Source organism: Triturus cristatus, chromosome 2_2 (assembly GCF_964204655.1).
Source record: "Triturus cristatus chromosome 2_2, aTriCri1.1, whole genome shotgun sequence".
NCBI classification, from domain to species: domain Eukaryota; kingdom Metazoa; phylum Chordata; class Amphibia; order Caudata; family Salamandridae; genus Triturus; species Triturus cristatus.
In genome coordinates, this window is record NC_140582.1 from 459,629,194 (window position 1) to 459,773,372 (window position 144,179).

General features: G+C 45.3%; 2 protein-coding genes across 2 annotated transcripts; one reads left to right on the top strand and one right to left on the bottom strand.

The window, feature by feature from the left end:
- Positions 1–25,773: 25,773 nt before the first annotated feature.
- BBS12 (Bardet-Biedl syndrome 12) lies at positions 25,774–46,788 on the bottom strand. The gene is made up of 2 exons (XM_085641549.1): positions 46,443–46,788; positions 25,774–29,741 (listed from the first exon to the last, which is right to left on the bottom strand). Exons 1-2 carry the CDS (start codon positions 46,708–46,710, stop codon positions 27,625–27,627), a joined length of 2,385 nt encoding a protein of 794 aa, XP_085497675.1. The 5' UTR covers positions 46,711–46,788; the 3' UTR covers positions 25,774–27,624.
- On the top strand, positions 46,703–104,217 carry LOC146862361 (uncharacterized). Its single transcript, XM_085641550.1, has 5 exons — positions 46,703–46,867; positions 69,333–69,491; positions 86,248–86,376; positions 86,493–86,630; positions 103,690–104,217. Exons 1-5 carry the CDS (start codon positions 46,865–46,867, stop codon positions 103,777–103,779), a joined length of 519 nt encoding a protein of 172 aa, XP_085497676.1. The 5' UTR covers positions 46,703–46,864; the 3' UTR covers positions 103,780–104,217.
- Positions 104,218–144,179: the final 39,962 nt, after the last annotated feature.

Consider the following 144,179-nt stretch of genomic DNA (forward strand, 5'->3'; position numbering starts at 1 on the left):
CCCCGCCCCATACGCCTGTACCTCTACTAATGCACCCCCACCCGCATGATTGACATAACTGCTGGACTGTAACAACCCCAAACATGAAACAACTCCCTGGCCCCAGGGCATTCTGGCAACGGCCATCTGCCCAAACTCCACCTGTAAGAAAATCAAGCATTGAAAGTCCAAACCAAACGTGGTGAAGACTTCCAGGGGGGGTCGCGGCTTCACCATCCGGACAAGTCCATCACAACTTGCATCGAACAATGCAGCATAAACAGTGGTGTTAATCCCCCGGCACTGGCCCGTTCTCAAAGCCTCTCAAGTTGCCGCTCATGCTAGATAATGTCATCCGCCGTGTGCGGGGTCACCACCACGAGCTCCAAGCTATCTTTACCACAAGACTCAGACTCGGAGCCTCCCATTCCCTTTGTAGATCTGGAACCTTGATCCGATGGGGAGTTTCCTTTGCAGGCTATCTCCGCCACAGCCCGTAGCGCTGCCGCCCGCTTCAGTTCTGTCTGGCAGGAGGTGGGCTTCTTTGCCCCGATACGTTCTGACCATCACTGGGATCTTTTCCCTAACCTGCGTTCCCTCGTCGTCTGCTGCGGTATCGGCACCGGACCTGGCCTTCCAGTACGATAAGCTTCAAGCCAGTCCCAAGCCATCTGGGGGGGTGTCACAGAAGTGAGGATTGCCGTCCACCACTGTACGATGCTTGGCCGGAAACATGAGCGAGTACTGGACGCCTTCTTCATGGAGTGCTTTTTGACCTCGTAATAAGAGGCCCGTTTCCGCTGCACCTCCAGTGTGTAATCCATGAACATGGAGACCTTGGCGTTATTGACCACGAAGGGGCCGCTCGTACGGGCTCTCTGTAGGATGACATCCCTGTCCCTGTAATGCAGCAACCATGCCACCACTGGTCTCGGAGGGCTTCCAGGTGCCACCGGTCGGGCAGGCACACGGTGCACTCTTTCCAGCATGCAGAATTGTGTCAGTTCCCCCGGGGCTACCCCCTCCTGGAGCCATGGCTCGAGGTACGCCACCATGTTGTCCTCCTTGATCCCTTCCGGTAGGCCAAGAATTCTCAGGCTATTGCGGCTGTTGCGGCCCTCTCTGTCTTCTGCTGTTCGCTCCAGGATCCGGACCCTGTCTGTTAAGTTCGCCAACTGTTGGGATAGGGCTTTATTGCCAGGCACGAGCTCCTCGTACCCAGATTCCACCGCTTTCACCCTCTTGTTGAGCTTTTAGTGTTCGGCTTGCAGGAGGCCGAGACCCACCGTGCTTATATCTTGGTGGAGAGTGGCTTTTGTGTCCGTAATGGCTGCCAGTATCTTGGAGAGCTGTAGTTGAATAGGATCCGCCTGGCGAGTCAGGCCAGGCTATTTCCCAATTTTGTTCAGGATAATTGCTGGGCCGATGCGGAGCTCAGCGCTCACGCATCCGCCATCTTCGGCTACTCGCCACGCCCACCCCCCCCCAAACATCAGTGATCCATAAGCTGGTTAGCAGGGAAAAGGGCTGGAATAAGAATGGATAGGGAATCTGAACTCTCCTTTCACCTCATAAGCCGGCATGATGCTACAATTTACTCCAAACTCCTTTGTAAAGTGGTCCAACTTGCACTGATACTGAGGTTTTCAACAATAGTTTAACAAGTTTTCCATCCCAGCAGCATTCTCTCATCTGAACGACTCCGGGCCCAAGGTACACCTCTAGCTTCGGCCTTGCCTCTCTCAGTTCTTTTCTCCCCCATCCATTCCCACCAAGATGGTGATACTGTATGCTACTGTGTATTTTCAAATAGGATGTGTAGGCCCATTGCTAGAAACATGTGGAAGGGAAACCACGAGAAAAAACAAACAAACTTTGGCTACTTAACAGTGGTGTAACAAAACTTTAGGGGGTCCCCTGCAAAGTACATGGTGCCCCCCCCCTGCCTCCCTGTACCAAGTCAGAAGTTCTCAGGCCAGGGGCCCGCAGCCCATGCACAGTACCAGAGGGCCCCCCCTGGACCTTGGTGTCCCCACCGCACTTTAGGTGCTGAGGGGGAGGTGGTGTGGGGGGCGAATATTACATCATTGCTACTTTACCTATCCAAGATGGACCCCATTCGCAGCCTCCAATACCCTTTGATGGTATGGAATGCCAAAATTCAAGTATGCTACTACTCCTTTCAGATGGATCTTAGAAGCAAGAGTATAAAGGGAAGATCATAGTCTAGCTAGATTGGAATGATGGGCGTGTTTTCAAGTTAACATATTTTAAACATGAACTTCGAAATATTCCTGTGAACTAGTCACTTGTCTTTCCAACCTATACGTGGCCTAGATTCTTCCAGGTAGAGCAAGACTATAGTCTTGTAAATCAAGCAGATCACTGAATACAGTTCCTTTTGAGCTTACATATTCGAAGACGCTCTCATAAGCAACAAAGAAGGAGGATATGTGAATTCAAATATTTGCCTAGGATCACACAATTTGACCAATCACGTTCGATATTTCAGTACTGCGCGCACCTCTTTCCTTGATTGTGCAGCAGACTGGGTTCCCACCTATACAGTTTTTTACTAGCATGACTGGTATTTAAAAGTCCTGGTCAGTACAAAAATTAGAAAAAGCACCTAAAGTCGATATGTTTCCCCTCATCACTGCATATTTTAAACCATGGATACTCAAAGTACAGCTCAGGGGACACATGCGGCCCTTTTAATCTTTAAGGGGCATATCAGCAAGCTGGCGATGAAAAATTATCGCCTTTTTAGCGTCCGTTTTCAGACAAAAAGCGGCGATAATTTTATCGCTTAATCAGCAAGGTCACGCTAACGCGTGATTCCTTGCTTTAGCTCCCTTTCCCAAAACGCCCACCTTTGCATCTCTAATGATATGCAAAGTGGGCGTTCCGTCCCAAAATAAATGGAGGAATGTCGCTAACCGACATTTCTCCAATTATCAAGGGACTCGCTAACAGGCATAGCGATAAGAAAAGTAGCGCTAACCACATTTAACGCTACTTTCCTTACGCCTGCTTTCACCCTGACTTAGCCATTATATCCAATGTAAGGTGGATATAATGGCTAAGTATGCCCTGCCTTATCAGCAAGCTAACGCCAAAATGTGTGAGATTATCGCTGGATTTCCAGCGATAATCTCACTTTTGGCTGTTAGCGCGAAGAATTTTATCGCTTTTGAGATAAGCGTTGCTGATAGCACGCTATCTCAGCGATAAAATTCCACGATAGCCGGCGATAATTATCCTAGCGCTAAGTGCGCTTAGCGATAATTATCGCCGGCCCTTGCTGATATGCCCCTAAATGCGACCCCCTCAGCAACAGGAGCACTAGGCGGCTGTTTTACTCGAGTAAGCACTAACCACAAAAAGAGATTAAATAGACCGGCAATCATTTATTTCAGGTTAACTGGCGTTAAAGAAAGGATATAACTAGAGAGTTCTGCGCTTAACTTTAGAAACACCTTCATTTTTAAAGGCATCTTGCAGTGACAGTTCTACGGTGGAGCAGTGAGCGCTAGCATTGGCTGATGCCTTACAAGCCAATCCTAGCTAGCCTTATATACTTTCTGCACAGTCCTGGGTGGCAATTGCAGGGTGAAATACAGCCACGTCATTGGCTGTCGTCTATAATCATCAAAATAACGCACAAACGGTGTCTGTTAACAATTTAATTTCGGATAATGGATAGGAGTCCAAAATAACGGACTGTGGTCACCCTATGCCTGACTGCTGCTGCCTTCTGAGGATACTGTGCCCCTCCTAGTGACAGACGATCACTCTCCGTTTCCACCACATCCACACGGTCCATTCAGACCGGAGGCAGCAAAACCTCTGTCTGACACACCCAAGCTGTCCTGTCTCCTCCCCTCCCTTTTCTTCTGCTTCTCCTCCTCTCTCTATGAACAAGAAGGATGACACAGGAAAACACAGACATGAGAGGCATAAAAGTAAAAGAGCTGATGAACCATCAAGAAAAAAGAAATAGAAGGAACATCACACATGCGGGTTGAGAGACTGAGGATTGGAGGAGCAGAGATACAGATAGGCACATTTTAGGAGAACTCCGGGAGCCCCTCTTTTTTTCAACAAAACAATACAACAGCCCTTGACAGAGGATGTGTTCCTCAACTTTCACATATAGAATTCTCACAATCTACTACTTCTTCAGATTCAGACATCCGACACAACCGCAAGTACTTATTGAGAGAGGTTACAAGACTCTTCGTTCATCTCTTGCAGACATCATCTTTCAAGAAGATTACAAACAACACAGAAACAAGCTCAACATAGTCCCAATGTATCCAGTTCAGAAGACATCCAGACCTGCCAACTTAAAAATATATGTCACCATACAAGGAGGGGGCGGGTCATGGAAGGAGCAGGGTCTCGTTTTGAGAACAACCTAAGAGGCATTTCTGTCCCATATCATACCAGCCCCCCCAAAAAAATAAAAAGCTTGTTGAGGATGGTGCTAAGGTCTTGCGGTGCTTTCACGCCCATTAATGGATATAGGCTGTTCAAAGCCTCCAAAGAAGAGCTGGAAATCCACACTTTGCTGTGCTTCCCAACCCGTCTTCCAGCCACCATAGGATATTGGCTCCTCGCCAGGTCACTGTGTGAAGGGATACAATATCGTGTGACACACAGTGGCACCGTGTGAGTTGGCAGGTCTGGACATCAGTGATTTTTTAGGTCAGAGCCTACAAGACAGCGCAGCTGTCTGGTTAGTTAAAGGCATCTTAGGGGCATTCAGAAAGGTGACCTAAGAATGCATTTTGCCCATTGCTTGCCATTGGCTTTGTGGTTTATAAATTACATGTTCTTGCTTTCCATTTGCTGGCTTTACTTGTTTAGGGCTGTGCAGCTTGAGTTCGTACCTTTCCTTGCTGAAATCTTAATACAGTATCCTTCTGAGTGCTCCCTTTCTTTACACAGGCCTGTAAATCTTGTTCTTATGTCATCACATTTGCTGTGCATTCAAAGACCGAGGTCAAATGTCAGGCGCTGTCTTCCGAAGGCGCTTGTTTACTTTTCTTTCTCGGACTTCTAAGTGAGAGGATTTATGTGACAATCTTGCTGGACACTGGGGGTAGGAAATAATTGCTTTCTAGCACACAGCTACATTCAAATGAACTGTGTAAGTATTTCAGAATATGTCGGAGTTAGGAACACAAATGAAGCACATTTTTAATTATTTTTGAAGTGTGCTGGAAACAAATACTTTAATAAGATTAAAACAAATCATTACTCTAGGTGATGCAATTTCCACACATTTTCCTCTGTGCACTGTATAGTTTTATTAGTAAAACTGTATGTTTGTCCAAATGTAATGTCATTTCAATTGAAAATGTGTTGTCTGTAATGGCAGTGCGCTACTACACCATGCATACTCCACTCTACACCACTCCACTCCACTTTGTAGCACACCATGCCACTGCACTGCACTCTGCTCCACTCCACTGTGTGCCACTGCACTCTTCTCCACTCCACTGTATGCCACTGCACTCTACGCTACTGCACTCTACACCTCTCTACTCTCCTGTGTACCACTCTACTCTATGCCAATGCACTCTTCGCCACTCTACTCTAAACCACAGCACCCTTCTCCATTGCACTCCATGCCACTGCACTCTATGCCACTATACACTGCAACACTCTATGCCAATGCATTCTACACCAGTCCACTCTACTCTATGCCACTCCAATGTATGTCATACTATGCCACTCCAATACACGGCACTCTCTGCCACTCCACTCTTCACCATTCCACTCTGCACCACTCCACGCCACTCTCCTCTCCACCAGTAACTTTTAACTATGCAGAACAGCAGCCACGCTGGTGTACAACATGGCTAAAACACATTGGCAAAGCCAATACCTCATGCATAAGCGAGACCTATTGGCTTTGCAAGTGCTTGTTAAATCTTTCTGCCAAAGTCTAAAGCTAGACCTGGGGAGACTCTGGTCCCTGGGTTAATGGAAACTAAAAGTCACACTTTCTTGACACCTTTCTCCATAAATCCAGTGGAGCACTGAATGGAGAAAAGTACAGACCTCTGGAGTTGGACACTTGTTATGTTACAGAGATCTGTATATCGCTCAGAATCTAAGAGGTATGAAGCGACAGAGATTAAGGATCGGAATTATTTTTAGCTATTTGATGGCACAAAGGGCTTAAAAACACCGTTTCCCTCTTCTTCCTTCTAAAGTAGGGTCCAAGCATGGAATTTGAACAAAATACGAGTAAAATCTATGTTTTGCGTATTTTTACAGTCTGCTCCTAATTAAATGCTGAAAATGTCACTGATACTATTCGAGGACCAGGCACCCAAGGCTGCCTCACTTTTGTTCTGCCATCGAATGAAAAGTGATTGCTCTGCTTGTTTGTTATGACTAGGCAAACACAACATAGAGTGCACCTACAAGGTCTCACTCCGCTTCATATGTCAGCAGAAAGACACGCAGTCAGGCATTTATGGAGAACACAACAATCTCCCTCCATATGATCATATACAGATCAAGCACAACACACCTCTCTCCACACACAACAGCAATCAGACCAAGAGCCAACAGCGATCTGACCACGACACAACATTGACACCACCCTCACCAGGGCGGTTCCATTCAGGCGTGACCCAAGGGATGTCCGGTTGAATAAGAAGGAAAAGTCAACAGCAACCGCAAACTCCTAATCTTCCATCATACACGATGAAAATGCAAACCACTGCATGTCTGTTTCATGCTCATTGCAAAGATTTCCTGAAACCCTAGAAACAGACGATCTGTATTCCCGCGCAGAAGGTAATAAACACCAAATCCCAGTGGAACGCAAGAAAAATCCAACAAACCTTTCTCAACAAGACTCCCCTACACATAACAAGTAACTGAACATATCCAATAATGCGAACTAGACCTCGCCACAGGATGCAAGACAGGGCACAAAACAGACAATGTACGCCTAAAAACTCCCAGACGCATAGGATGTAGGGTAGCAACATTACACATTCACTATTCATCTAGTTATTATTTCAGGATCCCAGACTAGGACACATAGGGTCGCCAACTGTCCGTAAATTTAACGGACCGTCCGTAATTTTAGTATGATGTCTGTAAGGCGTCCATAATTTCAGGAAGGTATGCTGTTCACCTGCGAGTGGCCCCATGAATTTAAAAGTTTTAACTCCGACGTGTGTCTTGTTTTCGCCTGACAGTGGTGAGTTTTTGGATACCGAGGCGACAGCCTCATTACTCCACATTCATTTTGAGTTTTTTGAGTCGCTGTTTCGGTTGTCTTATTGATGTGTGACGCTTTGTCACAGTTGAGGTTGGATCACAAGGTCAGCGCTGTGAGAGGCCGCGGGTTGCGGTCAACTCGGGGCCTCTCTTATCTTTTAAACTGTACACGGAGGCTACCTGCAGCAGCCCCTCCCCGACCCTGCACAGACTGTGGACTGGCCCATTGTCACTCTGAGACTGCAGCTGATGATAACACATAGAATGACAATGGGCCCTATTGTAGTGACAGCATGTGGTGTGCCTTCTCCTGCTTCAGACAGGGCAAGGCCTGCTTTTGTCTTGGAGCCATGCTGGAGAAAATAAACATAAAATAACTGTCGGACACAAAACAATCATTTGTGCAAGGCCTCCATCTATATATAGGATATTTAACACATTGTTAGGGTGGATATTTGTGAAGGGTAGAAGTGATAACCACTTTTAAAACAGTATTCAGTTCAGTTTCTGATTTCCCTGAAAATATTATCCCTTAATAAAAATAAGGTGCAACGGGTAAAAGAATACCGAGTAAACATGAATACAATGGGTTATTCAGCGAAGTGCTTCATAATGTCGTGGGACTGGAACAGCGTTTTCACTGTACATTTAAAAGTAAGATTTAAACATACGAATAAAAAAATTCTATTTAATGTTGATTGTTATATTAGCACAAATCTTGATTGCAGAAAGGGCCTGATGTCGTGTTACACAGCTGTGTGCATACTGACAAACTGTGAAGTGCACAATTCTCTCAATCTAATATAAACTTATTTTGACTTGTACTTATTTTGGTTGTCTATTTACTTTTACTATATTATTGGGCAACCTCCTCTGATATGTCTGTAAAACATGTGTTTTGTCCCAAATTTTTGTCCTGCATTTTGACCTTCTGTCCTGAATTTTTGCCCTGAATTTTGAACCTTTGTCCTGAATTTTTACACACACCGTCCCGAATTTGCATCCATGGCAGTAGGTGATCCTAGGGCCAGGGGACGAAGACAGTCAGGGAGAGAAAGAACTACACTTCTACTGGAGTTAAGCTGCTGCCTTAGCAACAACATGCATTGCCAACCATCCTGCCAGCCACGCACCGCTCGTCCTGTGATGGCAGCCGCTCAGACGGGTTCTCTGCCGCCCTGAGCCGGAAGAAGAGGACTGCGCTAATATTGTAAAATAAAATGTTATGCTATGTCACTACTTACATATACTAGGTTGATTTCTATTTTGTGGAAATGGCGGCTTAATTCAGAACTTTAAGGGAACACTGCCACCGCGTGGCTATTGTACAAATGACGGCCCATATAAAAAAAAAATCACAATTTCGTTAATTTCTTTTGCATGACTCAAACAGTTCATGACATGCTGAGTGACAGACTGCAACTCAAAATAACAAAATCAACGTGTGCTCCATCAGCTCATTTTATAAACAATAATGGGTCATAGTGTAAGTTTCTGACACGAACCATTTTCACTGAGAGCTTGGAGTGCTACTACCATGCAGTATTTTGCAGGCTTTTGTGTGCCCTCAATAGCAGATAGATGTAATCAGAGAGACCTCACCAAGATACATTGGAATCTTCAACCGCTATTCATAGCATATCAGAGGGTGTCTAAAACACAAGAGGTGTAATAACACGATAAAAAATTGAGCCCAAGTCACATTCCACAAAAAAATAATACATTGAAGATTCTGTGCACAGCCTGACACATATACATTGAAAATATTAGTTTACTTCAGTAGTATTTTCCTCAAGACATCTACAGTTAAGGATATCTTACAACCATGTCTGACTCTTAATGAAAGCAGTGAAAAGTTCCACGGCTGGTGCTTTACATAGATGACGTTTAATAAACCTTGAGCACTTCTGACCAGAGATCCTATATGTAAGTCTCAGACTCTTGCATGTGAGAGCTTCTACTAGTGGTGGTAACATAAACCGAGGAAGTGAAGAGTGGGGAGTGGAAGGTGAGACAGCACACACTGCACAGAGTCCTATGGAATGCTCAGGGTGCTGTTGAAGTTTGGGGTGTCGAGTCCTTTTCGTTGAGCCCATATGTGTTGATGAGATCCATTTGAATGTCATGGAGGTAAACCTATTATCTTTATTACCATAGCTAAACCTACAGACGGCCTGCTGCTGGTTTCAACTAGTGTCTGGCCATGATGCCTTTCACAGGCCCAATCGTCCAGAATCCCAACTCTTCCATCTCTGCTGCCCAGGTCAGATTCACCACTCGCGAGCTGTGGGACCTGTGTTTTCTTATCAGTGCCATTCAGCTTGTGCTGATACATTACCCCGCCCCCTTTTGACATTAGTTGCATCTGTTCATTGAGTCATCTGGGTCTTTCGGTTCTTGACTACAGGTGCCGTGTTTGCTGTCTGGCAGGTAAAGCTCTGCTTCTGGAAATGTCTGTTTTCATCATGTTGTGGACAGACATCGAAGCTAATGCTAAGGCTGTAGAATTTCCAGAAGAGAGACACATTTCGAGTAACAAAATTGTTCTCTTGTGGCCATTCTCTACTTGGTGGACTCTCAAAGACGTGCTGCTGAACTTGATCTCAAATTCTCTGCTTGCCTTCATGCCCACGAGAACCTAGTCTTCAGATGCATTGATGGGTTTTGAGTCTCTTTTTGGCAGTATCCGCTTTCTATTTTTCATCTTCACATCCCAGTCTGCTTTAGCAGTTCTGACTTCATCTGGAGGGACGTGTATGTATTGGCTATCCATAATGTAATTCGAGGGCCATTGATGTGGGCAGCTCTGTTTGAAATGTCTATAGTCCTTCAAGACTTTACACAAAGCCTAGGTGCTGGAGATTTAGCTGCATGGAGCCCATTGGACCATTGAGTAGTGACATAAACGGCTCTGTCATGCCATTTGCTTGAACTGGGAGGGCAGTTAGTTTCTTGATTGTCACAAGAATATACTCGAGGAACACCGCAAGCTCACCTCCTCTGATTAGAGGCCAATTGTGCGTCTTTAGGGGAATAAAGATCTATGTGTGGCGTTGGGACAAAAGTTCTGAGTATAGTGTTGTGAAGTTGTAGTTTTTGTGCTCAACCCCAAGTCTTTCCTCCCAGTGAGCTCATGAATCATGCAAGCCCAAAGGAGTTTCTGCCTTTTACCTGTTTTGTCAACATTATAGTTGGACTCTGATGTCAGGAGGATGCCCAAGGAGTAGCCCTTTCTTTTGTGTGAGAGGCTGCTCCCCTCTCACTATACAGTATAGTGTATTTAGAGTGGGTTCACTTTTCTTCCATGTGTAACCATCAATCAATGGGAAGAAAATACACTGTATGTCAATAACCCTAATTTATCTTCCCCACCTTACCTAAAATGAGAATCCTTCCTATTTTTAATTTTTTATTTCAAAGTACTTTATTGAGATTTTTCCAAGGGCAGACATAAGGCTTGTAACAGGGTTAGCATAAAACATGTAGGCAAAGTTTATACATATAAATTTGTAACGTGAAGGTAATACGCCTTTATGGGTAACATGGGTAATATGAGTCTAACCCAAGTGATCAGTAAAAGGAGAAAAAGAAAAAGAAAAGGGACAAATAAAGGAAAGAAAAGGGAGAAAGAAAAGAGGAGAGAAGAGAAGGGAAGGCCGAGCGACAGCAATTATCTTTTAGTTCCAAAGTTCTATGTATATGTTGGCACAAGAGCAGCCCGATATTGCTCGTTCTAAACATACATCAGCAGCTAGTACAGGCAGCAATGGTTAAACACAGTTAGAAGCAATTAAGTACAATTATTCACGTGGTACATCATTACAGTCACAGGCTATGAAACAGTTGTGAACATTATTTTCACAGCGGTTCGTAAGAGTCTAGGTACCTGTCCAGAGAGTTCAACACATCCTGGATGAAGGTTTCCAGGGAGAATTTTGTAATGCTATGTTGTCTGCTCCTCTGAGATTGGTGATCCAGTTCATCCATCCTTTGTAAGAAGTCTTACTTGTGTCCTTCCAGTTTGCAAGGACCATTTTCACCGCAGATGTTAGTAATAGGTCAAGTAGATCTTTATCAGCGTCAGTTTTCAAGTTTGTGCAGATAAGGCCATAGGAAGGGTGGAGAATTCTTTGACCAAGGTACATCTAAACAAACCATTTAAAAAGGCAAAAATTTCCCCCAAAAACTCTTCTAGTCATGGGTATTGAAAGATAAGATGGGCTAAGTCCCCAGTTCCTTGGTTACAGTTCCAACATGTTGCGTCCTTTTGGAGACCTAATGAGAATAATCAGGCAGGGGTCCAAAATGCTTTGTGGAGTAGCCAGTATTTAGTTTGGGAGAGGACCGGAGAAAACTTATTTCGTGAAACAGACCTCCAAAGTGTGGACCAACCCTTTTCCTTTGGTGGGCCTGGAGACTGTTGCTCCCAAAAGGCTATAGTCTTATCATTAAGTTTAGAGGTTTTTGGGCGGAGGAGTTTGTAAATCTGCGAGACCCGGTGGCCTAATTTGTTAATGTTTCTCACATACAGTTGGATTGATGGTTGGACGGTGGATAATTTGGATTTTGTAAGGGCCGTTCTGATTTTCAAGAAGTTATAGAATTCGATGTTGGCTTGATTATATCTCTTTTTGAGGTATGAGAATATGATAGGATATGAGGCGTTTTCTATTTGATAGCGGAAAAGGATACCTTTTTTTATCCATGTGTCCATGGATAGGCTTTTGCCTTTATAAAATATCTTGCTGTTGGCCCAGAGTGATTCCATTCTAGAGCCTTTAATACTATTCTCCAGATTCTTATCAACCCTGAGGAGTGCAATTTTTGTATTTTTAAAGATGGACTTGGAGGTGTTTGGGTATAGCCTATTTGTTGTTAAGAGTGCAAGAGGGCTTAAGTTATTGAGGATGGCTCTCTCCACCTCTAGCCAGACCGGGGTGTAGCCAGTGGGAGGTGAGATCCAGTATGAACCTTATTTTGCCAGGAAAGCCAGCTGGTATAATCTGAAATCCGCTAGGTTTACCTCTCCTAAAGTTTTATCCAGTCTTAATTTTTTGATACTGATCCTTGCTTTCTTCCCTTGCCATAGGAATTTAGCGATAAGGATATCCAGTTTGCAGTGAAAGTCATCTGTAAGGAGGAGCGGGAGCATACTGGTGAGGTAGTTAACCATCGGGGTGATCATAATTTTAATAGTTTCTATTCTGCCCCACCATGTAATGAATTTTGGTGACCAAGAGTCCAAAAGCTTCTTTATTTTCCCTAGTAATGTTTCCTCATTCTGGTGTAGAGTATCTATTAAGTTGCTACCAAATTCAATACATAAGTATTTGATATAGCCTGTTTGCCATGCTAGTCCTGACTCTCCCAAGATATCACTCGTACAGTGGATGTTTAAAGGTTTGAGTTCTGATTTCTCTCTGTTGAGTTTATACCCTTAAAAGCCTCGTCTAGTACCTTGTTGCAATGTGAAGGGCTCAGAGAGCGAACTGTTAACGACAATACGGGCTGATGGTTTCCCACATGGGGCCATAACCATACGTATATAACCCTCCCCTAAGTTGAAAGATTGCATACACCGTTCCATAAATGCCCAGGATAGCCTATCAAAGGCCTTCTCGGCGTCTAATGTGATAGCTACTGCTGGTTCAGATTTAATGGCAGCCTGTTCTAGAATGTGGCACAGTAGACAGGTCTTGTCGTTAGACATGCGTGTATGTAGGAACCCAACCTGGGAATTACGTATTAGCTTTGGGAGAGCCGAGTTGAGTCTGACCGCTAAGATCTTAGCATATATCTTGCAGTCTACCTTAATTAGGGTAATGGGTCTATAGCTTTTCGGTAATAGTTGCTCCTTCCCCTCCTTAGGGATGACTATTATGTTAGCTTCGGATATAGTATATGGTATGGACCCTTTAAATGCTGAGTGATTAAAAACTTGTTTCATGGTTGGTTTTAGCTGGTTCAAGAAGGTCTTCTAAAAGGAGGCTGTAAACCCGTCCGGGCCAGGGTTTTATTGTCCTTTAGTGATTTGACTGTCATTTCAATCTCCGTGTAATTAATTTCCTGTCCTAACCTATTTGATTCTTCGCTATTTAGTTGTGGTAAGTTGAGTCTTTTGAGGTATTTTGTACATTCTTCTAAGTTAAGGGCCTGGTCACTTTTGTAAAGTTCCTTATAGAATTCTTTAAAGGTCCTAAGGATGTCCTTGTGTTTGGTATGGGTTTGATTATTAGAGTCTTTATTGGATGAGATGGCAAACTGGTTCCGTTTGTGCTTGAGATAGGAGGCTAGAAGCTTCCCTGCTTTATTGGCTTCACATAGTTTAAGAGCCTTATACTTATTAACCCACAAACCTTCTCTCTCATTTAGGATTTTGTTGTAATCATATTTTTTTGGAGTTAGTGTTGCAAGGAGTTTGCTATCGTGTGAGGCCGTAGCGTGGGTCAATTCCAAATTTTTGATCTCCTGTTCAAGCTGGGTTAATCTCAGGTTTGTACTCTTATTGATTCTTGTCTTGATTTCAATTATTGTGCCCCTTATTGTGTCTTTCAGTGCATCCCAGAGTGTATTAGTGCTAATCTCTGAAGTGTCGTTATGTTTAATGTAGTCTACTATAGCCTCCTCGATCTTCTTTTTATCTTCAGGGTTCGAAAGTAAGTCGCTGTTAAAGCGCCATCTCTTAGGGACGGAATCATTGCGACACCCAGCCAGTTTTAGACTAATACACGAGTGGTCCTACACTAGCCTTGGGGCTATGTCTGAGTGTTCAATTAGACGTGTGTAGGATCCAGAGATGAGGATATAATCTATTCTGGTGTATGAGTTGTGGGGATTAGAGTAGAATGTGTAGTCTCTAGTGTCTGGATGCTGGAGGCACCACGCGTCTTTAAGATTAAATTTAGAGCAGATATTTTGGACTACCGCATGAGAGTTCGTAGGATGGTATTGACAGTTGAATTGCCTATCCGTTATGTGGTCTAATGGGATGTTGAAGTCCCCAGCTACCACCATGAGGTCGTTTGGGGGGAAACCTTCCAGCGTGCTGGACACATCAGCCAAAAATGATGGGTCATCAGTATTGGGGCCGTATATGTTTGCTACATGAATAAGCTCCTCCCCCCTTCTCAGGTGTGTGATCAGAAGTCTTCCCTTGTTATCGTGAGACTGGGAGTCTAGCAAGATGTTGGATCTTTTTTATATCAGTGTAATAACCCCCGTTTGTTTTATCAGCATGAGAGCAGGCCATCTTTGAGATCCAGTTACCTCTAATGAGTTTGGCATCGTCCAAAGATAGTTTAGTCTCTTGTAGTAGAATGATATCGCCTTTAGTTTTGGCTAAGTAATCCAGAATTTTCTGGCGCTTAATTGGATGGTTAAGACCTTTGACATTTAGGGACACTATGTTAAGGTCAGCTGCCAGGGTAAGTGTGTTATTGCGGGCTATCTGCTAAGATGACATATGGTAGGTATCCCCATTCTAAAGGTAAGAAATCAGAGAGCACAATCAGGGCCCAGGAGGGGCGAGGTGACCTTAGTTGACTGTTACCCCCCCCCCCGGGATAGTTTGAATGCATTTTCCATGTATTTTGTATACAATTTAAACAGTTCTTTCGGATACTCGTGTGCCAGAACTTACTAGATGATTATACAAGGAGTGCCAAACGTAGTTTGTAGAAGAAAAAGAGGTGAAAAAGGGAAAAGAAGCTAGAACATAGAGACTGCAAAGACTAAGACACCCCAGGGCAGATAACCAGGCATAATAGGGAGCATTCTGCAACTTCTGGGGTTCCTCCCTCCCCACCCCCACTCCCCCCTCCCAACCCTGAAAACCTCGTATGTAGGAGGTGCGACGGCAGGATCATCGTTCCGTCTCTCGGTGATTAACTGTTGTAACGGGTCAATCTTAAATCTCCCCACGAGTATACAAGACTTTAGTTACCGCATGGCACTAAAAAGGATATAGCCCCTATAGCTATAAATCTACAAACATTGATACCTTGATACATCCCAATTATAGTGTCCATGGACGTAGACAAAATGTAATGTCTATAAAGGATACAAGTATAGGCCCATAAAATATGCAACATCTTCTCTTGAAGTGATGCCAGCATCACAGTGCGTGTGAAACATGAGGTAGATAATGAGGTAGATACTGGTTTAAGTTCCGCATGACACAGAAGGCAACTGCCTATAGCATTACTTTAGACAGTCACCATTACATTTTTAATCAGGGTAGGAGATAGGAATATTAAATTGGTTGCCCTGATCCTCCTGTTCCCTGTTTTAACTCACGTGGTCTGTTTAGAAACCACAACACTACACTTCTACACTTTCTGGGCCCCTTACACACACACACACCATACAGCAAGGAATAAAAGATCTCCGCCAAAGAGCCCCCACTGAGGGTGCCCGTCAGGTATTGCAGCGCGACCCGACGAGGAGCATGCCCAGTGATGAAGCATGACAGGCTGGGTGTGTGAGGGCCCCAATTCCGAAAGGAAGGATTCCCCATCCTCCCTCTTGGTAGCTAACTTCCTGCACTTGCTTCACAGCCAATCTCTACCTTCTTATGAACTGCATACTCCTTTCCTTGATTTTAAGTTCCTTATAGTAATGGTTTAGTGGAGTCAGCCTGACCAGTGAGGTGCGGGTTCCTACTTCAACCTGTGTTCGGTTCTGAAGAGGATCTCCTTTTGCTAGTGGTGGATTGTGAGGCCTGCATGTCCTGAGTTGTTGGGCCTTGCAGATATGACGCCAGCTCTTTAGGGTCATTAAAGTAGTGATGTCTTCCACCATCGATTATCCTGAATTTGGCGGGCCCAGCGAACGAGATCTGTATGTTTTTGCTTCTGAGTTTATCACGTAAAGCAAGAAATCCCTTCCTGGTATCGACAGTAGGCTTAGAGTAGTCTTGCGTGAAAATGATCTTATGTCCATTCCAGATAATTTGGTGATTTTTCCGTGCATGGTTACGGATAGCTTCCGTGTGCTGGGCTCTCAGTGGTTTGCATATAATTGGTCGGGCTGCTTGCCTTGACATGGATTTAAACGTGGGGACCCTGTGCGCACGATCTAGTTCAAACTGACGATCAAACCTTATGTTGGTAAGCTTAGGGATCCAATCCTCAAGAAAGGCTAGACATGAGCCTGCTGGGTCTTCTGAGCCCTTCGGGACCCCAAGTATACGGATGTTCCCTCATCGGTTTCTCTCTTCAAGCTCCCATGTTTGTTTTTGTAGTGTTGAGGTAAGTTTTGTTAAGGTTTTCACATCCTGAATAGATTTTAAGGCACTATCCTCTACATCGCTAAATCTTTGCTCTGCCGCCGTTAGCCTATTATTCACTGTGTTTAGGTCCGCCCTGACGGCCGCTATTTCAAGTTGAATAGCATCAATGGTTTACTTTGTGGATTTAGCTAAGTCATGCCCATCTGCCAGTTTTTTTTAGTATCATATCTAGAGTGCTGTTAATGTCCGGTTTCATTTTGAGGGGGGGGGGGGAGTCTGAGAGCACTGGCTCTGCCTTACTCTTTTTTTGCTGATGTAGTCTAGACTCTCTGTCCACCATTATGCGGGGATTTCTTTGGTGTTCCCTTGGGCGCTCCACAGATCTTCCTGCTAGTTCCCCCTTAGGCGTCCCCCTTGAGTCCCTACTGAGTCCCTTGGCGGCCTTTCCTGCGTATCGTAGCTTCAGAGTCCGGACAGATCTGCTGCAGTGCTCTTCAATCCCTAATTGTTGTTGTGTATACTCCATGCGCTTGGTGGGGTGTTTCTGCCAGTGCTAGATGGCAGCAGCGTTGTGGACTTCTTAGGCTCTCAGTAAAGTATAGCGCCAGCCTGCTGTGTTAGTGTATAGGCTTCTATCCCCGAAGTTAACTCTCTGGGTGGCGGTAGCACCCCTATGGTGTATGCACACAGGATAGCATTGAAACCGCCATGTTTGGGTCAGGCCAGCGTGTTCGCACTGCTCAGGAGGGTAAGGGGTGCCCAGCTAGTCCTGCTTTATTGGGTTGTCAGATCTGATTATAGACTGCCAGTGCGTTGATGAGGAGACGGTCACTTACTTGGTTAGTGTGTCGGGGGGCCCGGTCCTTATCCGTGTCTTTGTTAGGCAGACGCCATTTTGTAGAGACTCAGATCTGTGCTACTTTCGATTTAGGTTTGAGCTTCTATAATTGGTAGATATTTGGACCCACATTAAACATTCAATATCAGACATTACGTGGTCACAGTCTCGGATATGCGGCTCAGTTATGGTCCCGGTTAAGCTTGCAACCTTTAACAGCTTCCGACATTGTTCCATTACTGTACAGGCTGGTACATGCACTCGGCCCCCTCTCAGGCGCACCGTAATCCTAACCGCTCGCTAAATTGGCGTTCTCCAGCACCAGGCTGTCTTTGGTGAGCTAGCGAGCGCTGCGCTCTATATTAGTCGCCGTTGCTGGGACCAAGCCTTTCCTCGCCTCACTCACCCGAGCACTCCAGCCCCCCCACCGAAATGAGCTATTAGGCTTAGCGTACCTTAACCCTCCCTTTGGTTGCTGCTGGCGGGTGTTTTTAAGGTGCCGTGGCGTGCCTTTCGGATGTGATTTTCAATTGGTTTCAGTTTGTGGGACACTGTGTCGCCGCCATTTTGCTCCCGCGTCTCTCTCCTTCCTCTCAAGACATGAGTTCGATTTTCTTCTTTTCTTGGGCACAAGAGGTTGTCGTGATGGCAATCACATTGGCTGTGGCCTTTCCGATGGTCAAATCTTCGATTGCTGTGTCTCTGGCTTTCATTTACTCGTAGGGTATCCGTTTACTTTCTCCGATTTGACGGAGCGGCGAAATCAGGCAGCCATTAGCTCTGCCGTCCAAGCCACGCCCCCATCCTTCCTATTTTCTAAAAGGGCTTTAGCCCACTAGAGCTAATTAGCGGCATGCTTCATTGTTGAGTCCTCATCCAGGCACCAATTGTGTCTGGTTAGGCTCAACCTTTCACCGAAGGGAGACACTCTTTTCTAAATTTCTTTTAATTCCTTTTATTAAAGGTAGTTCAGTCATACAGCATTTAGCCAAGGTAGAACTTGAATTAATATATGGCAACAAGTTACAATGTAACATATTTAGCATGTATCTAAGCCAGTATTGATTCTCATACTTTTTCATAATCACATTCCCTAACAATCTCGCCAATCCCACCCCTGTTTAGTTCACTTGTGGTGAGACACAAATATCACCTCTATGTGTATTCCAATTTCCCCATTTTTGGTCCTATTTTCCCAGACATCCTCTGCTTTTATATACGTCTTCCTCAGCTATCATACATCTATCCATATCTCTTTCCCATCCTCGCAGGGTTGATATCTCTCTTATACCTCACTTCTGGGCTATGTATCTCTTGGCGAGAATCATTTCCAGGGTAACCCAAGATTGCTCCGCGCAGGTCAGATCAGTGGCTTCCCATATATTGAGCAAACATAGATGAGGAGTTGGGTGTATCTCCTTTTTACACACGATTTGCATCTGGGAAGTTACAGCCTCCCAGAACAGTCTGATAACAGAGTATTCCCAGAGAGTTTGATAGAATATGCCCTCCTCTGCACAGAACCTAAGACACCCAGAATCTTCTCTCTTCCTCATTTTAGTCAGTGTACTACATTAGAGATAAGTCCGGTGTAGGATTTTGAGCTGAATCAGTCTGAGTTTCAGTGGAATGGCTACATCACGTGGGAAGACCAGTGCTTCCTGCAAGTCTTCATCTTCTAGATCTCCCATGTCTCTTTGCCAGAGCTCTCGGAGGCGCTAGAGTGAGTCTGGTAGGTTATTACCGAGTTTTTGATACGTCATGGAGATTGTCTAGCGATTCATAGGTTCTGAGAGAAGCCTATCTTCCAGTGGACACGCTTCTAGCAAGACCGCATCCCACAGAATGATGGTCGTCAGGGCATGGCGTATTTGTAGGTATCTGAATGCTTCAGATCCTACCATTTTGTACTCTTTCTGTAGCGCTGAGAACAGGATTACCCCTCCCCTTGTCCAGAGATTCCCCTACAGTCGATATGCCTACGGCGTCCCATTTATCAAACTCCAAGCAGTTACTTAATCCACCTGGCTGTTCGGCTTCCCACAGGGGCATTTCTTGTGTCACTTTCTTGAGCCAGCCTAATTTTTAGTTGTCCGATGCCATGTTGCAGTTGTTTGGGCCGTTGGGCCAGTTAGCCTTTGGTGTTTGGGTTTCATGTAAAGGGTTCTTTTGAAGCCTCTGGGGTCCATGAGTAACCTATCCATCTGATATGCTGGCTCGTTATGCAGTTGATAGACCCAATGGTTAACAACCACCATTTTAAATGCCCAATAGTATAGTCTGATGATGGGCAGTGCAATCCCGCCATTGTACCGTCCTCTTGATAGTTTGAGTGTAGCTTTACGTGGGGGCTTTCCATCCCTAGTAAAGTTCTCACTTCGCTCTCAATATTTGTGAAATATGTTTCAGGGACTCTGAATGGAGTATTTTGTAGTATATATAAGAAGCGTGGCAGTACCAGCATCTTAAAAAGGTGCCGCCCGACCCAAGAGACAAAGGCAGTGTCTTTCAATGCCGCACATCATTTTGTAAGTGGGTCTGTGGACCCTGGAGGTTTTTCGTGTAAAAGAGGATTGAGTCTGGCGTAGTGAAAATCCCCAAGTAGCGAAAACCCTCTTTCACTACTGTTGCTTTGCAGTCGGATGGTAGCATTGGTAGTGGGCCATGCAGATTAGACATTGTGGATTTGGACCAATTTACGGTAAAACCAGAAGATTTGTATAAGTTGGTAAATATCTGAAAGAGTCTGTTGATAGAGGCAAGCGGTGATGCTACATATAATAGTATATCATCGGCATACAGAGATATCCTGTCTTCGTAGTCTTCCGCCCATCTTAACCCTCTGATCAATGGTTTTTCTCCCACCCAGGTAGCTAAGGGCTCTAACATCAAGGCGAAGATAAGCGGTGACAGAGGGCAGCCTTGCCGTGTTCCCCTCCCGAGTCGGAACATTCATGAAGTATGGCAATTCACTATCACTTGGGCCATCGGTTCAGCATAAAGCAGTCTGACCCACTTCAGAAATTGCGGGCCAAAACCCATTTGTTCCAGGACAGCAAATAGATATGGCCATTCTATAGTAGTGAATGCCATTCGGACTTCGAGGGACAGTATTACTGCGTTTTCTCTGATTGTTCCAATTCTACCCAGCACACCATGAAGGCTACGTAAATTAAGGGCCGTACTTCGCCCAGGCATAAAGCCTGATTGAACTAGGTATACTATTTTAGTGAAGATGGGAATCAATTGTGCAGCTAGTAATTTTTCCAGGATCTTAGCCTCTGCATTGAGCAATAAAATGGGCCGTTAGAAGCTGCATATCTTCGCCGGTTTACCTTGTTTGATAATACGACTATAGAGGCCAGCCTTTGGTCGCATGGGAAAGTTCCCTTCTGTCTGCTCTCTAAGTACATGTCTTGGAGATGGGGTGCTATCCTAGAAGCTGTTAGATTGAAAAATTCTATTGGGAGGCCATTTGGCCCTATTGCCTTCCCCGATTGTACACTTTGTTTTGCGGAGAGCAATACTTCCTCTGTGGGGTCTCCCTCCAGTAACTCTCGATCTTCGGGGGATAAGATCAACAATGGGATGTCTACTAGTAGTTCTCAGGAGTCGGCTGCTGTGGCCTTGGTCGTGTACAGGTGTGAAATGTGTTGCAAAGGTCTCAGCTATCTCTTGGGATTCTCTCATGGTCTCGTCCGTGTCTTTGTACAATACCGGCACCCAACGGTGGACCTGTTCACACTTTGAGCCAAGCTAGAAGTTTGCCTGCCTGGTCTCCCATTTCGTATATTTTGTGTCATGATGCCCTGTGATTTGCCCTGCTTGACTCTGTCACCAGCTACTTAAAGTCGAGTCACTTAATGTCTAGGGTATGTCTGTACAATTCGTCTGCGCCTCTCCGTCTAGTATCTCCTTCTCCAATGCTTCTATTTTTGCTCTCCTTTCTCTCCTATGGCCCACTGTGAGCGAAAGTGCTTGGCCTTTTATTACTGTTTTAAATGCTTCCCAAAGAGTTTGTGGCTATTCGACTGATCCAACGTTTTCCCTAAAGTATGTGTCTGTGTATTGCTCTATTTCCTTTCTAATGTGTGGAACCTTCAGGTACCATGGGTTGAGAGTGAGTTGTATGTCTAGTGGGTGTGTCCAAGATAAACCTGGCCCAAATCGGGGAGTGATCGGAAATACTCCACGCCAGACATCGATCCTCCCTGAAGTTGTGGACACCGTCTGTTAGTGGGAGTATGTAATCTATAAGTGAAAGGCTGTTATGAGCATCAGAGGGGAAGGTATATTATAGCACTTGGGGGTTAAGGTGACGCCATACATGTATTAGTCATATCAACAACAATGGGCAACCCAATCTACCCTGGACAGCTTGGGCAAATAATGTTGGCAGGTAAAAGCGCCTACAAGGTATTTATTACATGAAACGTTTGAATCAATTAATGCACTCAATCTTGGCCGGCTATCCTAATTTGCCTGTCACAAAATGTTTGCATCACAAAAACATTTACAATTATTTCCACATGTATCATTAAATCATTGATAATATCACTGATGACATCTGAAACGACAGGGCTGAGAGTTATAGTTACTTTAAATAACTATAACTGGTGTTATTAGTTTAAAATGCTAGGTTTAAACTGCCAATTTCACCTAACATCATTTTAACCTTTGTTTTTGTCAGAGACTGAGTTTTTTTAATGCAAAGTAAGATATTACATACCTAAATATAACATTTTAACCTTTGTTTTTTCAGTATATATATTTCTGTCACAGTTTTATTTATTTATTTGACTTTCCAGACTATTTTACTGAAAAGTCCAAATAGATTTCCACAGTAATGTTTGGTTTTCAGCCTACCAGTGTATCAAAAAAGTAAAATGTTGACGTGGTGATAGCTGTTTGACTTTACTTTTAACCATCAGATATTGCACTTGTGTATTCACAAAGCATGCAGTGTTCTTTGCCTTGGATATCTATTATTTTTTTTAGGTCTGGCCTAGAGACAGGCTTTGCTGTGTCGTCAGTCTTGAGTAAGAAAAAAATATATATGCATATATAATTACATGCTTCTGTCCACAACAGCATAGGACAATAGGGTCAGCCTACTTCAGCCATATGCTCTCTTACACAATAACCGCATTTATCATTATCACATAGGCATATCCACTGAAAAAGAATACACTTCTTTGCCAGGTTTGGTGGACCAGTATATATATTTCTGTCACAGTTTAATTTATTTATTTGACTTTCCAGACTATTTTACTGAAAAGTCCAAATAGATTTCCACAGTAATGTTTGGTTTTCAGCCTACCAGTGTATCAAAAAAGTAAAATGTTGACGTGGTGATAGCTGTTTGACTTTACTTTTAACCATCAGATATTGCACTTGTGTATTCACAAAGCATGCAGTGTTCTTTGCCTTGGAAATCTATTATTTTTTTTAGGTCTGGCCTAGAGACAGGCTTTGCTGTGTCGTCGGTCTTGAGTAACAAAAAAATATATATGCATACATAATTACATGCTTCTGTCCACAACAGCATAGGACAATAGGGTCAGCCTACTTCAGCCATATGCTCTCTTACACAATAACCGCATTTATCATTATCACATAGGCACATCCACTGAAAAAGAATACACTTCTTTGCCAGGTTTGGTGGACCAATATTTTACTTTGCCAATGTTTTTTCTTTCCATTTTTCAAATTCTTATTTAGTCATCCTTGTGCATTTCCAGCTGCAGTAATTCAAATCCAGTAGTATGTTTTCTTTGTGGCAATTATAATATTTTCCTGTGAAGTGCATTAAATCTTAAAATGGTTTCCAACTACACCTACGTCAAACAACAAGGAGCTCCAGGGGGAAAGGAAAACAGATTGGGCCGCCCCCCACTCAAATCATAATGCAACACACGAGACCCAATCTATCGCACGGTACTTCTTTAGTTTTACTTTGTGAGCAGGAATGAGAGATCACTTTCTTCTTCGCCAATCTCCCTTAGTTAAACATGGGAGAATAGTCCCACCTCACAATGACTGTGTGCTTAAAACCAGAACCAAACCCAAGGTCACCAGTCACTGGGTTCCCAAACAAGATTTTCAAAATACCCCATGAACTCACAGGTGTATAGACCTAAAACCCTGTGTTACAAAGTGAAAAAATGAAATAAGTGCAGAGAACAAGGTAGCCCCTCACGTGCGCAACACCAAAGCGAGCTTTCTGGTTAAATATCACCATAAGTAGATACGTATTCAGGAACATCTTAGTACCATTAGATCGGGGAAGTTGACTACTAAGTTAGTTCAACATTTCATTAATGAAAGACATAAGGACAGATCACGGACATGGACAGTTTTGGAGAAAGTAAGGGGTAATGCCTCCAATATGGACAGAATACTAGCTAAAAGGGAAGCCCATTGGATTTTCTCAGAGAAAGCAGAACAAATTGGGCTCAACGACTGCATTGAATGGAACAGATTGAGCCTCTGAGTGATTCAATATGGGCTATTGAGAAACTAGATATGCTGATTGTCCCCCTTGTGTGTCCAGCAAGTGTGGTGGTGTCATAGTCAAAAGAGACCACGTGATTAATATCTTATGTGCTTAGTTTTGAATATCGAATTTTGGTTTTTCTTGTAGTGTACAAGAACCAAATATAGTCAATGTGAGCAGCAAGAGTGCTAAGGGGTTTTCAACTAAATGAATGATATGACTATGTGCTATGACATATGAGTTGACGGGCAGTTTATGCCTTTTTTCTTGTTTCCCTAGAGGGTTTAAGCACAACAAAACAAGGGAAAATATTCTTAGCTGTTAAAACACCCGTTGGAATACAGATTGTTAAAGTTACATTGATGTGATACATGAATCAGTATAATGGAGTTGAGGTTTATAGTTGCGTACTACTTGATTGCGGTCACAATGTGTTATGATGGCCAATTCAGACTGCAGGGACTGTGGTATCTACCCATTCTAAGATGGCGCCCATTGAACTGGGTTTTCCACTTGATTTGTAGCGTGATACGTCAGCAATTGAAACTTGGTGCCAGCGTTTTTTAAATAGCGTGTACCGCATGGAGACTTCAGCGCGGAATGAGACAAAGCTCACCACGGAATTATTGAGCGGTAAAATCGCGGCAATTTGCTGGTCGGAAAAGAATGCTGATTTGGTTTGAACTAGGGAGGCTCGTTGATAAGTGGTTATGGGCCAACAGTTTTGGTATCTTTCTGGTATGAGTTGCTCTGTGAATCTCACCATTGGATTAAGAACTGGGGTGAAAGACGCAGTCTGTTTCGAGTGATGTATCATGCTCTGACTCACTGGATGGGTTGGAGATGAGGTGCGCCCTAAATATAAAGTGTTGCATTGTTTTATAACGTCCTAAGGAGGTGAAAGGCACTGGGACACATCATACCATTTAGGAAGATGCATGGGTGGGAGAACATAATGGAATTAATTATACTCCCAAACTGTCTGATGGCGATACGCATAAAGATGTGATCAACCATGTTTTTTTATCTTACAGAACCTTGACAACATAAGTGTATTGGAATGATACAGGACTACTCAGTCTAGGTGGTGCCTGTGTGACGCGGTTGTTAGCTGGTACGAGTGGCCTTGGCTTTCACCGGGTAATTGGATAGTTTAGTGGATTCATAATGAAAGAAATAGCGATTTAATACCATGCAGTTTTTTCTGTGCTGGCTATCAATGTGTTGTTGATAAGAACCTTCCCTTGTGTTTACACAGTCACTGGTTGTTCGCCTCAAGGGTCCAGATAAGGTGGACGAAGTCCTCGTGCCCTGAAGAAATTGCCACTAGAGATAGGCAATGAAACATGTCGGCCCAACTTTAATTGGTCTGCTAACATGCAGTATGTTTTTAATTTGAATACACCCATGAGCTGTGAATAAAGAATCGTTGCGGTGGGTTTATCTCAATTTTAAATAAGCGAGGTTGAAGTGTGTGATGTTTTCACATATATTCATCAAGTTCACTATCTTTCTGGACACCTGTTTGTTTACATTTTTCCTTTTACAAGGTAGCAACCTATGATGATAAACGTGGGCATAACTGGTGATATTTAACCAGCAAGCTCGCTTTGGTGTTGCGCACGTGAGGTGCTACCTTGTTCTCTGCACTTTTTTCATTTTTTCACCTTGTAACACACGGTTTTAGGACTTACACCTGTGAGTTCATGGGGTATTTTAAAAATCTTGTTTGGGAACCCAGTGACTGGTGACCTTGGGTTTGGTTCTGGTTTTTAGCACACGGTCATTGTGAGGTGGGACTATTTTCCCATGTTTAAATAAGGGAGATTGGCGAAGAAGAAAGTGATCTCTCATTCCTGCTCACAAAGTAAAACTAAAGAAGTACCATGCGATAGATTGGGTCTCGTGTGTTGCATTACTCTAACTACACCTGCCTGCTAGGAAGCACCCGTACTGCTCTAATAAAATTATATATGAATGTTTATTTTTGAATACTGTTCTCAGCACAAGCATATGGTCACAACATTTAAGCCTTTCTTTTCCTTTTCCTTTTCTGGCAGGTGTTTGTAATAAAAGAAATGTATTGTTGCACTAGCTTGCCAAAGTTGGACACAACTCTTGCCCTACTTTGGAATAAAAACCCCTTGACTTTACGTCAGTCACTTCTATAGTTTCTCAGCTGCTATACTGTGTACTAATTTAAGTTCTTTCCTATAAGTACTACAATGAAATGTTAAATATTTTTACCTATGGATGCAGTTAAACTGTAACGTGATCTTTCCGGATTGTCTCAGGTATTTAGACATTCATACATATGACTGCTTTACAACTGATTTAAGGATTGTGTAGGGACTATCTTTTGTTTGCCCCACATTAAGAATATAAATATACACAGTAGTTCTTTATGTCCATTTTTGCTTTTTTTATGTTCTTTAGACTTGCACCCTAAATATTAATACTTTATAGATGCTCTGATTTGACCTAGCCAGAGCAAATCAGCAGGTTTTAGGAAAACGGCTGATTTGTTTACTGTAAATAATGTTATTAAAAGAAGCAGGAAACTATAGATAATGTACTAGTCATTTTATTCCAAAAACATGAATCACCATCAGCACAGTTTGTTCTACCTTTTCAAATTCATTACTGAAAATGAAATTTTACAATCACAACCAATTATCCCTGCCTTTAGAGTATTTTCAACCAAACAACATTGTGTGTTTTAATGTCCAAAACACCATCTTGCTACCTTCCCTGCAAGGAACAATGGTAGGGGTGGACTGTGTAATTATATACATGTGGCCAGAACTCTGGTCTGTATCTTAAGCAACACTGATGGAGCATGTAAGTAAATACTGCTTGGTAAATGGGCATTGTGCTCATATCCCTTAGCCAGAAATGCCCCTATTTGACATTTGCCTCTGTGGATCGTAACTAGACCTAGACATAAATTTCTGCTCCGCTCGTGGAGTTTGTGCAATTTTCTCCAGTCCGATTAGTGGTGTGGAGTTTTTTCCTTGCTTGCGCTTGCCAAAATTAACTAGGTGGGTTCAAGCAAAGAAAATCTTACTCCAGATCACCCCCTGGCAAGATTTTTTTATTGCAGGCGCTCAGATTGTAGCTACCGCACGCATTGAGAAACCTTTTGTTCACGTTGAGGAAGCAGCTGATCGTGTAGAATATCTATATGAGCGGCAGAAAGAAATGGCGCCCCTTCTTGCGCAGTGCGTGGTGTCGTTTGCGCAGATTTTACGGCACAGGACAAACACCCAGCGCTAAACAGAACTGTGAACAGCGCAACATAACACACTCCGCCACTTGTGAAAGTCCGCCTAGCGCAGCAGAGTTTTGTGGTTACTTTGCAGAGTTATGTATAGTGGCACTCTGTCCAGGACTAATGATTACATCAGAAAAGGAGGAAGGAGACTGTCAAAAATTGTTTTTGTCAGTTTGCTTTTTACTTTTTAACTTAAGTTATACGTGGAATTGTTATCTAAACTGTGTCCTAGTACTGTAGCCTGAACTACAATATTTTGCTCCTACCAGTGTGCTATAAAGTTATTATCGTTATTGTTACCCATATTTAGTAAATGGATGCTTTATTCATGTTTGACGTCTGCACTCTATATGACATAACAAATATTTTAAAAATGAAAAAATGAAAGGATAATAATCCCAAAATTGGGAGCTATATCCCTAAAGGGCCCAAATGTAAATATGATACGCAATTTCAACTTTTCAAAATACCGACTACATAGACAACAGCTTAAAAAGCATCATTTGAAAACAGTCTTACAATATCGGCATTCAATAAATACATCGGGCCTTCAAATATTATAGACGTTGACATTCATTTGAATGCAAGAACTGTGTTTGTGTAAAAGAACCTGTTAGAATTTCGTTATCTGTTTGAAGTACAAGTAGAACCAAATCCAGAGCTCTGCGCCAGGCTTCCTCCTTTGCTAATACATTATCATAAACCTGTTGACTACCCATGGGATTGCAGAGAAAATCCAAATCAGTAATACTGTTCTGCTCTTTAACAATCTCTGCATATATGTATGCTGATGGGGAGCTGCAGACCGCTAAATTATTAAGATGGCGTTGTATACAAGTCCTGCTTTCCATCGCAGATGCACATTTGGTGGTGTTGTACATGACAGAAGAAAGGTACTGGTACCAGCCTTCTGCCATAGCCCTGAGAACACATGGCTTATAACATAAAGACGATGTGGCCAACCAAGATGATGCATTGTGAAACTGTACAGTGGAGTGTTGGCCTTCCCTCTTTGAACACTGCTCTTCAAGCTTTCGGAGGTGACTTAGGCACAAAAGTTCTACAGCACCAGCACCCAAAAAAACATGTTGGTCAGCTATAGCATTTTGCAAACGATGAGCACAAGTCCAGAACTGATCTTCTATGGATTGCATTTTGGATATGATAGGGGTACTAAGTACAGCTGTTACCAGAGGAATATCATTGGTTTTAATACTGATGAGCATTCTGTGGCCCAATCCTACCGTTTTTAAGTTAACTGTTCTCAAGAAACTTACACAGGCACCAGCCCCCACACAACAGCTACTCATCTGGGTGAAATATGTCACAGGAACCGCTCCTGTGGCCTCACAAAACGCTTGTAGCACGTTTTGAGGCACATGACTGATAACTAAAATGTTACCAGAGGTGCAGTTCTGCATTAAATTTACAGACACAGTTCCTGTCACTAAAATTAAGTTTACATTTAATTGAGCAATTTGGTTGAATGCACGATCGGACCACAAATCTTCAGATCCATTTCCAAAAGTAGAACTGTACTCAGTCACTGTTTTTACACAAGAGGAAGAGTTAAATCCCAAATGACGATATGTTTCAGTCAGGTCACCTTCAACAACAAGAACCTTTAGAGGCGTATCCCGGAGATTAACAACCACAGAAGCCTGTTCCATCGACACTACAGTCACATAGCCAGAGTGGATACCACAGTGATCCTCAGACAATCCAGGTAAGCAGCATGACACAATTTTGGAAAAAGTGTATACTGAATCCGCTGAGAGGGCATCAATCACGTTCCCGGCTTTTTGACAAATGAGTTTGGCAGCATCCCGTACAAGTTTCATGCAATGTGTATGGCCGTGGCACAGACCCACTGTAAGTTGATCGAGGCCCATCCGATCACAAGAAATGTCTGTAAATTCATTAGTACCGTCTTGAAAATTGATAAACTTAGAGTCTACACAGAACTGCTCTTCTTTTGTTTGAAAGTGTCTACTGTGGGTTAACTTTAATCTTTGGCCAACAGTCTTCGTGGAGAAACATTTTTTAGGAATCTCACACAAGGGTTTGCCTTGTAATACTGTAGACACAGAGTAACCTTTACATTCTGAAGTGGGTGGGGGGCTTATAATTTTTTTTTTACAAGGATCACATGCGACAATCTGTAGGGAATTATCACTTTCTATCCCACTTGCCCTGGGAAAAGGCATCAAAGGTGTTTTTGAAGAATGACTGCTCGTATACATGCTTTTAGGTCCTGGTGGTTTCAAAATATCAGAAAGCGCAATTTGAAGAGATTTTACTTCTTTGATGCAAGAGGTAAGCCCTTCTGACATCACTGACACCACCACTGATACTGGAATTCCTTGGGAAAGGCATTCCAATGCAGCATTGCTCCAAGCACCAACCAGAAACACGAGGGTGCTCGTTCCAGTTCCATAGATCTTATTCTGTATCAAAACTGTTTCATTGAGAAGTTGTCCAAATGCACTTGTTAAATCCAAATTTTCCAGCAGCCGAAAGACGGAGGAAGTCAACGAACATTCCAGAGTGCTTTCATCAACAATGAACTTCTGTGATTTTACTGGACCTAGAAGGGTTCGCCCTGAACTTGCTAATGATGAAAGCTGCTGAAGTCCAATGTGGCGGCGTGTGTTCATGACCATCCCAACTTGACCTACAATTAATATAAAAAGGAAATGCATCATCATTCCATGAGCAATTATTGAACATTTTCTGCAACAAACAAATATGTACAGCAGACTTTACAAATACAAAATGAATACTTTACATATTAATATTTTTCGGTCAGCCATCTTCACACTGGAGGTGCTCTCATAATGAGATTACAGATAGGATGTTACACTGCTTGTTGTACTAGCTTATTTTCTTTAAGTCACTTCTGTCTTAGTAATGCAGACTCCTTAACTCTGGTGGACAGCAACTACCTTATTATATTTCCCTTCTGTCCTCCTGGCCACATCAAAAACTAGCCTATGGCACTGTACCATAATCAATGAGAAATAGCAAAAAGACACACCGATTATGCTTTTTATCATGCTTTGCTTCCATCAACAAATCAGACCGAAAGGAAAACAAAACTAAAGTCCAGAGAAATGCCAAAATGAAAAAAGATCAACTAAGTCAAGGTAGACCATATCCTTGTATTGATCAGTGCCAAAACAGGAAATAGTCATTCAAAGATATTTTCACCAAAGCCACATTCCACATTTTGCATGCTGGTTGATCTGGCAGCAAGATTGCAGAATTCAAGAATCTTGTACATAAATCTTTTCCGGCCTCCTACAGTCCATTCTGATGGTATTATACAGTATCACCCATCTCCAGATATGAATTAAACCTCAATATGTTAGACATCATACTTCTTGGCTCGCCAAATTTAGTATGGCTCTGCTGGAAGTGACCCACTATCAAATATTTTGGAGTGCACTTCTCCAAACAGGTAGACTCAATAGTGACTAATAAGTTTTATCCGCTGCATTAAGACATTTCTTGCTCCGAGGGGTACTTTCTGAGTGATACCTAATGATCCTATGGGTTAGACTTCTGGAAGCTAAATTCTAGATGCGTTTATTATAAGGAAGCACACATTAAATTTGATACACCCTCTGACATGGAGTCACTGATGCGATCATCTAGAAAGTGTAATATGATCAACTTGTTTATCCTCTTAAACTTGCCAGGCTGGAGTATTTTGAACTTAATGAAGACATTAAAATAATCTCCCTTCCCTTCCTCTTCGCCAACGATAACCAAAATGATATGTCTCTTCTGTCCAACCACCGTTTTTAGCTTTGCTCTTTCATGTTCCAAATTATCTTATAGATCTGTTCAAGTGTTGCCTAAATCTCCACACTGCCCTGGGGATTGCACAGAAAATCAAACCAACAATACTGTTCTGCTCTTTTATTTCTACACATAAGAACACTGTTAGCGAGCTGAAGACACATTTGGTGATGTTGCACAAGACAGAAACAGGCAGTGGTACCAGCCTTCAAACATGGACTTGAGAACATATGGCTTATAACAAAGAAATTGTAGCTTAAGAAGAGGACACATTGGGAAACTTTCCAGATGAAATTCAACATTCCCTCTTTTAAAACTGCTCTACACACTTTGGGAGGTGACTTCGGCACAAAGGGTCTACTGCGCCACAACCCAAAACACATTGGGTGCCATCTGATCATGGAGTCAATCCAATGCGTAAACTGATAGGCCATCCCATAGGTCATCCCTAGCTATCTGGCATCACCCTGAGCCATCATTCATTTATCCTCTTCCCCATGGCATTCTTCCCTTTCCCATTTTTGCTCTGTTGGTCTTCTCCCTCGTTCGTTTTGCTGTATTTTGGGGAAAATGTATTTAGAATGTGAAACAAACAATCATTTGAAAAGCCAATAGGTCTTGCCTTTGAAAGTCATGTGCTGCCCTTTTGTCTTTGCAATATTTGCGGCCAATGCTGAAAAGCATCTGCATAATGAAAAAATATTTTTTGCAGTTGCAAAAATGTACTTAAACAAGCACTGGCACCCAATAGGTCACGCCCGTGGGCGAGCTTCAGGCTATCGGGTGGGAGGTGCGGACGAGGGTGGGGAGGGAGAAACAGTGACGGAGAGGGAGAAACAGAGATGGGGGAAGGGACAGGAGGGCGGGGAGGAGAAACAGGGACGAGAGGGTGGGTGGAAGGGAATGATCATACAAAGATATTCAATATCACAGAAAGCACGTGTGCATTTTTCTGTAATTATTATACATTTGAAATAAACGATTGCTCTGAACTCAACCCCAACATCTCGTTTTTTTTTGCTCCAAAACTGCAGGTTGGCAGCATTAACATTACACAAAGCCACTGTTGTCTAGAACTTGGGGCGAACTGGAGGTGAATGAGGACTACAGTCCACATTATGCACTGGGCTCATAAATCGAAGTCCGGTTGAGGATTTCGTGCCCCTGATGAGAATCTTCTATAACACAGACTACAGCGTATGTCCAGATGAAATATTGTTATACACAGACTGTAATTTATGAGAATAAGGTTTGTTTAGACAGCTCTGCAAGACATTGAACAGCGAGGTAACAGTGTTTAAAAAGGTAAGCCATCAGTAGGGGCTGCGGGGAAAAATGCACCAAAATATGGTCCCCCTGGGAGAAATACAGACATGGGGAAGAAGAGTCTAGAAACTGGTCGGGATTGCAGATGTGGGAGGAGGCGGGCCTCCAAATGTTGGGTGACTTATACGAAGAGGGAGCGCTGGTCCCTTACCAAACGCTGCAAGAGCACTTCGACCTTCCGAGGGGAGACTACCTGATGCATGCGGCGGTGACAAGTGCGATGCAGGCGCATTGGGGAGCGGGGCTCATGGAACCCACTACATCCGCAGCCTGCCAGTACACCATGATGTCTGCTGGCACTTATAAGGCGGTGACTTGTCTGTACTCCAGAATGTTGCGTGAGACTCTGCGGCCGCTGGCGGCACTAAAGGCGAAATGGGAGCTGGAAGTGCAGACTGAGATCCCTGACGCCACGTGGGCGGGGCTAGTGCGGCGAGCTCGGAAAAGTACCAGAAACGCGCGCTTTCAGCTGATACATTTTTATATCCTCCACAGGGCCTACCTTACACCGAGTAACCTTGGGAAGTATTTCGGGGTGGCAGATGCGGCATGCCCTAGGTGTGGAACGGTGGGAGCGGAGCTGGGGCATATGCTGTGGGACTGCCCTCACCTGCAAGACTACTGGAGGGCGGTAGGCGAAACGCTGACCGAGGTGACGGACAGGGTCTTACAATACACCAAGGCGGTTTGTGTCCTACACTGGTTTCCTCACACACCCAAAAACAAGAATACAAGTAGATTTATCGACATGGGCCTCCTATTAGCTAAAAGGGATGTGACGAGACTCTGGAAGTCAAAAGCGGGCCCCACACACGGGAGGTGGGCCAAGGAGCTACAGAAATGGGCGGAGAGTGAAAGCACGCTTCGATACCAACTAGCGACTCGCAAGGCTGATGACAGGGCGCTGGAGGCGGCCACGGCATGGGAGGGATTGGTGCAGGCCCTGCGCAATAGTGTGATGGAGGAGGACGGGACGCCGTCCGAGCCCGAGGGGGTCCCCCGGAGCATTCCACCCACACAAACACAGTGAATAGTTATGTTCTTCTGAATTGTACCCCAGACTAAATGCGAGGACCGGGAACAGTCGCAGTCGCGGCGTGGGCACGGGCGGCGGGGAGGGAGGGAGGGGGACGGGGAATGGGATGGGGGAGGGGCAGTGTTGGGGCGGGGGATGGGGAGGAGGAAAACTCTAAAGCGGAACGTAGCCACCCTACCGTGTTAGCGGCAAAAGTAAAGTTCAAAATATAGTTCAGTATAATGATACCCTGAACATCGCTGCCCGGCCTCTGGGATGTGGGCTCATGAGCTGTGTACGGCTGTCTAAATGGCCACGGGACATATGGCATTGTTAAAAGCGATGCAGGCAAAGTAAGAATGTATGCTGCTGCTATTATTGTTCTGCAATAAAAACGATTTTACAAAAAAAAAAAAAAATGGGGAAGAAGAGTCTACAGTATGTGAGTCAGGGGAGTGGGCGAGAGTAGCGATTCAGGACAACGGGGGGTTGTATGGACTGCCCAGATGGTGTAGACCTACATGCGTGACAGCCTACCTGATTATGTCTAAATGCTAATGATGTACTGGCCTTGTGATACAGTATTCCTGCTTCTACATTTCGATCATTCGTAGTATGCACTCGTCTAGTAGTAACTGTAATTTCATGAGCTTGTTAAATAATAAGATTACAAAAATAAAGAAAGAAAGATAAGCCATCTACTGGAGCGTCATACGGCCCCTGCTGTGCTCAGACTTGCACTAGCTGGGATGCCTCTGCTTTTGTAAATAGACCTCACATGCATTAGTCATTAAGCTGCTTTTATCGGAGGTTGGTTTCTCTGGCCGGCTCCCTGCTCTAATGGCCCAGAGAGCCTCCCTTTGTCATTGCGCAGCAGTCACTCTGAGCTTTGGTTGTGCTCAGGGACAAGAGTCAGGCTGGGTCTCACAAACAAGGGTTTGTGTAATGAAGCGCTTTACATAAGCACCAGTTAAAATGCCTTGACGTCAAGTTTGCGCTAGACAAAACTGCAAAAAAGAAAATGAGAAAGGGTTAAATTAGTAGCGATAGAAAAGACAAGCGCAAATGTTATGACCACAAAACGATAAACAGGAACGGAGCGACTAAAAACATGAGTGCTTGTGTTACAGCCAGAACCCAAAAAAAAAAAAAAGTACACTGAAAGTAACCTAAATGGTCAGCAGTAAAAATACTCTTGTATTACCTTTATTGTTATACATTACAAGTATTTGCCAGTGATCGTACACAGATATTCGATATCACAGAAAGCACACACAGGCATTTTTCTCCTATTATTACACATTTTATATAAACGATTGCTCTGAACTCAACCCCAACATTACGTTTTTTTGCATTTAAAGTACTCCAAAATGGCATGTTGCAGAACCAACATTATACAAAGCTATTGTAGTCTAGAACTTGGGCCTAACTGAGGTGAATGAGGACTAGAGTTACCATTATGCATCAGGCTCGTAAATAAAGCTCCAGGAGAGAAACTTCATGCCTCTGAGGACAATCATCTATGCCACAGACTGCAGTGTATGTCCAGAAGATATATGGTTACACACAGGCTGTAATTAATAGGAATTAGGTTTGTCAAGCTAGCTCTGTAAGACATTAAACAGTGAGGCAACTGTGTTTAAAAAAATAAGCTGTCTGCAGGAGCGTCATACAGCCCCCACGACACTCAGGTTGGCTCTAGCTGGGCTGTCTCCGCCTCACGAAACGGACACTGTATGCATTAGTTATTAAGCAGCTTTTATCGGAGGTCTGCTCCTCTGGTGGTCTGGCTCGTGTTACGACCACAAAACGATAAACAGGAACGGAGCAACTAAAAACACAAGCAGTTGTGTTACAGCCAGAAACAAACAAAAAATAATAGAGCGCTGAAAGTAACATAAATGGCCAGAAGTGAATTGAGACATGAAACATGGCCAGTGTCCATGGGAGGGAACAACACACTAAACGAAGGGACAGATGCCAGCGATTCACCACTGAAAAGCAAGGAACTTTGAAAGGCTCACGAAGGAACAAGTGAAAAGTGATGGGCGTGCTGAAAGCCCAACAAGTAGATTCAGCATGTCTCGAAGAGACAGCACATGCGCTGCTTGATATAGCAAGGATTGGAAATGCAAACGGTCTGGCATTTGTTTGAGTTAGAGCTTTCGTCGTTGTAAGTGGAAATGTCTTTTACCTATGTGTTATTGAGTGTGTATATGTGGTGTTTAGTGGAATTATGCGGGTTGGATTGTAACATGGTGTGCTGTGGAATTATGTGGATAGTAATTATGTGGTATTGAATGCACTGGAAGTATGTTGAGTGGGATTGTGTGCTATGGAGTGTAAATATGTGGAATGATATTTTGTGCTATGGAGTGGTATGAAGTGGAGCTTTATAATGTGGTGTGGTGTTGAGATTTGTGGAATTGTGTGGGGTAGATTGGATGTATGTGGTGTGTTGTGTAATAGTGTTATTGACTTGAATTGTGTGGTTTGGAGTCGAATTATAAGGTGTGGATTGGAAATGTGTGGCGTGGAAATGTGTGGACAGGTTTGTGGTGGCGAAAAAAAACAAATCAGTAGAACCTAAGATCCAGATGTGTGTTTTTAAAAATACTAACATGTGAATCAGTGTGTTTCTTCTGTGAAAACAGATCTTAAGGCAATTACACACAATACACATAGTATACATTTACTGTAAAACTTGTGATGCCGATATCCTCCAGATTGAAAACCCAGCTTGGGAAATTAGCCTAATTTATTATTTAAAACGCTGGTGAGGCTCCTAATTGCATTTATTATTAGATTTGACAACCAGACTCAGCGAGATTTCGCCCCTTTTGAATTTTTTACTAAAAAGATAGTTTTTGTGTCCGTGAGGTATTATGGAGATCGCCATGGCAACAGTCCTATTTGTCCAAGAGATCTGTTCACAACGAGAGAGACAGCGGCGTCATAAATGGGGTTTAGCAGCTAAGTGGTTAAATATGTATTTTAAAAAACTGAACGATAATACATATTTTGCACATGTACTGAAAACTATTCCATTGGAAATGCTAGGAATTCCACAATTTATATTCCAGTAGCATAACATCTGTAGCTGCTTTACTTTTGTTTGAATGCCCGCACACAGAAAGTTAGCTTTCAAGTTCTACATTACGAGGACTCTACTTTATCGTGATAAGATGACAGGGATTGTAGCCCCGCCCTTTAGATCCAATTTGAAACCTGTTTGGTTTCAATAACAGATCTGCCCATTTCCTTACAATGATTGGTTCATAAGGTTTTGCTACCTACCTCCTGTTCTTATTGCCCGGCATAGCAACACAGAAAGGAACATTTTGCTAAGCGAACCCTTATATATTCCTTTCAGCAGATTTTTGAAAAGACAAGAAAAGGGGTGTGACTGAGTTATGGTGCACTGTTATGAAACTGTATAATCAATTCCGTGTCTATGGCGTTTGCTACTGGGGCTCGTGTCTGTAGTATGCCACCGGGCACACCCGTGTTCCTTCCAACCACATCTAGTTTCACTCCTGCACTTTGCACGACTGAGGCAGGCCTAGGGCTTTCTTGTGCAACCATCATCACCGCCACTTTCTGCTCCCATCACCAGTGGAAACTGCGTCACACAGAATGGTAAAATGTCTGGGATTGGGGAGCGTAGGGTGACCTTTTCAAGACCGGGCTTGAGTCGTTGGTGTACTGTAATTCATATTGTAGTGTCTCCCTCTCCGTGCAGCCAAGGCCAGCGTATACAAGTAGGCAAGATGCAACACTTTCCCTCAGAGTAGAGGTGCTAAACAATTAGAACGGGTCTGAATCGCTCAGATCCAGGCGTTTCTGTGTGCTAGTGATAATTGGCAGGGAACACCTGCAGGTCTACACATCTCCCCTGGCCCTCCTTGTTGTGCTGACAAGACATCCTTGCCACCAACATCACCAAAGATGATCTGCCATTTACAATGAAACACACATGAGAAATTATTTATGAAAAATAAATTCTTGCCTGTTGGTAAATTGACCGCTTGCAGCTGGACTCTTGCTGGTGACATCACACAAAGTGATAGGGGAACAACCCCGGAAAATGTGATGAGGGGTACCGTCATCTCTCAGGTAGCACAGATATTAGAAGGGTTACCCCCTGAAGCTGCAGGTGTCCTGATTGGGAAAGCAGAGTGACTTTCCCGAGAGTTTATCTATTTCTTAGACTAAGCCATCGCACAGATCCTGAAAGGCATGGCTTTGAGAGGCGAGGGGTCCCCTCCAAAAGAAGGAACCTGCTTTTCCCCACTTTTTCGTTGAGCCCCTGGCTCTTGCAAGATTTGTTTGGCCGTTGCTAAAAGGTCAATTCCAAGTGAGCCCGTTTTATTCACAGCACGTCACAGACAGACTTCCCTTGCCCACAGGATGCTGTACAACACGGGCAGAGGTGCGTGCTTAAGCAACCCAGAGCTCCTGTCCAGAATGTGCCGAATACTTTTAAAAAAGCAGCGTGTTTCCACGGCCCATATAACTCCAGGGTCAAAGCGCCTGCTGCTGTGGTATTACATGTCGATTACAGCAGAAACCCTGGTTTTACAGTCCATGGGCTGTAACTGGTATATTTCTATCTTCGAGAGAACGTACTTCGCTTCTACATAGACCACGTGCAAAAATGACAGCGTTCCGCCTCGGGGAGCGGTGCGAGAGTTAGCGGACACATGGAGCTTTTCCTGCGTCTGGGCGCCTTCTGAGCTAAAACCCACGAGTCACACTTTATGCTGACAAACAAGCTGCTTTTATCTTTTTATGACACTGCACACTGTTCTCGAACTGCCCGAATTAAGTCGTCAGACACCTCCCCTGCCAGGCTGCCTAGCAGACCCGTTTCCCACATCACTGTACATAGCGAAAAGTGGCACCTGCTTCGCGGTACTGCAGGCGTCACATACAGAAACCTACAATATGGGGTCTACTCACTCCAGAGAAACACGGGGCGGCGGGTGGTGGTCGTGGACTAAACAAGCAGAACCATGTAGGATTGGTGGTAGCGGCAAACCGCTTGGCTCTCTAATAGCTTTTATAGCGCTAGCCCCGGCCTGCGGGAAGCCTGTGCGAGTCCTGCGGCCCCACCCCTACGCGACAGAGCCTGGGCTCTGAAACGGGTGGCCGTGAGCTGCCTCTGCCACCCCCTGTCCTTGACTATCTGCCAAGTTTCTCTGAGTTATTTTGTTTTTCCACCAGCCTCAGGAGATGCTACTGTAGCTGCTGCCCCTGTGAGCAGGCCCGGACTGGCCGTAGCGGGCACCGGGCAATTCCCCGGTGCGCCGCACGGGTGGGGGGCCGGTTTTGGGCCCCTGGGGGCCGTTTTTGTTACAGGGCCGTTTTTGCAGCATAGCTGCAAAATCGGCCCTGTAACAAAATCGACCGAAAACCGGCCCTGGCAAAGAACTCGGCGGCACCCCCAAGCCCTGGGGGCCGGCCGAGCACTTTGCCAGGGCCGGTTTTGATTCCCAGTCCGGCCCTGCCTGTGAGCAGCGGACGAGCTGCTGTCTCCACTTATCACCGAGACACCACAGAATCCCCATCTTAAAAGTGTCTGGTGCTAATCTCTAATAGACTGGTGTTACCACCTCAGTACAGAAAGCATTTGCAATAATTATACACTTTACACAACAGAGATGTATTCATAATGCATTTTAAAGACAGGACTTCGAAGCACCGTGCAGGAATTCAAGACGCGATACCATTATTAAGAAAAGGGTTGTTTACTCACATAAATCCTGATGGAAAGGGCGTCAGGGTGCCAAGAGAGTGCAAGGGTGCAAGTGCTTGGTATGCAGTTGGGCCGCTTGGTGAACTCTTCCGAAGCCGGGGCGTGCACCGGAGGACTGGAAACCAGCATGGCTAAGTGGGGAAGTAATCACGCGTCCGCCTCCCTCTCAGCAAAAAGAAATGTGAACATTGGAAATCAAGTTCCTAACATATATGCGGAATTCATTATTCCCGCCGGGTCTGGGGATAATGCCTCCAGCCACGTTGAACAGGATGGCGACCGGATGAAGGTGTAAGCTGCAGGCGAGGCAAAAGTATAAAACAACAAACACACCACTTAAGGAAAACGAGAGAGAAAAAACCTGTAGAACACATTGCGCACAATCTTCGCTAAATCAAAACAACTAGATAAGGATGGGCGCGTTTTGTATGCAAAGTCTAAGGAGATGCAGGAAACTAAAAAGAAAACCGTGCGCACCAACCAAACATAGGCAAAAGTGAAATCTTTATAACAAGAGGCACAGGCAGACTTCTGGCGCGCATGCGTACGATGTATAGCATCGCGCGCATGAGAGAGTCTAGGTCGGGCAAAAAATAGTGCGAAAGCAGCCAGCCAATCAGTGGGGGAAAAAAGCATTTACAAATGCAATAGGACTCGTATTTACGCGACCCTATTGTATTGTAAATAAAACTGCAGTCGTCCAAGAAGGCAGGAACGGGAGTGGGTGGGGGTGTAGTGGTGGGCAGAGAATTGACGGTCTGCGGGAGGGAACGGGGGGAGGCAGGGGAGCAAAACAGTTTTAAAAGTAAAGGGCCGATAGCTATGGAAGGAGAAAAATGACGACTTGGCCGTCAGGAGACGGGATTAAGTTGAGGAAAACCAATCAGATTGCAGCATTTAGGAATTCGGCCAATCAAAAAGATAGGCGGGCAGTGGGCGGAGCTTCCCACACTAGACTGTATACACCATCTCTCGACGAGACAGCGCATGCTCTGCCTAGGCGAGACCTAAAAAGGCAAAATGACCAGGTCAAGAGCGATGATGTAGGCGCATACAAGCATCACGACACATGCGTGTGTTGCCTCATGAAACTGCGTAAGCCTTTTCTTTTCTGCCTTTAGTTGTGTTGTGCTACAATGCCCATCTAGGGGGTAAAATTAGAGATAAAACGGTGCAGAAGTGCACTAAAAAGAGAGGAGCGTCCCATTGCTAACTGCAGGCATGTCGCCCTGCAAAAATTAAATTAAAAAAAAGATAGAGTTACTCACCACCTGGGGAGACGGAGGTGAGCAATTCAACGTTGTCTGGCGACGAGGAACAATAGTGCAGCCTGGAGGGTGCTGAACACACAAAGCCAAGCACGGAAGGGTAGGGAGACTGGACTAGCAGGTCACACATGGACCATGAAAATTGACGGGCATGCTTAAATGTGCCAACACAACTGAAGTGAGGAGACGTGCATATAATTGTAGATTCCTTTATTAACTGAGGAGCATCAATCAGGTACAACGTTCCTCTCCAATTCCAGCAACGATTCTGGTCAACCACGCAGTGGAACCAGAACCCCATACAAACCCAAACATTCTGTGCACACACGAGGATGCAAGGCAACTAGTTACTAAGCAACACAACAACAACAAGCATGAAAAAACACTATTTGCGTGTTTTGGGATGTTAGAGCCAGATCTATTTGCTTTGCCGATCCTGGTTAAAACTGCAAACAAGCTGATTTGCAGGCTGACCCACAAGGTGTATTTTTCTCGTGTGTTGTACTTGTTCATTCACAAATTGAAAAAAAAAAAAATCAAAAAACCAAACATCTTGCTTTCTCCATTGGCATCTCAAGTGACAATTCTTGGCAAAGTAGCCAGTCGCTAAAGTCCCTGTACCAGTTGGCTTAGTGTTGTACGTTCTAGTGTTTTGCGGCCATAGAGACGAGTGTCTCGTTCCCTCTGTGTCACGCGACGCCCCGTCCAATCGGGACGGGCGGCTCCGTGACGCGGAGGGGGGCTGAGACACTCGACGGAGAGCGCTGGCGGCGAGCTGACATCGCCGCTCCTCGTGGGCCCTTAAACAGGACATATATGTTGTAATTTAATTGAATAAACCTACACGCTGTTACTACTACCACCCAGCGTCCTCCCTGTTATTCCTGGCACAACAAATGGCGACGAGGGTTCTGGAAGCTGGGCCCACGAGTGTCTCTCCATGCCCTGCTGTCCTTGCCGATTGAAGCAGAGTCCTCCCACGTGGGCGTCTGCTGCTGAAGTCCTTCCCTGCTGCATCTAGTACCTGCTTTGCTGCCTGCCTCGCCTGCCTCCTTGCCTCGTGCTTCTGCCTGTTGCTGCTGTCTCCGGCCCTGAGTGCCAGGTACTTTCTGTTGCTGTGGGGTCTCGCCTGGCGTTGTCTGCGCCTTGCTTGATCCCCATCCCTCGTGCTCACGTTCTGTCGAGGCTTGGGGTCCTGCCGCTGCGTGGGGGCGCCTGCCGTCCGCGCCACGTGTGCCGGGCGTGCTCAAAATGGCGCACGGAGGCAACATCTGTGTCCCGCCTCTCTTCTTGGAGGTTCCCAGCAAGCCATGCATGAAGTGGAAGAGCTGGTTGAGGGCTTTCGAGAACTATATTGTTTCCATTGATGGCACGGGGTACTCGGCAGAGCGGAAGAAGGCGCTGCTGTTCGGACTGCTGGGGAAGGCTGGGCAAGAGGTCTTCGACAGTTTGCCTGTGTTCATGAATCCGCCTGGTGTTACCACTCAGCTTAACGCGTTCCAGGAGGCGGTGAGGAGGTTGGAGCTGCAGTATGCTGAAGAGACTAACATCATGGTGGGGCGCCACAAGTTCGCGCTTAGGAAGCAGGAAGAGGGGGAGTCTATAGAGGAATACATTGCCTGCTTGCGCGTTCTGGCCCAAGACTGTGAATTTGCGGGCATGACAGACACTTACATGAGAGACCAGGTGGTGTTCTACTGCCACTCCAAGAAAGTGCAGGAACGATTACTGACATGCCGCGATCCTACGCTTCAGGAGGTGGTGGCCATTGCGAAGGCCATCGAGAGATCCCTGGTGTCCGCAGAGGAACTTGCCAAGACTAGCCACGCTGCCAATGTGTTTTATGTGCAGGACAGGAGCAAATCCGCCCAGAAGCCTCCTGACAGAGGGGCGAATGATAAGGGGGTGGGTAGGAAGCCGCTCGCTTGCTTCAGGTGCGGAGCGCTAGATCACTTGGCGGACAGTAAGGCTTGCCCTGCGCTTGGCAGGAAATGTACTAAGTGCAAGAGGGTGGGCCACTTTGCTGCTGTATGCAAGACCAGGAAGCCAGCTAGCAGTGTGAAAGTGAGTTCTGTGAGCGAAGGTGATCTCGAGGCGCTTGGGGATATAGTGCTCTCTATTGATGCTGAGGATGGGCGAGTGAAGGGGCCCATAGGCTCCGTAATGATCGGCTCTGTTGAGCTTCCGTTCACTGCTGATTCAGGTTCCCCTATTACCCTGATTTCCGACACTACGTTTGATGCGATGTAGCACGATGTGCAATTGCGTGTGACGGATGTAAACCCGAAAGCGTTTGGGGAGCAGGATATAGTGATGAAAGGGTACTTTCCCGATACCCTCACTTTCAAAGGGAGGGCCATCAATATCAAGATTTACGTGGCCGAGAAAGGGAGAAGCCTTGTGGGGTGGAAGGATCTGGCGAAGTTGGGAGTGATGCTAATCCCGGGGGCAGCGGATCCCATAGTCCTCAGAGCTGACTGGGTCAATTCTATTCAGGCGGACGATGAACCGGGTGGGTTGTCCGGAGTCCTTGCAAAATTCAGTTCGGTCTTCGCAAATGAGGTAGGATGTGTGAAAGGCTTCGTGCACGACATACAGCTGAAGGAGGGGGCGATGCCAATCAAGCACAAGGTCAGGACTGTGCCCCTATCTGTCAGGGCGGAACTCAAGTCTGTGCTGGACAAGTTGGAGAATGAAGGGGTGATTGAAGGTGCCGGTGCTTCGGAATGGGAGTCCGCGATTGTCGTTTCGAAGAAGAAAAGATCTGGAGACATCCGTCTATGCGTGGACCTGCGTTCCCTCAATAACAACATCCTGGTCAATTGTCACCCGCTGCCCAACATTCAGGACATTTTGGCGTCGACGTCCGGGTCCCGACTCTTCACCCTGATTGATCTGAAGTCCGCGTACCACCAGGTCTGCCTCACCGAAGGCTCTAAGAAGCTGACCACGTTTGTCACTCCGTTTGGGGCATACAGGTATGTCCGGCTGCCTTTCGGACTCGCCTCGGCTTCGGGGGTGTTTCAAAAGTTGATGGATCTGTTGTTCTGTGACATGGAGGGGGTTGAAGCGTTCCAGGACGATATCTTGATTCACACTAAGGACGAAGCGGAGCTCCTGGTGGTGTTGGGCAAGGTGTTGGAGGTTTTGCGTGAGAAGGGGATGACAGTCTCCAAGGACAAATGCAAATTTATGGAGTCGAAGATCGAATACTTGGGGCATGTTTTGACCCCGGATGGGATTGCTCCCAAAGAAGACCTGGTGAAGGCGATCAGAGAAGCTCCGTGCCCTGGCGACAAGGACGCACTGCGGTCTTTCCTGGGGCTCAGTGAGTACTATTCGAAGTTCCTGCAGGGGTACGCGACCACGGTGGAGCCACTGAGGGCCTTGCTGAGGAAGAATGTCAAGTACGCGTGGGCAGCGGAGCAGGACGCGGCGTTCAAGGCCGTCAAGAGGGGTATCGCAGAGGCTCCGGTGCTGCAGCCTTACAACAAGGACTTGCGGAATGTGGTCACGGTCGATGCAAGTGCAAAGGGCATTGGGGCGGTTTTCTGCCAGTTCCACGGGCAGAAGGAGAATACCATCGCCTTCATATCCCGCTCTTTAAGCGATGCCGAGAAGCACTACAGCACCATTGAGCGCGAGACGCTCGCCTGTGTCTGGGCGGTGGAGAAACTGAAGAACTACTTGTGGGGCAAGGTGTTCGAAATCGTCACGGATCACAAACCCCTGATCTACATGATGGCCGGCGAGGGCCGTGGTAATGGGAAGGCCAGTTTGCGGCTGCTGCGTCTACTGTCCAAGCTGCAGGAATACCACTTCACGATCCGGCACATCAAGGGTGGCCTCAACTGCAGAGCGGATTTCTTGTCCCGCTTGCCCGTGACATGGGACGATGGTGGGTCCCTTGACGATACGGAGTGTGTGGTGGCTCTGGTGGATGCCACGACGATGTGCGAAGGTTCCATATCTGAAGAGGAGTGGCTCGCTTCTCAGGAGAAGGACGTGGTTCTCCGCACCGTGATGGGCCACATGACATCCTATTGGCCTCCCGTTCAGAATCTACACGGTTCCCTCTGGAGCTTCCAGCAGGTGAGTGCGGAACTCACCCTCGAGAATGGCTTCTTGAAACGGCATGAGCTGTTCGTCCCTCCGGAAGGTCTCAGGGGCAAACTGATAAGGATTGCCCACAAAGGTCACCCTGGCGGCACCGCGACCAAGAATCTATTGAAAATGTACTACTGGTGGCCGGGGATGACCAGCGACGTCTGCGACTTCATAGACAGGTGCGAGCAGTGTCTGAAGGCGGACAAGCATTGGAAGACCAGCAGAGGGGAGCTGCAGAGGGTGGAGATTCCGGCTGGCCCATGGAGCAAGGTCGCCATCGACTTCGCGGGTCCGTTCTCGCTGCTGCCGGAGGACTGCAGATTTCTCATCGTGATCACAGACTATTACTTCAAGTGGATACAGTACAAGTTCGTCCGAGAGGTTACCACGGACCGGGTGATTCAAGTTCTACGAAAAATCTTCGCTCAAGAAGGGCAACCGAAGGTCATGTATCTGATAACGGCACCCAGCTGGTATCCAAGAAGATGATGGATTTTCTCACCCACTCGGGGATCAAGCAGGAGAAGACCCCATTGTACAGCCCGAAGAGCAATGGGCAGGTGGAGAGAATGAACAGGTTCCTCAAGGAGGGAATTCAGCTAGCCCTTGCGTCCAATTTGGATGTAAAGATGTTTCTCGCGGACAAGGTGCACACTTACCATAACACTCCAAATGCCGTTACAGGCCACACACCTTTCTATTTGATGAGGGGGAGACGGTGCACCAGTGAGCTTACCCCCAAATACAACGAGTGGTATGATGTACGAGAAGACACGGAGGGTGTACAAGAGAAGACGCTGAGAGTCAGGGAGCGAATCATGGCTAAGCAAGAGTGTGCAAAAAGGTACGCTGATACCGTGAATAGAGCCAAAGCAAAGGATGTGGAACAGGGAGATTGGGTGCTAGTAAAGAAGCCGCATAAGGTGATGAAGGGGGAGTCAGTCTTTCAAACTCCTGTACGTGTGCGGGAGGTTAGGAAAGGGGCAGTGTGTTTGGAAAGTGGAGGATGGAGAAGCAAAGATGACATCGTCAAGCTCAAAGCAGGCCAGGAAAACATCATTATGAATGGAGGCCGTGCGAGTGGGCCCAGGAATGACGATAGTGTACCTGAGTGGCAAGAGTACGAGGTTGTGAGCAGGAGTGAACGGGCGGATAATGGTTGGTTGCACACCCCGCTTGTTGATAGAGCTAGCAAAGGAGAATCAGCATGTCATGAGGAGGTGCGAGTTGAGACAAGTGGTGCCGGTAAGCGTGGTGGAACGAAGTCTGTGCGAGAGTGCGAAGGCAACCAGGGTGTCCAGGAGGGTACCAGATATAGTAGCACGCCATGCGCCGAGGGGCAACCTCGGTTTGTGACTCCTAGGAGGCCTACCAGATTTGTTAGGGCGCCCAAGCGCTTTGAAGACTTTGTCATGACATGAATAATGTTTTGCTGTTTATATTGTTGAAGGGGAGATGTTGTACGTTCTAGTGTTTCGCGGCCATAGAGACGAGTGTCTCGTTCCCTCTGTGTCACGTGACGCCCCGTCCAATCGGGACGGGCGGCTCCGTGACGCGGAGGGGGGCTGAGACACTCGACGGAGAGCGCTGGCGGCGAGCTGACATCGCCGCTCCTCGAGGGCCCTTAAACAGGACATATATGTTGTAATTTAATTGAATAAACCTACACGCTGTTACTACTACCACCCAGCGTCCTCCCTGTTATTCCTGGCACAACACTTAGTTTGATAATAAGCAGATGGCAGAGCTTTGTGGGGATCGAGGTCTACAAAAAAAATAATAATAATCAGCGGATGATTTCACTGTTTCACTCACACCCACGATTCACTGGACTTGGACTACAAACACTTCCAAAACAACGCACATGAGAGACGTTGAGTAAGCGCGTAGATACCTTCGAGTTTAGTTCGAGCTATGTAGAACAGCAAAATATTAAAAGGTCGCTAATGGCTCTTGCATATGTACATACAAATCGTGAGGTCATAAGAAGGCGCCACAACGTAAAACATCCAGTAGCACAATAATGATGCAGTTTTGACTTCGAATCGAAATGATGCTCTGAGAACACATCTTGGAACAGGGCAGCTATGTACAGACCTAGTGTGTTCTGTTCTTCTGTATTTCCTCCGCCTCGCTTGCCCGCCACAGTGTAGATGCTAGTTCTTTCAACCAAATAGGAACAACGCGCATGCCCACACCAGCGCGCGCCAGCTTGAGCGGGAGCGTTGCTAGGAGACCTAGAACAAGCAACAAACATGGCGTCCTGGCAGCGGTGTAAACCGCCGGTCTTCCTGGCTCCCTGATGAGCACGGCTTTTGGTTGGCTGGCAGAAAGGATGTAGGTGGGGCCAGTGACACCTGCGCATGCGGTGATAGGGCGGTTGGCGACAGTTTATTAACAACAGTAGAGGCCGAAGAGATCTTTAAGTTTCTATCTCGACTCTTGAATCCAAGCAATCAAAGATCCACTGCATCCAAACAGGAGCGTCATAAACTTCCGCACAGTGACTGGATCCCACGATGGTAAGAGCGTAAGACCGCCTTTGTGTGTCTGCCTGTTTGCCTTGCTTGCGGAGGACTGAGGGCAGTGGGGTTTTGAGCGTTCACTCTAATCCCTTTGGACCTGGTTAAAGCACATCCTGACATTTTCGAGTGAAAACCTTTTTTTGTCCACCTCCGCAGAAGTGTACTACAGCACTGTCTCTACTCCAAAGGAGCCCCTTCTTTTATTACTGCTACACACAACTCCCCATCTCAAAGCGACAGAACCCAGAACAACAGCAACAACCTCACAGGATAGTACGGCACAGGACACCACATTAAAGGAACAGAAAAGCATCCATCCAATGTGAAAGGACAGACTAAAGGATCACAACACCTCTCATGCCCCCCAAGTGGCAACCAAAATATTGACAATTCTTTCTGAAGAAAGAACATAATAACTATATACAGAATCCAAATTTACCTCACTATTTACAGTCATAATCCTAAAAATGTTTTAATGATTCTTAGAACTCTCCCCGGCCTGCTAGCCACGCTTTTGTTTTTATTAGCTTAGGGATATCATTTTTATGGGTGAGAATAGAACTACTGATTAAAATATGGAAACACTACGGACTGGATTATATGAACGAGTCCACACACGAAGCAAACGAGACTGTGACTTGGCCTCTATGAATTGGGAGGGAGAGATGAGAGGGATCAACGTAGACGCAGGGTGGGAAGAGGAAAATGTGATTGTAAAACATACGGGAAAATGTGTATGTGCCGGAACGTACTGAGAACAAGAAAAAAATACGGGAAAATGTGTATGTGCCGGGAACGTACTGAGAGCAAGAAAAAACAAAAGTCTGTGACATGTGCAACTGTTATGTTGTTGTTAAGAGAAAATCAATTAAAATAAATATATATATATATATATATTGGGATTTGGGTCTGCCGATGTCAGCTGCTGACTATCCACAACCAGCCTCTTTCAGCCATTCAATTGACACATTGCCAATAAATTATTCTCTCACCTAATTGCTTGTATTGAATTGCATAAAAGACACCTATACAGCTACAGCCCTCAGTGTATCCTCCACCTATCCTACCCTCTGTGTTACTCATTATAATGTTATAACGTTGCATGTGTTAGCACATTATTTTCAGACTATTGGCTTTGCCAATGCTTGTTTTTAACAACAGCGTAATGAACGAGAATATCACCCTCAATCAGTAGTGCCCTAACAACTTGATCAGACACAGGCTCAGTCGTTTTCAGCTATAACCTCCCCAGTGGAAGGTATACTCGACGTTTTGTCTGTTCCACAACTTCTCCTGATTTCTTCTTCCTCTGTGTCTGCGTTCACCATACTCACCAATTTCCATCCACCATTAACTCCTACCAGAACTTTCATCCAAGGTATGCCTATTTTCATACAACCATCTATTTGATTATCCTTGATCACTCCAATCCAGCTCGGGTGCTGTACTTTTTGATCGTCCTTAGTTTCAATATTCTTGATAATTTGAGCAATTCTCTTTTTAAATAAATAGCAGTGTCCCCTAGCTATTTGAATTGCACTTATTACGTGTATGTACCCAAACACCCACTTGAAGAAAGGTTTGAGTTGGAAATCTTCCCTCTATGCTCAAACAGTTCTTTTGATGTTCAAATCCAGACTTTTCCTTTCAGCTTCTTCTAAAGTACCTAATCGCTTGACAGCAGCATTACCACTGGGTTAGTATAGAGAAGCTGTTTATGATTGATTCCAGAATGTTTTAAGTAGTCCATCATCCTAGCTGACTTAAAGTGATCTCCATGTGTTTGTCAGAACACACAAAGGAAACGCTTCCCTATGAAAAAGTCTTTCGAAAAATTCTGAAATTCAACAGTCTTCAATTTATTCACCGTCTACTCTCTGTCCATTAAGAAAACAAATCAAACATACTACCTTATTTTTTTAAACCATTTTTAGTTTGTGAAAAAAACACAACCATGTCAAGACAATGTATCACGCAGGATACCACAACAATATATCAGTTAAGTGCCCCAGATTAGCCTCTCTAACCCTAAAATTCCCCCTCACAGACAATGGGAATACGACATCTGTGATCCACAATCCTGGAAATATAATTACTACATCACCAACAGACCATCAATGAGGCCCTGTTAGCTCCCCCACAGTCGCCAGACCCTCTGCCACTTTGGGGGTGTTCCCTACCTTCATAAACCTGCTGCTCTTTATCAATCTGTATCCATTTTCCACTACTGCACACTTGGTGGTTCAACAAGCACACAATATTGCTCTTAGCCACCGTAAATTACAGAGACAGCAGTATGGGATATTTGCAAGGATTCTCCTCCCCCCCCCCCCCCCCCCAAACATTCAACAGGTTCACCTTGACTGTGATCTCGGTACAGAGACCGTCCCGTGCCTGAGTCCCTCCCGAAAACCCACCCAAAAGCCATCCAGACATAGATAGTCTCAAAGACTAGTAGAAAGCCCCCCTGCAGCCCACATCCCTTGTTGCACCTGTCAGAGGAATCCCGTCTCATCCTATGCATAAGCACCCTTGTGTAGTAGGACCTGTGCAATAGATGATTTTGCACTAGCCGACAAAGCGCTCTGATGGCCACCTCCCTGGGAGTTCGAATCACCTCTTCCCATTCCATATGCTCCATGCTCTTTATGTCCGTTACCCATGCCTCTCAACTTCAGTAGGTGGTCTTGGGCCTTCTTCATCAGTTTACTGTAAGTAAAAGAAATCACATTTTTGCCCAGCGTTTCTTTCAACAATCTATCCTCTAGTGGCGAGACGCCATCAGTGCATGGTGCAGCTGGTGGTACTGAGGAGTTCCCCGGGTGCCATTTCATACTTCTCCCGCAACGTCTCCCAGGAGGCCAGGTTCTCCCCCGTCAACACATCCCCCAAAGTGGAGATTCCAATCAAGTCCGATCTAGAAAACCCTCTGAGACTCCCACCTCAGTCAGCATATTGCTGTCCTTGCCAATCTAGGAAACTTTTAGCCGCCCATCATACCAAAGCCGCAACCCTCGTCAAAGGCGGAAGAGACCTGTAACCCCTCCTGGAATACAATGCACTCGGGTAGCCCAGAGGACCCAGTTTCCTACGATCTGCCCTGAATGAGGGCTCCTTCTGAGGGGCAAAGGCCCACTTATTTATAAGTATCAATTGGTAAGCCCAATAGTATTTCTCCACATCAAGGACGGCAATGCCACCATCATACCACCCTCTCATAAGTTTAGTGTGTGCTGTCCTGGCCAATCCCGCCATCCCATATGAGCTGTCAAACTGTTTGGTCGACCCGACCAAATAACTCGGACGTGTAGCGATACAGTGTATTTTGTAGCATGTAGAGGAGTTTTGGCATTGTCATCTTATAGATTACCTCTTTCTCAAGGAGCGACAACGGAAGCGACCGCTAATGCTGCACATCTGTTCTAAATCGTTCCAGCACAGAGTACAGATTAACAGAGATGAAAAGATCAGGCCTCCTGGTAACATAAAGGCCAAGATATTTACAGCCCACATTCTCCACCACTAGTCCCTCAGGGAGGCTCTGTCTCATGGTCCACGTACACAGGGGGTAGAGTAGGGATTTCCCCTAGTTGTTCTTGAAGCCTGGGCAGGTCCCATAAAGATGAAAAATGTGAAGTAGCCTGGGAATGGTGACCTCAGGACTACTCACATATGTGAGGATATCGTCAGCATATAGGGAGATTCTATCCTTCCATTCCACTACCAGCAGATAGCCCCACACCCATCATGCCAAGGGTTCCAGTGCCAGGGCGAACAGCATCCGGGATAATGTCCTGGTGTCCCATTGCAGTGCGAAGGGACTGGAGCACATCCCATTAACTATAATATGTGCCAATGGCTCGCTATACAGTAACTTGACCCACCCAATATATGTAGGGCCAAAGCCCATCTTCTCCAGGACTCCCCACAGAAAATCCCAATCACAAGGGTTAAAAGCATTGGTCCCATCTAATAACAGGACCACTACCGGTTCCGTGCCCGTCCCGGTACTCTCAATGGAAGCATATAGCTGCCGAAGATTCAGCTGCGTCCCTCTGTTAAGCATAAAGCCCTACTGATCAGGGTCCACCATCATCTGTATGACCGTCTGTAGCCATGTGGCCAGGAGTTTGTCAAAAAGTTTACAGTCCACATTCATGAGCGAGATCGGCCTATAGGAAGCGCAGTCCACATGGGGCCTGCCCTCCTTATAGATCACTACAATGGGGGCTAGCCTATGGTCGCATAGAAGGATACTCTGATGCTTAGCGGATCTAAACATGTTGCACAGATGAGGGCTAGGTCACTTGCCCTTTTCTTATAAAGTTCAGCCGACAGGACGTTCAGGCCATGCACTTTCGTGTTAGACCTGGCACCTTGGCGTGAGTCTCCCTTCCACTTTTTGTCGCTGTGCCTCATGTATTTTTATGGTGTTGGCCGCTCAGCGCACTGTGCCACTGCCAACCAGTGCCACCGTGCAAGTGCTCCCTATGTAAAATGTATATGTTGGTTGGATTCCATGATTGGCTTATTTGGTTTACTGTCAGACCCCAGTAAAGTGCACCAGGAGTGCCAGGGCGTGTAAATACAAATGCCGCTGGTGGGCTTGCAGCACTGGTTGTGCCACCCACATAAGCGGCCTGGTAAAATGTGTCTAGGTCTGCCATCGCAGAACCTGCGTGCAGTCTGGTACTGACATGCTGACTGGCAAGTGCGCACACTTGCCAGTCCCTAAACCTTCCCTTAACTTCATGTTAGTCACCCCTATGGTAGGCCCAAGGGCAGGGTGCGTTGTAAGCATAAGGTAGGACAAGCCCTGATGTGCGTGGCCTGTCCTAATAGTGAATTACAGCCATTTTCGTTTTTCACTATTGTAAGGCTACCCTGTTCTCATAGGCCAGAATGGGCTGTTGAGATTGTTACATCCTATGATCCTAACATGCCCAGGGAACATGGTAGAAGATCGAGTTTAGTATGCTTGAACTCAGAATAATAAGGTACATCTTTTCGTAAGGTTTATTTTAATATTCTGTGTTTGCAAATGCCACTTTTAGAAAGTTGGCATTTGCTTGCCTAACCATTTCAGCCCGCCTCTGCGTGATGTGTATCTGCTGTCTGGCTTGTGTGAGTGACAGGGCTGGGGAAACCCATATGGGCAGGGCTAAGTAGCCTGGTGGTGAATAGAAAGATTGACAGGTAGATGGGTGGGAGGAGTACACCTGGACTCTGAATAGGACTGTGCTCTGCCACCACAATGCTGGCTCTGCCCCCTGTGGAGCGTCTGATGGCTCTGCCCTGCACCCTGAAAGCAGAAGCCTGCATCGCATCAACAAAGTGCTCCAGAACTGGACTGAGCTAGGCAAGGGTCCCCCTGGCCTGGTAGAACAAAAGAAATGTAGTATAAATGTAGGAGCCCTGCTCCTAAGTAATCAGATCAGCTTTGAACCAAGAAAAATCTCTGCCTGAGGAGGAGGCGCCAGGAAAGCTGTAAGGAGGAAGACTGTCCCTATTCTGGGGGACTGGCCTGCAGTGGTGACCTTGCTGCCAAAGGAGAGAAGAGGAACCTTTTACTAAAGACTTTGCTTCATTTTTATTTTCAAGAAACTTGTGCTTTCAAAAACGATCTCCACGGGCCTGGAAGCGAGCTTGCCCCCCTGAACTGAGCCCCAGGACCATTGGGCTCATCCTGACCTTCACTCGCCTACAGCTGGACTGTGGTGTTCCTTCCCTCGCCGGAGCCATGACTCCCGTGCCCCTCAGCCCCTCCATGAGCCGTGACCGGACTGCTTAGCCGCCCCTGCCTTGGGAAGAGCCTCGCTCGATCTGAGCCGCTCTCCCTACGCCGTGCTGGGCTGCCCCCGTCACCTCGCTCGCCGGAGGCCCGCTGCGCACCTTCACCCCTCCCGCCGGAATCGGCGCTGTGAGCATCTCCAAGCCTCGGACGGCCCGGACGTAGAAAGCATGCCCGGCTGCCCCGCTTTGATCACTTGCCAACTTGAAACACCCTGCTCTTGCTGTGAGCCTGAAGAACCAGGCCCCCCTCGTAAAGCGTGGGAGCCCCGGACGCCGCCTTGCTCTTCTGAAGAGCCGCTGAGTGTCCCGCACCCACCTTTACTGAAAGAAACAAGGTACTGTACTTACGAACTCGACCGCGAGCTTGCATCGGATCCAGGGTCCGCAACGTTCTGTTTTCCCTGCCGTCTGACACGTGCCTCCCGGTTACCGTCTCAGCGCGAAGTGCGCTAAGACCCACAGTTCCCCTTGTTGCCCCGCATAAGAAGACTTTCCGTATAAAAGAACTTTCCGTATTCATAGAGATCGTGGCCCCACCGTTGCACCGTTACTGGGTCTTGTACTAAATCTGCTGAAAATATAAAAGCCTTATTTTTGTATACAACCTGCCTGGTGTCCGTCTGTGGTGCATGCAAAGTATTTACTGTGTGTATAATTGCAAGTGCTTAACCGTGTACGCCCTGAGGTTTAGCCTTGACTGCTCGTGCCATGCACCTAGAGGGTGAGCAGGGGTTATTCTAAGGAGCCATCCTTCGCCCTGACTAGAAGTAAAGGGTCCCTGCTTGTCGCTGGTACTTGCCTGCGCCAACCAGAGCCCCCTCATTTCTAACATTTCCCATTCTGAATGTCTCTGATTGCTAGCATGTGCTCTTACTTGCACCTGTATGCCTCCATATCATGTCATGCCTCCGCCTTAAGCCTCTGTACCTTGAGATCCCCCATGAACTCTCCAAATATCCGTAGCTGACCTTGTGGTGTACTTGCTATATAGGCAATGGTAGTATGCCACATCAAACATACTTCCTTGGTTCATCGCTTCACTCTACCGGACCCATTATGTCCAAGGCTACGCAGACTCAAAGCAACCCTGCTACTGCTTTTATAGTAGGTGTGGCAAGAGTGTCGTATCAGTAAAGGGAACCCAGATTTTGAAAGTACTGCAGGACCCTAGAAATGACAGAAATGTTCTGACCAAAATTCACATAACATAAACACTCACAAAATATAAACCTTTCCTTACAAAATTTACACATTCATATTTCCACTTTCCTCAAAAATCTGCATAAGTAAATTTTGAAAAGTTAGAATTTTCCTGGAAATCTACAACTTTTCTAGGAATACTCTGTTGCTTCTATGTAGAACTCATAAAAAGGCAGACGAATTCCACTGTAACAAAAATCAGAGGAGTAAATGTCCACCTTTTTAGAACTTCAGGTTTGTGATTCGGGCTCTACAGGGTGCATGTTTTTAAAGAGCCAGACCGACCCAGTGATCTCTTAAGTTCCTGGTTTTATAATGGTTGACCACCGACCACTGAATTTGAGGCCTACAGTTGGTGACTTAATTTTGTTTTTGTTTTTGCTTTTGTTGTTTTCCCCAGTCAAACAGACAGAAAGCATTTCAATACGATATTCGAGCCTGTCTTAAATGTCCTTATGTCGGTCTTTCCAGCTTCATATGTTAGCAAGTTTGAGCTCTGAGGATATGTTTTTTATGGTGAATGGGAGGTTTGGCTCTGTTGCAAATCTTTGTTCTGCTTTAGTTTGCCATACCTGATATGGAGGTCCAAATCTTTTGTTTCCTTGTTGAAGGCTAAATGCTCACCTGTGGAGGTGCCCCTGCGACTTGGGTGCCATCTTAAAGTGGGACTTTAAATAGTTTTTATCTGTTTGTTTTTTTTCTCACACTTTTGTTAATTAAGCTTTTAGTTCCAGTAAACTTCACTGGTTGGAAAGCCTGCCGGCGAAAATGTGAGTTGGCCTTTAATTTTATTGAAAGACTGAAGTGTGTTATCCATGTCCCCCTCCTGAATGGCAGGATATATCTTCACTGGTGAAGTGCCAAAGGCTAGTCTGTCTCCTCAAGATTTATGCCAAGAGCCAGAGATCCTGGCTCTACGCCTAGGGAGCTTCAGTCGGAGACAGAGGTACTTTATGCCTATCGGCCAAGAGGTAATCTGTCCTATGATCTATGTGAGAAATTTGAACTTCATAACATTCAGAATGCGAGATGTAAAAAGGTGGCTTTATGATATTCACAGATAATTAAACAGCTCGTACATCTCTCAGTCCAGTGCAGAAAGATAAGAGCAATTTGAGTCATACTCTAAAAGGATATCTTTTAAACATTTGATCCCTACCTAAAAATGTAATGGAAATAAGAGAATCAATTGAAGTCAACAGCCCTGACTTACTAATTTTAACCGAAACATGCCTGGTGGAGCCCGCGGGGCCCAACATTGCCATTTTCCACAACCACTGCCAAATTAGGCAAGATCGTATAAAGAAGAACTCAATTGCGCAATGCGGAATCCATTTCCCTCTGAACCAAAGGGGCTAGTATTTTCTCTTAAAGCCAATAACAGCAGTTGATTTTTAGGAACTCCTATATATTGCCTGCCAAGATGCAGAGACCATTTCAGCATCAAAATCTTCTCTTATTTAGCTCCTTTGGTAATTCAGAAAGCCAACTTTACTGTACTAGGATACCTCAGTTTTTACTAGATTGTCAGGGAGAACCAAGAGTTGCAAAATCTACTGGACTCCTTTAAAAAAGTCTAGGCTTTGCCCAATTAGTCAAAGTCCCGACTTGCAGGACCTTTATTAAACCTGTTTTTTACTAATCATAATCTGGTGTCGGCAGAAAAACCCTGGCATTTATTTCCACAGATCATCTAATCCTGCATTTGAACTTCTTTGAGAAAGGGAATCTAGAGTGTTCAGGGGCATCCTACATGTTGCAGAATGTCTCATCCAGGGTGTGATGAAATATAATCACATCAAACCCATCCCGATGGAACTCCATTGGTCCCCCCGCCGGTCCGCACCATCTACTAAACCCGCTCCATTATTTACAAAGTCCTTACAACCTACATCCTGCTTATCTTGCAGATAAGCTCGCCATTTCTTGTGGTTCTCGGCACACCCCCGCGAAATCCCCATCAGACTGCAATCTAAAAGAAGTGTAAAAAAGAAAAAACTAGACAGCAGGCCTTTTCCAACCCTGCATCTGGAACAACATGCCCTTATCAATCCAAATCGCCAAACCCTAATCTAATTCAGGAAACAGTTGAAGACTCACAACTTTAATGAACACTACATCACAATGCATTCCCTGTCAATAACCAAGCTTCCCCTCCTATTATTTGTTAACTTTATGCTTGTTACATATTTTCGTCATTAATACAGTTTTCAACTTTAGTGTATGTATCCATTCAGACAAGCAAATGCTTGGGTTGCACACAGGAGAGCTACTTACATGTAGCCAGAGAGCTATTTTACTCTGATCCCTAGTGCCAAAAACCCTACTGGAGAGGTTTTCAAGATGGTTATGGAGCTCAGACAGCCCACCATCGGTGTCCGCTCTAGCACACCTATGCAAGAAATGGGTAATGAATTAGCCAAGTATTTTAAAGAAAAAAATTGAAATAATATATGAACATTTTTAGAATCCTGATCTCTATCTTGACTGTCACAATAGACCAGTTAACAACATCTAATAAAGGCACATCAGTGGAAGCCTTCGCTACATTGGAAGTCCAGCTTGTGAAAGACGGTTTTGTGTAGACCAAATCGGGCTCCTCATTAGACCCATGGCCACCATTGGTTCTTCATCTAGTAAATTAATGAAGACGTTGCTCCCACTATCACTGGCAGTTGCAACATTTCTGTGTCCATAGTGGAAATTCAAGAAAATTATAAAATAACCAGGGTGAGGCCACTACCAAAAAATACTTTGGTAGTTCCCACTTCAACTGGAAATTATAGGCATATATTGCTTCTCCTCCAGCCCCTCCCCCGGTGAAAAATTGTGAAAATCAATAATTCCCAGCTGATAAACTATCTGTAGACAAACCAACTGTTAAATGAATCCCAGTTGAGAGTCAGAGCGATGAAACCACTCTGGTTGCCATCACAGTTGATATAAGTATGAATTTGGACAACAGCAGCACTTCTGCTCTCGTTGGTTTTGGATACCTCTGCGGACTTTGTCATGGTATGTTACAATACCTTACTATCTAGTTACTCTAACTCTTTGCCCACAGAGAGCTCAGTGTGTTTTTACAGACCTAACTCAGATCCTCAGCCTCCCTCCCTATCAGTCTAATTTTTTATCAGTTAACTGAGGAGGGCCTCAGGCTCAATGCTGAGACCTACATTGTTTAATATTCATATAGCCCCATTGACAGTTATGGTAAAATCCTTTGCTTTACAAATCTCTTCTCATGCAGATGAAACTCTGATAATTATATCCATTTCAGTTGATCTGGCCTTGATAGCTTCTCTTCTGGATTAGGGATATTCTCTATATCTGGTTATCCCAGTATCTCATCCTCCAACTGCACGTGAGGCAAAATGCCAGGTTCCTTTTAGATTCCTCCAACCACTTCTCTACTTCTAAGCACCTAAAACCCTGCACTGGCTACTTGTAAAGAAATACATAATGTTTAAACCCCTGTGTCTGACCTACAAAAGCCAAAACAAGATGGGTCCTATTTAGATGAGCAAAACCAGGTGGTTGCTTCGATCCATCTCGAAAGTTCTTCTAAACCACCCAATAATTTTCAGAGCTAGACAGGGCAGATCGTTTTCCTACTAATCTATGAAATTCACTCGCCCGGCAGTTGAGAAGGATTCCAAAGCTTAACCTTTTCCGAAAACCTCTTAACACATGTCTCTTTCAGCTTCCAAGACTAACATCCTTCCTCTCATTTTGTGGCATATCTCTGTAGCACAAGGATGTCTTTGGGCAGCTTCTCACTCTTTATAAATTGGTTTTATTAATTTATGAGTGATGTACTATAGAGTGTCCTAGAGTGGATATGCACAACCTGACAATGGTGTTGCAATTGGCAGTGGGGGTGCAAGTTATGTTTGTGAGTAGGCAGAATCATGACCACATCGTTCCCTCATTTCATTAAGGAAGCTGGCTGTGGAGTTTGTTATGCCTTTGCTGGTGTATTTCTATGAGGGTCTGTTTAATATCTGGCACCAAGCTTTGCTCTAGGAGTCTAGGGTAAGGGAAATGACTCAGTGAGTTTTAAAGGTAGTTTTACTGATGAATTAAAATATGCTTGTTAATAAAGGCTTCAAGTATACAACTGTCTTTTGTTCTTTTAGTTTTCTTATTGCTACTTTTTAGAACATGAAGGCATTCTCAGCCCCAGTAAGTGCAGTATTTTTGATTTAAGGTCTAAACCAGTTGTTATGCAGTCATTACAGACAAAAGGAAAATTACCAATAATGTTGCCAACATTTAATTGTTTTTAAATAGAATATTAATTTTCAAAATCTAACCATGATCTTTTGCAAATAGTTTGACATTTTTACTTTAAACAACTTAATGTAATTTCTCACATGTAAAGTGCACGGATATTTTCTGCTCTGAGTCACTAGCATTTTTCTTAGCATTTAGATCAAGACCAATGTACAGAGCTAGGCTTGGTGTTAAGGTTGCTATGGGATTAGATTTAGGGTTTCGGGATAGCATTTGCCTTTGGGTCATGAAACAGTGCTTGGGTCAGTTTTAGGAATAGGCTTTGGGCCTAGGCTGTTTTTCTCATTAGCTGTAGATTCAGAGCCATGGTTAGTTTTAGGTTAGCAAAAGACTTATACTAAGGGCTTCAAGTGAGCGTTAAGCTTACTATTAGGATATATTTGTTCCATTTTCCTTTCATATGCATTTCAGGTTTGATTTTAAGCATTGTAACAATTGTTTCTAGGTATTTAACCCCTTCCCTGCTCATGACGGAACCACTCTGTCATGAGCCACGGTCGCGCTGTGCTCATGACGGAGTGGTTCCGTCATGCTGCGGCCGTTGGCGGCCGCTCCGCCCACGCGGCGCCTTTTCCCCGCCTGTGCGGGTGTGTAACGTAAGTGGGCGGCGCCGTTACGGAACCACTCCGTCATGAGCACAGCTCGCCCGTGACTCATGATGGCGTGGTTCCGTCATGAGCACAGCGGCGCAGCGCTCACCATAAACCCGGAATTCGCGCCGCGGCAAAGGGGTTAAATGTAGGTGTTCAGGGGTGTGGGATTGTTTCAGAAATCTAACTGTCCAGTGGACAAAATGCTAGCACCAAAATGTGTAGTAATGGATGAAATTATGGTGTAGTAATGAATGAAATTATTTCCATTATATTCTGTAAGTTCTAGACTGTCTTTTTTTGTGCAGGCTGCAGAGTTTAAACCATGTAGTATATAAGGGTATTCTGTCTTTTAGGAATGTGTCGTAGTTGTAGTCTTTAATGTGTCCTGCTGCAAAAATACTCACATTTGATATTCTGGCAAACGTGTAAAGGGTTGAAGTACAAGCACTTCTTAGTTTGGCTATTGTTCTCTTTTCAGGACAGTATTTGTCCTGAGAAGAGATGCTGTGTTTCTGTGAGAAGTATCCACACTTCTCATTAGTGCAATTCTGCCTTTAATAGGACCGGTGGCAGAGCAGTTATATTTTAATTGAACCCTTCTAGAACTTGTAAGCCCGGCTGCTATAACTGTAAGGGAATCCTACTTGAAAGTGCTTTCTGTCTCAGAAAAAGAGCAACGTTTAAATGGGCATGAATCGCCTTGTTTTTTACACTCTTAGGCAAGTGTTTTTATGTTGTGCGCAAGACAATGCCATGGAAGGCTGTCTCATACAAAGAACATGTGCAGAACAGGCAGCCACAGTGCAAGGTTTTATCATGCGCATAACAATGCATGCTAATGTGACCAAAATGAAGCAACAGGTGTGCTGGCTTACTTCACCCATAATAAGATATGCAGCACAGTTAGCTGCTGTGTCTCGACAGCACACATACATCTCTCTCTCTCTCTCTCTCTCTCTCTCTCTCTCTCTCTCTCTCTCTCTCAAAGATGGCAGGACAGCAAATGTAGGAGAAAGTAGATCAGCTGTTTGAAAGTAGGTTGGAGAAGAGTCACAGCAGTCCGGCACACCTCACACAGACCCCTTGCCTCAGTGAAACCAAAGCTCAAAACACGTCTGTCGAACATTCCTGTGCTCTCTGCCCAAATGAAGCCTGTTGTTGCTTCAGCTCCCTGGATTTAGAAATCTATTAGCTTGACAGTTAAACATGAATGCAAAAACACACTCATTTAATTTTCATTTTCGCTCTGACATTGTGACTCATTACCTAATGACTGCTGCAGACTCCCCTGCAGCATTTCCCAAATTTTCAGAAGTCCATGGCGAGAGACGTTAACGCTGGTAGTAAAACAAATGTATTAAGTGTCTGTGGCAGCTTAGGACAATCATTGCCATGTTCGGTATACCTGAAGAGATCAAGCCTGACCTAGTTAAAAAAAAAAAAAAACTCCAGTGTTTCGGAGTCTGTCACCAGAATGTCACAATCCGTTGACCTCAAACGGGGAAGATCTTAAAGAAAGCCCTGCAAATCCGTGTGGAACATGCGCCTCCGAAGAGTAGCTCTTTAGCTACTGTAGCTCTCCGTCTACGCTTAAGTAGCTCTTCTGTGGCAGCCCGACCTACTAAATCAGCAGCTCTTGCTTGGTTGAGTTGATATATTTTTACCAAATTGAAATGCGTGTATTCAAAATGAAAATGTGGGTATTTTCAGAACTCGTAAGCCAATGTTTAGCAACTTATTACTATTATTATTAACTTTGTGTCTTAATTTGTGCCGGTCAATACCGGTGCTGGGCACCGGCACGTATTAGTCAGCACCGGCTCTTATGCAGTCGGCCACTTAGGGAGCTGTTTGATACTTTAGAAATGATCACAACAGATATTGAATATGCATTTAAAATGACAAATACCTGCTGCCTGAGCCATTCCTATAACTCTTAGTGGCCTGGAATAGTCTGTACTGTCACTTTTAGGAGTGAGATATTCAGTTGTTGTGCTGGTACAGTCATTAGCAGTGCTGGCAGGGGCAATGGGCAATGCAAGCTGCTTTGGCCTCCTGGTGAGGTCCATGGCACTTCGTTTTTTGCAAATTAAGCACAGTTCTGGAGCTTTGTGTTTGGGCTGTTCTGTATTACCCATATAGAGGCATCCGCCTTGACCAAGCATTTTTTCACATTGCTTCAAATAACTGTGGTTCACGGACTGAGATGATTAATGCTGATAACCTTGCACGTGGTAGCCACTAATGTAATCTTGTGTGCTATGGTCACTGTTACACATCTAATATCCGTAGCTCAGGATGATTTTCAGTGAAAAGAAGTAGCTCTGATACAAAAAGTTGGTGACCCCTGGTGTAGAAAGACAGGAAGAGGTGGACTGGTCGATCCACACCTTCCTCAGACTGTATAGCAGCAAGCACCACTGTATGACCCTATGGTGCCAACTACCCTGCTGTTTGGGACAGAAATAAAGGACACCATCCCCATGGTGCCCCAGTAGGCCTCTGGTCAACTGGATGGTGAAGCATGTTGCAGGAGAAGAGAGAACTCAAACTCGTGCACCATCAGGAGTAGACAGGCCATGCTCTCCTCAATCCAAGTTGGAGTCTTGGTCTTAATCAGAGATACTGAGGATGGAATCCGTACACCATACGAAAGAGGTCTAAGGATGTTACAGAGGTTAAAGGAATAATGATCCTAACTTGAAAAGGTTTAGAGTTGTTGCCTAGAAAGGTCTTGCTGTTAAAGAAGATCAGAGTACCTTAGGCTCTAGAGTCCCCATTGCTTGGGGAAACTCCACCTTGAGATTAAACCATGGGGGATTAGGAGTCGGACATACTGCCATCTTCACCAGAGGTCTCACCAGATTGACCTGTTGGAGAAACTCCTTCTAGAAGGCCAGCAGTCCAAGAGCACGACAGACATAACATAATACACACATTTTTCAAAAAGCACTAAATAGATTTACGGCACATATGGTTATGTGCACTTAACAAACTGGGTTATTTTTCCACGTGCAGATCTAGCATTATTCCAACAGTGGTGTGGAATTCCTGTAGCGCAACGACCAGGACACATTGTTTAGGGTCAAGGACAACAAATGTTCATGTTTATTTTGTCCTTGGGGACCAGTAAGCCCACCCCTCTGCAGCACAAAGCCTTTGGGTGCCAGTTCACAGTACCGCATTATGGATCAGGGAAGGGCGTTGTCTGCAGTTATGGTAATGTTGTAAGCTCAGACTGCACTACTGACAGTGGGTTCAGTATAAAAATGTGTACACATGTTTGCAAAGTTTAACAATATGAGGCGACGTATAATGCTTCCAGAATACTCTCTGGTTAGATGCAGATATTTGCATAAGTTTTAAAACAAGATTGATCATTCTTTGCTTTCAAAATAAAACCGCCACAAAAAAATGCAACTGGGGGGGGGGGGGGACATTTTGATAAATCACTGTGGAATTTTAGGTATTGTTTCTTTGAAGCACCATTTAGTAAAATGTGGTGATGCATGCTTTGTATTTCTCAGTGTAACCAGTGTCAACAAGATTATGGAAAACATACAAATAAACAAGCATTGGCAAAGCTAATAGGTCTGACATTGATGGTCAGCCTTTTGGGTTTTGTCAGTGAATTTCTTGTTTTGAAATGGTTTATTTTAAAATGTTACAGTTGTGGGAGCTTCCGGGGCTTCCACTATTATAACAAACATTGGCAACAAGCAAAAATATTTTTTGGTCTCAAAAAGCATGCACTACCACAGCAGTCCCTGGCACTGAACAGAACTACTTTGTGTGTGGATATGCTCCTTGCGAAAGACCAGAATACTGTCACTCACAGTGAAGCCAACCGATGGATAAAGAGAGAATTTTAATAAAAACAAAAGGTCTTGATTAACACCAGACCTAATTAGGGTCCCAAATCTAAAAGTCGGAAAGTGCACCCATGGTATATGTCCTTGAATTAGTGCAGATTTTTGGCAGATTTATGGCTTTCATGAATTACAGAAGTAGGCCAGGAAATCGTACTCCTAGAAAATATCTGTGAACTGCATGTTAGCACGAGCAAATATGCATGTGTAGATTTGCTCATGCGAAAATCAGTTGAGCGTTAACAAGTTCATTTTCCTGCCAACCACTTTTTTTCCCAACCCTGGCTGTGCCTCTGCACTTATCAGGAGTAAATTTCCAAGCTTTCTCAGTAGGGGAAAAGATTAGAGAAAAGCTGGTGAAAACCCCTAAAACATACATGTATGTAGGTCTGCATTGACTCAAAACGGCATTCCAACACTGGAACTACTGCTAACCACTACCTCCCAGACTTAGTATGTAGATCTGTGGTAAGGTGGCAAAATAAGGGAATTGCTAGTTTACAAACCCTACTGTAGTATGAGCCCTGGCATAATCAGTGAGGCTTTTATCAGAGCTCTTATATAATGAGATTGCTGCCTTATTTTGTCACCACACTATGTGGCACCAAAGAGACAGGTGTGTTTTTAAAATCCTTTTTTTTACAGGACAAGTAGATTCATGAATCAACCTGTCCCATGGACAAGTAGATATTTTATAAAATTTCACACCCCGAACTGCAGGTGATGGTTGTTTTTCTCTAGCTCATTTTGTATACTCCTTATACAAGTTTACCTAGAGAAGTCATGTTTTTTAACATTCTTTTTAAGCATCTGGTGACCAATTTGCTCAATATTTAAAAACCATTACACAGAAATGGAATACAGCTTTCGGTAACATTTCTTAAAGATTGGCCAAGCAGTGCCTAACATAATTTGTTTTAATAAGACTAGCTGATCATCCTAAATGACAGAGGCATTACGGCTGCCTTTAAGGTGATATTTACTTTAATATAGGCATAGATAAATTAACCCTATTATTGGATCTCTGTAAACAACACTTCAAATTCTGGCATTAAAGCCAGTAATGCATGTTGCTGAATGAGACTTGAGAGAAGCAGTTGAATCAATCTAGTCCCAAGAACTAAGGGCCATATTCCGAGTTTGGCATTGAGGGAAATGGGAGGCACTCCACTGTCCCGCACCGTCAAACTCAACCGCCGCCCGACAGATTATGAGTTCTCTCGTTGTCTGGCGGGTGGTCCTTTGGCGTTCCCTCAGCAGTACCTTTGAAAAAGGCACCGCAATGGGAACGCAAATGCCCTTTTCTGCACGGGATGGACTGTAAAGTCTGCGCCGTTCAGTGAAGGAGGTGCATGCACAAAGGGGGGCGCACCATGTCCCCGCCCCCTGCATGCACTCAAGGGCCCAGAGGCAACAGGGGGGGCCTGTACAGCCTCCTTTGTTTTCCCACCGCCACCCTAAGAAATGCGGTCTCGCCACCATGGTTAGGGTGGCAGTGAGGAAACTTGTAATATGCTTGGCGGTGCCGCAGTGACACCACCAAGCATATTGCTGGCTTGAGACTACCACTCAGCCGCCAGGGATCCGCGATCCCTGGCGGCTGTGGCGGTCTACTCACGGTTCGACTGTCGTACTTGTAATACAGTGGTCGGACTGTAGTGTAGTCCTAATAGTACCGTCATGCAGGACCTACGCTGTTTACGGATAACATATACCGTGGGTCTGGTGGCAGACTGACTCCGTGCACCCCCGCTGCATATGTTAGCCTATAGTTTGCATTAGCTAGCTCGCAGTGCCATTCGAATCTCCTGTTATCAGAGAGATTAGTTTTTGGCAACCTTAGAACACAATAACCTCAGACTCGTGGAAACAATATTCTACTTTTCACCCAGTCACTCGTGCATGCTTGTTTTGCTCTCAGAGAGATACAGAGAAGAAACAGTCTAGCGTTTTTACAATAAGAATTTATTGTACCGTGTTTCTTTTCATGTAGAATAAGTGCGCTGTTACAACTGTAACACAGTAGCAGAGAAATAAAACCAGCAGTACAGTGAATAAAAAGGAATAGTATTGTTCTACCATTTTGCAATAGTCACGAACATATACATTAATATGAAATGCATTTATAAAATAAAGTGCGTACTCCTAAGATGCCTGTCTAGATGTACCTAAGTGTACCCAGCATGTAAGTAGGTGCGAAAGAGCTATTAAGCCTAAGAGTCTAATATCTAAAATCTAAGAGCCAAGAATCCCACTAGGATTGAGTCGAACCCCCATACCTGGATAGTGAGAATGTGGGACTATGTCCTGGACTTGAGCTGGTCACCCTGCAAGGGATAGTTAGACCACTGTCAGCTGGAGCGAGATCATGCCGGAGCTGCAGTGTCTCTGGTCAGTTTGTCAGCCTTGAAGTCTCGGGTCCCTCCTGCTCTCTGATAGCAAGAGGTGCTGTATTTATACAGTCTATGTACGTGTGTTACCCATTGTTCAGTATGAGGTATGACGTTTGGGATTAAATCTTGTGCGTCGATGGGAGAGGTGAGGTATGCCTCCTGGAGAGTGTACTCCTCAATTTTTCATATGCGCTAAGGATGACGTCTTAGCAATATCGATTGGGAAAAACCCACCATCAGCATGGAACTAAGTGAAAGGTTTAGTCCATAAAAGGCTGCAGTCCCTATAAGGCATTCTGTCCTTATTAGGAGTTATGTCCTTTTAAGTCTGGTTCATATGAAATAACGGGAGCTGATGTTGGGTAAGTGTACGATGTTCCCTGGACCTAAATATAACAGGACCACTGATGCAGCAGTCCTCCACTGCCACCGCACCTCCACCACAGATTCGGCGGTCTAATGGACCGCCTAACTCGTAATCAGGCCTTGAATAATAAATTCATATAGTACATGGAAAATGTGGCATCAAACAGTAACATGAGATTGGGCAACATTCTTGCTTAAAAACTATTCTGAAAACAAACACCTTCAGGGATGTAGATGTTATATGGCTCAGCACATGTGGATTTGCTTTGGGAGGCAAGACGTTTTAATGACAATTGTGAAAGTCTGCCACCTAGACGTTAAATTACAAAAAGTAGGGACTGAGCTGTAGCACTCAGATTTACTGCCAGTCCGGATGGTAGAGACTTGGGTCATCTATTCGGTAAATGCGGGATAGTCTGTGATTAGCTTGTATCCATTCCTGAACTCTTTAATGTGCGGCTGGGAGATCCCAGAGCCAACGTATAACATTGCTAACTATTGATGAATCAAACTTAGGTGTGGGATCAGGGCCGGGCAATTGGATTGCAGTTGGCTATGATAGAAGGACCCCAGAAGAAACAGCCCAGAATCTGAGTGCACTGGAGAAGCTGCACATGACCGAAGGCAAAAACGAATCTCCCTGCAGAACACATCCAGCAGTGTCTGGTGAGTGGCTGGGTGACCGGACGGCAAAAGGAGACCTCTGCCCAGGTTCGTGCCCTGAGCTCTTTGCTCCCTCTCAGTTCTTCATTTCTGTCCCTCAGCAGTGTCAGACTACCCATACTATAGCATCGGAGTCTGGACACACTCCACGACATTATTGGATGACACAAAGGCCACCAAGTCATGCTGCAACCATACAGCCAGTACCTGATGGGTACAAGTGAAGGCCTGTACCTCAGCCCGGTGAAGGGCCTTCAGCTGCACCCTGGGGGTATTCATCCATACCATATGTTATAATTTTAACTGTCAAGCAGGTTTTAAAGATTGCAAGTTGACCAATTCATTTACAAACGGTTTATGATTGCAAAAGCACAGTTACATGTAGAGTCTGATTGACTGTTTGAAGCTAAACATTTTGCTTTGTCAGCAATTTTTTGCAGTCCTATTGTGTCCATGAACTGCTGTGAACTCATCAGATACCATCCTGGAAAAGATGTTCCATGGGCCATGGATGGGTAACACGGAAAAATGCACACAGCCCTCAGGGATGACTGGAATGAGCCCAATATATAGCTAATATCTTATGGACAATATACATTTTTCATAAGAAAAGGCATTCGTTATGATTTACTTTGCTCTGAATGACGATTCTGCATGAGACTTTTTTTTTTTTTTTTTTTTTTTTTTTTTTTTTAACTAAATAAGCCCACTAAATTAGGGCAGGGAAATTTGCTTCCAGATTGGCCAGGTGGGTAGGAAGTTATAAGGACCACCCAACATTTGCATTTTCCACTGAATTGCTAAAGCGAGCTACTGTTGAGCGCTAGTACCAAGGCCATGCAGTACTGGGACTGGCTGAATGCCCCCAGGGCTTAGTGAAACGCCCTTCACACTGGGCTGTGTTACAGGCCTCCACTTGTTCTCAGCAAGTACTGGTTATGGGGTGACTGCACGATTAGGTATTTGGGTTGATTTGTGCCCCAGTACTCCTAAGTAGTGGAGTATTCAGCTGAGGCTGTGGCTAAAAATATGATCTTTTTACCTACCTGGTAGGATGGTCAATTGATGTAAACACAAACCAATTTTGATAGCAAAACACTTGGAAAAGGCCTAAACAGTTGACAACGACTTGTAAGACAGCCTGGATGACAAAGGCACCGATCAGAGCGGGCATGTCCTTGTTTGGAGATTCTTGTCGCTGTTTTACTTTGTTCACCTTGAAAATGGGCATTATTAGCCACGTACATTCCAGACCACGAATTGCAAACATCAAACCTCTTGGTCGGCGTCCTATAAATAAGCCCAAACAAGGCCACTGTGACATGTTTACAGACTTATTGCTCTTGTCGCTGCCACCCAATACCTATCTTTTACCAAAATACCCTTGCTGAAGACCAACATTCACTTATTTTTAGACATACTGCCACTTCAATATAAACCAAAGGAGGGAATGCGAAGTGAACACAGTCTTGTCCTTTACCTAATGCATTATATCTATAACCTATCTAATTATACGGCGCCCACATCAGTCCATTTCAAGTATATGCTCTTACTACTCTACGGGTGATCTCTGTTCACATATGTAAGTTTGATCTTTTCCCCAGTTGTTAATTGGCCATGGAGAGAGATCATTACCATTTTGTGTCAATGTCCCACAGCTTTCATCACTGGATCTTCACTCCTATCACGGTTATTGTAGCTCAGTCATGGTTCTAACTTGCTCCAATATCTACATTCATGTTTATTTTAAACTCTATCCCCCAAACCTCCCCCAATGCTGTTGAGCCGCCATTTAATCTTAAACATCTTGTCTATTGGATAAACCTTGTTGAATGGAGTGTTTATTGAATGCTACAATTGTGTTGAGGAATTGAAATCTATTGTGCTTGTATTCCGCTCAAATGATTAGCAACATTTAGAGGGGAACACAACTTCAGCCAGGTTTACTTCTACACTACATAGCCAAGGGGCCCTGCACGTACTTCAGGACTTGCTTCAGCTAGTACTTAGAGATCTTACCAACCATATTTTACCAGTGTTTTTTCACTTTGCTTAGGTATTCATTCCCATTGGGGTACCCTGATTCCTCTTTCTACTCTAGAGCTATATTCCCATTTTCCCTGTAGTAGATGAGTTAATGGCTCGCATACAGTGGTATTTACAGTTCTTACCCAGTGCTCCGTTTGCCATGTTATCTTCACTTGCCATCAAAGAAGTATGCCAGCGACAGAGCTGGAGTGGGTACTTTTGTCGCCATAATGTCAGTCTGTCCGCACACCTCTAAGTTGGACGTGCGGACCGTGAGTTTGCTGTTGCGACAGAGTACCTTCTCCACCAAACATTAAAACAGACCAAAATTCACCATTTTTGTTCCCCATCAGCAGGAAAAAAATGTATATATTTGCCGAATTTGTGGCCATGAGCAAAACGTTTAGGAGGAATTAGATGTGACCGTATTACCCAAGGTGCTATGAATGGCTGGCCCAAAGAATGATCAAGCAAAATGAGTTGTTCTTAATTGTATATGGAGAAGATGAGGTAAAAGTAGTGCATTAATACACCATAAGGGTGTAATCGGACATCCATGACCTCCATCCATATCTTGTGTGCTTGCTTGCGAAAAGGTGTTGAAGGTCCTTGGTTGTGATGTAGCTATAGGGTTGCAAAGTTCTATTTCTTAGGCAGCATATACATAAAACAGCAAAGTGATTGAAGGAATAGTTGAATTAATCTCAGCGCATGCCAGACCTTTGTTTTTCACCCACTGTGCTATTTTAGACCGAGACCTGCCTTATGCAAATCAGTTTTGGTCCTGCTCCAAAAGGAACAGTCTAGTCGGGCCAGGCCCCCTACAGATGGGAACACAAGCCCATCCAAACTGGTTTTGACCTCCTTAGGTCGTCCGTGATGTATAGCTTGAGCCCTACGGCTCAATCAGCACTGGGCTACCGTCTGACCATACCCGTCGCAATACCCAGCATTTACTGAAAAACAACAAGGCGATGACATTGTGTTGCTTGTGTTCCAGTTCAGAGAGGACCTGGTTTGGTAGTTTGGGCTGGAATGTTCCGATTGGAGCACAATGTTTAGTTGCAAACTACTTGGTCTAATCTGAGGTGGCATGGCGGGCAAAAACAAAAGATGGACTGGAGTGCGGCCTGAGTAACTGCCAGTGTCTGAGATTAATTGAAGCATTCCATTCAACGCTTTTTTGTATTTTCGTTTTATACAAGCAGCACTTGCTAGCCTTGAAATGTACCTTTCACTGTTTTTATTTTTTCCACTGAAGGCTACTGGCTTTCGAAAAGCTGGAGGTCTGGGTGCAGCTCAGCGCAAAAAAACTGGAACAAAACCTGAACTGACTGAAGAGCAGAAGCAAGAGATCCGGGAAGCTTTTGATCTGTTTGATACCGATGGTTCCGGAAACATTGATGTGAAAGAACTGAAGGTTACCAACAAGATTTTATGATCACATTCTTTAATGATGTATATTTGTTCTGATGCTTTTCATTGATAACCTTGAATTGGCATTCTGGCTTTTAATTTTTTTGCCTTGATTTAAATAGTGGAGGGGTAGTCAGTGAGTCAGAAGATTTTGTCTATTTCACAAAAGCACAATTGATTCTGGAAATGTGAAGGAGTGGCCAAGAACAGCCATGATTCGTATTCCACTGAGCCAGAGCTGTGACCAGGACTTGAAGTGGTGAGGGTCCTTCCAGCTCAAAGACCCAGCAGAAGCTGAAAGCTGATGTTGAAACGGGTTTCTATGGGGCCCTATTTTGGGCCCTTAACTTTACAGTGAAAAACATTGATCAATTTCGGATTGGCTGTACAAATCGTTAAGAAATCCATTTCAGAAGAGAAGCTCCTGTTTACTATTCACATGTTTAACTAGATTTACTTTCCCAAGAGTATTTGATTTTTCCAGGGATGTTGTTTATATTTAGTTTTATTTTCCAAGCAGCATATTAGTCTCTAGTAGCGTATCCTGTGAACTGGGTTGCTTGTAGGTGTCTGAGTCAGATTGTGAGTTAGTGTTTATAATGCTGTTTAATTTGTACATTTTCCTGATACTATAATGTACTGAAGACCTGCGTATCTTCCATCAAGATTGTACTTCATCCTCCAACGGTTACATTTTTCTATAAACCCTAAACTAATAGTTTTCTGTAAATGGTTCCATAATTACCATGAATGTCACAAAAACAAGGGAACATTTTTCAGCCATAACTGACCGGAGAGACGTTTCTGGTCACGTTTGAGAGCTCTGGGGTTCAGGCTCAAGTTATTGCAAATTTCTCACACTGCCTGTCGGGTCGGAAGAGGGGGGAGCATATAGGTTTTCAGAATAGATGCTCATCCAATCCTTGCCCTCTCTGCTGAGTTTATAGAGTATCATCGATCAATAGTCACAAATGCCAACTGTGACTGTGTGTGAAGGACGTACACCGCTGTCAAATTATTTACAATGCGAAAGCGTACATGCGAGCCTTAAAATCAATCTTCTGCAGAGCCTTTTTTTAGCATGCCATTCTTTTCTCTCATAGTGGACTCATTATCCACATGTTATTCTTAATAGCACTATTTACCATTGAGGGTGCGATCAACTCCAGCTCCTGTTGGCACTGATCAAGCATTACCAAAGGAAATATTTGCTTTTCATTGGAAACTGGAAACCAACGAATTTTGCTGCCCTTATAATGCTTTAACACTAGATGTCACCACAGTAGCATAGGTGTGCACCCCCTATCGCAGTGCACTTGAGTGATGGATGCTCCTTCTATGCGCCACTTGGTAAGGCACTTAATATGTCCTTGTGACCACCTGCAAAGTCTGCGAACCGGCAGGACCACCTACTTTTAGGGAGAATGGCTCACCTCTTTTGGCATCCGCTCGAAGCTCTCTGCACATTGCTGAGGTGATGGCCAGCTGGGTGCCAGTCCAGGGCAAGCAGCCTCACCATGATCTTATCCTTTTTTATTGACTTCAGGCCGAAGCTCCGCCTTATGAAACCTCCGCTATCAGGATTGTGGCAACAAAGATCACTGTGCATAAGAATGCCTCCAGAATCCATGTCCTTCCTTAAAAAGCTGCATCCAAGTCTCTTGTTCTTGGTTTTACATCCTGAAGATCTGAAAAGCATCCAGGTAGGTGCCATATCGTGATACAGAATGGGGGCCATCACATGAACATCGTGAGCGCCCATGGACCAGCCCATAATAACTCCAACTGCAAGTTTTGATGGAATTGTGCTTCGTATAGTGCATAATCTACACGTTGATGTATGAGATGTAAACCGCAGAGCTCAAGAAGATGAAGAGGCATCCACTGATTTTGTTGCTAAGTTGTGGTGCCTGTAGTTTGTGTACTAACACGTCCACGTACCATGTTGATGCATATGTTTCAGTTAGTCCAATTTCATTAAAAAGAGTGCATGAGCCACTTCAGAGTGTGTGCACTGGCACAGAATACATTTAAGTTCACCAAGAGAAAGTTAAATTCCTACTGCTTCCTAAGTCAAAATAAAGCTTCAAAATCATGGTCCAAAAGCAGAGCTTGGCAACATGACCTGTACAAACCAATCTGCAGCATTTAATGAAAGCATATTGAGCTGTGCTCGTTCTTTTCCACAAGACCGAAAACGCACAAGAACAGTGCGCGTGGAACAACAGTGGCACAGAACAGAAAGGTGCAGTGCATTGTGCATCTCTCACACATGCCCATCTGGAGCCCAGTTCCTGCTCTTCTTTTAAAATCTAGGCCCACATGCTTGGCAGAAATTCCTTCTTAGCGGTCTTTGAACTGGTTTCCGAATAAACAGAAATTATGGAGACCTGACTTGGTAATTTAAATAACATAAGAAGGGAAAAAAAGACTCATTATGGTAGGTAGATCTTGATTTGGTGGTCATAATACATTTACCATTCACCTCGTTGGCCTGACCAGTCCAACTTCATTCATGGTGTGAACTGCAGAGGCGGGTGATCCAAGGCCTCCTACAGGTCATGACATTTCTTTACTACCTCCGTTGCTTTTTCATACAGCAGCACACTCTACTCTCACCAAAGGCCCCAGAGCCCACAGTGCATTTATTAATTTCCTAACCGGCTTCTCCCCTCTGATGAAGTAGAGTAGAAATTGTCTCGGATCAGGCAGTAATACACTTATTAATCTAGTGCTTCCTTGGTTTCTTGAGATTAACTAAGCACTGGCCACGCTACAATAAATATCTTGTGTCATAAATAAAAATCATCATTCAGCCATTCATTGCCACATCACTGAAGAATAGAGCCACCGGAAGGTGTGCTAAATGAACTCCTTTTTAGGTCTCGGCTAGCTAAGGCTGCGCTTGCGCAGTCTCGCTCGCGAGAATAATGCTTTTTAGTACGGGGCTTGAACCCGCCCCTCTTCTCCATTGGCTGGCTTCCTAAACGGAGGCCTGCCATTGGAGGAGAGGGGCGTCTGTCCGTTTAAGCCCCGTCTTTTTCGGATTCGGGGCGTGTTTTTTACTTTTTTTCTCTCCTCTGGAATGTAAACATTCCAGCCAATGGCAAGAGGAGAGAAAGAAAAACACGCCCCCGAATCTGAAAATGCCGCTGCGCTTCTCCGAGGCATTTCTGCTTGACCTCGGAGAAAGGCGGCGGTGTTCATGGCTCTCGCTGCCCAGGTGCGATCCAGACCGCTCCCCTACACAAGCACACGGCCTCTTCACGCAGCAGCCTGCCCCTACAAAACTACACGGCCTCTTCACGCAGCAGCCTGCCCCTACACAACCACACGACTTCTTAACACAGCAACAGCCTGACACTACACAAGCACACCGCTTCTTTGCGTGTCCTCGCACTGCCCAACACATCAGCATAGCCCTTCAAAGCAACCAAGCATAATACCCAGATTGTACCACACAACAGAACTGCCGCCTGGCCATCACACCGCATCGGATCCTACCAGCGACCACCACCCACCCTGTAGACAACGCGCTTCTTTTAGACTCTCTCCAATCTGACCCTCCAACTGCCCACGACAGCACAACCTCTCCCCAGCCTAGCCTGTGTCCCTTCAACAGCACGACCTCTTCGTTGACACATTACCACCACCTGCCCCTGCATAACAGCAGTGCTGGTGTCTCCTTTCACACAGCACGGCCCGTGATCACAGTACCGAGCCCTGCCATGCCGCAACAACCAAACACACCGTATTGTGTCCTGCATCAGTATCTAAGGACAGTGGAAGCCTTTGGAGGGGCCTATAGTGTGTCTTGTTTGCAGCTCATCTTTTCAAGTTCTTACAGTTTTAGACGTGTCCCTCAAATGCTTGCTAGCAATCCTTCCCCGCCAGCTGCCAATCCATACCACACCGCCCCTGCCCACCCTGCAGCTGGGTGCCTCGATGCCTTGGTCCACCCAGATACACACATTGTAGCATGCCTTCATTCACCACAGGGAGCCCAGCGCACCTCGCAGGAACAATCGTCCTGCGTGTACGCCATGCAGCAGTGAGTGCACGCCCACCATCTACAGGAGCAGCCTGCGTGCACCAAAACTGAACGCCCCACAACTACAGGAGCAGCATGCTCCACACCGCTGCAGCCTGTGTGCATCAGAGCCTCTGCGTCCACCACCTACATGAGCAGCCTGCTCCACACAGCTACAACCTGTGTGCATTAGAGACTGCGCGTCCACCATCTACAGAAGCAGCCTGCGTGCATGCCGTGCCCAGAGACCACCATCTACAGGAGCAGCATGCTCCACACCGCTGCAGCCTGTGTGCATCAGAGCCTGCACGTCCACCGAGCCTGCACGTCCACCATCTACAGGAGCAGCCTGCTCCACACCGCGTCCCCGCAAGCACACCGCAACCGTTCGTTGCAGCTACCGCAGGCTAGCTGCACTTTCTGCAGCCGAGCCTCTGCGCCTTGCACACACGCCTGCTTCCACCACAGCAAAGGCGGGGGTGTGTGCCAAGAGCAGTCCAGCCCATAAACAGGTGACAGACGGCCCTTCTCCCCTCCACATCTGCATTGGATGCTCCATCATGCTGCCCGCCTCCCCCGCACCCCGCCTGGCCACACACAAACACAGACATCCTTCCTGCCCGCACACGCACCCAGCAGCCCGTCCCTCCCTCGGCTGGGCTGCGTGCCATGCACTGCAGGATGGGCGGAGCCGCGTTCCAATGCCATGCAGGGGGTTTCCTGTGCCGTGCTTCTAGTTATTCCCCCCACCGCCTGTGTGCCATACACTGCAGGATGGGCGGAGCCGCTTTCCAATGCCATGCAGGGTAGTCCTGTGCCTTGCTTCTAGTGATGCCCGCCCACCGCCTGCATGCCATGCACTGCAGGATGGGCGGAGCCGCGTTCAATGCCATGCAGGGTAGTCCTGTGCCTTGCTTCTAGTGATGCACCCCCCGCCTGCGTGCCTGCAGTACTAAGGATACTGGAAAATCCGGAACTACTGTAGACCAACGTTGTGGGACGCGTACACGGGGTCATTCCTAAATGAAAGGTCATTTGTGGTGAGTGTGTACCCATCCCTCAAAGGCATTTTAATACCCGATGGCAGAACTTGAGACGCCCCAGTCTGGAACGGGTTAACAACTGGTATGTTCAACACATGTCCGAGGGTTTCCGCTCCCAGCCCTTAGCTCAAGAACCTCTGTGCATTCAGAGGCATCCGTTTGTTTTGGAGCACAGGGGCCTTATGCAATGTAAATAAATGCCGAGGTAGTGGGGGGGGGGGGGTGGCTCTGTGTGTGTGGGTGGCTTTGTGTGTGTGGCTCTGTGTGTGGGTGCAAATGCAATAGGTCTCACATTTGAGAGTGATTAAGCTATTGACATTGTAAATAACAATGCCGTTTCTTTAAATGTTTTAAAAACAAAAATATTGTCATGAGCAATGCCAATAGCACTAACTTTAACAATGCCGAGACCATTGCATTGTAAATGCTTGTTATTGTGGAGGCAGTGGGAAGGAGTTTGCTAGTGTCTGATTCATCTTATGCAGCGGCTTCCTCCTTGAAAGAGGATTCTCCAGTATTTGGGGTGTCTTTCATAGATTCACATGCTTGAATATTCCCCGTCGTCGAAGTGGGAGTCCCACGGTATATATAAAAAGCAATAAGTATCATGTATATATACATATACACATACATAACCAGATAAGAGTATATACATACCCAAATAAACTTATATATATATAGTTCAAATAACATATCAAGTTAAAATACCATAGGATAGCATTGAGACATAGGAAAGCATTGAGAAAAAGAATCACTTTGCTAACATATCACTGTCATTTTATAGTCCAAACTCCAGCCAATCAGGCGCTAGCACCCTCTAGAACCTTCTCCTCAGAGGCTCAGACCCTCAGATTTTCTACCGCACGTCGTGTGAAGGGAGTCTCCCTGAGCTCTGCTCAGTTCTTCATCTGGTTTGAGGTTTTTTTATCTCTCATCATGTCTGCAAGTAAGAAATCTCTTTTCCGTCCTTGTTCATCTTGCGGAAAGTCAAGACTTTTCTCTGAGGATCCCCATGAGAAATGTATTTATTGTCTGTATCCTGATCATAAGGTGGCTAATTGTAAGATCTGCAGAACTTTCTCTCACAAAACTTTGAAAGATAGAGAAGGTCGCCTTTTAATATGGCTTCAAAAACTGAAGGACACAGACAACCCACTTTCTGAGGTGGAAAGTGTAGCCTCTGTCAAAACAGGAGTCTCCTCAAAGCGTGGAAGTGTCCAGGACTTGCCATCTCCTTTTCTGAAAAAGAAGAGACTTCACCTTGAGGAAGTGTCTACAGGCAAAGTCTCTGTTACCACGTCTGCGCCCCCGAGACGTAGCTCTCAGGCGTCTTTGACTCCGTCAGCACATGTTTCCAGTCAGAAACTTTCAAAACCGTCGACGGGCCCGTCGACGGCCCCTCCGTCGACGAGATCGGCTACTTCATCAGCCTCGTCGACGACGGTGACGACGGTATCGAGCAGATATCCTTCGTCGACGACACTGACTTCGTCGACGTCTTCTCCGTCGACGGTAGTATGTGTGTCTCTTAGAACTGTCTCATCGACGATACCACTCACTTCTTCGTCGACGACTGGGAAGCTGGCGCTTCCGTCGACGTCTACAACTCCGTCGACGATGGATAAAAAGAAGAAGAGGAAATCTTCCTCGTCGACGACAGCCCCGTCGACGACAGCCTCGTCGACGACAGCCACACCGTCGACGACAGCCACACCGTCGACGACAGCCCCGTCGACGGCAGCCACCCCGTCAACGGCAGCCACCCCGTCGACGGCAGTCCCGTCGACGGCAGCCTCCTCGTCGACGACAGCTCCGTCGACGATTGCTTCGTCGACGGTCGCCTCGACGACGACAGGGTCAAATTTTGCGACAATGCCATTGGTGCCAATGTCAACGCCAGCACCGGGGTCTGTGGACAGCTCCTTAATGCTACGTCGTAAGGCTATGCTAGACCCAGTTATGTTACCACCTGGACCACGGCCACCTCGTCAACTATTTCCCTCAGGGGATGAGGACGATTCGGATGAGGGCGATCAGTCTCTTTTTCGGGATGCTCATAGTCCTTCTGAGCTCCATATAAAGTGCCAAGAGTCTGAGGAGGATGAATACTATGAACAGGAAGAAGAGCAAAATCCCTCTGCTCCGGTTCCTATGGTGCAGCTTCCTGTGCAGCTTATTTCCAACCTCCAATATATGTTGGATGATTATAATCGTCGTTTTCCAGCATCCCCTCAAAATTCTCCACGTGAAGCGCCATCTGAGGTTCCACCTCATCCTATATTGCCAACGATACCCACGCCCTCCATACCTGCACTGCCTTCCAATGTAGAGGAGGATAATATAGACAATCTGGATACGGAAGAGGGTGAGCTCCCAGAAGACGACTCTATGGCGGACTGGGATGACTACCAAATCAATTCGCCCGCATCACCGCCAAGGTCACCAGTCAACTCGCCACCTGTCGACATAACAGGGTTCCATCAGCTGATGGAGAGAGCAGCGCAACGCTTTCACCTTCCCATGGTGGTTAGGGAAGAGGACTGTTTCTTGTACGACTTCAAGTCCCAGCCTCAGAAACAAGTACGAGCTGTACCAATCATAGACTTCATATGGAATGAAGGCATAAAATTAATGAAGACACCTAATTCTATTCCAGCGGTGCTCCCACGCCTAGAGAAAAAATATAAAGCTCCGGATTCTTCCCCAGCCTGCTTGGTGTCTCAACCTAAGCCGGACTCAGTGATCACACAAGCGGCACAGCGCCGCTCCAAGAATCCATCATCTCCAATGTCGGCGCCTCCGGACCGCAACGGCCGTCGCCTGGATGCCATAGGCAAGAAGTTTTCCACCATGGCGTCAACAACGGTCCGGGCTGCGAATTCCTTGGCAATCCTCGGCCGTTATGATAGACAGATGTGGTCGGACATGGCTGCATTGATCAAGCTTATACCGGAGGATTCTAGAGCGGAAGCTCAGAAGATCCTGCAAGAGGGTGAGAGGGCGTCATCCGAGATCATTGACTGCTCTGTTGACATCGCATCCACCGGTTTCCGCCAATTAGCGGGAGCAGCCGTCCTAAGGAGACAGGGCTGGCTTCGATCAACCTCTTTTCGGCAAGAGGTCCAGGCTAAGATTTTGGACATGCCATATGACGGGGAGTCATTATTCGGCCAGCATGTGGAAGATGCCTTGCAAACCATTAAAAAAGACACGGATACGGCTCGTTCCCTCGGCACTCTACAGTTTAAGAAGCAGCCCTTTCGAGGTGCGCGCGGCCGCGGCACCTCCTCATCATCATCCTTTCGTGGCTCCTCGTCCCAATACCGCTCGTACAATCAAGGGCAACAACGGTACTTTTCACAACCGCAGCAGTCCTACAGACAGCAAACTAGCAAGTCCTATAGAGGAAAGTCGAATTACAGAGGAAATTCAACCAAGAAGCAGTGACTCTGTACGGACAAAACTTCCTTTTCCCAGTTGTCCTCTAGTTCTTGTTGGAGGAAAAATCTCCCAGTTCTTTTCAACCTGGTCCTCAATCACTTCGGACCGCTGGGTTCTGGATATTATTTCAAGGGGCCACGCCCTAGAGTTTGTGAAGGTTCCTCCACGCACACCTCCATCCGGGCCACCACCCGCCCATCTCAGAGAACTTTTCAAACAAATCCAAATAATGTTAAACAAGGGTGCCATCGAAGTGGTTCCGAAATATCAAAGAGGGTTGGGATTCTATTCCCGTTTTTTCCTCATACTAAAGAAATCAGGGGAATGGCGTCCCATCCTCGATCTCAGATTGCTCAACAAATTTCTCAAGACTCAGTCCTTTCGGATGCTCACATTGAAGGACATCCTCCAATTCTTTTCTCAGGAGGATTACATGACAACGATCGATCTGCAGGACGCATATTTCCATGTGCCCATTCTACCACGTCACAGGAAATACCTACGGTTTCGAGTGGGCCACAGGGATTACCAATTCAAAGTCCTACCCTTCGGACTCTGCTCAGCCCCGCGGGTCTTTACAAAATTCCTGGCCCCGGTGGTGGCTCACTTACGACAAGAGGGTATTCAGATATACCCCTACCTGGACGATTGCCTCATCAAAGCTCAATCCTCCCACCAGGCGGCCCTCGATACCCAGCGCTGTCTCGATCTATTCCAGTCCCTGGGGTTGTCAATCAATGTACAAAAATCTCAACTCACGCCGACTACGTGCAAGACCTTTCTCGGCGCTTGTATCAATACGAGCACAGCCATGGCCTTTGCTTCAGCAGAGCGTCAAGAACGGATTCAACAGCTTGCGAGCTCCATCGCAGCAAAGCAGTCAGTTTCAGTCCGCATATTAAAATCCTTTCTGGGAATGGCGTCCTCATGCATCGCTTTGATCCCTCTCTGCAGACTAAAGAGTCGCATCATCCAAGAGGAGTTAGACAAGCAGTGGCGCCAGGTTTCCGGTTCCTTCAACGATCGGATCGTGGTGTCACCCCGCATGGCTCAAGCGCTGCATTGGTGGACTCGTCCTGCCAACATCGCAGCAGGAACATCTTTTCTGTCGACAACCCCAGAACTCGTCCTTACCACGGACGCATCCATGGAGGGTTGGGGCGCACATTTTCAAGATCTATCCGTCAAGGGCCAATGGTCAGCGGCTCAGCGTTGCTGGCACATCAACAGACTGGAACTGATGGCCATTTTCTTGGCGTTGAAATCCTTCCGCCTGCAATTCCAAGGGAAGTCAGTCCTCATTCAGACGGACAACACCACGTGCATGCACTACCTGAACAAACAGGGCGGGACAAGATCTCCACTGCTCTCCCGTCTGGCGCAGAGGATTTGGAGTTGGGTCATACTCCATCAGATGACGTTACAAGCAATTCATCTGCCCGGCATTTCCAATACTCTGGCGGATGCACTCAGTCGGTCAGCATCATCAACCCACGAGTGGGAGTTACATCAACCGACGCTGGAGTTTGTCTTCAACCTTTGGGGTCACCCGACAATCGACCTCTTCGCAACCCCACAGAATGCAAAATGCCAGTCCTACGCAAGCTGGTTTCCCCACCAAGGGTCGTGCGGAAATGCCCTTTCGATCAATTGGTACGGGATATTTGCGTACGCTTTTCCGCCGATTCCTTTGATTCCGCGAGTGCTGCGAAAGATGAGACAACAACCGTGCCATGTACTTCTAATAGCTCCACGGTGGCCTCGGCAAACATGGTTTTCGGAGTTGCTTCTCCTATCCCAACGCGAGCCCATCCTTCTCCACCTGAAGCCGGATCTGCTGACAATGAACGATGGTCGGATATGCCATCCGAATCCCAGCTCTCTCAGCTTGTCGGCTTGGAACCTGAGCACCTTGAATTTGCTCATTTGAACATTCCTCCAGCCTGCAGGGAGGTGTTAGCTAAGGCAAGAGCTCCATCCACAGTGAAAACGTATAAGCTCAAATGGAAGCGATTTTGTCATTGGTGTGCTTCCGCCCACATTCATCCTGTGCACGCTCCCCCAGAACACATTCTGCCATTCTTCCTACAACTAGCGCAGTCTGGATTATCGCACTCTACCTTAAAGGTCTTTCTAGCGGCAATATCTCGCTTCCGACAAGACGGCTCGTCCTCTCTCTATTCATCCAGAGTCATACAACAATTTTTCAAGGGTCTCTTCCGCATGTTCCCGCCCATTCGGCGTCCTCCACCCACGTGGCGCCTGAACATCGTGCTGGCTCAACTCATGAAGGCGCCCTTCGAACCTATCCACTCAGCGGATGTCAAATTTTTAACTTGGAAGGTGGCCCTCCTCCTTGCTCTGACCTCTTCCCGCAGAGTCAGTGACATTCACGCCTTTACAATAAAGCCTCCGTTCCTTCAATTCAGATCGGACTGTGTCATCCTCCGCACTAATCCGGTTTTTATACCTAAAGTACCATCCGATTTCCATCTTAACGAACCGATGCTTTTAAAGACATTTTTCCCGCATCCACAAACCCCGGCGGAGCAAAGCTTACACTCTCTGGACTTTGAAGAGATGTCTTAAATTCTACATTAGCAGAACTCAATCCTTTCGCAAATCTGACCAGTTGTTTGTGGCCTACGGGCGTGCTTGCAAAGGACAATCGGTCACCAAACCTACGATTGCCCATTGGGTTTCATCAGCAATCTCTTTTTGCCATCAAAAGGCTGGTAAGCCTCTGTCTTCGGGAGTGAGAGCCCATTCAACGAGGGCTATGTCATCTTCCACTGCCCTGTTCGCTGGTGTGCCCATCCATCAGATATGCCGGGCAGCTACGTGGTCCAGCAGGCACACGTTTACGAAGCACTACTGTCTGGAATCCATTAACGAAGCAGACACGGCTGTGGGACAGGCAGTTCTACGAAATCTGTTTAAATAAGGTGAGCCTCTGCTACTTCCCTCCTCCTGGGGTATTATTGATTGCGTTTTAAATACATTGTCATTGTATAACATGCAATATCAATACGGCTTGGTCAGCCGAATACTGTTTACTGCTTACTATTCTATTCAAGCATGTGAATCTATGAAAGACACCCCAAATACTGGAGAAGAACAAATGTTACTTACCTGTAAACTGTGGTTCTCCAGTATTGGTGTCTTTCATAGATTCACATGCGACCCACCCTCCTCCCCTCAGAGGCTCTCTTCTCCTCTTTCGGCTCTATGGTCACTCTCGTGCTCGAAAATCTGAGGGTCTGAGCCTCTGAGGAGAAGGTTCTAGAGGGTGCTAGCGCCTGATTGGCTGGAGTTTGGACTATAAAATGACAGTGATATGTTAGCAAAGTGATTCTTTTTCTCAATGCTTTCCTATGTCTCAATGCTATCCTATGGTATTTTAACTTGATATGTTATTTGAACTATATATATATAAGTTTATTTGGGTATGTATATACTCTTATCTGGTTATGTATGTGTATATGTATATATACATGATACTTATTGCTTTTTATATATACCGTGGGACTCCCACTTCGACGACGGGGAATATTCAAGCATGTGAATCTATGAAAGACACCAATACTGGAGAACCACAGTTTACAGGTAAGTAACATTTGTTCATTCCTATGCTCAGAGTGTAAAATGGATTCTCTGGCCCCTCCCAGGTCCATCCAAGAATAGAGATGGTGGCCGGGGTTCTGGGAAGGGCTATGGACAGCTATTACTGCCCCTAGTTCCCTCCTAACCATGCCTAATAGCCCATCCTCTTTTTTTTAAATGTTTTTTTTATTGGTGGGAGGAGCAACACAGAACCTCTCCTACCCTCCCCCAACAGAAGAAGCGAACCAGGAGGTGGGAATTGGAATGGAATAAATTGGAAGTGGTCCCAGTTAATCCCCCTCCCCACTTACCAATTCAATTTCACATAGCTCATTAGTTTCATAAGTTTTTTCTGTCCAAGAAAAGCATTGTGAAATAAAAGAGCAGTGTCTCAGTTCCCCAGCAAAGTGTTTGGATTTTTTTCGTAGGCTGAGGAAGAACCCAAACAACTTTCGGCTCCTTGTTAAGCAGTTTGGATTTGTTCTTTGGCTAATAAAAAAAGCAGTCTGCTTCTAGATATTTTCAGTGGCACAGACACACAGTTCTGTGTCCCAGCATGGAACCAGAATTTATATTTTTTTTCATGGCCTAAATGAGAAAAGAAATTCTGTAAAGTTTTGTGAATACGTACAACAGAAAACATTTCGTACTCTTTGAAATTTCTGTAACTACATTAGATGTTTCTCATCACATACAGTGATCTTGTAATCTACAAGAAATGCCCTAGTACTCCAGTACAAGGAGGGAAATCACATACATGGTCATGCTGGTATGTCAGTATTTATGATGGAGTCGGAGAGGCGTTTTCTCTGTCAGCCAGAAGTGTCAGATAGGAGTTGAGGGGGCTCCAAATAACTTTGGAGTGAGATTTCACCAGCATCGGTTCCCAGTAGTCTTCCATTCTTTCTTGGCATTGCGCAGTGTCCTTAATTCAGTCGTCTGGTTTGGGGGGGGTTGTGCGGCCTCCCCAATGTATCGCCACCCTCCCCTTTGCAATCTGTAGGAACATTGCTGTCAGGTGACGGGGGCCAGCTGAAATTTCCTTAACATACCCTAGTAGTGTCATCAGCGGTGTTCGGGGCATGGGACTCGCTATCATCAAATCTATGCAATTTAGAACTGCAGCCTAAAATTCAGCTATTCTAGTGCATTCCCATAAAAGGTGCAAAAAGTCTGCTGCTGCAGCGCCGCAGTGTGCTAATGCCTTTGGGGCAAGACCCATCTTCTACAAGACTAACTGTGTGCGTTAAATACGTGCAGGAATTTTATGTGTATTAGCCATATCCTGTAGTTTTGCGACAGGATGCTAGTTTGGGAGCAGCAATACCTCAATTTTTTCTTGTTAAGTCATTGCCCATATGGCCTTGTCTTGCATGGTGATGTACAGGTGGGTAATCAGTCATGTGGGACAGGAGCAGCCCAGCACGTAGCCCAAAGCCTGTAGCCATGCAGGGTCGCGGGGAAATGTACTGTGTGTGGCCCTGCAGGTGCTATGCAGTCTATAACATAGGAGTATGTGCACCAGGTGCTCGCCCGCAGATCCTGAATGGATCTAAATTTGGCCGTGGCGTAAAGGTCGCCCAAAGACTCCAGGCCCAGCTTGCACAGCTGACGTTTAGCAGATGCATACCTAGTAGGGGCCAGCACTGGGTTATCGGTGAGTGGAAGGCGTGCTGAATGTAGGCAGTCCTGTCTGTCTCTACTACGAAGGCAGTACCATGCCCATACAGTGCAACAGACCGTGTCGACCTCCTCGAGCGGGCGCGCCGGTGTAGTGCAAATTACTGAGTGTATGGTGCATGTGTCAGTGTCGTTGGCCGCTACAGCAGCATGAGGCAGAAATTGGACCGATGTATCAAGTAGAATGCGTAGTGGGTCTGCACGCAATAATAGTAGAGCTCAATGTCGGAAGCGCGTAGTCCTCCCATTTCAGAAGGCAAAGTCATTGTCTTCTTGGACAGTCATGGCTACCGGTCTGCCCACACAAGCTGGATCGAGTAAGTGGGATGGCAATGTTCATGAACAAGTAAAGAAGCTTGGGCATCACCACCATTTTAGAAATGGCCACATGCCCAGTAAGTGACCGTGGCAGTCGAGTCCACGTAAGTACACACTCCTCGAGCCACCCTGACAACCCTGCCAGAAGTCTCAAGCCATAACTGAATGATGTCTCCGCTGATCTGCATCCCGAGGTATAGGACTCTCCCATCAGCCCACTCAATGGGATAGTCTGTGGGAGAGCATATTGTGCTCTCTGTGACGGGGAAGATTGACGACTTTGAATAGTTAATGGGTATCCCAATCAGCAAAGTGAAGTGGATGAATTCACTCAGGATCGGTGCAATGTCTGTGGCCAGACCCCTAACGCAGCTAGTAACGTCATCTGTATACAGGGAGACTATCAGCCAGTGGACCGTGTAGTTAAGGCCATGCTTGGCATTATGTTGGAGCAGGCCGCTGCTAGGGGCTCCATGGCAATTGCATTGAGGATCAGGGAAATGGGTTTCCCTGCCTGGTGCCCCAGTTGGTAGTAATTGGGCCGGCAGACCTCCCCATTAGTACAGGGTCTGGCAGTTGGGTGTGTGCACAGAACCCTGATCCACTGGAGAAAGCCGGGGCTTAACCCAATGCGCTGTAATAGGGCAAATAGATAAGACCACCTCAGTGAGTTGAAAACCTTGGTTGCATCAAGAAACAAAGCTATTGCAGAAAGGTGCGGATTCAGTGTGTAAAGTAATGTGAAAACGGTGCAGAAGTTGTTGTTTGTTGAGCGGCCAGGGACAAAGCGCGATTGGTCTGGCCGTACAGTTGTGGGGAGAAGAGGCAACATGCGGGCTGCAAGCATTTTTGCTAGAATTTTGTTATTTATGTTTATCATGGAGAGGGGTCTGTATGAGTCATATTTTTTGGTAGCTTCTCGGGTACAGGAGTGTAACTATTAGCACTTCTCTTACTGAGAGGGTGCAAGTAACCAACACTCCTGGCATCTTCATATATTGCCAGTAGATGTAGTGCCAGGTCCTCCGCATAGGCTTTGTAGAACTAGGCAGTCAAGCTATGTGGGCCGGGAGCTTTTCTTCCTGCGAGGTCCTGAATGGCCTGAATAACATCATGAACTATGGTGAGGTAGAGTCTATGGTTATTGTCAAGCTAGAGCAGTTGTATGAAGTCAAAGTATTCCATCAGTGTGTCAGCTGGGGTTTCCCCTGCAAAGTTTACATCCCAGAGTAGAACTGGAGCATGATCTGGATAATATCTGCTGAGGAGTACTGAGGTTCTACAGCAGGATCAAGTAATTTAGTGATGTTCGAGCTGCTCCCTTGCTTTTTGGGCAATACTACAAGAGTATGGCTTGCCCTGTCACCCTTCCCAAACCAGCATGCAGTGGCCTCCGTATGAAGGAAGCCCACTTCCCTGTCCACCCAGTTCTCATATTCCGTCAATTTGTCACAGAACTGTTCTAACAAGCATGCGTCTGAGGTTTCAAAATGGTGCATTTGAAGCCTTCCTGATTGTTATGCATATCCTGCAAATATATGCTTTAAAAGCTTCCCAGATTACCGACTGAGCCGATGTTGTTTGTGAGGTAGTGGACGATAGAGCTACATATCTCTAGATGTAAGATCGTATCGGCAAGTTCCCTATGGGAGAGCCATCAGGTGAGAACACGTTCACTGAGGTGTCCCAGTGTGAGGGTCAGTGTCACCGGTGCATGGTCCAAGAGCATACAGGCTAGCTGTTTGATGCTTATCTGCAAATGTCTCTGGTAGTGAGCCAATAGTCTGTTCAGGACTAGGCTCCTCGGGCGGTGGTCACATAGGCACCCTCATTCACATAGGGTTGTCTTGCAAGCCAGATGTCTATCAAGTCATGATTGGCCATGATGGAGTGTATCTGAGCTGCATCCCGGGGGGTATGGCCGGCAGTCTGAGTGGGATCTGCCTATCCGAGGGTTGAGGATAACATTGAATCGAGAGCAACTATCTTGTCCCACACGTCCGCAAAGAAGCCCGGGGAGTCAACATTGGGGCGATATATACAGGCAATCATGATGCGCTGTGTCCCAAGAGGACTCCTTGGAGTATTCCATATCTGCCCTCTGCATCTATCAAGGCCTCCATCATCTGCCGCTGGAATCCCTTCCAAACAAACACAGCCACCCGTGCGCATATGCTGAGTATTTGGAAACATGTGCCTCCCCGATCCACCTGGACCACAACCGTTCCCAGGTATCTTTTGGTTGGCATTTTGGGCAAATGCCATTTACGCAGTATATTTTAGACTCTTCAATAAATGTTCCAGATGTAGATGTTGTATATGCTGTAGGGTGTATTACCTACAGGCAGATAGAAGTAGCATTGAAGGGACATGAAAGAGATTTTTATGGATTCTTTAAACAGTGGTGGGATACCACTAGCAGACGATCATTCAGAGTAACTCTTCTTTGTTATGAAACTCAGTTGAATCACTTGTGCAAAAAAATAAAATTGATCATCTTCTGTGATACAGATAAAACGGGATTCCCCTTTATATTCTGATCTCTGACCATTCAAGACAAATTATGAGACTGACATAATTTCCTGTCTATCGAAATTGGAACTCTTTTTTAAAATTTTCAGTAAATTGAGAATTTTTTATTGCAGGTTGCTATGCGTGCTCTTGGCTTTGAGCCCAAAAAAGAGGAACTGAAGAAAATGATAGCAGACATTGACAAGGAGGGATCAGGCACAATTGACTTTGAGGATTTCCTGGCGATGATGTCTCTTAAAATGGTAATCTGTAAACTTTTCTTGTATTAATATAAATGTTCTAATGGTGCAAGTATTTAATAAAACTATTTCTGATCGGTCAAAGATTTTCATTAAGTTGTATTGGATTGTTTTTACAGAGTGAAAAGGATTCAAAAGAAGAAATTATGAAAGCTTTTCGGTTGTTTGATGATGACGGGACTGGAAAGATTTCCTTCAAAAATCTAAAGCGGGTTGCCAAAGAGCTTGGAGAAAATCTGACAGATGAAGAACTCCAGGTATTAAAAAAAAAAAATTACATCGTTTGCCTGTTGAATAGGGTATTTAGCACCTAGTTCTGTATAGAGCAAAAATTTACTTTTGTATATTTTGGTATACTTGCAAGGTAAATGCAGCCGAAAAGTAAGCCATTAACATACAAATGTTACTGTAAATTAAACTTCTGTTTCATACATTTCAAAAGTGTGGATATCCAATAATGTAAGACTCCCCTTTCTGATATTTGTTTTCCTTACATGAGAGCTGAAGAAAATATGGATAATGGTATGGTAAGATTTGAGACTGCATTTATATCAAATGGTGGTTTTGGGATTGAGCTAGAGGAGGGGTTGTCAGGATTTATAAAAAGTATAACTGATGCTCAAAATGTAGTCCACTGCCTACCCTTATTTTCTGCAAATCGATCACTCTGAAAATGCAGTTAGTGTTCATGGCTAAACATGCGATTTTTCGAAGAGAAACCAATCTCTGAAATTTTCATAAACGAGTCCACAAATGTGCAGTGTGAAAGATAGGATTTATATTAAAAGTAAACAAGACTGATGTAAGGTGTTTGGTTCTTGGAGCCTTTATATAGTTGATTGGACATTCCAGTGCCAGCGCTTGTCATCTAGGCTTTCACATTTGCTCAATTAACTCCTATCAGTATGGAGGCTGAAGTACTTTTGTTTGTAGACCTTATGCACTTGTATAAGTCTTTTGCGGTTCCAGTAAACATGTTTGTTAAAGCTGATAACCGCCATACACGCTGCTCTGAAATCAGATGCAGTAGCCCTTATCTGAAAATCGAAGTAGATAGGTGTAGTGTGCTCTGAGATTAGCAGCCAAACCCTCAATTCAGACAAATCGAGTTTTCTACTAGTAGTTATCAAGCAAGTGTTCAGCAGTAGTGTATTTCTTTTCTCTTAAAGTCACAGGGGAAGCCTGGGACACAACCCTGTCTCCATGCATCAAGTCACCCACCAAATATGTATTGTTCATAGATTACTGGCCCTATAATCTCGAAATAAAATGTGCATTAGTCCCTGCATTCCCCTTGCGGTGAAGCCAGTGGTTACAATTCTGATGTCTTACCATAGTAGGTCTTCACAGCAAAATTATACAAGTTTACCCACCCCTCAACCTGTTATCACATCTTTGCCTTCATTCCATAGAAACTAATCAAAAAGTACAGAGAGCCGGGGAGTAACTGAGGCATTTGGCCATTCTCAAAGGCTCTGTTTCAGGGGTCTCTAGGCTTTTATTTATTAATAGCTACTTATGTTCAATGTTAATTATCCAGAGCTACTCGTATTATTAAAATTGGTTTAATGACCACATCAGACAAGATTAGATTATTGGCCACTTTATATAAGATTACCAGCAGTAATGACCTCTGTCCATAAGGCACGGCTGCCAACAATAAAGTAAAAAGTACTTTGTGGAATTACTCTGCATGGGTAATACATAAAAGCCACAGCTGCACTTCCCTGGCACCAATTTAATAATATCAATACAGGTCTCCCCAACACTGCAGGATTTATCACTCAAATATCAGCTTTAAATATATTTTGGAAAATCAACCATTTTTACATCAGCCCATGAGTTCTGAAACTGCACACATTTTCGTCTTCAATACAAACTTTTCAATTTACTTATACACTAAATTTTGAATTGGAATATAGAGGTGCTGGTCCTCTCCCATTAAATGCATTGCAGCAGACCTGAAAAGTGTGGGTACTCTCACTTTCAAATTATTTCAAATGAGCAGTACCTCCCCATTTAAAGTACTGCTTATACATGTATTTATTCCACCAAGCGAAAGCTTATAATTTAGTAGGCAGGACTGCACACAGGAGAGCTACTTACAGATAGTTCAAGAGCTACCAGTGGTTCATGAGCTACTCATTAGAGAAGCCTGATCTACATCAAAGGAGCAGATTCGGGGCAGACCCTAATAGCCAGACAAAATCTGTGTGTTAGTAGTAGACTTCTGACTATACTGCCACAGCACCATTCCCAAAATATTCCCTTCATAAAGAAAAATTACAGTAGGAGTAGTAAAGGTTATGTTCCTGTAAATGCTAAATTTCGTTATGGGTGTTCGTGCTGGTTTATATTGTAGACTAACTCCACTTAATAAAGATCCTGTAACACATTTTTTAAAATATGTTTGTCAATTTTAAAAGAAATTAATGTGTGCATACTCTGGCCAATATCCACTGCTCTTGTCCTTTGGCTGCGAGCAGTGGGGGTAGGCCGCCTGATGCAGCCAACCTACACTGCAAGTGCAGTTGCTATGAAGTTATGGATGTGAAGTTTAGAAGACTGCAGGTCCTCAAAAGAACAAAAGAAAGCACTTTTATGTATTTTTGGTTTAAGACGTATGTGTTTTATCAAACCAAAATGCACAGCATTACTCCATTCATATCTGCACATGAAAAATCAGCATGACTCATTTTCACTGAGATTATAGACCAGTAATTAAATATTTCCTGGATGATATTGTTAAGAGCAAGGCACACGCTAGAAGTAGAGCTTGGTTATATTCTGGGCTTTGCTTTTTGGCTTGAAGATCATTATTTCAGTTTTCTCAAGAATAAATCGGGGACAGTTTGCTGTTATCCAGTATTTTGTGCTGATTTTCGTTTGAAGCTTTGTTTACTAGAAGACTTAATAGGATTATGGGTTGGCCAGATGTAGGTGAATTAGAAATTTGAGAAGTAAGCAGCTAGGTTAAGCACATTTGCACTGCCTGAACATGTCACTTTTGGGTAATACGTGTGTTGCCCACCTCAAATGGCCAGCCGCTTAAAAGACCATAGACAATAATAATAAACACAAGATATGAGAGGCAACGCGAGAGTGAATTGGCTAATACATTGTGATACTACACAGTTTTTATAATACACACAGAGCTAGTAAACTTTTCAGGTTTTTTCTTTAACGCGTTTCGCCCAAACATGGGCTTCTTCAAGGCTGTTAAAAATCATACAAAAAGTCATATCAGATTTATTCATATTAAAAACATTTTAAGTAAACAGACAACAGTGATCCTATTTTAGCGAAGGATAGATACGTGAGCACCAAACCGAGGTACTTGATTTTAAGTAAAGCCAAAGACCTACCAATAACGAGTAACTTAATAACGTGAAATGGAAAAAGTCAGAGTGACTAAAGAAATTTTCAGAAAGTAAAGCACTAGATGCTTTGTCACCGAAAATAGTGTTGGTAAAAACAGAAATAATCCAATGTGAAAAAAGAGTAATGAAAAGTGAAACCAAGAAACAGAACTGTGTCATTTTTCACATGTCGCTTACCAAAGAATCAAGCTGTCGAATTGAGTGGCGCAGAGATATTCAGTTACAGCAATGCAGAAAGTTCCCGATATATAAAGTCTAAAAAATCGTAAAAAGAGATATAGATGATGTTCCTACGTTGATCGAAATGCAGAAATTGCAAATAAAGGAATAATTGTATCTAGTCAGTCCACAGTTACTGACCTTTAAAAAAACAAGCATGTCATCTATGTAGTAGAGTATCTCCACCAATAAAGACCTTCCGTTTTTCAGAGTATTGGTACCGGAGTTGTCTGAAATGTGATTGGAATGTTTAGGCACTCAAAGCGAGACAAAATGTGCACATACCGTCACATAGTTGCTTAGAAACGCACATACAGCATCAATACTTAATGTCCTTACCGAAATGTTATGAAAAGGCCGGTGGACAAACGTAAACGATGACAAGTGATTCAAAGACACTAGTTTTTCAGAACAGTCCAATCTGTATTATTCCAACAGTAAGAAAACCGGATAGACACCGAAGTAAAATTCCATTAACCCCTTCCATGCGGGGCGGATTCCCCCGCGGTGCTGACTGCTGCTTGCGCGGGCGGGCTCATGACGGAACGGTTCCGTCATGAGCACAGCTCAACCGACGCTCATGACGGAACCGTTCCGTCATGAGCGTCGAAGGGGTTAAAAACAAAGAGAAAATATTTTGTTTAAACGTAGACATCATATAACGCACATGTCAGCCGTAACAATCACAAAGCTCAGCCACCCAATCCCAATGATAATGAAACCGGATAGGCCCCCAAGTAAGATTCCATAAACAACAAAAATAATGTATTTGACTGTAGGCATCATAAACACACATGTCCGTCGTAATGGTCACAAAATTCAGCCACCCAATCCTGCATACTGTCGTAATAAACCAGCAAACAGTTGTTGGTCCAAACAACAGCATATAAGCGCTGCGAAATGAGAAAACACATTATGTATATAGAAAGTAATATAACCATAACACTAAAGGCAGCGGACCACTGGGACGTAAGTCCCTAAGTAAAAAGCCTTTGCCTATACGTAAATTGTACGTTAGTGCAATCCTATGACATAGCTGACTTCCAAGTTCCATAGTGTAAATCGAAACGCAAGTGCAAAGACTATCTGTGTATCATAGGCATGTAAACCCTCACGATCTAGCGCCAAAAAGTTGGCGTGCAAGCACCCACTACTAAAACCAATGTGCCCCAGCTGAATCCCAAAATACCTTACTCTGTAGAGAACGTGACTCCAATTCCGTTTGCAGGAGTCGTCAGCGCAGTAGCGAACACCGTCGTGTAGGAGCGGTGATCAATCAGTTTTAAATGCCGCCCATATTTATATGTGTCGAAATGGCGTTCTAAGGAAATCCCCGAAAACCGGAAATGACGTCAGTGCGTCAGAGCCTATTCTATCCCAATCTCCGCCATCTTGGACTAGTTCCGATTCCTATGATTATTAAGAACATTACAAACGGCACCTGTCATCTGATAACATGATTGCTCATGTATCTTGGACAAGACGAATAAATCTTCCTTATTTAGGTTCTCTATAAGTATAGATGGTCATAAGTGTAAATTAGATGATTGATATATACATTCCAAAGTAACGTGGCGTCAGTGCATATTCTACCCCAATCACCTCCATCTTGGACTAGTTCCGATTCCAATGATTGCTGATAGTAGTAGAAACGGCACAAGTCGTCTGAGAGCGTGATTGTTCATATATCATGAACAGAGTAAAGATATCGTCCTAGTATTTGGTTCTCTATCAGTGTAAATGGTGATACAGTGTAAACTAAATGAATTGTGTGTTTTTACCAAAGTAACAAATTTAATTAAAAAACAAGGAATCCGAAACGGAGATACATGTTTATTGATTAAACTATGTACCGATCCAAGAGATGTGCATAAGCACAGTGCGCCTGAAGTTATCCATTCACACATATACGGCACAGCAATGAGACACATATTAGTGTGGGCAATGTATATAGATAAATTAAAAGTTCAATTGAAAACAGTCAGCCATATTGGAATGGTTTCAAGTAACCGGGCAGGTGTACGACTTGATTCATACCACATGAGGCGATGAGTATTACACCTCCTAACCGCCTGTCTATAAAGTGAAAGTCAGGTTAAACAAGCCATCAGAGACACATAATAAAAGGTCCAGTGTCAATAAAAACGAACCGTATGAGTTCCAAGTAAGAAAAAGTCCGTCTAATTCATGTGGCAGTGAAGAGAACGCACTAAGTCCAAATTTGCCAACTTCAAAATAAGCGACTATCAATAATTTCAGATTTAAGTCTACAGTGCTACAGAAGTAGCATCTCCAAGAGACACTCCCACACATTGTTTAGGAATAGTCACAAACAATGTTTAAGCGTTGACAACCACCGCGACAATTTGTGTTAGATTCAGATAGGTTGAAGGATAGAAAGCATGTAGGATCAGAAGGAAATGTGAGCATAGTGTACAGAATGTACCAGTACATTACAGCCAATAAGTACGGTGCTGGATGAACGTAATGCAGTTAGAGGGCCAGAGCACAGACAAACAATTTAACATACAATATAACAGTAGTATGTGTAATCAACCAGTTAGTTAGAATAGGTCAGTACAGCACTTGATGAACATAATACAGGGATGGGCGAGAGGGCCAACATACAGAAAATGTACAATAGATGTGCCATTAATATTGCGTGTAATAATAGCACTAGCATATGAACAGCAAGTACAAAGTTCGAATATGAGTATACATTGCCCAACAGTACACACTAGCAGTTGATGCAATAACACACTATACTTATGGTGTTGGACAGAACAGATTCAAGCGATAGTGAGGGCAAGCATCAATTTCTACCTGATGTGTCTGAATTAAAGAAAGTAATGCATCTCATTGTCACTGTTGAAACCCTGTGTTACCGATCGTAATGTACAAATCCATCTCGCCTCCATTTGTCTCAGTTTAAGTTCTCTATCTCCACCCCTTGTTGTGGGCACGGCTACATCAATGCCATGGAAGCGAAATTTGGATCTGTCTACCCCAACAGTACAGTTATGTGTCACCAATGCATATGTGGTATCACCATGTAAGGCAGCTCTCCGATGTTCTTGTATACGGATTTTTAAGGGTCTAACTGTGCTGCCAACATATATTTTCCCACACCCACAGACCAAGACATAGATTACATAACTGGTGAGACAGTTAATGAAGTGATAGATTTTATGTTCTTTTTTTGAGTCGTAACTGAACGTTGTAGTTTTATTACATCCCAAAGAGCAAACGTTACAGGAACTACAGGTGAAGAATCCCAAAGGTCTCTGTAATCAGCTAGACTTAGGTGACTGAAACAACGTGTAGCTGGGACAGAGATCGTCTCTGATTGTTCTGCTTTTTCTGAATGTCAGAGATGGTTTGTCTGTGATGATGTTGTTGACACCTGGTGCTCCCTTAAGAATAGACCAATGCCTATTTAAGATCTTAAATACTTCATGATTCAATGTAGAATGGGTTGTGATGAAAGCGAGTCTCTCTTTTTGTCTGTGAGCAGATCTACTAGTATTCTTGAGTAGATCCTCTCTTTTCAATAACCTGGCCCTATTTTTAGCTCTTTGTAAAGTAATTTGCTGATATCCTCTCTTCTGCAATCTATTCATCGCCAGTGTAGTTTGGTGTGTAAAGTTTTTTTCTTCACTGCAGTTCCTTCTGATTCGAACCAACTCACCATACGGTATGGAATTTCTAGTGGATGCTGGGTGCGCACTGGTGTAATGTAACGTGCTGTTGACCGCTGTGTCTTTCCTGTGTAGGGTGCTGTGTATTGTTTTGTCTTGAACATAAAGTTCAAGATCCAGGAAGTAAATGGAGGTTTGAGACGCCTCCATGGTAAAGGCCACATTAAAAGTGTTTTGATTCAAGAAATTGAAATACTCTTTAAATTCCAATTCGGTTCCTGTCCATAATATGATAATATCGTCAATGTAACGACCCCAGAACTGGATATGTCCAGTCCAGTTGGATGCCATCCTTGACCATGCATGCACGTGTTCCACCCACCCCATGAAAAGATTCGCATATGAGGGGGCAAATTTAGAACCCATTGCAGTCCCTTGGTTCTGTTTGTACCAAGTTTGATTAAAGAGAAAGAAGTTGTTTTCCAGAATCAAATTAATCATTGACAGAAGCATATCATTATGTTCCATTAATGTAGCTGATCTTTTATCTAAAAAGAAGTCAACAGCCTTTATACCCAGATCCTTTTTAATGCACGTGTATAATGACGTCACATCCAAAGTGGCAAACCACATGCCATCCTCCCATTCTAGATCTTCCAGTTTGTTCAAAATATCCGTACTATCCCTGATGTATGAAGGTAAGTTCATAACTAGAGGCTGCAAGAAAGTGTCGACGAATTTAGCTAGAGCTTCTGTCATGGAGCCAATGCCCGAGATTATGGGGCGACCAGGGGGGAAGGGTTGTTTTTTATGCACTTTAGGTAGAAGGTATATGCATGGAAATCTAGGATTATGGATCGCAAGAAATTTGTGTTCTGTCTCTGAGAGAAGGCCAATCTCCTTCCAGTGTGAAAGGTGGTCATTTATCACACTAGTTGCTAGAGGGCAGGGGTTACATGACAATCTGGTGTAATTAGTGGTGTCATGAAGTTGTCTGAGTACTTCACCCTCGTAGTCCTCTCTATTCATGATCACTATATTTCCCCCTTTATCAGCCTCTCTAATGATGATTGAATTGTTGGTCTTAAGGGTATGTAGCGCTGTTCTCTCTTCTTTAGTCAGATTATCCTTAGTGTATCTTTTTGTATGTGTTTGAAGTCGATCCTCTAGAGTATGCAAATCCCGAGATACAACTTCATAGAACGTATCAATACTGAAAAGATGTGGACCTTGTGGGGTAAATTTACTGCGGGTATGGAGACCACTATCACACGAATAATCCTGTCTAATATTAAGATCTGCAAGAATATTATCAATTGACGAATCATTCTCCTCATCAATAGCTAGTAGAGTAGCAACATTTTTGACATGAGAAACAGTAATGTCCGTCTGTACAGAAGGTCCCTTCATGACCTGAGGTTCGTAATTGTTCATGGAAAAATGACTTTTCAGTTTGGCGTTCCGTATAAACTTATACAAATCGATATGTAAATCTGAAAAGAAACCCTTAGAAACAGGGCAGTATCCTAGACCTTTATTAAGCAAATTGATTTCACATGCAGACAATTGATACCTAGACAGATTAATCACCAAATTCTCAGAAACATAGGCTGTATCCATACTATTCGCAGACGCATTAATGTCATAAATCAGCGTTTCTCTATCGGACTCTTTTGATATCGTGTCAGAACCCTGTCCTTTCCTTGCATTTTTCCTCCTCCCTCCTCTCCTGGTTTTTCTTTTGACTTTTTGTTCCCAATTCTGAAGCGCAGGACTTCGTCTAAAAAAGTCGATGAACTAAGTCCCTGTGCTGCAGTTTCCATAGGGCCTGCAGTATTGCTCTCTTCAATAGAAGACGCTTCAGAACTAATGCTAGAAATGCTGCCAGTGCTATGTACAGCCGAAGTGCTAGACTTTGGTAGCTGTATATTATCAAACTTGGCAGCAAAGGTAAACACACGACCATTGTCGTAATCGCGGTCATCCCGTATGATCTTATGTAATTTTCTGCTTTTTACCGCATTCTGATGTAAATTGATTTGTTCTTTTAAGATTACATAGTTTTTAGTAGTAGCCTCAATTAAGTTTAATTGTTTTATTTCGTCTTCTAGAATCTTAATTTCAGCCTGTAGTTTGGTACATTTTCTTTCTGCATGAGTTATTAAGATTCTCATCATGTTGAAAGATGAGTTATGCAGATTATCCTCCCAATTGAGGAGTAAGTCCGGATCGAGGTCGTCAAAGCTAGGGAATGTTAAGATCCTGAGGCCCCTAGGCACCTTCTTGTTCTCAAGGTATCTCTTGAGAGTCACACCATCCCACCATTTGGATAGTTCGTTTTTTTTGAGTCTTTCTAATCTTTGGAATTTAGATTTCAGACCCTCCTTTGGATTGCTCCCATCGGAAACCACTTGTACAATATCCTTATTTTGTTTGAACAGATCCTTCGCTAATTCTTCTCTATTATCGTCAAAATTCATTTTTAAATAGGTAATAGTGCGTCAGGCGTGCAAAAGTCCCCTAATAACAATTAGAAATTTGAGAAGTAAGCAGCTAGGTTAAGCACATTTGCACTGCCTGAACATGTCACTTTTGGGTAATACGTGTGTTGCCCACCTCAAATGGCCAGCCGCTTAAAAGACCATAGACAATAATAATAAACACAAGATATGAGAGGCAACGCGAGAGTGAATTGGCTAATACAGTGTGATACTACACAGTTTTTATAATACACACAGAGCTAGTAAACTTTTCAGGTTTTTTCTTTAACGCGTTTCGCCCAAACATGGGCTTCTTCAAGGCTGTTAAAAATCATACAAAAAGTCATATCAGATGTATTCATATTAAAAACATTTTAAGTAAACAGACAACAGTGATCCTATTTTAGCGAAGGATAGATACGTGAGCACCAAACCGAGGTACTTGATTTTAAGTAAAGCCAAAGACCTACCAATAACGAGTAACTTAATAACGTGAAATGGAAAAAGTCAGAGTGACTAAAGAAATTTTCAGAAAGTAAAGCACTAGATGCTTTGTCACCGAAAATAGTGTTGGTAAAAACAGAAATAATCCAATGTGAAAAAAGAGTAATGAAAAGTGAAACCAAGAAACAGAACTGTGTCATTTTACACATGTCGCTTACCAAAGAATCAAGCTGTCGAATTGAGTGGCGCAGAGATATTCAGTTACAGCAATGCAGAAAGTTCCCGATATATAAAGTCTAAAAAATCGTAAAAAGAGATATAGATGATGTTCCTACGTTGATCGAAATGCAGAAATTGCAAATAAATGAATAATTGTATCTAGTCAGTCCACAGTTACTGACCTTTAAAAAAACTAGCATGTCATCTATGTAGTAGAGTATCTCCACCAATAAAGACCTTCCGTTTTTCAGAGTATTGGTACCGGAGTTGTCTGAAATGTGATTGGAATGTTTAGGCACTCAAAGCGAGACAAAATGTGCACATACCGTCACATAGTTGCTTAGAAACGCACATACAGCATCAATACTTAATGTCCTTACCGAAATGTTATGAAAAGGCCGGTGGACAAACGTAAACGATGACAAGTGATTCAAAGACACTAGTTTTTCAGAACAGTCCAATCTGTATTATTCCAACAGTAAGAAAACCGGATAGACACCGAAGTAAAATTCCATTAAAAACAAAGAGAAAATATTTTGTTTAAACGTAGACATCATATAACGCACATGTCAGCCGTAACAATCACAAAGCTCAGCCACCCAATCCCAATGATAATGAAACCGGATAGGCCCCCAAGTAAGATTCCATAAACAACAAAAATAATGTATTTGACTGTAGGCATCATAAACACACATGTCCGTCGTAATGGTCACAAAATTCAGCCACCCAATCCTGCATACTGTCGTAATAAACCAGCAAACAGTTGTTGGTCCAAACAACAGCATATAAGCGCTGCGAAATGAGAAAACACATTATGTATATAGAAAGTAATATAACCATAACACTAAAGGCAGCGGACCACTGGGACGTAAGTCCCTAAGTAAAAAGCCTTTGCCTATACGTAAATTGTACGTTAGTGCAATCCTATGACATAGCTGACTTCCAAGTTCCATAGTGTAAATCGAAACGCAGTGCAAAGACTATCTGTGTATCATAGGCATGTAAACCCTCACGATCTAGCGCCAAAAAGTTGGCGTGCAAGCACCCACTACTAAAACCAATGTGCCCCAGCTGAATCCCAAAATACCTTACTCTGTAGAGAACGTGACTCCAATTCCGTTTGCAGGAGTCGTCAGCGCAGTAGCGAACACCGTCGTGTAGGAGCGGTGATCAATCAGTTTTAAATGCCGCCCATATTTATATGTGTCTAAATGGCGTTCTAAGGAAATCCCTGAAAACCGGAAATGACGTCAGTGCGTCAGAGCCTATTCTATCCCAATCTCCGCCATCTTGGACTAGTTCCGATTCCTATGATTATTAAGAACATTACAAACGGCACCTGTCATCTGATAACATGATTGCTCATGTATCTTGGACAAGACGAATAAATCTTCCTTATTTAGGTTCTCTATAAGTATAGATGGTCATAAGTGTAAATTAGATGATTGATATATACATTCCAAAGTAACGTGGCGTCAGTGCATATTCTACCCCAATCACCTTCATCTTGGACTAGTTCCGATTCCAATGATTGCTGATAGTAGTACAAACGGCACAAGTCGTCTGAGAGCGTGATTGTTCATATATCATGAACAGAGTAAAGATATCGTCCTAGTATTTGGTTCTCTATCAGTGTAAATGGTGATACAGTGTAAACTAAATGAATTGTGTGTTTTTACCAAAGTAACAAATTTAATTAAAAAACAAGGAATCCGAAACGGAGATACATGTTTATTGATTAAACTATGTACCGATCCAAGAGATGTGCATAAGCACAGTGCGCCTGAAGTTATCCATTCACACATATACGGCACAGCAATGAGACACATATTAGTGTGGGCAATGTATATAGATAAATTAAAAGTTCAATTGAAAACAGTCAGCCATATTGGAATGGTTTCAAGTAACCGGGCAGGTGTACGACTTGATTCATACCACATGAGGCGATGAGTATTACACCTCCTAACCGCCTGTCTATAAAGTGAAAGTCAGGTTAAACAAGCCATCAGAGACACATAATAAAAGGTCCAGTGTCAATAAAAACGAACCGTATGAGTTCCAAGTAAGAAAAAGTCCGTCTAATTCATGTGGCAGTGAAGAGAACGCACTAAGTCCAAATTTGCCAACTTCAAAATAAGCGACTATCAATAATTTCAGATTTAAGTCTACAGTGCTACAGAAGTAGCATCTCCAAGAGACACTCCCACACATTGTTTAGGAATAGTCACAAACAATGTTTAAGCGTTGACAACCACCGCGACAATTTGTGTTAGATTCAGATAGGTTGAAGGATAGAAAGCATGTAGGATCAGAAGGAAATGTGAGCATAGTGTACAGAATGTACCAGTACATTACAGCCAATAAGTACGGTGCTGGATGAACGTAATGCAGTTAGAGGGCCAGAGCACAGACAAACAATTTAACATACAATATAACAGTAGTATGTGTAATCAACCAGTTAGTTAGAATAGGTCAGTACAGCACTTGATGAACATAATACAGGGTTGGGCGAGAGGGCCAACATACAGAAAATGTACAATAGATGTGCCATTAATATTGCGTGTAATAATAGCACTAGCATATGAACAGCAAGTACAAAGTTCGAATATGAGTATACATTGCCCAACAGTACACACTAGCAGTTGATGCAATAACACACTATACTTATGGTGTTGGACAGAACAGATTCAAGCGATAGTGAGGGCAAGCATCAATTTCTACCTGATGTGTCTGAATTAAAGAAAGTAATGCATCTCATTGTCACTGTTGAAACCCTGTGTTACCGATCGTAATGTACAAATCCATCTCGCCTCCAGTTGTCTCAGTTTAAGTTCTCTATCTCCACCCCTTGTTGTGGGCACGGCTACATCAATGCTATGGAAGCGAAATTTGGATCTGTCTACCCCATTCTAACTAACTGGTTGATTACACATACTACTGTTATATTGTATGTTAAATTGTTTGTCTGTGCTCTGGCCCTCTAACTGCATTACGTTCATCCAGCACCGTACTTATTGGCTGTAATGTACTGGTACATTCTGTACACTATGCTCACATTTCCTTCTGATCCTACATGCTTTCTATCCTTCAACCTATCTGAATCTAACACAAATTGTTGCGGTGGTTGTCAACGCTTAAACATTGTTTGTGACTATTCCTAAACAATGTGTGGGAGTGTCTCTTGGAGATGCTACTTCTCTAGCACTGTAGACTTAAATCTGAAATTATTGATAGTCGCTTATCTTGAAGTTGGCAAATTTGGACTTAGTGCGTTCTCTTCACTGCCACATGAATTAGGCGGACTTTTTCTTACTTGGAACTCATACGGTTCGTTTTTATTGACACTGGACCTTTTATTATGTGTCTCTGATGGCTTGTTTAACCTGACTTTCACTTTATAGACAGGCGGTTAGGAGGTGTAATACTCATCGCCTCATGTGGTATGAATCAAGTCGTACACCTGCCCGGTTACTTGAAACCATTCCAATATGGCTGACTGTTTTCAATTGAACTTTTAATTTATCTATATACATTGCCCACACTAATATGTGTCTCATTGCTGCGCCGTATATATGTGAATGGATAACTTCAGGCGCACTGTGCTTATGCACATCTCTTGGATCGGTACATAGTTTAATCAATAAACATGTATCTCCGTTTCGGATTCCTTGTTTTTTAATTAAATTTGTTACTTTGGTAAAAACACACAATTCATTTAGTTTACACTGTATCACCATTTACACTGCTAGAGAACCAAATACTAGGACGATATCTTTACTCTGTTCATGATATATGAACAATCACGCTCTCAGGCGACTTGTGCCGTTTGTACTACTATCAGCAATCATTGGAATCGGAACTAGTCCAAGATGGAGGTGATTGGGGTAGAATATGCACTGACGCCACGTTACTTTGGAATGTATATATCAATCATCTAATTTACACTTATGACCATCTATACTTATAGAGAACCTAAATAAGGAAGATTTATTCGTCTTGTCCAAGATACATGAGCAATCATGTTATCAGATGACAGGTGCCGTTTGTAATGTTCTTAATAATCATAGGAATCGGAACTAGTCCAAGATGGCGGAGATTGGGATAGAATAGGCTCTGACGCAGTGACGTCATTTCCGGTTTTCGGGGATTTCCTTAGAACGCCATTTAGACACATATAAATATGGGCGGCATTTAAAACTGATTGATCACCGCTCCTACACGACGGTGTTCGCTACTGCGCTGACGACTCCTGCAAACGGAATTGGAGTCACGTTCTCTACAGAGTAAGGTATTTTGGGATTCAGCTGGGGCACATTGGTTTTAGTAGTGGGTGCTTGCACGCCAACTTTTTGGCGCTAGATCGTGAGGGTTTACATGCCTATGATACACAGATAGTCTTTGCACTTGCGTTTCGATTTACACTATGGAACTTGGAAGTCAGCTATGTCATAGGATTGCACTAACGTACAATTTACGTATAGGCAAAGGCTTTTTACTTAGGGACTTACGTCCCAGTGGTCCGCTGCCTTTAGTGTTATGGTTATATTACTTTCTATATACATAATGTGTTTTCTCATTTCGCAGCGCTTATATGCTGTTGTTTGGACCAACAACTGTTTGCTGGTTTATTACGACAGTATGCAGGATTGGGTGGCTGAATTTTGTGACCATTACGACGGACATGTGTGTTTATGATGCCTACAGTCAAATACATTATTTTTGTTGTTTATGGAATCTTACTTGGGGGCCTATCCGGTTTCATTATCATTGGGATTGGGTGGCTGAGCTTTGTGATTGTTACGGCTGACATGTGCGTTATATGATGTCTACGTTTAAACAAAATATTTTCTCTTTGTTTTTAATGGAATTTTACTTCGGTGTCTATCCGGTTTTCTTACTGTTGGAATAATACAGATTGGACTGTTCTGAAAAACTAGTGTCTTTGAATCACTTGTCATCGTTTACGTTTGTCCACCGGCCTTTTCATAACATTTCGGTAAGGACTTTAAGTATTGATGCTGTATGTGCGTTTCTAAGCAACTATGTGACGGTATGTGCACATTTTGTCTCGCTTTGAGTGCCTAAACATTCCAATCACATTTCAGACAACTCCGGTACCAATACTCTGAAAAACGGAAGGTCTTTATTGGTGGAGATACTCTACTACATAGATGACATGCTAGTTTTTTTAAAGGTCAGTAACTGTGGACTGACTAGATACAATTATTCCTTTATTTGCAATTTCTGCATTTCGATCAACGTAGGAACATCATCTATATCTCTTTTTACGATTTATTAGACTTTATATATCGGGAACTTTCTGCATTGCTGTAACTGAATATCTCTGCGCCACTCAATTCGACAGCTTTATTCTTTGGTAAGCGACATGTGTAAAATGACACAGTTCTGTTTCTTGGTTTCACTTTTCATTACTCTTTTTTCACATTGGATTATTTCTGTTTTTACCAACACTATTTTCGGTGACAAAGCATCTAGTGCTTTACTTTCTGAAAATTTCTTTAGTCACTCTGACTTTTTCCATTTCACGTTATTAAGTTACTCGTTATTGGTAGGTCTTTGGCTTTACTTAAAATCAAGTACCTCGGTTTGGTGCTCACGTATCTATCCTTCGCTAAAATAGGATCACTGTTGTCTGTTTACTTAAAATGTTTTTAATATGAATAAATCTGATATGACTTTTTGTATGATTTTTAACAGCCTTGAAGAAGCCCATGTTTGGGCGAAACGCGTTAAAGAAAAAACCTGAAAAGTTTACTAGCTCTGTGTGTATTATAAAAACTGTGTAGTATCACACTGTATTAGCCAATTCACTCTCGCGTTGCCTCTCATATCTTGTGTTTATTAAGATGTAGGTGAATATTCACTCACAGGATCCTGATTTTGGCCAGCAGTTGGAAGCATAGGAGCAAAGAGGGGTGATAGTCTAAGTGTTCTGTTAGGCAGGTAGCCATGTAGCAGGCCATATTGACTGCCTAGAAGGATGATCAGGATGTGTGTGTGTGTGTGGGGGGGGGGGGGGCAGTTGAGAGAAATGTCTCTTATTCAAATGACATTCTACATTGCAGCTAGGTAAATTTTCTACTTTAGTTTCAAAGGTTGCTGACCGATCTATATGGATGAGTACGACAACATAGTCTTTGCTAGGTTCTTTAGGGTGCACTTTTACAGGTGTGTGTAGAAACCCCTAGTTGCTATTCATTATATCTTGGGGCCCAATTTTTGTTAAATGTGAACTTCATTCTCCAACACGGTAATACATTTTATGTTTTATATTGTTCTTACCCTTTGAGTACAGTGTGTGGTAATTAACGCCTTTTTTGAGGGTTTCAGTGTTGAACTGCTCGAGAGATACTGTTCTTTCTCTGAGTTTGCAGGAACTATGGTGTCATAGAGTGACAGCTAGATGTCATTGTTGCTTTAGGTCAGCAAGGCATGATCGAGTTAGCAGTTGGAGGTTTTGACATCCATATCAATGACTTTGGGAGTGACATCCTAAACGCATGGCATACGGGCGGAGACAGTGGATACGAATTTTAGATGCAAAGTGTGTTTTAGAGTTTCCGTATCACCACTACATCTGTAGTGATAAACTATGCTTAAGGGCCCTAGAATTAAATAGGGAAAAGTGATAAAACGCTATTCGAAGAATTAAGTTGCACTGCTGTAAAGCCTTCAACAAAATCTAAGATGAATTCAACTAAGTAGTCAAAGTTAAACTGTTATCACATCTTAATGTTTGATCCATGTGAGCTAGAAACGGATATACTTGGCTACCAAATTCCATACTTCAAAATAATCTAGAACAGCAGTTTCCATCTTATGTTCATTTCACTGCGTACTGTTTTGCTCGTCATGTTTTTCAATTTTGCAGCAACTAATCTTTGCTTTCCAGATAACTTAAATTATGTTTTTCAGGAAATGATTGATGAAGCCGATAGAGATGGTGATGGAGAGATCAACGAACAAGAGTTTTTACGAATCATGAAAAAGACGAGTCTGTACTAGCATTCTTACAGAAACACCTAACTCAAGTGTCACTTATTTTTGTTCCCTTCCTTTGATTACTTGTCCTTGCTCACCTATGTTGTCTCGAATTTTGTAAGGTTTTTTATGTATATGTAAAATTATTTTGTAATAAAATAAACTTTATTCTTCTCAAACCTTCTGCACTAAAAGTGTCTTTAGTTCAATTTTTTAGGTCGCAGCCTACTAGACAGTGCAGCTGTCTGGTTTGCTAAAGACCTCTTCGGGAGTTTCAGAAAGTTGACCTGGAAATGCATTTCGCCCGTTGCTTGCCATTGGCTTTGTTGTTTGTAACTCACGTTTTCTGGCTTTATCTGCTTTAGGCTGTGCAGCTTCAGTTTGTTTCTCCTGATGCCAAAGACGTGTTTACAGTATTCTCCCACAACTTGTTTTCTTTAATAAACAGGCCTGTAAATCTTGTTCTTATCTCGTCACTTTTGCTGGATTTTTAAAGACCGAGGTCAAATGGGCGCCTGTTTTTCATGTTTTGTCTTCTTATTCCATGCAGGGATGATGATACTGAAGGGAGCACTGCCTGTAAAGTGTATTCCTTGTGACAGCGCAACGTAAAGGGGTCGCGGTGTCTTTTATTCGCAATTATACACAGAAATTAACTTCTGAGCTTAGCCAAACATTTCCACCAAGGGTGCTTTTTGCTGATTAGGAGTTTACGATCTGGTCTCTCTCATTGCTCCCCAGAAGTCAGGCTTAACAGCCTCCTGTCTGTGTCTGTTGATGCGAGAGTGCGTATACAGTTTTACTCCATTTCTAAGGAACAGAGAAAGTTCTTCGGCAATACTAGCTAAGGGCCTGATTACGAGTTTGGCGGTGTGGCACCGGGTCCTCTCCGCCGCAGCGGCTGCCCACCAGATTAGGAGTTTCCTCCTGTCTGGTGTGCTTTTATTTTTACATTCCCTCAGCGGTGGCCTGAAAATGGGCACCGCAATGTGAACGCCAAAAATAGTTCCTGCACGGTATGGACTGAAAAGTCCATGCCGTGCAGGAACTGGTGTGTATGCTCACAGGACTGCACACATTGTTCCCCCTCTGCATGCACCCCATGGAGCAACATGCAAGGCACTGCTCATCCGCAGGAACAGGCACTGCTGCTCACCTGCTGCACAGTATCTGAACAGAATCCGACCAATAACTGCCCAACCACTGGTTATTATATAGCGTGATAACGACAAAACCCGAAAGTATTGAAACGCTTTACATGAGTACTAGTTACATTATTCAAGTTCACATTCATTTAAATATTTTTCTTTTAAGTGATTTGTCCAGGATCACAGGACGTCGATCTGACCTAGTAACTCGAACCTGGTTCTCCAGTTCCCAAGTCAGCAGCTCTGGCCGTATCGCCTCATCCTTCTTCCCGCTCTCACCCTCTCCTTTTCCATTTGGCTTCTTGGCTGTCCTGTGACAGTTCTGTGACACTCCCGCACCCAATGTTCACTCTCTCACCTCGTGGCTCCCAATCAGCACCAGTTACGTTACACAAGTTCACAATAATCAAATTCATTTTAATTTAATTCGATATGCCTAAGAGCAGCAGTTGCATTATGCAAGTTCACATTCGTTTAATCCTAAGTGATTTGCTCAGGATCATAGGATGATGAGCTATCGCAGAGTCTGCCTTCTCCCACCCACCCATCAGACCGGAATAGAAAACACTGGTTTCTTTAAAAAAATTAAAAATGGTATTCCAATAGGTCACATATATCCGAAATCTTTTGGATTTTATCGATATTTTTATTTTTAGGCTTGTTGTACAGCTGCTGGGCAGCATGGCTAAAAGATTTTTTTTTAAAGGTCGTTGACGCTGGCAGCTTTATAGCACTCTTTTTTTACTTTAAACCATACAGACACGCAGTTGTGCATTATGGCAAAGAAAACATTAACAAAGCCAACTAGCTCTACCATTTAGCTTTTCAATGTTTTTAAGCCATGTTCAGCTGTGTGGCTGCTGTGCAGCATGGTTGAAAGTGAAAACAAAAAAACATGTGCTATGACGCAGCCATCATTGACTGCGTCATAGCACTTTCTTTTATACTTCCAGCCATGTTCCACAGCAGGAGGACAGCTGCACAACATGGCTAAAAACACTGACTATGCCAATAGATCTTGCATATTTTGCCTAATTCTCCTAGTACTAGCATTGTAACCAATCATTCTGTAAGCAGAATTTCTCCACAATCTATTTTATTTTCACTTGAACGAACAATGGCAGGCAGTAAAAAAATGTAAAACCCCTAATATGTTGTGTGTGAGTTCTTTGCTTTGATAGCTCAGCAAGATGTTTTTGTTGGTGTACTTAGAAATTATCAAAGCCAGGTTCAAACACTGTTCGATGGTACCTAGGTTTGGACGGAAGCTAAATGGAAAGGGGGAAAGAATGTAATTGTCCACAGCCCAATAACTAAACGCTAGTAGATGATTCTCCCAATGATTTTGACCGTACTGTCAATCAGCGAAATGGGGTGTTAACACTTTGGGGACGTGTCCCCCCCCTTTTTAAAATATTGGCACAACCGTTGCAGTGGCTCAGGAAGGGGGATATTGGCTGTTAAAGATGAATTAAATGTTTTGGCAATAATAGGGCCCCAAATCTCAGGCCTGGATTTCAACAAATCCATAGGTACCCCGTCTGGGCCTGCGGCTTTCCCTCCCTTGCTGTGTTGGATAGCCGATTCTACTTCCATTAGTGCTATTAGTAAGGGTTAGAAGTTCTGTAATCTGTTACGTAGTACTGATAGCATACTAAGATCTTCCTCAATAGAATAGATGGAAACGAAATGAGTGACCCAATCTGAGCCTAAGATGTTATTTTGTAAAGATTGGTTTAGTGGGGGAATTTCTAGATCTAATCAATTTACAAGATCCCAAAATGTTTTACAATCCTTCCCAGGGCTGCTTTTTCTAACCGCTCTCAATCCCGTTTGTAAAGTTCGCTTTTCCTATTTGAAAGCACGGTTTTATACTCTCTGCATGCCAGAGATCTCTTGCTACTATCCCTGGGTCGTACATTTAGGACATTCCTGAGCTTTCGATTTGCCTTTGAGTTGAGGTCCGTGTTGCTTGCGTGGATTGGCTTGAGCATAGACTCTCTAAATGTACGTATTAACCTATGGTAATGCATAGCCATCGACTCTTGCCCATACTCAGCTAAACAGTTGAGAAATACTCCGAAGTGTGATTTGAGAAGGATTGATAATGATTCCGTGGGTTTGTTCAGGCGCTAGACCAGTCTTAAACCATCCGAGGAGATGTTACGAGTGAGTCCCTTAATCGGTAAAAGCATGAGGGAACAGAGCATTGTTTCCTTTTGTAAAACCAAGGCAAAACGTTAGAACTAACAAACATCTAGTCTATTAGTGTGCGCCCCAACCCCCCTTTAAAAGATATAACTGTACTGTTGGCACCTCCTAACATCTCAAGTAAATCAACCAGGCCGTAAGCAATAACCTGTTCTGAGTGGCATGTCCAGTCTGAAATTGGGAGGAAACTGTCTGCATATGATGTCAGATATAAATCTGGCTCGTGATTTGCTCGGTTCACAGGTTTGGTCTACACAGGTTCTTCCAGGTATTTCACGGAGCAATCTGTACATCCCTAACTTTGCTCAAAGTGCAATACTATGTGTTGTTATCAGTCAGAAAGATTAGTTCAACACAGTAAATTGCTTTCTCGTCTCTGAAATGCAGAATTAGGCGCAAAAAACGACCTAAAAATATTGTTATCGTGAAGTAAATATCCTGTGCCCGCAGGTTGGTTTTGCTCCACCTTTTAACTGCAACCAAATTTAAGGGGCGCATTTTTCATTTGTAATTTGCTTATTGCTGTGCTGTCTTCTTTTTATGAGCTATTCTTCTCTGGATGCTTTAGTCAGCTAGACTCGCACCTGAACTCTGTTTGGCTCCATAAATACTGGGTGGTTGGAAAACAAATATACGCTTGATGCTGGTAATTTAGGCATTGTCTTGTTGCATTTATCACAAACCGTAAAAAACAATTATGCAGAAATTACAATCAATAAATAATCGACATAAAACAAATGTGGTTAGTTGCCGCTGACAGGATCACATTTACTTATGTGAGATAACGGTTTCCATAGATTAGATCCACTGCATCAGCCATGATCTTCCTAAATTGAGATCCAAAACGGATAGCATTCTTGCACAACTGAAAAAATTCCTGCACATTTTTTTTGGCTCCTTAGCGCAATTAATGGGCTTCCTGAGCTATACGTTTAAAGGTATTACAAATAGTGATAGAAGTAGAGAACGAAAAACAAGGTAATGAATGTAATGCTTGAACTAATCTCAGTCACTGGCAATCGCTCAGGCCACATCCCGATCCATCCTTTTTCACCCACCAAGCTACCTCACTTTGGACCCAGCCACACGCAAATCAGTCTAGACCCTGTTCCAATAGGAGCTGTCCAGCCTGAGCTGCCAGGCCAATAAGGGGGAAACTGGCCCTGGTTTTCTTGTGTTGCAGTTCACGGAGGGCCTGGCCTGACGGTTTGGGCTGGTCTGATCCCATCGGAGCTGGGTCAAGACTGATTTGCATATTGCTGGGTCCAAACAGAGTTTTGGTGCCCTAAGTGTGATCAGGATGCCCAAACGTGGGTCCTGTGCTCACTGTGCCACTGGAACCAAACTGTACATGGCTGAGGAGTCCTAATAAGGGTGAATCCGGTCCTGTGTTGCTTGTGTTCTGGGTCAGGGAGTCCCTGGCCTGGCAGTTCGGGCTGGACTGTTCCCATTGGAGCAGTGTCAAGACTGTTTGGATTTGAACAGTCCAAACTGAAGTGGCATGGTTAGTGAAAAACGATGGATCGGGATGCAAACCAAAGTGATTTCCTGTGGCTGATATTATTTCAAGCATTCCAGCCATAACCTTGTTTTTGGTAGACATTGATGCCCCTCAACTCTTTTAATTTCTTACAGGATGAAATAATGTGTAAAGAGACATGTCTAGTTTACAGACTGGATTAAAATGTACCCTCATCCTGCCCCATCTTCTAGTCCAAGCAGCACATCAATTTGTCAAAATCTAAAATGAAGAAGCTTGCGCCATAAACTCTGCTTAAGAATGTCCCTGACATGGTGCCGAGAGTTTGTTTAGTTTCCAGGGGCGTAGCTAGAGCTTGTGGCGCCCGGGGCTATCGCTTAGATTGCCGCCCCTGGGGGGGGGGGGGGGCTTGCTGGGGAAAAAGGACGGCAAGCACTTGAAAGAGGACTGAGAGACACGTAGTATCGCCGCTAATAGTTACCTCGGTCATGCAAGTTACATGCAAATACATGACACGGTCCAAGGCTACACAGTTGAATACACTGGTGACTGGTAGTACAAAAGAGAACACAAAGACTGCATGATCTATCTGGGGACTCAGAAAAACCGCATGTGACATCCATCAGAGAGCTGCGTGAACAATTACCTGGTAATCCCCTCAGCACAATCCAAACATGCACATAAATGACACTGTTCAGGGATCCATCATCTACAGCTGACATTAAATGACCGTTCATCATGGTCCCCCCCCATTAAAGCAGTGCACTTTGTGATTTGCATGGTACATGTTCTTTGCAGCAGGCACATTAACCCTCTGTGCTACCTTTCCAGGAGTCAACCCTTCCACTAGACAAAACTCGATCTCTCGCTAGGAAGAACATTAATCACCGAAGTTATCAAGACATTTTTATTGTTTCTGAAAATTGCTGGAGGCCAGGAGGAGGCAGCAAGTTTTTTTTAAACCATAATATACTTGCAAACACTATGCACCCACCCGAGATAGGTACCCAGTGCGGTCATACCGTTCGCACCGCCCTAACCTGCTCAAGGTTCATGTGACCTCAGTGACAGTCACAGTGACTGGATCACTGTTGCTCTAGGGTGTGCTGCTTTGTAGGCCTGCCCGCAAGACTGGAGATGAACTTCAGTATGTATTGTGATGGACAGGCCTTCAAGGTTAACTCACAATTGACACCACTAGGGTACACCTGCTTGTGCTAAGACATCAAGGCTTCTAAGGTCTAGTGGGGCCTTGCAAGGTCTAGCATGGGAATATGCTCCCTCAGTAGAGTGGGCGGGTGGACTGGTCATGAAGGCTGAACCCAGTTCCCCAGTTCCAAATTCGACAGCTCTGGCCATAGCGCCACATCCTCTCCCCCAATGAACACCATAATGCCCCACTGAGAGAAACTCGCACTGCCTTCAGCTACAACCTAATTGTGCTGTCTATAAACACTTGGATGTGGCTCAATTCAAATTATGCACTTGATAAGAGTAATATGCTGCCTAAAAAAAAAAAAAAGTAAAAGCAAACACTCATAAGGAATGCAATATTAAGTAAAGCATGTGAAATGTAAGCAGAAACAACATGGTTACCTTAACGATCTCTCACTCACTATTCAGAAATTAGCGAGTGGTTTTACCTGAAAAGTTAAGGACATGACTTCAGGGCCCTGAAGGGAACCGTTTCAATGTCCATTGCTTATATCCTTAATAAACGTAAGCAGTATGGTTTAAAAAGACCACATCCATAAACAGAGCCACGGTACACATTTTGTTTTCCAATCCACCCATCAACCAGGTATTGCAGTACCTCCAGGAATGGTGCACTTCCCCACCTCGGGACAACAATGCTGTTCAAAGAAAGACGAGAAAACAAAAGTAGCGCTTCACTGCAAAGTCTGTAAAGTGAGGCTGATGTGTTTGGATGTGAATAAAACCAATCTGGCCACTTTGCAACCACTCTGTCTTGCTTTATTTAGCTATGTATTTATTTTTCATATTTAAAACCTATTTCTTTCCATGCCGCTGCACTTTGGAATAGAAAAATGTCAGAAAAAGGGCATTTCCCGCAAGAGGGTTTTTCTTTTTTGGATCCATTTCACAGGGAAGCAACTAAATGAAAGAAGGAAAGAGGTTGTGAACCGTTTCTCCAAGTTACGTTTTTCAGTAAGTGAGGAGCAAGACAGAAAGAAAGGGAATAGGAAGAGAGGGGGGTGGGGGGGGGACAGCTGCCAGCACAAAAAAGAAGAGGACATTGCCCGAGGCCTATTCCTTCTCTGCCCGTCCCCGAACGTCCACGAAAGCAAGCCGAGCCTTATATGAATGCCTTTGTCTGCCCCCAAAATAGTGCCGCCTGGGGTTGACCGCCCCCCCCCCCCCAGCTACGCCACTGTTAGTTTCAAAATCTTTATTTCGGCACCTATCAACGAAGGCCATAAAAGAGTAGGTGGCAAAAATACGATACTTTGTAAGACTAGGTGGAACATTAAAATGCATCCAAAGCTTAATGACACACAAACAGAAGAATGCTCAGATTAATCAGAAATGATTTTCCTAATGCGAATTGCACTCCAAATGTAAGAGGCAGCACTAAAACACACAGCAAGAGACCCCCATAGAGTTCAAGAAACGCATTGCAACACAGTTATTCCTGATATTATGTGCACTAAGGATCAGTAATTAAAAAAAATCCTTGCATCGAAATAAAATTGACAAAAAAGCATAAATTGCAAAGTGATCTGTTTTGAAGTTCCATCACATGTTTCACGGAACTGACTCTTTGCCATTGATTAATAATGGGGAAATACACAAGGTGATGTACAGTGCCTAGTCGTAATCTAGTCCGAACAAAGCGGTGTTGCGTGCTTGTCACCAGAGGCAAGTAAAGTTGGAAACCCTGGGGTAGATTGTACAATGAGTATGCATCAACCATTGGTCTGCTGGCGTCAAATGAGTCTTCCTTTCCAGCCCGCGTGTCATGAAAAACTGCCTTCATCTCTGGCTTCTGGAGCATAAGAATTCTGGATGGATCCTGAAGCCCCCGGAAACCAGACACCTGTGTAACGGTATCATCAATGTAAGACATCCACGGGATTCGAAATGCAACGTCTAGCGTTAGGCAATTCCGTGTGATTGTTTTCGTGAATTCAGTCTCAGGTTTGGCCTAAATTGAACGCCACAGTAGAATAGGTTAGAGTGACATCGTGTCCTCCAAATGAGTTAGCCCTACTTCCTTATGGATAATGGAGGCTGATGATGAAAGGGGAATACTATCAAGACGCCTTATAAAGAAATTTTCCCCCGCTTGTAGGGGACTGCTAGTTGTGTAACCCTTACCCCACACAACTCCACCATAGGTAGCTATGGCTAGTGCCTTCGCTTTTTAGATGATGATCATATCCTTCATAGGGTGACAGCAGAGTTTACAGGAAAACCTAAATACTCCCTTGCACGCCCTGTTCATATTAAGTCGGGCATTTTGGATGTGTTGGGCCCAAGGACCGTTCCTAGAAAAAAGAATGCCCAGATAGCCATAAGAATTCACCTTTGCAATAGGTGTACCCTCCAAGAAGAAGAACCTAGCCTTCTGTGATATTTTGCCACAAGATCTTGTAAAAGTCTTGGATTTATTTATCTTTTAGTATCTTGGATTCTATAAACCCAGCAAAGGAATCCATTAATCTCTGCGGTCCTAGTCAATAGGCCACATCTTCTGCATACAAGAGTACTGGTACTGAGCGACTAGCAACTGTTGGTGTGTCAGCCTGCAAAAATCGAAGAGTATTGTCTACACAATTTATAAAAAGTGAAAATAAAATGGTTCCAACACGCACCCCTGTCTCACACCCGCATAATTGTAAAAGATGGAGAACATTCACCATTAGGGCTGTAACTTACCTTGCCTGCAAGATTCTCATACAGCCGAGATAGAAGGCAAACAATATTCCCAGGGGGCAGCAGTGTCTGCCTCAGAACTGAGTGATCTACTAAATCAAATGCGCTACTAAGATTGGGGAAGATCAAATAAAGGGATCTTGCCTATACCTTTGTGTATTTCCTGATCAGAAGTTCAAGGTTTGCACATTGTTCCCACTGTCCCCAGTTGCCTCCTGAACCCATACTGGATATCCAAGAGAATGGAATTGTTGGATGCCCAGTCCTCCAGTCTCTGCAAAAGAACCTTCTCCCAGGAACTTTGCAGATGAGTCCATGAGGGATATGGGGTGGTAGCACCTCAGGTTAGACCTATCCCCCTTCTTGAAAATGGGAACAATGCTGGAGTTACCCCTTGTAGGAGGTACAGAACCCTTTTCCGTCGCATTAAACACTAGTCAAAATGGGACCCCATAGCTCACCCAGACTGGTGAAAGCATCAGCCGGGACCCCGTCAAGTCCTGAGGATTTACCCTTGACACAACCTCTCAAAGCAACAAGAACGTCTTCCAGGCTGAAATCTAATGGCCGGCTACTCTTAAAAGTGAGACTCATGCCGGCATTCAACTGAGTGCTACTCCTTGACATCTTATCAGCCAGATGGTCGGAGATCCCTTTAAAGTTAACTACCCAAGCTTGTAAAGCTATAAGCGATGTTAATTCAGGAAAAGAATCACCCTTCAAAAATGGAGCATTTACAGTATTCCAGAACAGGATATTCTCGTTGGTCTCTGCTGCCCGAGTCAGGTTTGACCAGTACTTAGACCTTAAATCCTTTTACCTAGGGGCTAACACCTTGTTATTATATTTCCTTAAGGGCTTAATAACAGAGTAACCTCTCGGACCACAGTGAAGGGCAGCCCTCAACTTTTTTGGCGGCCTGTATACATGTGTTATTAATTAAACCAACTATACCTGTCACTTGACCCAGTCCTGGCATGGCGCAATAAAAGAGAATTAAAAGCCCCATAATTGATTCAAAAGCGGAACCCAGGCCATCATTAACTACAACGGATACTAAACAAAGATCAAACTCCTTTTCCTTAAGGAGTAACGACCTCTGCAGGACACGCATAGGTTCAACACCTGCCCACCTGATGCGAACCTCATTCGGCCTGACAAGGACGATATTAGTTACACCATTAGAGGCAATGGGGCACTCTGCGTACAGGGTCATCGATAGCACTACAGGCTTGTGATCACTTACATCGGTTTGCTTAACCTCAATGTTAGAAACAAAATTATTAACAGCAATACAAATTTGAAAATAATCTATTGTTGGATGTGTGCTTCTCCCTATGAATGTATTAATCTGTACGTTGCAAGAAGTAAAATTGTCTTCTAGCAGCAACAAATCATATTTGTGGATCAGGGAGTTTAAAGCCTTATCATAGGAATAGTGTAAGAAATTAGAAGTGACAACCCTGGCGCATTTGTAAAACCACACACCCGACTAGCCGAGTGGCTGCATTTTTGAATGTTAAAATCCCCAGCTCAGACTAAGGGACATGTAAATTTACACAATGATAAAAAGGCATTGGAATCAACCTCCAAGGTGTTTACCACGTTGCTGCGAGTGAAATTAAACAAGTTGTTATAAAAGTAAATCAGGACCAAATCAATTCCCCACCCCCTCCCACCTTGACACAAATTGGTATTAAGGGGAACAGGTAATGGTTCTACTGGAAATCAACATCTGCAACCCACCTTTAGTACGACCTGTGGGTGACAGTATTGTCGCTGTAAAAATGAAAGAAAAACCTTCAACAAGCAAGGGGTCCACCTGCCAGGGTTCCTAGATACAAATGATGTGGGTGACATTGAGCCAGTCTATGGCAGTTAACTTGTTCTGAAGCGCTGAGATGGTCCATGTGACAAAAATACAAAACTCATTGTAGTCGGATTGGACTAAAGGGGAGCTTGGACCAGACTGGTTACGACTCCTTGCTAATACCCCATTGCCAGGCAACAGGAAAGGACTACAGCCAATGCAGGACTGCAGGACTTTATTACTTAAATGCACTGGGGTCTCCACTGAGCCCTGGGTCAAAGGTGGCAAATTGGCCATTATTACTACATTGTGGTAACTGGTGGGGGGTGGTAAATCAATCGTTTCCCTGTTGGGACACCCAACCTGTCCACTGCACAGCCCCCCTCACCCCATCTTCCCTGCCCTGTTGTGTTCTTCCAGTAGGCATTACCACAGGGGGTAATTATATGAGTCAAATGTACTGGGAACCATAGCTAGTCGGAGGCAGTGCACATCCCCTGCATAGGTAGAGGACCTACCAGCAATCAGAATCCCCCCCCCCCCCCCAAACTATTGGCATCGCCTTTCCCCCTGTACCCTGGGGTCCCATCGTACGCACTGCCTGCCTAGCCCAGGGGTGACTTACGTTTGTACTACAATCATGGGGAGAGGGCGTCTGATATATTGGGATCAATCCATCCACTTGTGGACATGTAATATGTGGAGTAACATTGGAAGTATAACACCTAGCCTTTACACCTAGTACAAATTCTTCAGTGGACTCCAACCTAGAACATATAGCAGTTCTGGATTACCAAATAGGCAAAGTACGCACTGACCTATGGGCCCCACTCCTTTTGGGGGCCCCTCGACAACAGATCAAAATAATATTGATTTGATCTTGAAATAAAATTGCAACCAAGCTTTCTTGAATATTATTCCCAAAAAATAGAAAAAAAATCATCAACTCAAAGAAATGAAAACTTTACATTAAAGACTCTATAGAGAAAATACTGTCTTAATGTAATGCACCCATTAACAACTTAAAGTACATAAACAAGAGAAATCAAATTTACATAACAGTTTGTCTCTGGCAGCTGTACGTTTGTAAATAAAAATCCGGTGCATTGGGTATTGGGAGATAATTTGTGAGGGAAGCCCCGAAACGTCGACTGACTAGGGGCCTCCACAGGGTTTAATCTGGCACTGGCATATAGGTGCTAGTAGACTTTCTAACACACTCTCCACATTGTCCAGAAGAGACTTCAGGAAGGAGTGTAAAGCCACACAGATAAACAGAGTAGAGTCAATTACTTGCTTTGAATGTAGAGCTACAGATGGATCAAGCTTCCTTATCCCCAGATGCCTTATCCACTTAGCGGGAGGAAAGTTGATGAGTGGTGAAGTACTGTCAATACCAAAGTTTGGACCGGGGTCCACAGAGGAAATGGCGGTGGTAGGAAGTGGCACTGGAGCCAACCCTCGCGCGCGCATCACTCCACGCCTGTGTGCGCTCGAGTGCCTATGTGTATTATCTCTGGCTTTATGTCTGCATGCATGTGTGTTGTAGTCATTTCGTGGATTCTCTGAGTGTATTTGGGTGTCTTTGACGTCTGTGTGCCGATGTCTTTTGGTATTGCTGCATCTTTATCTGTGATCGAGTGTTATACCCGCATGGCTTCTAGTACAAACTTGTGGTAACTGGATGATAAATGTACAGCACTGTCGGTGGTGCACTTCTACCGCACCCAAAGTACAATATTATACTATATACCTAGAGTCAACAAGGGAACCACTCGAACATCGAAAGAACAAATTCCATTCATGCAAACCTCCTATCCCAAGTTCACCGCAACAAGATTGAGTCTAAAAAGGCAGAATGTGATGAGGGAGACACAACTCTCGCGTCGGTATGGGAAGCCTTGAAGCTAGTAGTGCGGGGGGAATTTATCGTGGTTGCGGCTTCATTCGCACAACACCGCAAAAGAAAACAAGCAGAGCCTTAGAAGAAGGTAGGTGAACTGGAGGTAGTTCACAAGCGCACCGGGGCGCCGAGAGTATGGAGGGAGTTGGAAACGCGGCGCCGTATGCTGAAACATCTGGATCTGGACAAGGCTGAACATGCGCTCCTGTGGCTACGGCACAAATTCTACCTCTGTGGGGATAAATGTGGGAGGATGCTCGCACATAGATTACAGGCGCAGGTGTCCGCAATTCCCGTCATACGGGGTCAGAATGCAGTAGAGCATACCACGGATGCCCTGATTGCCCATAACTTTTGTCAGTTTTTCCAAGGCCTTTATTCGAGGGAAGGCACCACTTTGCATGACCCAAGGGAATATTTGGCCTCCTTTAATATCACCCCCTTACTCACAACGTCGGCTGATGATTTGGACTCCCCTATTCGCCTCGAGGAGGTAATATTGGCAATAGCGCGGCTCAAAGTGGGTAAGTCGCCGGTCCCGGATGGCTTTTCAGCCCTGTTCTACTAGCAATTTTGTGCGGAGCTGGCTCCCCTTTTAACTAAGCTTTTTAACTCCTTTTTAGACACTGGGGGGGTGACGCCTTCCATGTCTGAGGCGGCCATCTCTGTAATTCTAAAACCCAGGAAAGATCCAGAGGAGTGTGGGTCGTACAGACCGATTTTGCTCCTTAATATTGACGCAAAGTTGTTTGCGGGTGTGTTGGCCTCACGACTTAGTCCCCTCATGGATAACATTGTGGACCCGGATCAGTCCGGCTTTATCCCGACGAGGCAAGGAGGGGATAATACTAAGAGACTATTACACCTTATTGATCTTATTCACAATCCCGTACGCCGGCCTTTCTGCTTTAGATAGACGCGGAGAAGGCTTTTGATCGGGTTGATTGGGGATATTTATTCGCGGTGCTATGTACATTCGGGTGCGGAGCTAGTTTTATCAGTTGGGTTAGTTGTCTATATGGCTCCCCCAAGGCGGCGGTGCGGGTCAATGGCTGCAAGTCAACCCTTTTCCCTATTGCCCGGGGCACGCGGCAGGGCTGCCCCTTGTCCGCCATCTTATTTGCGCTCTACATGGAGCCTTTCGCTCAACGCGTTCGTTCCAACCCTGACATTGCGGGCCTGAAATTTGGAGCTGATGTTCATAAAATTAGTATGTATGCTGATGATGTCATCCTCTCACTCATACAACCCCGAACGACACTGCGGTATTTGACTAGGGAGCTTTCTACCTTTGGAAAGGTGGCGGGGTTCAATGTCAACTTCACAAAATCGCAAATTCTCAATATTTCTATGCCGGAGACTGAGATGCAACAAGATTTTGAATTCCAGTGGGTGTTCACGGATATTACCTACCTGGGCATTCATCTGACCTCTTCCATTGCTAGGACGGCCGCTCTTAACTACTCTCTGTTGCTGGAGCAGACGACCAAGGCACTGGCGGCCTGGTCACTTCTCAAGCTAGCGTGGTATTGGAGGTTGGCGGCAGTGAAGATGACGGTGTTACTGCGCATTCTCTTCCATCTTTCAAATGCTTTCTTTGAGCCTGCCGCCAGGTGCGCTTCGCAGACTACAAGGCCTTCTTAATAAGTTCTTATGGGACAATAAGAAACCACGGCTCGCATGTGCGCATGTGACCTCCTCGAAGGCGCAGGGAGGGCTCGGCTTCCCGATAGTGAGCGCCTATTATCAGGCAACATGTCTCTGTTTCATCACAGAATGGAATGGGCCTCTTTCCAGCAAGCACTGGAATTTTATGGATCAAACAGTGGCTGGTCGGAATATATGGCGGGAATTGTGGCTTCCGCATCGGCATAGAGCATGGGGGCTATACTCCTCTCCGGTTACCTCCCCGACTCTCAAAGTTTGGGATTGATTAGCAGGCCAGAGAGGATGGACTACTTTCCCTTCCCCTCTGTCCTCCATAGTAGACAACCCCGTCTTTCAGCCAGGATGTGCATCCCAGATCTTCCAACGATGGCGGGAGGAGGGTTGCAAAAGGGTGGGTGCCCTGTTTGATCTCTGGGACGTGATTCCCTTTCCTCAGCTGCGTAGGAATTATGATTTGCCTGAGTCTGATGCCTTCCACTATTCGCAGGTCGTACACTGGGTTACGCGGCCGGAGAATTTCACTCTAATGTCTCGCCCCCTGGCGGCCTTTGAAAAATGGCTGGGGTGTAAAAAGGATGATAGTAAGCTCATCTCTGAACTTTATTCCATGATCACCTCACAAGCAAAGAGGCACCACACAAAAGCGCAGGTCAGATGGGAAACTGACCTAGGGAGGCCCTTGTCGCACAAAGAGTGGGAACACATTTTTTACTGAGCGCACCATACTGCCTCTAACACGGTAGGGGCACATTCTGCATATAAGGTGGATACTCACTGGTATTATACTCCAGTGCGCATTAAGAGTTGGGATAGCTCCAAGTCAGACCTCTGCTGGCGGGGGTGTGGTCTTGTTGGCACTCTGGTGCATTTACTTTGGCGCTGTCCCAAACTGGTGCGCTATTGGACAGCAATCCTTGATGACTGATGCAGCATTTCAGATTACTTTGCCACGTATTCCCGAGTATACCTTGTTAGGTCTCCCCCATCCTAAGTTTTTTCCGCTAAAATCACTGAAGGGTAAGCAAATCGCCATGGCATTGCTGACAGTGCGACAGGTGCTCCTAGCGCATTGGGGTTCGCTGACGATTCCGGACTCTCGAGATTGGATTCAGAAACTTTGGCAATTCTTAGCAATGGAGCAGTTATCGCTGAGTGTAGATTGGAAAGGCAAGGACTTTGCAAAATTGTGGGCTCCTTTCTTTCAGATACTTACCAAAGATATGAGAGAAGTCACATGCCCGAAATATCTGCAAATTCTGCGTCTCATACCTTTAGAACCGCCTGGTGCATCCACAAATTGAATTACTAGTTAACTGACCATTGATTGGAGACAAGATTGAACTGACTTTACCAGATTTGAACTGATGCGGAGGGAGGGAGGGTGGGGGTGGGTGGAGGTAGGGGGGTTTGTTTCTTTATGTTAATGTTTCTTATAAAAGTGGCACTTTCGCTTGGCACCTTACTGACTCACTATGGCTTGAACTCACCGCAAGGTCGTCCTCAGGGATATAGACCTAAACGCGGTGTCCTTTTCAGTAGTTTTCGCTCTGCCGGCGCTATGATGTAGGCAGCTAAGCTGTGTATTTGCTTCCTTGCGGCCACGTAATAAAAATGATTGATTCTAAAAAGGCAGACTGCATTTGTTTTGCAGTAACAAGCATTTTTTCAAATCTGAAAAAAGCATGAAATTAACTGCAGGCTTGCCTAGATCAAACAAATTCTTCAAACAGATCTGGAAAACGTTACATATAATCAATGTATGATTCACAATAAGGTATGCACATTCAACAACGTCACAGCTGTTACTGCTCACTTCAACATATATTAATTTGAGGAAACTAATAGATCAATCAATCAGAGCATTTATAAAGCGCACTACTCACCCGTGAGGGTCCCAAGGCGCTGGGGGGGGTAGGGGGCTGCTACTGCTCCAACAGCCAGGTCTTGAGTAGCCTCCTGAAGGTAAGTAGGTCCTGGGTCTGCCGCAAGTGGATGGGGAGGGTGTTCCAGGTCGAGTTAGGAGAACGATCTGCCGCCGGAGGTCGTTCTTTGTATGCGGGGGACGGTAGCGAGTGCGAGGTCAGCTAAGCGGAGTTGGCGGTTCGGGGTGTAGAAGGTGTGTCGTCTGTTGAGGTATGCCGGTCCGGTGTTGTGTAGTGCCTTGTGTGCGTGGGTGAGGAGCTTGAAGGTGATCCTTTTGTTGATGGGGAGCCAGTGCAGGTTTCTTAGGTGAGGTGTGTTGTGGCGAGGGATGTCGAGGATCAGGTGTGCATAGGCGTTCTGTATGCATTGTAGTCGTTTCAGGAGTTTGGCTGAAGTTCCTGCATAAAAGGTGTTTCCGTAGTCCAGTCTGCTGCTGACGAGGGCTTGTGTAACCGTTCTTCTTGTTTTGGTGGGGATCCATCTGTAGATCTTGCGGAGCATGAGGAGGGTGTTTAAACAGGAGGATGAGACGGTGTTGACTTGCTTGGTCATGGAGAGAGTGGAGTCGAGGGTGAACCCCAGGTTGCGTGCGTGGTCGGTGGGTGTCGGTGCTGCTCCCAGAGAGGTCGGCCACCAGGAGTCATCCCAGGCTGAATGGGTGGAGCCGAGGATGAGGATCTCCGTCTTGTCAGAGTTCAGCTTCAGATGGCTGCTCTTCATCCATTCGGTGTCGGCCTTCATTCCTTCGTGGAGGTTGGTTTTGGCGGTGATGGGGTCCTTGGTGAGGGAGAGGATCAGCTGGGTGTCATCGGCGTAGGAGATGATGTTGAGGGTGTGCAGTCGGGCTACGTAGGCCAGGGGTGCAATGTAGACGTTGAACAGTGTCGGGCTGAGGGAAGATCCTTGGGGTACGCCGCAGATGATCTCGGAGGCTTTGGATCGGAAAGGCGGGAGGCGTACACTCTGGGTTCTGTCGGAGAGGAAGGAGGTGGTCCATTCCAGAGCCTTGTTTCTGATCCCTGCGTTGTGGAGGCGGGTGCGGTGGTAAACTGTGTATCGAAGGCGGCTGAGAGGTCCAGGAGGATGAGGGCCGCGGTCTCACCGTTGTCCAGCAGGGCCCTGATGTCATCGGTGGCGGCGATGAGGGCGGTTTCGGTACTGTGGTTGCTGCGGAATCCGGACTGGGATGGGTCCAGGATGATGTTCTCCTCGAGGTGGCGGGTCAGTTATCCTTTGACGATCTACTCGATGACTTTTACTGGGAACAGGAGCAGGGAGATGGGCCGGAAGTTCCTGAGGTATCTCGGATCCACCTTGGGTTTCTTGAGTAGGGTGTTGATCGCGGCGTGCTTCAAGCTCTCTGGGAAGGTTGCGGTCTCGAAGGAGGTATTGATGACCTTGCAGAGATGGAGTGCGTGGTGGCGCTGGCTTTGTTGAAGAAGTGGTGCGGACAAGGGAATGACGGGGAGCCGGAGTGTATGGTGCTCATGATTTTGATGGTGTTACAACAAACAAATGATGGACGGAATGCTGACAATGCAGACATTCTCCCCCAGTCAAGAGATCTGGGTTAAATCCATCGTTCTTTTGCCCACTACACCACCCCAGTTTAAACATGGCCATATGCAAATCAGTCTTGACCCTGTGCCTCATGGGAACAGTCCAGCCCGAACTGCCAAGCCATGTCTTCCCTGGACCGGAATCAAGCATCCTAGGACCGGTTTCTGGCTATCAGCCGTCATCAGCCAGGATAGCTTGACTCCAGTGGCGTAGTGAGCACGGGTCCCACGTCTGGGAATACCCATCCCACTTAGGGCGAAAAGCGTTACAACAAACAAATGATGGACGGAATGCTGACAATGCAGACATTCTCCCCCAGTCAAGAGATCTGGGTTAAATCCATCGTTCTTTTGCCCACTACACCACCCCAGTTTAAACATGGCCATATGCAAATCAGTCTTGACCCTGTGCCTCATGGGAACAGTCCAGCCCGAACTGCCAAGCCATGTCTTCCCTGGACCGGAATCAAGCATCCTAGGACCGGTTTCTGGCTATCAGCCGTCATCAGCCAGGATAGCTTGACTCCAGTGGCGTAGTGAGCACGGGTCCCACGTCTGGGAATACCCATCCCACTTAGGGCGAAAAGCGTTACAACAAACAAATGATGGACGGAATGCTGACAATGCAGACATTCTCCCCCAGTCAAGAGATCTGGGTTAAATCCATCGTTCTTTTGCCCACTACACCACCCCAGTTTAAACATGGCCATATGCAAATCAGTCTTGACCCTGTGCCTCATGGGAACAGTCCAGCCCGAACTGCCAAGCCATGTCTTCCCTGGACCGGAATCAAGCATCCTAGGACCGGTTTCTGGCTATCAGCCGTCATCAGCCAGGATAGCTTGACTCCAGTGGCGTAGTGAGCACGGGTCCCACGTCTGGGAATACCCATCCCACTTAGGGCGAAAAGCGTTACAACAAACAAATGATGGACGGAATGCTGACAATGCAGACATTCTACCCCAGTCAAGAGATCTGGGTTAAATCCATCGTTCTTTTGCCCACTACACCACCCCAGTTTAAACATGGCCATATGCAAATCAGTCTTGACCCTGTGCCTCATGGGAACAGTCCAGCCCGAACTGCCAAGCCATGTCTTCCCTGGACCGGAATCAAGCATCCTAGGACCGGTTTCTGGCTATCAGCCGTCATCAGCCAGGATAGCTTGACTCCAGTGGCATAGTGAGCACGGGTCCCACGTCTGGGAATACCCATCCCACTTAGGGCGAAAAGCGTTACAACAAACAAATGATGGACGGAATGCTGACAATGCAGACATTCTCCCCCAGTCAAGAGATCTGGGTTAAATCCATCGTTCTTTTGCCCACTACACCACCCCAGTTTAAACATGGCCATATGCAAATCAGTCTTGACCCTGTGCCTCATGGGAACAGTCCAGCCCGAACTGCCAAGCCATGTCTTCCCTGGACCGGAATCAAGCATCCTAGGACCGGTTTCTGGCTATCAGCCGTCATCAGCCAGGATAGCTTGACTCCAGTGGCGTAGTGAGCACGGGTCCCACGTCTGGGAATACCCATCCCACTTAGGGCGAAAAGCGTTACAACAAACAAATGATGGACGGAATGCTGACAATGCAGACATTCTCCCCCAGTCAAGAGATCTGGGTTAAATCCATCGTTCTTTTGCCCACTACACCACCCCAGTTTAAACATGGCCATATGCAAATCAGTCTTGACCCTGTGCCTCATGGGAACAGTCCAGCCCGAACTGCCAAGCCATGTCTTCCCTGGACCGGAATCAAGCATCCTAGGACCGGTTTCTGGCTATCAGCCGTCATCAGCCAGGATAGCTTGACTCCAGTGGCGTAGTGAGCACGGGTCCCACGTCTGGGAATACCCATCCCACTTAGGGCGAAAAGCGTTACAACAAACAAATGATGGACGGAATGCTGACAATGCAGACATTCTACCCCAGTCAAGAGATCTGGGTTAAATCCATCGTTCTTTTGCCCACTACACCACCCCAGTTTAAACATGGCCATATGCAAATCAGTCTTGACCCTGTGCCTCATGGGAACAGTCCAGCCCGAACTGCCAAGCCATGTCTTCCCTGGACCGGAATCAAGCATCCTAGGACCGGTTTCTGGCTATCAGCCGTCATCAGCCAGGATAGCTTGACTCCAGTGGCGTAGTGAGCACGGGTCCCACGTCTGGGAATACCCATCCCACTTAGGGCGAAAATCGTTACAACAAACAAATGATGGACGGAATGCTGACAATGCAGACATTCTCCCCCAGTCAAGAGATCTGGGTTAAATCCATCGTTCTTTTGCCCACTACACCACCCCAGTTTAAACATGGCCATATGCAAATCAGTCTTGACCCTGTGCCTCATGGGAACAGTCCAGCCCGAACTGCCAAGCCATGTCTTCCCTGGACCGGAATCAAGCATCCTAGGACCGGTTTCTGGCTATCAGCCGTCATCAGCCAGGATAGCTTGACTCCAGTGGCGTAGTGAGCACGGGTCCCACGTCTGGGAATACCCATCCCACTTAGGGCGAAAAGCGTTACAACAAACAAATGATGGACGGAATGCTGACAATGCAGACATTCTCCCCCAGTCAAGAGATCTGGGTTAAATCCATCGTTCTTTTGCCCACTACACCACCCCAGTTTAAACATGGCCATATGCAAATCAGTCTTGACCCTGTGCCTCATGGGAACAGTCCAGCCCGAACTGCCAAGCCATGTCTTCCCTGGACCGGAATCAAGCATCCTAGGACCGGTTTCTGGCTATCAGCCGTCATCAGTCAGGATAGCTTGACTCCAGTGGCGTAGTGAGCACGGGTCCCACGTCTGGGACTATCCTGGCTGAAGAGGGGTGAAACCCCGAAACCGGTCCTAGGATGCTTGTTTCCAGTCCAGGGAGGTCCTGGCTTGGCAGTTCGGGTTGGACTGTAACCATGAGGCACAGGGTCAAGGCTGATTTGCATAAGGCTGGGTTCAAACTGAAATGGCATGGTGAGCAAAAAAACGATGGATTTAGGCCCAGATCTCTGTACTGGGGTGAATGTATGACATTGTTCTGCATTCTGTCCATCAATTGTTGTTTTTGCATTTGTTACCCCGAGTGGGACGGGTATGCTCAGACGTGCGTCCCGTGCTCTCCATGCCACTGGAATCAAGCTATCCTGGTTGACGAGGGGTGAAACCCCGAAACCGGTCCTAGGATGCTTGTTTCCAGTCCAGGGAGGACCTGGCTTGGCAGTTCGGGTTGGACTGTTCCCATGAGGCACAGGGTCAAGGCTGATTTGCATAAGGCTGGGTTCAAACTGAAATGGCATGGTGAGCAAAAAAACGATGGATTTAGGCCCAGATCTCTGTACTGGGGTGAATGTATGACATTGTTCTGCATTCCGTCCATCAATTGTTGTTTTTGCATTTGTCACCCCGAGTGGGACGGGTATGCTCAGACGTGAGTCCCGTGCTCTCCATGCCACTGGAATCAAGCTATCCTGGCTGAAGAGGGGTGAAACCCCGAAACCGGTCCTAGGATGCTTGTTTCCAGTCCAGGGAGGACCTGGCTTGGCAGTTCGGGTTGGACTGGTCCCATGAGGCACATGGTCAAGGCTGATTTGCATAAGGCTGGGTTCAAACTGAAATGGCATGGTGAGCAAAAAAACGATGGATTTAGGCCCAGATCTCTGTACTGGGGTAAATGTATGACATTGTTCTGCATTCTGTCCATCAATTGTTGTTTTTGCATTTGTCACCCCGAGTTCGACGGGTATGCTCAGACGTGAGTCCCGTGCTCTCCATGCCACTGGAATCAAGCTATCCTGGCTGAAGAGGGGTGAAACCCCGAAACCGGTCCTAGGATGCTTGTTTCCAGTCCAGGGAGGACCTGGCTTGGCAGTTCGGGTTGGACTGTTCCCATGAGGCACAGGGTCAAGGCTGATTTGCATAAGGCTGGGTTCAAACTGAAATGGCATGGTGAGCAAAAAAACGATGGATTTAGGCCCAGATCTCTGTACTGGGGTGAATGTATGACATTGTTCTGCATTCTGTCCATCAATTGTTGTTTTTGCATTTGTCACCCCGAGTGGGACGGGTATGCTCAGACGTGAGTCCCTTGCTCTCCATGCCACTGGAATCAAGCTATCCTGGCTGAAGAGGGGTGAAACCCCGAAACCGGTCCTAGGATGCTTGTTTCCAGTCCAGGGAGGACCTGGCTTGGCAGTTCGGGTTGGACTGTTCCCATGAGGCACAGGGTCAAGGCTGATTTGCATAAGGCTGGGTTCAAACTGAAATGGCATGGTGAGCAAAAAAACGATGGATTTAGGCCCAGATCTCTGTACTGGGGTGAATGTATGACATTGTTCTGCATTCTGTCCATCAATTGTTGTTTTTGCATTTGTCACCCCGAGTGGGACGGGTATGCTCAGACGTGAGTCCCGTGCTCTCCATGCCACTGGAATCAAGCTATCCTGGCTGAAGAGGGGTGAAACCCCGAAACCGGTCCTAGGATGCTTGTTTCCAGTCCAGGGAGGACCTGGCTTGGCAGTTCGGGTTGGACTGTTCCCATGAGGCACAGGGTCAAGGCTGATTTGCATAAGGCTGGGTTCAAACTGAAATGGCATGGTGAGCAAAAAAACGATGGATTTAGGCCCAGATCTCTGTACTGGGGTGAATGTATGACATTGTTCTGCATTCTGTCCATCAATTGTTGTTTTTGCATTTGTCACCCCGAGTGGGATGGGTATGCTCAGACGTGAGTCCTGTGCTCTCCATGCCACTGGAATCAAGCTATCCTGGCTGAAGAGGGGTGAAACCCCGAAACCGGTCCTAGGATGCTTGTTTCCAGTCCAGGGAGGACCTGGCTTGGCAGTTCGGGTTGGACTGTTCCCATGAGGCACAGGGTCAAGGCTGATTTGCATAAGGCTGGGTTCAAACTGAAATGGCATGGTGAGCAAAAAAACGATGGATTTAGGCCCAGATCTCTGTACTGGGGTGAATGTATGACATTGTTCTGCATTCTGTCCATCAATTGTTTTTGCATTTGTCACCCCGAGTGAGACGGGTATGCTCAGACGTGAGTCCCGTGCTCTCCATGCCACTGGAATCAAGCTATCCTGGCTGAAGAGGGGTGAAACCCCGAAACCGGTCCTAGGATGCTTGTTTCCAGTCCAGGGAGGACCTGGCTTGGCAGTTCGGGTTGGACTGTTCCCATGAGGCACAGGGTCAAGGCTGATTTGCATAAGGCTGGGTTCAAACTGAAATGGCATGGTGAGCAAAAAAACGATGGATTTAGGCCCAGATCTCTGTACTGGGGTGAATGTATGACATTGTTCTGCATTCTGTCCATCAATTGTTGTTTTTGCATTTGTCACCCCGAGTGGGACGGGTATGCTCAGACGTGAGTCCCGTGCTCTCCATGCCACTGGAATCAAGCTATCCTGGCTGAAGAGGGGTGAAACCCCGAAACCGGTCCTAGGATGCTTGTTTCCAGTCCAGGGAGGACCTGGCTTGGCAGTTCGGGTTGGACTGTTCCCATGAGGCACAGGGTCAAGGCTGATTTGCATAAGGCTGGGTTCAAACTGAAATGGCATGGTGAGCAAAAAAACGATGGATTTAGGCCCAGATCTCTGTACTGGGGTGAATGTATGACATTGTTCTGCATTCTGTCCATCAATTGTTGTTTTTGCATTTGTCACCCCGAGTGGGACGGGTATGCTCAGACGTGAGTCCCGTGCTCTCCATGCCACTGGAATCAAGCTATCCTGGCTGAAGAGGGGTGAAACCCCGAAACCGGTCCTAGGATGCTTGTTTCCAGTCCAGGGAGGACCTGGCTTGGCAGTTCGGGTTGGACTGTTCCCATGAGGCACAGGGTCAATGCTGATTTGCATTAGGCTGGGTTGAAACTGAAATGGCATGGTGAGCAAAAAAACGATGGATTTAGGCCCAGATCTCTGTACTGGGGTGAATGTATGACATTGTTCTGCATTCTGTCCATCAATTGTTGTTTTTGCACATGATTTTGATGGTGTCGTCGTTCACATTGGTCCAGGCGAGCAGGGGGTTGATGTGGATGTTGGCTGGAGGGTCTGAGGTGTCGGTGGCTGTCAGGGCGGTCTCGTTGAAGCTGTCGTGGATGTCTGCGATCTTGTGGTGGAAGAAGGTGGCTAGGGAGTTGCACAGGTCTTGTTGTGATGGTGGATGTCGTTGGTGTTAGAGCTGGGGTTGGAGAGTTCTTTCACGATGTTGAAGAGCTCTTTGCTGTTGTGTGCGTTGTTGTCGAGGCGGTCTTTAAAGGAGGCTCTTTTGGCGGATCGGATGAGGTGATGGTGTCTGCAGATGGCGTTCTTGTGGGCTGCATAGCTGGCCGGTGTTTGTTCGCGGTGCCATTCCTTCTCGAGTTTTTGGCAGTTTCGCTTGGAGGCCTGGAGGTCCGCGGTGAACCAGCTGGCTCTCCTGTCCGTGCGTCTGTTGGAGGGTTCCTTGATCGGGGTGAGAATGTTGGTGCAGTCGACGATCCATTGCCTGAGGTTGCGGGCGGCGGTGTCAGTGTCAGTGGGGTCGGCGGGTGGGCTTCGGGCAAGGGTGGTGTTGAGCTGATCTTCGGTGACTTTGCTCCAGCTGCGGCGGGGGATCTGTTGAGTGCGGTGGTGTGTGGTGGGTTTCCGTAAGGTGAAGTGGATGCAGCAATGGTCGGTCCAGTGGAGTTCGGTGGTGTGGCTGAAGGTGACGTGGCAGCTTGCGGAGAAGATGGGGTCGAGCGTGTGGCCGGCGGAGTGGGTGGGTATTGTGACGAGCTTTCTGAGTCCGAGGTTGTCGATCAGGGCGGTGGAGTTGCTGTCGTTGTTGTTCTCGAGGTGGAAGTTCAGGTCTCCGAGGAGAATGTAGTCTCTGGAGGCGAGGGCGTGTGTGCTGATGAAGTCGGCAATGGAGTCGCTGAACTGTGGCCGGGGTCCGGGGGGGTCTGTAGACGAGCGTCCCTCTGAGGGTGGTGTTGGGGTCAGTGTGGATCTGGAAGTGCAGGTGTTCAGCGTTGTTGAGGGTGCCGTTGGTGCTGGTCGAGACCCCGAGGGTGTTCCTGTGGACGATGGCGATTCCTCCTCCCGCTCCGTTGGCGCGGTCCCTGCGGGTGATCTTGTAGCTGTCCGGGATGGCTATGGCGATGTCCGGCCCCGAGGAGGCGTTCATCCAGGTCTCTGTCAGGAAGGCGACATCTGGGGAGGATGAGTCGAGCAGGTCCCAGAGTTCGACGGCATGTTTGCGTGCGGAGCAGGTGTTGATTAGGAGGCATCTGAGGTGGTTGCATCCTGTCTCGGTGGGCGGGTTGGTGGCTTGGAGGCTGGTGAATCTGCATCTCTGGCAGGAGAAGGGTCCCTGGGTGCACTTTGGAGTGGCCTGGAAGCAGGTGTGGGATTGTCCGGTGTTGAGAGCGTGGAGGGTGCTGGCGTCGTAGTGGTGTTGGTCGTCGTCATCATCATAGAGTGTAATATAATATGGCGATATAGTGTATGAGAGTAAAAAAAATCAAACCGTAAAGTAATCGGATGTATTTAATCATCACACAGAGTTGAAGCCATCATAGATCACCAATAAATTCATCTACACTCTCTAAAGATTTGCTATATACACCTATCTAATTAGTGTTTCTTACAGTCACTTTGTGGCTCTGCATACATTAATCTTCACACGATGAGTGTGTGATTGTGGTACTCCTTATGACAACAGAATGTTTTTGAGTCTGGCAGTATTGCATAGTCTTTCTTTTAATCATGTATTTTCACAGTCAATCACGATTTATATAAAGCGTGGCTAATCGCCCAATAGGGTATCCAGGCGTTTGCAGGTCCCATGGGAGCAAGGAGATTGGCCAGTAGTTTTTGAGTTCGCTGGGGTCAGTGGAGGGTTTTTTGAGTAGTGGTCTAACTTCGGTGTGTTTAGAGCCGTCCGCAAATGTTGCAGTGATGATGGAGATGTTGAGCAGGGTGGTGACTTCCTGGGCTATCCTTTGGTTTCTGAGGTCGAAAATGTGGTGCGGTGTGGTCCAGGCTTGGACAGGTACCGACAGGATTGCCTTTTGCGCGCCAGTGTTGCGTCCACAGCGGCCTGCATTAAGTGGGTCCTGGGGTGGGCGGGGCTCCTGTTGGCGGGAAGAAGGGTGAGTGGAAAAACCAGGGCTGAAAAACCCCGGATGCGGCAGTGTCACTGGATCAATCTGGAATGAGCAGGAACTGGAGGCCACAGGCAAGAGGCAGGCTAAGTGTACAGATACCTACTCATGTGGTTATACTACGGCCTGCATTAAGTAGGTCTTATGGTTGGCAGGAAGAATGGTGAGTGGGAAAACTCAGGTGGGAAAATCCGGGCAGCAATAATCCATATGAATATAGGTTTTTCCATTCTTTGATGATAATATTTGAAGAAGATAGCTAGTGCTGAGCACCACTAATTGTGAATAATGGTCGTTGTTAAATTGCTTACACTTTTCCTTTCTTTTTACATACTTGCATGGATATTGTTCTATGCACATGACTACTTATTTCTGTGGTGACTGTGTATGCCAGTATGTTTGAGAGTCAATCAATCAATCAATCAATCAGTGACACTTATAGAGCGCGCTACATACCCGTAGGGTCTCAAGGCGCTGGGGAGGGGTGGTGCCGCTACTGCTCGAACAGCCAGGTCTTCAGCTTCTTCCTGAAGGAGAGGTGGTCTTGGGTCAGGCGCAGGTCGGACGGGAGGGAGTTCCAGGTCTTGGCGGCCAGGTAGGAGAAGGATCTTCCTCCTGTAGTCGCTCTTCGGATGCGGGGGACAGCGGCGAGGGCGTGGTTAGCTGATCGGAGGTGGCGTTTGGGAGCGTAGAAGTTGACTCGGCTGTTGAGGTAGCTCGGGCCTTGGTCGTGTAGGGCTTTGTGTGCGTGGGTGAGGAGGCGGAATGTGATTCTCTTGTTGACGGGGAGCCAGTGAAGGCCTCTCAGATGTCCGGAGATGTGGCTGGATCGTGGGATGTCGAGGATGAGTCTGGCTGAGGCGTTTTGGATCCGCTGGAGTCTCTTCTGGAGCTTGGCGGTGGTCCCGGCGTAGAGGGCGTTGCCGTAGTCCAGTCGGCTGGTGACGAGGGCCTGGGTGACGGTCTTCCTGGTCTCTGTGGGGATCCACCAGAAGATCTTCCGTAGCATGCGTAGGATGTTGAAGCACGCCGAGGAGACGCTGTTGACTTGTCTGGTCATGGAGAGGGAGGAGTCCAGGATGAAGCCCAGGTTTCGTGCATGGTCAGTTGGTTTGGGTGCGGTGCCCAGGGCGGGGGGCCACCAGGAGTCGTCCCAGGCGGAGGGTGAAGGGCCCAGGATGAGGACTTCCGTCTTGTCCGAGTTCAGTTTCAGGCGGCTGGTCGTCATCCACTCGGCTACCTCTTTCATCCCTTCGTGCAGGTTGGCTCTGGCGGCGGCGGGGTCGTTGGTCAGGGAGAGGATCAGCTGTGTGTCATCGGCGTAGGAGATGATGCTGAGGTGGTGTTTGCGTACGATGGCCGCGAGGGGGCTCATGTAGACGTTGAAGAGGGTGGGGCTCAGGGATGATCCTTGGGGGACGCCGCAGATGACTTCGGAGGCCTCTGACTTGTACGGTGGTAGGCGGACTCGCTGTGTTCTTCCGTTGAGGAAGGAGATGATCCATTCCAGCGCCTTGTCCTGGATTCCGATGTTGCTGAGGCGCCGTATTAGGGTGCGGTGGCAGACCGTGTCGAATGCCGCGGAGAGGTCTAGGAGGATGAGGGCCGCTGTTTCTCCGTTGTCCATCAGGGCTCGGATGTCATCTGTGGCGGCGATGAGGGCGGTCTCGGTGCTGTGTTTGGCTCGGAAGCCGGACTGTGAGGGGTCGAGGGATCCGTTCGTCTCGAGGAAGGCGGCCATCTGCTTGTTGACGGTCTTCTCGATGACTTTGGCTGGAAACGGGAGAAGCGAGATGGGGCGGTAGTTCTTGAGGTCGGTGGGGTCCGCTGTTGGTTTCTTGAGTAGAGCGCTGAGTTCGGCGTGTTTCCAGCTTTCAGGGAAGATGGCGGTGTCGAAGGATGTGTTGATGATGTCTCTCAGGTGGGGTGCGATGACAGCGTCGGCCTTGTTGAAGACGTGGTGAGGGCAGGGGTCGGTTGGTGATCCGGAGTGGATGGAGTTCATCGTGCGGATGGTGTCTTCTGTGCTGATCGGGGTCCAGGTGTGGAGGGTGGTGGTGGGGGGGGGTGGCTGGTCGGCCGTGGTGTGCGTTGGTTGGTTGTTGAAACTGCTGTGTATGTCCGTGATCTTGTTGTGGAAGTATGAGGCGAGGGAGTTGCAGAGGTCTTGTGATGGGGTGATGTCGTTGTTTCCTGCGTTGGGGTTGGAGAGCTCTTTCACGATGTTGAAGAGTTCCTTGCTGTTGTGTGCGTTGTTGTCCAGCCGGTCCTTGAATGCTGTTCATGGTTGTCTGTGTACATGGGTGCCCTTTTGTATATTTGCATGTGACTGAAGATCTATATGTGTTGCAGATGTCTGCGAGTGTGTGCTTTGTGTTTTTCTATATGCACTACTACACGCAGCCAGACATCTTGCCTTTGTGTGTGTGTATATATATATATATATATATATATATATATATATATATATGTTGTTTCATAGCTTCATGTTACCAATGGTTATCCCTTGGCACAAAGAAAAATATGGCAAGTGAACAGTAATAAAAGTATTCTTTTTGAACTCGTATTAGATAAAGCACACTCTCATCCACTTAAAGTCCATGTCAATGCAACTTGAAATAGCTGCATTCAGAGTGTACTTTTTTTTTTTTTTTACAAATTCATTTTAATGAATAAAAAAAACAACAACCGAAACAAGCAATAACATGTCCACAGTCGTTGGTCAGCTTAATACATAATACAGCACAGAGAATAACACAATATTCATCTGTCATGACTAATCGTTTCAGGTTAGGTAGCTCAAAATCAGAAAAATAATAATTAGCATCTCAAGTACATTTTACATGTTGCCCCACTGACAGCCATACATCATGGGTGAGTGTCCCCCCCCCCCCCCCGCCCCCCGTCCAAGTACAGATCTATCTGATCTGTCATCCTTGTGATATACCAGACCCTCAGTGGCTACCAGGCCGTAGGGGCATGTAATTGCCTGCTGTCTGGATCTGTTTTTAACATGTGTTAGAAAAGGGGTCCATATCTTATCAAAACGAGGCCTCATGTCATGCACTGTGGCGGACAAATGCTCCATAGCATAGAGGCCTCAAATCTAAGCCCACCAAAGAATAATAGTGGGGGCTTCTGGACCTTTCCACTAATCTAGCAGTAAGGAGGCAATGTGTAATTAATTTGCATGAAGGTGGGTTAAGTGCGTAGAGGCCCTCCATGTTTGGTGCTCCCAAAAGGGTCTGGAGGAGTTTGGGATTAAGCGTAATATTAAATGTCGTAGATATTTGGTGAAACCCCCATTTCCAGAAATTGGCCACCACAGGACATTCCCAACACATATGGAAATACCTTCTGCGAGAACCCCAACCCCGCCAACAAGCATCCCCAAATATGTGTTCTAATGGGGCTGGAATAAGAGACCAGTGCAGGAGTAATTTGTATGCGTTTTCTTTATATTGGGTACAGTTGGAGGTCTTGGCCACCCTCTGCCAAATAGCACACCACTCTTCCTCCTCTATTTTCACGCCCAGATCTTGCGACCATTGTGCAGTATAATTAAACTTGGAGATATCTAGAGGAGTTTCCAGTTCTCTGTATAGGTGTGAAATCGATTTCGTACTTTCTCCCCCCCCCCCCCCCCCCCCCCCTTCCGACCACGATATCCTCCATGAGATGTTTCACCTGTTCCTCCCTGGATGGTAGGTTCTCTTCGATCCCAGTGTACAAGCTGTCACCCTATACAGATCATGTTGATGAAGAGAGAAGTCGTTACACATTGGTCTCTAGTTTTGGGGACCCCATCGACATACAAATCTCTATGGGTACGGTCCGCAGAAATTTCCTATGCAATATGCCCGTAAGAAAGTCTGTATTCCCTATAATAGGGGTAGGAGGAATGCAGTTTGATCTGTTGAGTGTGCCGCTTTCTTTCAATGGTACATGGTGGTCAGGGTAGAGGACCCTATGGTTGTGAGGATTAGTTGAGGAAGCCATGGTAAATGGCTAAGGGGGATCTTGCAGGAGAGTTGTTCTAAAGGAACCCACGGTTTGTCAAAGTGTGCTATTGACATGCACAACAACGCCTTGTAGTAAGGAATCCCTTAATACGTACATACATTGTTAAGTTAGCATAACCACGTTAGATGTTAGAAAGCCATCTTGCTGCTTTTGCGCACGACACTGCGTTTACATGTTATTGTTTAAACAAACTGCTGACTCGCTCTTTGCCTCCCATGAGAGCAATCTGTTGTTACCATCCCGAGCTCTGCGCAGTGACCTTGGTCTGTACATAGTGTAACAAACAGTCTGGGTTTTTAGACAATGCATGTTTTCCACTTCAGGTTGATCGACCCACTATTTAGCCATAACACACAGGCAGCTGCGAATACCTGGAAGTTGGTGCTTTTAATATTACAGACACCATGTTTAATATTCAGACCGAAGACGAGCCTTCCTGCGAGAAGACTCCTGATGCTCCTGTGATGTGATTTCACTAAACTGATCTTTGAGGTATGGGGTCCCCTATTCAAGCCTAAGAGACCTTTTATTAGAATAATAATAATATTAGCTTTTTAGTAAAGGGAAGGTGGTAGTATCCACTGTCATTTATAACATGATCACTCCTTTTATATTCTATGGTATTGTAACGATGCTGATGGTTTTAATTATAATCATTTGTCTGCTTGTATTAGCCAAAGTACTGCATCTGAGGACACGTGGTCTATAAAAATAAACTCTTTTTATTTTCACCGTGTCTCTGTTTATTCTTGTTGTGGACTGATGTGAGTATAATATACGAACAGGTATTTCCGATTCCCACCATTCCTGAGAGTACACTGAGTCGCTTGTTCTGGGTTGTCTTTTCATTGGGATCGCCGAGCCAAATCTCGGATAACGAATGGGACACTTATGCTAGCCGGATACTGGGTTCTGGGTTCTGAGGTGAGTTTCTGGTACACCACAATTCACTGAGGTCCTGGGGTTCTACACATAGTTCTGTGTATAAGCAGAATCCCTGCAACATGGCGCACCTAACGTTTGGTCTATGAGTTGAAACGCCTTAATAGTGCTCGCGTTTGTCCACAACACCCTCATTCTTGTTTCCGGATAACAAGTCTGACGGATTTAAACCTACCTATTTCTGTTGATATAGGTTTCTTCAAGCTTGATCATTAAAAAGGTTATTGAACCCTTGTGCTACTGATTACTTTGAGTGTAGCTTGTCCTTATGGCAGTAGAAATAGCGGCGCATAGCCGTGCAGCTCTGAAACGTCATTTGACGCAGTATGGGGTGCCGGACACTGGTATGAACGTCATCTTTGTGGTAGGAGCCGATGCGGCTCATCCTTATGAGTTGTTCTACTCTTGGGTGACGCTTACGGCAGTGAGTGAGGATGATAACTCCTTTCATTCTTACACAGCCACTGCCGTGCCAGCGAACTATACACCGTATAGGACACAGGAAATACCAATATCTGCTTGGCAGCATCTTATTTGGTTTAATGGCGCCCTTCCCCATGTGGTTATACCGCCGAGAATGGGCCCTTTATCAATTGCAGGGGCCACTGGGCCGGTACTAGCCGGATTTACGCCTCATCCCCGTTACCTCACTGTGACGGTGGCTGAATTGCGTGTACTACACACTGCCCTTATTACAGTATATAGGGCGTTGGCACAGTACGTGTCACGCAATGTGCAGGCGGGGGCACCTGCTGTTGCGGGACAGCCTACTGACCACCACGCGGTGGTCATTAGTCCTGTTATGGTTAATTCTGTTATGGGCAAGCGCCCCCAAACTAGGGATGATTTCCCTTTTTGGCTTGCTGAAAAATTTGACCAAATAGAAGCGGTATATCCGAATACATCTCCTGTGGAGAAACACAGGATCCTTACCATTAGTTTGCCTAAAGACTTGGTCCCCGACATTGATGATTGTGTAAACTGGGGCAAGGTCTTTGCAGCGACGTACTCGCAGTGCTTTGGCACTCCGTCTATGTCGGTATTGCCCTCCGTTATTAAACGTGTTCAAGATAACCACGGTGCGGAGTCTGCGATAGAATTAGGCATGCGGCTCCTCGGACAGTTTGACCTAGTGGCTACCATGATAATGTGTAACCTTAAGGGTGATGCTATGCAGTTCCAAGTTCGTAATGAACTGAAGAAAGTTGCTGATGAGGATAAGCCGCGGGAGTTTGCGAAAATAATCTCGTCGGCGTACAGAGATTTGGGTCGTAGCTCTTTAGGAGTTAAACCTGTGATCAAAACTCCCGAAATTAAGCAGCAGGGTAAGGCGGAAGCCTCTGGTAAGGATGACCGTCCAAACTTTCCGAAACAGAATTGGCGGTCAAAACAGCAGGGAAAGCAGCAGCAGAAACAGGGGTCTCGGCCCGCCTCTCCCATTCAGTCAGGTAGTGAACGCACTTATGATCTGCGTGATCGTGCTACTATTAAGTCTCCTGATAGATTTCAGGTTTCTGAACAACGTTCTCCTCGTTCTTCACAGGAAACATCGGCTTCACAGTCCGGTGGCGGAGGCGGTGGCAAAGGTCGGGGTGCTCCACAAACACGTGACCAGCCCCGACAGACTGAGGGGAAAGGCAAGCAGGACGAATTTGCACGACAAAGACCCCCGTTTCAGAAGAAGAAAGTGGCTGCTCTGACGGCCAGTTATGCCTCAGATAGTACGGACACAGCTTCGGAACCGGACATGGGCGCTGACGCTACTGGACAGCGCAGCGGAAATTACCATAGTCCGTCAAGCTCTGCGTCCATTTCTGGCGGCGACAGCAACTGATATATTGGTTACTGTTGAAACAGCTGACACCAGAGTGGCTCCCCCTGACAGATTTTACGAAATAGTCTTACTAATTGAGGGTGACATACAACGTACAATAAAAGGGATTTTTTGGGATAATCTGACTACCACCTATGATATCCTCCTAGCGGAGGCAGATTGGCCCCCAGCTTTCATTTTAGAGGCTCCTAGAGGGGAGGAGGTAATCCTCCCGTTCTTTGCGCACACAGTGCCTAAGGACCAGGCTGAAGTGTACGCTGAGGAGTGGGCACTGGCGTTTGCGCCAGCGGTGTATCGTACTCAAGTGGGATGGGACCGGTTGTCCCCCTGCCATGAGATTCCATTGCGGTCTAAGCCCCAGCCTCAACCCCAATATCCCATGCGTCGTGAAGCTAGACCGCACGTCGCTGCAATCCTTGAACAATTGGAATATCAGGGTGTTATTGAAACTTGTGTGTCCCCTATGAATAACCCTTTATTCACTGTGACGAAGCCTGACAGGTCGTACCGTTTAGTTTTGGATTACCGGCACTTAAATTCGCATTGCCGGACCTGCGCGGTACAAAATACTCACAGCTCGGCTCTTGTTGACAGTCTCGTGCGTAAGAGATTTAAAACGACACTTGACATCTCCAATGGCTTTTTTAGCCATAACCTGTCCACACTGAGTAGCCAGTGGACGGCGTTTACTTCGGGCGGCAAACAAAAACAGTTCACAAGATTAGCCATGGGCTATAAAAACAGCCCTGGCGTCTTTTCCGCTCGCGTGGTCTCTCTCTTAGAGAGAATAGACCACGACGCATACTCCTATGTTGACGATATCTACCTCACGGATGATGAGCTGATGCCACATCTGTCTCGAGTCGACAATATTATAGTGAGTTTTGCAGACTATGGCTACAAATTTAATTTTGCGAAGTCACATATCGCGGAATATACAGTGTTGTTTTTGGGCTACGAGCTCAACAATGAAGGTAAGGGATTGGCTCCTCACTTTCTGGAGAAGTGCGCATGCTTGCGTGCTCCTACAACACTGAAAAAATTACAATCTCTGCTGGGCTTTCTGAATTTCGGACGTACGTATATTCCTGATTATGCCCAGCGTATCAAGCCGCTTTACGCCTTGGTACAACCTTCTTTTTCGAAGTCTAGTTGGCAGCTAGAACATTCTGCTATTCTACAGTCTTTACAGGCTGATCTTCTTGCTTCACAATACTTGCTGATGCGTGATAACCGCACTAACCTGGTAATAAGAATAGTACCAGGCGCAGTGGGTTTCAAGTATTTGACGTTCAATGAGGGCGATTCAGTCCCCATTGCGTATAAATCACACTTGTACACCTCTGCTGAATTGCGTTTTTCCACTGTCGAGAAAGTTCTGACGACAGTACAGATGGCGATCCTTAAAGAACGCGCACTGTCGCATGGAAAACAGATACTGGTTGTAACACCATATCCTGCCCTAGAGGCAGTGACAAAAGCGAGTGTACCAAATTCTAAGGCTTTGCATCCCCGGTGGATACAATGGGCAACGACTCTGACATCACCAGATGTCACTTATATCTTTGACGCCTCTTTACAGACTCAGGAGTACTTACAGTATGAATTCGTTCATCCGGCTCCTCTGTCTTTGCGCCCGCTCGAAGAATACCATTGTGTCATATACACTGACGGCTCGGCGCAGCCGGCGATTGGATCAAAGCATGCCTATTCTGCGGCTTGCGCAATTGTCGTGGGTACATTCGTAAATGGTCAATTCCAATCTGATGCCGTGCATACGCAGTCATTGGGTGATTGTACCGCGCAATTGGCGGAGCTCCGGGCTCTGGTGCTTGCACTGGAGTTTGCTGATCCCCGAGTCACTACTCTTATAGTGAGTGACTCCTTTTATTGTGTCCAGTCCTACAATGACAATTTACACTTCTGGTCTCAAAACGATTATCGAGATACCAAAGGTAACACAATTAAGCATAAACTGCTTTGGGTTAGAGTGGCAGACTTTAAAGAACGTCTCCCTCTTGTGAATGTTATTCACACTCTTGGTCACCAACGACTTGGTGTCCATGCTGTCGGTAACAGCTTGGCTGACGAGGCAGCAAAAACCGCAGTGGCTACATACTTAGTGGCAGCAGTTACAAGATCCAAAAGTAAAATTGATGATGACATCTTGGCAGCTATTGCTGCTACAGAGAAGGGAAGTGATTACCCGAAGGGTTTTCCTTCTCGTTATTTTTATCACTTAAGTCCTGATAACGTCCCGTTAGTGAGGATTAACGACGTTGGTGACAGAATTATTCCCAACGCGGACTGCAGACCATCTCTGATACTAGCAGCGCACGAGGGGTTGGCGTCAGCCCACGCCGACGTGTCCGCTACTATATCTCTGTTACAACAACGTTATTGGTGGGTTGGTTTATATAAACAAGCGCGCGCTTATGTTCTTGATTGTGACATTTGCCGACAGATTAAACCCTCCACTGTTGCGCGCCCACCACAAACACAGTTGTACATATCTAATAAACCATTTGGTTGTGTTTATCTAGATCACTGCAGTCCTTTTTCTTCTGATACTGCGTACAAGTATATTTTGGTTGCAGTGGATTCGTGCACACGTTTTCTCTGGGTATGGCCACAAAGGAGTGCTGACTCGCGGACTGTCATCAGGGATTTGCGTGTCTTTGTGGGATCTTTTGCGTGTGGTACCTTCCATTCTGATCAGGGCCCTGCGTTCGCCTCTAAGGCTTACAAGGAGGCTATGAGAAATTTGGGGGTCCAAGTCAAATTTTCGTCCCCCTACCGACCTGAGGGTAATAGTGTGGTGGAACGAATGAACCGTGACTTAAAGCAATCTTTGACAGCACGTGTTTTAGGCACAGGCCGGAATTGGCTAGCCCACTTGTATAACGTCCAACGTGCACTTAATAATCTCCCTAGAAGGTCTCTGGGAGGGCGGACCCCATACATGATGCTCTTCGGAATCAGAATGTTTGTCCCAGACCTTGATGGTCTAGACATGGCGGCGTCGACCGCACCCTTTGATGTAGATGATCACTGTGCTGTTTTGCAGGCCCTACAAGAAGCCAGAGACACTCTATCGAAGGAACACTTGCCCTCCACGTCTGATGCTGAGCTTCAGATTCCGGTAGTCGGCTGGCTACCCCGAGTTGGAGACCTGGTCCGTGAGAAGGTGGAGAACAAGAAGGAGTTCGGCCCCTCTTATCATGCACCGGTTCCAGGGCTTGGAGTACAGGGTACAAGAACAGTCATTTTACCTCCACTTCCTGGTCGCAAAGACAATAGGTACATCTCTATTGACAATGTCAAACTTCAGCGAGTGGCCGATACTTCTTAGTTTGACTCCAGCAGTTTCCTGCCAGACAATGCAAAGAAATTCAGTGTTGGTTCCTGCTTCTACCACCTTGTCTGATGTTGCCATCGAGATGCAGTCAGTTACTGATCCCTTGTTAATACCGCCGGCTGGTGGTCTGCCCGAAGAGACTGAGTATGCTTATCCTACAAATGGTCACTCGCCTATTTTACAATCTACGGCGGTTAACCAGTCACGTTTCTCCTTTGACACTAACTCATTGCCTTATACTTCCCCTTCGAACATGGCTATTTTTGCTAGTTGGTTCAAAAGACATTTTTTGATTCCCCCTTGGACATACATCTGGCTGGTGCTTATCAGTATTTTTTTGTTTATGTCCATTGGATTTGTAATAGTGTTTTTCCGTCTGGTGGATGGCCACTATCTCAAAGAGAGATCAACAATTAGACTTATCAATGGAACTTTGGCCCCCCACTCATCATCCCACGTCATGAAAAGGGACCAGACTTTTGTGAATATTACTGCCTGGCCCGTTTTGGATGGAATTGCGTGGGATGCTGTTAAATTCCAAATTCATGGTCCTACAGAGGTCGTCATTGTACCTAATGTATTTCGTATTTCTATGGGTGATGTGGTTAAGCAGAACATTCGTTCTGATGATTGGGATGTTCATGCCATTGAAGCACTGTTTTCTGATTTGAAATATTATGCCGCTTTTGATGCAGAAGATTTATATGAAAATGCGGCTAACTATACAGAACGGTATTGTTTTCAGCATTATGGCAATCACTTCCTGCATAAAGCGAATACATTTCGAAATTTTGTAAATTTTACCCAATGGGAACACTGTCCCACACCGTCTCTAGGCAGTTCACCTACATTAATTGATAAGTATACTTATTTTACTGATTTCAGTGTTTCCAACCCGGCATCCTTTTATTTTAAAGTGATGTCTGAGTCTGCCTCGAAGGTTAGACTGACACACACCAAATTGCTCTATTCTAAGTCCTTTATGGATGAGTTGTCAATCAAAGGTTATGATCTGTGGAAGGCTACTATTGATCTTAAATCTGTTTGGGGTTCCAAACCGTGGCAGGTTCAGGGAACCGAAGCTTTACATCGTGCCTGTCTTGTACCAAATCATATGTTGTTTTTAAATTCGACCATCTTCCAGACCACCTGTTTCGGATTGGTCACTTCTAAAAAACTAAATTTCCCTTCTGTTCCAGATCTGGGCGCTTACCCAAAGTGGGATAACCACACGGATCTGTCCCTTCCTGCTTTGCAGTCATTGGTTTCTAATACATCTTTCAATATTTCGAAATTTAGTAGTGAAGGATGGTTAATTTGGCAAAGCAGTTCCGATACCTGTCAACGTCGTTTTCTAGGTCTGAAACCGGGGTATACTCAGCAACGCGTAGACCCTCGATTTGAGTCCTCTCATACAGTAACTACCTACTCTGTAGGGAAATTGTGTCAATCCTGGTTGCGACATTCCACCTTGGCATCTGTCAAAGTTCATTTATCGAAATTACATGACAAAATAGATTTGAATGATTTTGTTAAAGGTCCTGTGAGTGGCAGATCCAAGAGGTGGGCGTATGCTATTTATAAAGCAGTATGGAAATTGTCGCAAATTGAAGCGGCTTCTAGATTGAGGGCTATTGATCAAGCAAATATGGAAAGGGTATTAGCCGTTATAGATAACAGCATTAACACTCTTTCTTCCAGAATTTATACATTAGACAATATTGTTTCTTCAATTGTTGATATTGTACATGATGATATGTCTGTATTGTACCATGGTCAAAACCAGTTGCGTTCTGTTATGCAGTTTGCATGGACTTTACAAACGTTAAAGGCAGGAAAGGTCCCCTGGGACTATCTGAATACGACATCGTTGTTCCTTCCCTTTAACCTTACTGTAAAGCAACAGTTCATGTCCATGAGAGATGCTATATATTCATTATTACACATTGAAAAGTTGGAGCCGTTACCTTTCTCTGTGGCGGAATTGAATTCAGCCGTGTGGTTAGTACATGGGCTGATCACACTCCCTTTCGCGCTTTTTAAGTTTACGTCATGCATGAAACACTATGCCCTGGGTAGATATGAACGGTTGGGTACAGCGTTCCTGCATGAGGTTTGGTCTCTCCCTTTTACGTATAGATGTACAAGAGACGGTACAGAGGTTTACCTGAAAAGTGAGGAGTGTACCTCGACACCTGATCATTCTGTAGTATGTAGGCATATTCAGATTCACGGTGCATGCAATGTACACGCCCCGAATTTGGCCTGCGTCCTCAAAGGTATCCCAGTGCCAGTGATTACACCTTCTTTCACGCTGCTTGCAAACGGTAGTTATTTAATTTTTAATAATGAAGCTTGTTGCGGGATGTTAGTGGGAATCCCATATATAGTAACTGTATCGCAGAGAGTAGTCTGCTGCAATAATGTTCTATTTCCACCCCCGCATGGGCGGCTGGATGTTTCCATCTGGCCTTCGATTCCGACCTTGAAAGCAGAGTTCAACAAGATGAGCAGAATAAGGGCTCTATTGTCCCAAAAGGAGGTGCCATTGACATCCTCCCGAGAAACATTTGTCCTTCACGTGGCAAATACGCGCACTGAGGTACAGGCGCTTTTGAATACTGACCTCCCCCTGCATTTTGGAGCTTTGATCCAAACAATTTTCAATGCCTCGTCCACAACTGGCCTGGCTCATTTTTTTAAACTTGTAGGCTCAGGCCTCGTGACCTCCTTCCAAACTATTTTTGGTGTGATTCCGGCATTTTTTCACTCTATTTTTGCGAGCATCTTTGGCGGTGTCCCGCTGATTCTGGCGCTGGTGGCAGGTGTGCAACTTTTCCTTTTCATTCTACGACATGGCTGCACTTTCTGTGCTTCACGACAACCTGCCCCGTCTACATCTTCTTCGTGACAGGATGCTTGAACATTATGGTACTCTACCATTGGCGACCTTGAGCCTGGCATATGGATTATCCTTCCGGTATTCCTACTTTACCTGCGTGCAACCTGTCTTTCACTGCCTAGATTGTCCCTTTGAATGGCCTCTGGATTTGTGCTTATCCAACACGGTGTCTCCGGACCCGGATTATGATCGACTGATGAGTCCCTTAGTGTCTCACGAGTTTGACTGTTCTGGTGTTCGGATTATGGCCTGTGGTGCAGCGCATGGGATCCTGGGTAATTGGGACATCGCAAGGGCTGCCTATGACTTCTTGGATATGAGTTTTCTGGAAGAACACGTTGGTTGCCCGCTGATGGTGCTAGAGGCTCCGCTTATTGAAGAACATGTATGTTCCTTTTCTTTGCTTAACTGGATGGCTGACACTTTTAGTGGCCACGCAAACGATTTCCTGTTGGAAGCTATTGCTACGTATGCTGCGTACACGTTCATGGATTGAGTGAACTGTCATCCACTGTATTTTTTCGACCATGTCTTGCACATTGCCTGTGACTTTGGATTGCTAGCTGAAGCTGCATTTTTTCCATTTTTTTTTTTTGTTGCCTTTTTAAGGTTTTGGTTTTTCTTTTTCATTCGCACTTTCTCTGACCCGATCAATGGTTTCAGTTTGAATACGCCTGGTTCTGCTCTGTCGAATTTGAACTCTGCGTTCTCTCATTTCTTCCCTGCTGGTTAGTGCTTCGATCAAGGGGGCATGTAGTAAGGAATCCCTTAATACGTACATACATTGTTAAGTTAGCATAACCACGTTAGATGTTAGAAAGCCATCTTGCTGCTTTTGCGCACGACACTGCGTTTACATGTTATTGTTTAAACAAACTGCTGACTCGCTCTTTGCCTCCCATGAGAGCAATCTGTTGTTACCATCCCGAGCTCTGCGCAGTGACCTTGGTCTGTACATAGTGTAACAAACAGTCTGGGTTTTTAGACAATGCATGTTTTCCACTTCAGGTTGATCGACCCACTATTTAGCCATAACACACAGGCAGCTGCGAATACCTGGAAGTTGGTGCTTTTAATATTACAGACACCATGTTTAATATTCAGACCGAAGACGAGCCTTCCTGCGAGAAGACTCCTGATGCTCCTGTGATGTGATTTCACTAAGCTGATCTTTGAGGTATGGGATCCCCTATTCAAGCCTAAGAGACCTTTTATTAGAATAATAATAATATTAGCTTTTTAGTAAAGGGAAGGTGGTAGTATCCACTGTCATTTATAACATGATCACTCGTTTTATATTCGATGGTATTGTAACGATGCTGATGGTTTTAATTATAATCATTTGTCTGCTTGTATTAGCCAAAGTACTGCATCTGAGGACACGTGGTCTATAAAAATAAACTCTTTTTATTTTCACCGTGTCTCTGTTTATTCTTGTTGTGGACTGATGTGAGTATAATATACGAACAGGTATTTCCGATTCCAACCATTCCTGAGAGTACACTGAGTCGCTTGTTCTGGGTTGTCTTTTCATTGGGATCGCCGAGCCAAATCTCGGATAACGAATGGGACACTTATGCTAGCCGGATACTGGGTTCTGGGTTCTGAGGTGAGTTTCTGGTAC

What these genes read in the sequence shown, in the direction of transcription:
- BBS12 (XM_085641549.1), bottom strand. Translation starts at nt 46,710, where the DNA reads ATGCGCAGGTGTCACTGGCCCCACCTACATCCTTTCTGCCAGCCAACC. An exon ending in AGAAGAACAGAACACACTAG is followed by an intron (nt 29,742 to 46,442) that starts GTCTGTACATAG and finishes TATTAATTGTAG; the next exon opens with GTCAAGTTGGGATGGTCATG.
- LOC146862361 (XM_085641550.1), top strand. An exon ending in CGATGATGTCTCTTAAAATG is followed by an intron (nt 86,377 to 86,492) that starts GTAATCTGTAAA and finishes TTGTTTTTACAG; the next exon opens with AGTGAAAAGGATTCAAAAGA. An exon ending in TGACAGATGAAGAACTCCAG is followed by an intron (nt 86,631 to 103,689) that starts GTATTAAAAAAA and finishes TATGTTTTTCAG; the next exon opens with GAAATGATTGATGAAGCCGA.